Here is a 144179-nt window from a genome sequence, read left to right on the forward strand (position 1 = left end):
TTTAGATAATCCATTTTAAGAAATAGCTTATAATTTTTACCTTGAAATTATCTCATAAATCCTTATGTATCTAAGGACTCCTTTAAAAATGCATGACTATATGAATACAATGAAAGAAAACATATAAGTGTAATGAATTAATGAATGCATGTATAAATTAAATTTATGGGTGAAAAACTTTAAGCAGCAGAGTCACAGCAAGATGGCGTTATGGAATTTGCCAGGTCATATAGGAATAGAGTAAGACAATGAACTACTCTCTTCCATGAATGTTTAGACACCTCTTGAGTTGGCTACACTGTAAACTATGATTATCCCATACCTTCTAACTATTTCCAGAAAAAAAAAAATACTAGGAAAAGTTTGCAATTTATAGTGTTATCTAAGACAGTATATACAATAACAGTAGCACATTCATACTAACAGACATTTAGTAAAGATACAGGTGTGTGGAGCAGAGACTGTGTTATTCAAAGATAAAAAGACACTCCTCCTCAAAAAGTAGAATAATCACACCTGACAAATAACAGCATTTTAATACATACTTTTTGAATGAATGAATAAAAATGCAAAAATGTATCATTAATAATTAAAATGTATCAATCACACCTATGGGCCTAGCATTACAAATGTTTATTTCATTTTTATTCTTAGAACTTTAAGTAGGCATTATTATTTCAGTTTCACCAATTAGGAAGCTAGAATTAAGGAGTAAGAAATTAATTGTATTCAAGGCCTAAAATGTGGGATCCATAGCATCATGGTCTAAACATGGAGCATCTGAGCTCAAAGCCTTTACATTTTCCATAATCTAAACTGACTCTAGAGTGCTAGGAAGGGACCTTGTATAACTGAGAGGCCCTGATGCCGAACCAAATGATAGGTATACATAATTGTTATCCAGAGACAGATTTCCTGCTATTTACCAGCTTTGTATAATGAGAGGTCAGGACTCAGAGGTTGAAAAACAAGAACAATGATGAAAACCAGCTAATTGCCTCTCACTTTCTTACTATCTGCAGGATATTAGGTTCGCTGATGAGACTTCAGTTATAAAAATAGAACTAATGACAATGATCAATGCTACCATACTCTTCCCACTGAGCACAGCATAGGACATTGAGGTTTAAAGAAAGAAAGCTGACATTAATTTTAATGTGTCTCCACTTATCTTAGCAGAAACATATCTTCCTTTCATAATACGGAGTAATGCAAGAAACCAACCAGGTGAGTGATGTCCTAATGCAGTCGGTGAGGCAATAGATGGGAGATGGGTAGCAATCAGCAAGAAAGGGTTTGTACAAGGCCCCAGGATGATACTATGTAGCTGGAAAATCTGCAGAAGAGGCTGCTGTTAAACTTTGTTTTTTTTCATCTTTGTTTAATTTGCTAAAATAAAATTTTTAATTAAATTTATGGGGGTGATACTGGTTAATAACATATAAGTTTCAGATGCACAGTTCTATAATACGTCTTCTATACATTGCACTGTGTGCTTACCACACAAAGTCTAGTTTCATTCCATCATCACATATTTGACCCCCTTTACCCTCTTCCTCTTCCCTCCACCCCCCTTCTCCTCTGGTATGTACCATACTATTGTCTGTGACTGTGGGTTTTTGTTGCTTTGGTTTGGTTTGTTTGTTGCTTTGTGTTTTATATCCTACATATGAGTGAAATCACATTGTTTTTTGTCCTATTCTGTGTGATTTATTTCACTCAGCATGATGCTTTCAAGATCCATGCATGTTGCCACAAATGATAATATTTTCTCGTTTTTTATGGCTGAGTAGCATTCCATTGTACATATGCACCACATCTTCCTTATCTAATCATCTGTCGAAGGACACGTAGGTTGTTTCTGTGTCTTGGCTATTGTGAATCATGCTGCAATGAATGTAGAGGTACATACATCTCTACAAATAAAATTTTGCTGAAAGCAGCTAAATAGGTTAAAAGACAGAATATTGTAATCGCCTTTGAATAGAAGCAGCTCAACCATCCTAAATATCCATGATGTCTGAGGCAATCATGGGTATCGCTGGCTAAGAAATGATTTAGGAATCTTTGGTTGGTTGCCCAGCAGGAGTTAAGGAATTGGAAATTATTGCTGAGCTAGAATAACATTTGAGTATCGGCTGAAAAAATTAACACTAATAAGAACCAGCAGTAAAAGCTCAATATACTTAGGAGGCGTGCCTGCTGGCTGGGACTTCCTCTTGCAATTGCACAGAGGATGGCTGATAATGCAGCTGGAGATACAGCAACACAATTGTAGCTAGGAAAGCCAGTTAACGGTGTGGTTGTTTAATAGTGGTGATAGTTCATGTAAATGCTGATTTAATTTGATAAGAAATTGCCTTTTTTAAGTGCCTAGTAAATACCTATTGATTATAACTTAAGTAAGTTCTTAATATTAAATTGATCTTTTGAAAACACTTTAAGGTCAATAATTATTAGATTTGCAGATGCTCTCCTTCTTCCTGAAAAATTAGACGATACAAATAAAAGAATAGTTTGTCATTGGTCTCTTCTCGAAGCTTGACACCATGTTCAGCATATGCTACTGACCATGTTTATTTAATGATGGAATATATTATTAAAATATCTGATATATTACAAAACCAGGGATGGTTTGGATTATCCCACTGTTGACTTTCAGTGAGCTTGATGGCCAGCACCATTAAGGATCCAGCTATTAGCAACGTCATAATGTACGGCAATGGAATATGCTCCTGTCCCTCCCCCACCTCCCCTCACTCATGAATCGTTTACATGGTGTTCAATTATTCTGGATTATGTTCTAGGCTCGATGTAGCTATTGGCCCCTCTCACCTCCTCCTCCTCTGCTCCCATCTCCTTAATATTTGTTGAAACCTGCTGTTAACCATGTTATACATTCTATTAGTCTCTCTACTTGCATTACCTGCTTTTATTTTTAAATAACCACACAAAGTAGGTGATATAAGACAACCATGTTTAGGAAAAGTAAGCACTAGTTGATGTTCATAGCATGCATAAGTGGTAGACTTGATTGAAAACCTAGTCTTTTATGATCAGCTTCATCAAAGTCCACTACCATATATGTTTTTTTAATCTTCTCCCAAGGATATTTTTCCATTTATCTTCAAATAGAGTGAGAGGGAGGAAGAAAGAGAGAGAGAGAGAAATATCAACATGAGAGACACATTGATTGGATGCCTCCCACACAGCCCCGATCAGGGCCAGAACTGAACCGCGACCGAGGTACGTGCTCTTCACTGGAATCTAACCCACGACTCATTGGTCCACAGGCTGACGCTCTAACCACTGAGTCAAATCTGTCAGAGCCATATATATTTTTTTAATGTTATAATGCTTACTCTAAGTCTCCTTCACATAGAAATAGGCTTGACTTTGGTTTCTCTCAAACTTCAAGTGTTTGTGTACAACCTTCATAATTTGTGTGTATGGTATCAATACCTTATCTAGTCAACACTAATACTTACACAGTGCCTACAATATTCTGGTCACTGTTCTGAGCATTTATTTAATCCTCCAGTAATCCTATAGATCAATATTATTATCCTTATTTTATATGTAAACAAGCTCAGGCCCAAAGAAGTAAATGGTAGAGCCAGAATTTAAACGGGAGTCTAACCAGGAATCGAACCAGGACCACCCAGTCCATGGGACAACGCTCAATCCACTGAGCCACACCAGCCAAGCACTAAATACTTTTCTTAAATAGATTCACTTAAATAGATATACATACATTTATTTTTTTTTAAGTTTTATTTACTGTTATTATAAATACTAGTTACATATTTTCCTAATACTTCTTACAATAAAGTAGTATTTATTGGCACAAATTTTAAAATGTTATGATATCTAAATATCATCTGAGATAGAACTAATAGAACATGTATTATGTTTTAGAGTCATTTTCTTAATAGAAAACATTGGCTTCTGAATCATAAGACCTTTTTATTCTGGATTAAAAACACATGGATGTGTATTGCCCACCCCTTAACATGGCTTTTACAATCACCGCTAATTCTTTACAAATTTTTTTTCTACTAAGCCCAAGTGAGACAGACAAATTTTTCTTAAGTCATAGCTCTGGGAAATTACTATACATAGAATAAAGTTGGTATGAAAGATGAAACATAAAACCATCCACATTTTAGATCCAACTCTGCTACAAGTCACTGTGTTACTTTAGGCTGGATTTTAAACTCTTACAGGGTCAGATTTTCTTGCTTTACAAAGGTGTGTTTGGTTAGGTTATTGTCATTTTGCGTTCTAGAAATTTGTTCTGTGTTCTTTCAGGTCATAGTCAGTCATGATCAGACACAAGAGAGGACACAGGAGGGGCTTAGAAAAACAGGATTTACTATCCTAACAGGTCTTAAAGAGATAAAAATCACTGCAGGTCAAGAGGAGTCCTAGGAGGAGCAGGAAGGGAACAACTCAACCAGGAAGGTGGAGAGAAGAGATCGGGGGACCTTTGAGCAAATACCTTGACTTGGTTCAGAGGGGACGACCTAAAAAAACAGCATGAGGGCATTTCATTGATGTGTTTGAATGTTACTAGGTCATGGTCAAGGGAGGGCAGAAAGAGAACTTACGATGGGGCCAACTTTATCACACTGGCGCACCTGACCGCCTGGACAGCGTGCTCAAGCCTCCTTGTGGGGATGTTGAGGAAGCCAGAAAGAAAAGAAAAGAATTATTTTTAAAATGTTTACAAGGTAAGATTTATAATTCTATCACTTTGTTTTACTAACCTCGCTCATGTATTTTTCCCAGTTCTTGCCACTAATTTTGAGAAGAAACGGAGGCTATATAAAATTACATCTGCACTCTAAAATGTTACAGGTGGACTTCAGGTCCCCACTTTCAATAGCAGGTAGAACATCCGAACAGGAGATCAGTAAGGAAGTGGAGGACTTAAATGACACAGGCAAAATGAACCTAAGGGACATAATCAGAACACTCTACCCAGCAATAGCACAATGAAAACTTTTCTTTAGGGAACATGGTGCATTCTCTAGGATAGCCCACATATTAGACCAGAAAACAAAACTTCACAGATTTAAAAAGGTTGCAATTACATTAAATGTCTTTCTGATTTAATAGAGTGAAAATTAAAATCAGTTGCAGAATAAAAACTGGAAAATGCGCACATAGGTGAAAATTAAACAATGTCTTCTTCGACAACCATTGAGTCAAAGATTAAATTACAAGGTAAATTAAAAAATACCTTGAAAAAAAGAAAACAGCAGGGGATGCAGCAAAAGCAGAGGCAAGAGGGAACTTTAGTGCTATAAATGCTTACAAAAAAAAAAAAAAGGTCCAGCCTGTGTGGCTCAGTGTCGAGCATTGACCCATGCACCAAGAGGTCACCTGTTCGATTCCTGGTCAAGACACATGCCCGGGTTGTAGGCCCGATCCCCAGTGAGGGGCGTGCAGGAGGCGGCCAATTGATGTTCTCTCTTATCGATGCTTCTATCTCTCTCATTTCCTCTCTCTGTAAATCAATAAAGAAAAAAAAATTAAAAAGAAAAAACGTCTATCACCAACCTTAAAAGGAACTAGAAAACGGTAACAAATTGAACCCAAAGCTGGTAGAAAGAAGTACATAAAGATAAGAGCAGAGGTGAACAAAACAGAGCATAGAAAAACAATAAAGAAAATCAACAAACCCAGAGTTGGATTTTTGAAAAGATCAACAAAATTGACAAAACTTTAGCTAAAGTAGCTAAGAAAAAAAGGGGGGGGGGTGAAATTAACTCAGATCAGAAATAAAAGAAGGGAGATTACTATTGATATGATAGACACAAAAACTGATTATGAGAAAGTACCAACATGTAGGTACTTCAAGATGACACCTCCTTATGAGGATAGGCTTCAATTTTACTTCAGGATGAAGCATTTGTCCTGTTTATCAAGTATAGAGTTAGTAGGTAAACTCTATGAAGTCCAGTTATTTAGTTATAGAATGTGTAGTGGTAATTTCAGTCATTGGCATCGAACAAGTAGTACAATATCTAACTATTAGGAGCCACTGTTATAAACAATTAATTGGAAAAAATAGTAGTTGTTTTTCATAACAGTAATAGCAGTGGCAATATGCACAACGCATACTCACTGAATGTTTGTTATGTGTGCCACAGTTTGGGTTGTAGGAAGCAGCTCTAAGACAGAGATCAGTGTACCAAACATCAGTGGGTATCAATACTTATGGAGGGGAAAACAGTATCTGTGGGTAGATGACACTGGGATATGAGATAGTCCCAGCATATGCCCCAGCCATCCCGGATACCTCCCTAGAGCTGGGATGGCCCTTTGGAGTTTCCTCAATCCTAGGGCAAGAAATTAGGCCTATGCATCCTGTGCTGACCATTCGCTGCTGCAGACTGCCCTTGGGTGAGACATGACCTTGGCTCAGGCAGTCTCCCAAGAGGCCCAAGGGCACTGTGAGCTGTCTTCAGTCAGCAGCTAAGGGAATAGATTTATTTCTTCCCTCTTGAAGATGCTTCTCAGAGAATCTACCACTTTATACCAGGATCTGGGCTTAACACCTAATGAGCATTTTTCTGTTTAAATTGTATAGCAAGAGGTAGGTGTTATTTTCTCAACTTTAAAGATGATGTAATTAGGGCCTAGAGAGATTTTTATAAATTGCCCAAGAAAAACTTGACACGATCCATTTTTATACACAAATACATATATTGTGTGCGCGCGCGTGTGTGTGTGTCTGTGTGTGTTAAATATAAATAGCATTGATATTGGGGCTTAGAACACATACCACTGCTTTGGCTCAATTCTCTACATAACTGACTTTCTGCTTGTTTTACCCAGATTATCTCAGTGTGGTTATTATTAGTGCCACCTTCCCTCTGCAAGTGTCCTGGTTTGCATGATAAAATTAAGGGTCACTCTAGGTAGGGCAGCGTTGAAGGCATCAGAAAGCCAGGCACAGTTACTGGGTAGGGAGCCAGTGCAGGAGGCCAAGGCCAGAAGGGCACTCAAGGAACATAGAAACTAATAGAACAGATTAGGGCTTTTCAAGTCAGATCCCCAGAACAACAGCATCAGCATCACCAGAGACCTTGTTAGAAGTGCAAATCACTGGGCTCCACCCCACAGCTCTTGAATCCTACAGCCCAGTGCAGGTGCAGGGGTACCTCCCCTCCTGCAGTTTGTGTTTTAAGGAACCCTTCTGGGAATTCCGATGCTCTCTTGCTCAAGTTTGAGAATTACTGGGATAAATGCATTGACTGCTTTGGTTTTGTCTTGACTGTAGTCAAGAAGGACTAGTTTCTGAGAAAATAGAGAAGTTTCAGGAAGAGATGCAAGTTTTAAAGGCTCAGAACTTTTCCACAGTGCTGTGACTCACCAAGCCTAAAAAAACCTTCTGTTTCTTCCTCTTGTTTCAATGAGGAGCTTTGCATTCTCTTTGAGAGTCAGCTGTGTGGCTTCAGAAGCCTGGGATCTGGTATGGGCTCCATCAGGTCCTCGGGTATCTGCTATGACGTGAGAGTTGCTGGCTCTCTCTCTCTCCGCATCCCTCTTCCTTCCTCCATCGCTCCAGCTCCCCTCTGTCTCTCCTTTGCTCTCTGGACACTAGCCTGTTCTAAAATATCTCTTAATTGTCAGCTAAGCAACTTGAGTTCTCATGAATCATCTGCTCGTCCTCATTTATATATACAATGGAAGGATTATGACTATTTACCTCTCTCGTGGTCTTTAATGCAGCTGAAATAAAATCGCATATGCAAAGTTTAGGATCAACTGTGAAGTGCTATGCAATGGCAAGATGGGGATAGTTGCCGTATGATTCTCAACTTGACTTTCCTTTAGCTCCCAGAAAGCATAATTTTGCTGGATCAATTTATGTGTCATATTTGTAAAGAGACTTTATGGAAATAATTTTCTACTTCAAATGTTTTCACGTATTAGGAGAGAAAGAGAATAATATATTGCAAAAGAGAGGAGGGAGGAATTCTTGTCTTATTTAATAAATTTATTTTCCCCTCTGGCTGTGGAAGCAGGAGCTAAAACTATAAACAAGTGTTTAATTGGGGAAAATGTTTCTGGTTTCATTTTCTTCCGGGGCACAATAGCCGCTTTCGAATTCCTGGGGCACTCAAAAAGCACCAGTTGGGAATGGCTACAATGAACACATAGAGAACTGGAAAACAATCTAATCATATTTTTATATTGCATGAGTGTTAGTGGAACCATCCAAGAAAATGAAAACTGATCTCTGTGGACTCTTCGATCCGTCTCAGTACTCACAGGGCCTTCGTAGAGGCATACTTAGCTTTTGAGTATTGGGACGTATTTCCAACAACATTAACGGAGTCAGAATGTAAATGACCCTGGCCTGGCAAGGGAAGGAGTGGGGGGCTGTTAGTTACTGTCAGAAGTAAAACCATGACCCAGACTCCTCACCCTCCCAGAGATCAACCCGTCTACGGTAGTTTAAAAATATGTTCTCTCACTCATGTAGCTTGTCTGTGTGATTTTTGGAAACCACAGTGTCATTTCACCCACAGCTGATCAAAGACCAGGTCCGGATGAAAGTGACCAAGGGAGAAAGACCACACCACTGGAGTCAGTGCCAAGTGTGGCTTCTGGGGAAATACGCTTTTCATTTCCAAAGTGTTGTCTGCAGATGGAATAGAGCAGAAAAACTTTGACTTTTTAATGCTTCCCTGACAAAAAAGCTCTTTCAGAAATCATCTCAATGCTGCTTGTTCAATCAATCATTCACACCAGGCAGAAATTCTGTCAGAACGTGTCACTTTTATTTAAGCAAGACCCTGACACAGAGCAACTTTATTCTAATCATACCCACATTCGATTTGACAGTTTCAGAATAGCGTGTATGTCCATTGTACCTGCTCAGATAGATAATTTATCACCAAATATTTCTATTTTGGTAACTCAAAAGGATTCTCACCTCCTTTTAGCTCAATTTCTGGGGAGCTAAAAAGCCAATATGAAAAATACCACTGTTTCCCATTTCTCTGTGGACAGTGTGAGAAGATATATTATAGAGATAAACACGATTTATTTATTAGAATGGCGGGGGGGAAGCCATTGAGAAGTAGCATGATAAGATGTAGTGGTCACAGGGAATTAAATCCTGAAATTTTGATTTTCACTTTGAATTTAATTTATTCAAAGGAACAGATTACATGCACCCAGCCAGTTATTTAGAGTTTACAAAACACCTTAAAAGTGCAAGTTTAAATGTTCGGTTAATAGTTATCTGTCAACTGAATCTTCTGACCATATCTAACATACTAAAGACTAAAGGTCAGAGAAGGACATTGTTGAATAATTTGCTTCATGGTTGTTCCGTGAAAAAACATTGTCACAATGATACTATTATTAGCACTTCTCATTTCTTTGATGTGTATTATGGCTCAAGCATTTGATTTGTTTTAGATACATCATTTCATCTATTCCTTACATCCACCCTAGGAGGCATTACCTCTCTTTGCAGAAGAGGAGAATAAGCCTTAGAGAAATCCAGCATCTCAAAGTGATAGTATTTGAAGATGGAACATTGCAGTGGTGACCAGGTCATGAGGGAGGCGCCCTTGTGAATGGGGTTAATGCCTTTGTCACAGAGGTTCCAGAGAACTCCCGCCCCCTTCTGCGTGTGAGGAGACAGTGAAAAGCTGGCCAGCTGTGACCCGGAGAGGGCTCTCACCAGACAGCACAGCTGCCAGCACCTGGCTCTTGGATTGTCCAGCCTCTAACACTGTGAGAAATAAGTTGAGGTTGTGTATAAACCACCTAGTCGGTGGTATTTTGTTATAAGACAGTCACACTAATATTAACAGTCTTGCTACTAATTTGGATTGGTAAATTTGTTGATTGAAAGGTCTCTAAAATGTTAATTAAAAGGTAAAACCTCATTCCGGGCACCTAATTCTTTCTCTCTCTCTCTCTCTAAAGTGTATGTGTGTGTGTGTGTGTGTGTGTGTATATATATATATATATATATATATGCGCTTTTTTTTTTTTTTTAAATCCTCACCCGAGGACATTTTTGTTCAGATAGAGTGGGAGGGGGAGAGAGAGAGAGAGACAGAAACATCGATGTGAAGGGACACATCGAGTGGCTGCCACCTGCATGACCAACCAGGGCCGGGGACAAACTGCAACCGAGGTACATGCCCCTAGCGGGAACCGAACCCGGGTCTCTCTGGACTGCAGGCCAATGCTCCAACCGCTGAGCCAAACCAGCCAGGGCTATATATATGCTTATATGTATTTATATATACAAAATACATGAAAGGCATTTGCAACATGGAGCATATGAGGCAGCATCCTCCGACCCCAATCATCTTTTATGTGGACAAGAATTCTTACTCCGCAGTGCTTCAAGGAGTCATTTTTGACTTTCTGGAACTGGTCCATGAGGTGTGTGGTGAATTGAATGGACCCCCATTCAGTGAACCGCCAATATAAGTCCATGTTCTGGAATCTGTGGATGCGATCATTTTGAAATGATGATCTGTACAGAAGTAAATAAATTAAGGATCGCGAGATGAGCTTATTTTGAAACATCCAGGAGAGACCGGAATCTGATGGGAAGTGTCTTTGTAAGAGACACATAAAGGAGAGATAAGCCTTGTGAAGGCCCAGTCAGAGGTTGGACTTATGCAGCCCAAAGTCAAGGACTCCTTGGGGCCACCAACAGCTGTGAGAGACAAAAGCTGTGAGAATTCCACTGCAGAAACTGTGGAGGAGCCTGACTTGTCAACATCACAGTCAGTCTCCTTAAATGACCAGCCTTACAGCTTATTTTCTTTATCTTCAACCTTTTTCTTCTCTGGCTCCTTCCCAACAGCACTTAAGCCTGTGCAATTCTCTCCCATCTTTAAAAGATAAGTATTTCCCTTTCACCTCTTTTAGACCCCCTGGAGCTATTTTCTTATCTCTCTTCCTTTCCTTCAATGCCCAGTGTCTTATAGGAGCTGTCTACAACTGTGGTCTCCATTGTTCACCTTCCGTCTGTCCTTCAGACAACTACCGTCAGACTTCTGCCCCCTCCACTCCGCTGAAGTTGTCCTAGATAAAATCACCATTGACTTCTTTGCTACTGAATTCAATAGAAACGTCTCAATTCTCCTTTCAGGTAAGCTGTGTGCAGAATTTAACCTGTTCATTAACTTCTCCTTGCGTGGCACTGTGCTTGAGAGGAGGCAGGTACTGAACGGGCGCTCTGCTGTGTTCTTCTGAACCTCCCTTCTGGAATTCCCTTTTGATTTCCTCGCAGTTACATTCTCTCTGTCTCTGTCTCTTGTTTTAAACACTCTCCGTCAGTAATCCTATCCATTTTCTCATCTTCGTGTATTATTTTATATCCTAATAATTGTGGACGGAAAACATGTTTTATGAAAAGGAACCTCACGGGGTGATCTGATTATAAATTCCTAACTGAGCAGGCCTTGGTGGGTGGTCGCGCCCCAGGCATATAACTTCTTTAGTAAAAGGTGTATGTGTGTCCTGTCCATGGTTTTTGTGCCTGGAGGTCAACACACCTTTGAAATAAACTTAGCATCCTCCAGAGAGCACATAATCTTGCTAACTACCCAGTAACCCGGCCCCCACCTTGCTTTCTCCCAGAACCTTCTTGTAATCTTCCTCAAGGCCCCACCTTCATTCCAAACGCATAAAAGAAACTGCAAAATGTGTTCTCAGGAGCATTTGAGATTCTGCTTCTGGGCAATTATTGTTAATTTAACTAAAGTAAAATCTTATAAAAATTCTTCACAGGTTTGGATGTTTCTTATAGCCATATAATTAGGTGATATTTTCAGTCTGTATTTCTCTCTGTGGCCCCAATCTAAGTAGCCAAGTATCTACTGCATATCACAACCTGGATAATAATACTGGTGTTAAATGTAAAGAGTACAACAATTGAGAAATACCTGTGGACCAGCCTCTCTGCTAAACCCATTTAATGAATTATCTCAACCTTAAAAAAAATAGGTTCAAATCTTGTCCTCATTTTAAGATGCTTTAACTGAGGCTTAGAGATATTTAATAAATTACCCCACACATACAAGTAGAATCCAGACATGCTTGATTCCTAACCCCATGCTATTAACCACTTATTATACTGCTGCTAATGATGTGTAGTCAAGGGGTTCTCCACAAACCTAAAATCCAACAGGCCCTAAATGGAAATCTTTCCTTTGACTTATGATGGCAATGATTTCCAAATTCAATCAATTTACGTAACTAAGAAACTGGACTTTTTGTCTTACAGACCACATCTAATAAATCACACATTTCTGTAATTTATTACAAAGCAATTTCTACTTCTACTTCCTTAGTATCTTAGAAACACAGTACTTTCTACCTATCCCCACTGTTCCAAACACCACAAACCCTCCCCTGAATCAATGCAGCCGCCTTCTGACGGGTGAGCCTGCTTCAGGTCCTGGCCTCTCCAGCCCATTTTCTACAATGCAGTCTGAATGATTTGCTGAAGTCAAATCTGATCACGTCCTTTCCTTGCGTACTTAAAGCCTGTCAATGCCATTCTACTTTCCTCAAGACAAGGTCCGAACTCCTTACCAGGGCGAGCAAGGTCATGTGTGACCAGCTCTCCAAATCTACGGCTTCTTCTATCCAAACTTCTCACGTCATTCTAAGCGCCAGTCTTTGAACCGACATTATTTGTAGATTTCTGAGCAGGCTGTGCTTTTATTTTAGTTCTAAGAATTTAAGAATTAGTTTTTGTCCTGCTGAAAAAACTCGCTCTTTCTTCTCCCATTCAAGGAGTTAACTGCACCTCATCCTTCAAGACTCTGCTCAGAGGGAACTCCCTCTGTAAGCCTTCTCACTCCCCCCGAGACCCCCTCTGCTCTCCAGGGCACAGAGGCATAACCACTCCTGATCACGAAATGACTCACACTGCATCATCACCCATTTGCTTGCCTGACTCGGTCACTACACTTTATGTCCCTTCCAGAGTAGGCATCATGACACTTAGTTTCGTTTTCGCCACCAGCAGGGCTGGAGAGATTCAGGTGCAAATAATTTCGGAGGTGCTCTCGGAAGTGCTGGAGGCAGAGTCAAGAAGGGAGGCAGGGAAGGGAAGGCCGTGCATAACCACTCTTCCAATGTTAAAATCTGTGCCTCAGAGTGACTGCACTTCGGAGAGAGTTAACACATTCACACACTATCCCGGTTCTACTGAAAGTTGCAGTCTGAGACCTGGGTAACTCCTCAGCCCCAGACAAAGCAGAGAAGTTCATCACCCTACCACCCACTCTTGTCGGGTACTCCTTGAAGGCAGCCTAGGGGAGCGCAGGTGGGTGGAGAAGAGGGTATTGATTCTCCGACACTTCTAGCCTGCTGTGTAGACAACACAGTTAACTCTAATGACACAAATAAAGAAACTGAAGAGCTGGCTGCTGAAGTCTGGGCTCGTGTACACTGGACCTGAAGTGAATATGGGTCTTTGTAACATTCGCTACAGCCTTGTTTGCTGGCCTAGTTGTAATGCCTCCCAGTGTCTGGTACACGGTAGGTACTCAAAAATATTTGTGAAATAAGTGATTTTCTTTTTCTAAAAGGAGAAGGAAGCAAGTTTCTGTGATCTGTTTATGGGGTCATCTTCAGTGTGTAGCATCATTTGTGGCACTTAGTAAGCTTAATACACATTTTGAATGAACGAATCATTGAGTCAAGTTCTCACTGAAGGAAGCAGATCTTCCTTGAGGTTCTTGTAACTGTGAGATTGTATTATATTTTTTAAAAAATCCATGTGCGCCTTGCATAGTTTCCTCTTAAAACATGTCGCATTATAATGTTGGTGTGGACACTGTGGAGGACAAAGCCCGTATTTACTCGACCTTCACCAGTCCACCTTGGGCGAGAAGCAGGCTGCAAAGTCTTTCCATCAACCTCACGGCAGAGCTACTGTGACTAATTGGAGGAGGGCCACCCTGACCCAGCTTTGGGCCCTGCCACTTGAGAAACATTTAAAACTGCACTGTGGGATCGTGCAACATAGATTGGCTATTGCCTCCTGAGCTCCACTAATGAAAGAAATGTGAAGATCTACTGTTCCAACACTCCCCATGACCGTTCTATATTAAAAACAACAACAAAGCACTTGAAAGTGGAGGTGTGGGTGTGGAAGGGGCTGAGCCTTCGAATACTTCCCGAAACGCCGTCCGAAACAGGAAGGGCTCGGAGGAGCGGACAAAGGGCTGCCTTTAAACAACAGCAGAACGTGGAGATACTCTGTTTAGGGTTTTTAGAACACGTAACATTGTAAGAAAGAAAAACTTTTTCTTTCTTTTGTTTTTTTGGTGGATTGAGTATGTGTGTATGTACCACTGCGGTCTGCTTTTCTGGTACTAATTTTTTAGGTAGAATTTCTTGTTCTCTAAACTCTTTCGTATGCTGACCACATACAATGTATTTAAAAATCCAGATTTTTATCATAGCAATTTTCTAATTTAATAACATATCTCTTTTCTGGTTACTAAATTAATTTATGTGCACAACTGAGAATATTAGAAAATAGTGGAGGATTTTTTAAAGAAAAGCACTAATAATCTCTAATGCTCCACACAGCATAAATATTATTAGTATTTTTTTTCCAGATCTATCTGTCTAACACCTATCTATCTATCTATCTATCTGTCTATCTATCTATCTATCTATCTATCATCTATCTATCATCTATCTATCTATCTATCTATCTATCTATCATCTATCTATCATCTATCTATCTATCTATCTATCATCTATCTATCATCTATCTATCTATCTATCTATCTATCTATCTATCTATCATCTATCTATCTATCTATCTATCATCTATCTATCATCTATCTATCTATCTATCTATCTATCTATCTATCTATCTATCATCTATCTATCATCTATCTATCTATCTATCTATCTATCATCTATCTATCATCTATCTATCTATCTATCTATCTATCTATCTATCATCTATCTATCATCTATCTATCTATCTATCTATCTATCTATCTATCATCTATCTATCTTTTCATCCATCTGTCTAATCTACCCATGTGCTGATTTGGAAGTTATCGTTATGATTTAATGATTTAAAATATACTAGGTGACATAGTGAAAATTTACTTTGGGGTGCCCAGGGTTAGAAATCCAGAAAGATGGCAGGTCATGACTTGCTTCAAACTTGCGTGATTTTTGTGCTTGTTCTCAGAGGGTGGCAAAAGACTGCATGGTTCTCACTGGAGAGCTCTCTTTGGGAGCTGGCTTTCAAACTGGCTGTGATCTAGACACAGCTGGAGGGCCATGGGCCTCTGGTCAGGGAAGACAAGCTCAGAAGTCCCGAGACTAGGAATAGAGAAAACAGTGATTTCAGGTTGCATGTCACAAGTGCAACTCATTCTTATGTGCCAAATTCTCACTTCGCAAATACATCAGGGAAAGTAGCATTAAGGATTTCCTCATGTGGTGAGAGTTCATGATTCTCTCAAAGGAAGAAATGAAGGCCACTGTATGAATATGAATGAATGAATAAATGAATGAATGATCTAATGAGTACATGTACATAAATACATATATATGTATGCTTTTCACAATAGGATTATTCTGTTTATACATCTTACAGAATATTTTCCAACTACAAAAACTATTTTTTTCAATTTTTTTATTAATTTATTTTTGTTACAGATATTTCTCCTTTTTTATTATTTTAATTTCTTCTACATACAATTCATAGTTAAAACTCGTGATCAACTAAGGAATGCACTTTGTAAAGTGAACTAGTATAAACCTAATACTCAACAAACTATATATAGTCTCTTCATTCTTTGTCAAAGGATTGAGGTACTTATGTGAAATTTTATACATAGCTCACATAGGATATAAAAAATAAATAAATCTGGAGTAAATGTGGTCCAAATCCCTCATGGGAAAATTCTGAGCTAGTTCTTTGTTCTCCTGAGGCCACAATGCTGGTTAGTTAAAAAAAAAAACAAAAAAAAAAAACAGAGCTAGACAAAAATTGGTTTGATTTTCTATTAACATTCTTTCTATTATGCCCCATGGCTTCATGGCCAAATGATTGATAGTGTTTGTAGACAGATATATATGAATATAGAAAATGTGTATGTGTAAATATATCCCTTTAAGTATTTTAAAGTTTTTAGTGTGTGTGTGTATATATAGATATGTATATATATATAGAAAAGTACAATGATAAAATATTTTTACATAATAGCCTATCCAAGCACCCAGCATCCAGATAATGAAACAAAATTATCAGTGTCCCAGAAGTCTCTTGTGCCAGGAATCCTCTCCTCCCATATCCCCAACTCCACACACACACACTCATAAGAATGCTCCCTACTTCTACATCACAGATTAGTTTTGATTCTTTTCTACTTTTATATTAATTGAATCTTACAGATGTTCTCCTTTAAGTTTGTCATTTTGCTCTATATCACAGATGTGGATTCTCCATATTGTTCCTGGTAGTTATCTGAATGCTGTGAATTCTACAGTGTAGAATGTGCTGTTGTGAAAATATACCACAGTATCTGTGCTGCAGTTGATAGACATTTAAGTGGTTTTAAGATATAAGCTATTAAAAAATAGTGCTCTGTACCCCTATGTTCATAGCAGCACTATTTACAATCACTAAGAACTGGAAACAGCCCAAGTGTCCATCAATAGATGAGTGGGTAAAAAAGCTGTGGTACGTATGCACAATGGAATACTATGCAGCTGTAAGAAAGAAAGATCTCTTATCCTTTGAGACAACATGGAGGGACTTGGAGAGTATTATGCTAAGTGTAATACACCAATCAGAGAAAGACAAGTATCACACGATCTCACTTATTTGTGGAATATAATGAATAAAACAAACTGATGAACAAAATAGTCCCAGAGACATAGAAGTAGGGTACAGACTGACAAACCTCAGAGGAGGGGGTGGGGGTAAGGGAAGAGATAAACTACAGAACTTATATGCGTGTACTTGTAACCAATGGACATCGACAGCAGTGCTGGGGATGAGGTGGAGTGGGGGGGTGGATCAGGAGGAGGGTGTCAATGGGGGAAAAAGGAGAAACATCCATAACAAAAATAAATTAATAAAAATAAATAAATAGAAAATAGTGCTCTGATGAATATTTTTGTAACCATGTTTGTTTTGGTGAATATGTTAATATTTTTAGGAGCGGAATTGCTGGGTCATTTGGTTATGTATAGTTTATCTTTAGTAGATTCCTTAAACACTTTTCAAAAATATTGTGAAGTTATAGGTCCACAAGCAGAGTGTGGGAATTTATGTTGCTTCATACTGGCCAACACTTCAAAAAAAATTGTTTTTTAATCAGTTTCAGCAGTTAGATTGTTACATGGCATTGTAGTTTTAATTTGCACTCCAGTGAAGTCTATATAAAATTATTTGGGTGGCCTCACTTGTGAAAAGCCTGTTCACTGTTTGCTCATTTTTCTATTGGGTTGTTGTTTTCTTATTGATTTATATGACCTCTTTTTAGAATGTGAATGAGTCCTTTGTCTTATGTGTATAGGTAAATAACTTCTAGCTCCTCAGTAGATCGCTTTCTTAAATGTGTCTTTTGAAAAAAATATTCTTAATATAGTCCAGTTTATCACTTGTTTACATTATGGTTAGCACCTTTCTTTAAGTCTTGACTAAGACATCTTTTCCTCCTTCAAGAACCTCTTAGGTATTTACAGTGTTTTATAAATTACATAACAGAAAGCTCTACCAGGGAACATTTGTTAGGGGGAAAATAGAATAATCTGGGAATATGCAAAGATCTAAAATGTCAAGGTCTGTAAAGTAAACTGTGTAATAACAATGTGTATCAAAATATAGAGACATGTTTATCTTGGTATGCAAACTTTCATCATCATCGTCACTGAAGCAGGACTTTATTGGGTACCAGCTATGAGCAGTATACTGTGATTAAGCTTTATGTCATACACAGCAGAACATTTTGAAAAATTTTGGAGCACTTTCTATTAAATATGCAAATATAAATATAACTGCTTAAATTATTATAAGTGGTAATATGAAGGCTTATGTAAATTTTAATTAAAAAATCAAATCATAATATTACAGAATTATTAAATATAGAATTCTACTTAGATCACTCCTAACATTAATGGATTGATAATGAGGAAAGTGTAACTACCTTCATCCTTTTACCCATGTGTATTTACTCTCTTTAACTTGTTATTGGTCTTATTCTTACTGTCACTAACTCAGAAAACATAAAGGTGACCTATTTCTTTTATTTTATATAAAGTGCATGATGTAGTCAAAATAATCCCTTGAATGATGTAGAAGTTATAAAAAATAACCATTAAATAGTCACCTCTTTATTTCCCTACTTCTGATTAGATATTAGAACATTATGTGTGAAAAAAATGAACTCAAAATTGGTTTTACAATCATTTAAAAAGGTTAATTGAGAAAATTATAAATAATAGCTAACTGATCAGAAATGAAAGAATTTCTAGTCTACTAGTCGTCACTGATGGATAATTAGTAAATAACAAAACTCATTACATTTTCTGCAATTTTATTGTGTCTGTTAGTAGATATAGATACTGGCTTTAATGCTGGTCTTAGATTAAAATTTGAAGATCACTTTTAAATTTGTTTAAGTTCGTGTACTCTTCTGACGGACGGGTTGTGGGAGGGTGCCTTGGAAGAGTGTGGGGATGTATAAACATAAATATGTAAATAAATATATGTAATCTGAAAAACCCATTTCAAAAGTAGAAAATATCATGACTTTTTAATTGAACTGTTCACACATGATAGCAAGTAGCATTTATTTTACAGATTTTATTTTGAAAATTCTCCTTCATCTCTGTAGTGAGTATTATGGGAAAGGACTTTGCTAGGCATTCAAGATTCAGCGGTGAAAACCATAGCCCCCACATTTAAGGATCGTGTAGCTTTAATGAAAGCCATAAGGAACTTTATAAGAAAGCTTTCCACAGAGAAGCTTTACAAGAAATTATGTGTATACATGACACACAGCATGGACTCATACTGCAAAGTGGGGGAAGGGTAAGAATTTTGTGATCTGATCTTCTTATTTAATAATTCTCACTACCTCCTGAATTTCTAATTTTATGTTGTTGTTGTTTGGCCATTATATAGTGTGTGTTGCATGTGTATTCGTTTATAATGTAAAATGATTTCTTACTATAGGTCAATACAAATTTGAAAGCACGGCGGTCATGGTAGCAGCAGGACTTTTCTACTTTAATAACTGTTACCTGTTCTCCAGCGCCACACCGAGGAGGTCAACTTAACACAAAACACATTGCAGGGCACCTCAAGATTCTCTGTTGCTTATTTCCTAAGTCAAAATCACCGTGCCCGAAAACCAACAGAAATGCACCTGGCTATATAACTGCATATATTTTCCAGAAAAGACACTTTTGAAAGAAAACCAGATTCAGTACTGCGTTTTATATTGACAAAGATTCTCTCCTTGACCGGACTTGAATGAGATCCCTCTGAGCCTTGTTCTCCACTGGGGCCAACCTTTGGTGTCTGTGCCCATCTTTGCATTACCCAGTTTCAGCAACAACCTGTTAAGTCAGTTTAGCAATCATTCCACTAGCCTTGATGTTTCCCCTTGTACTGTTTTATCCACTGACCCCTCCCCCCACTGCACTCTTGGGCTATAAATCCCCGTTTGTCCTGTATGTGTAGTTGAGCTCAATCTCTCTCCCCTACTGCAAAAACCCCATTGCACTAATACTCTTGGATAGAGTATTTCTTAATGTCTTTCACAAGTTTCATAAATAAGTATATTATAGTGACTTTTAAAAATAAACCATGTCTTATTCTAGGGAAACCCAATGATCTACCACTTTTAAGCTTCTTTTTTATTTGTAAGACATTAATATATGAAAGTTAATGAAAGAATAGCAGTTGAAGGCAATTTTCGTACATACATATATATGATTGGAGGGGGGGGTAACTATTTAGTAACCACATCTTTACTTATTCAGTAATAATTCTCACCACCTACTGAATTTCAAGATTCACACTTTTTTGGCATTATATTGTAAACTCTGTAAGGACAAGGCTTGTACCAATAGTTTTTACCATAATATTTCTAAAACTCAGTGCACTGCTTGGCATATGGTAGGTGCTCAATGTACTTAATTGAATGGAATCACATCTTCATTACCTTACAAAGGCATCGAGTGTTTTGGGGGGGAAGGGAAAGGGTAGAGCCAGAGTCACTAGAGTCTCAGAAGAGGACCGAGACTACAGTGAGATACTAAGTGGAACTGCCCTATTTCTCTGTTCAACAGAGTTCACATTGGGTTCTAAAGAGCACTGGCTCCTCCCCTTGACTGTATGGCAGTGGGAGTCTCCAATGAGGAAGCGATGGTCTTGTATTCTGTTGGACACTGGGTTCAGAGTGTCTACGGAGCTGATCTGTTCTCCAAATGCTTCAGCTCCCATCACTTTAGGTTAAGTTGTACCAGTTAAGGTTTAATTGTCCCTATAGCCATTTTGTTTACAAAAATAGGACTTCTGACTTTGCTACTTTTAGCTTCAAACCCAATACACAATTGTACCCTTGGGCTCCCACTGACTCAGAAGCCCTGTGCCTTTTTTTAACGGAACAGATGAGAAATATTGGCTCAGAAAGTCCACCCTTTGTTAAAACAGCTCCGGGCTGCCTTGGACTGTAAGTCACCAGCTGACTTGGCACTGGGGCTCACCAGAGGGCCATGGCTCTTAACCCACACTAACTCCCAGAGAGACGTTTCCTGGAGGCATCTGCTTGACCGTTATAAAACCAGTTGGAAAGTTGTTCATGTTGAACAAAATATGTGGTATAAAATATCGAGATCTCTAGTATTCCAATGTGATTACTTTTAAAAACTGCTTTTTTTTTTTTTCATGGAATGGGAATCAATGGAATAGACCTGAATTTTACCTTTATCATCAGAGTTATGATGACTACATGCAAATAAAGAGGCTCTGTCATGCACTGCATATGCTAATTTTTAGAGAGGTTTTTAACTTTTGTCTATTTCTCTAGATTCATTCTCTCTCCTTCCTCCCCATGCAATATGCCCCATAAGGCTAACCTCTCTGACCCACACTAATGAAAGGGTTTCCTTGTTCTTCCATTTCCATTTGGTTTGACCAACGGAATACTTTGGGCAGGAGAAGAGAGAATTCTGGGCACTTATTCTCATCCTCTGTCCTTGGCTGGCCACCTCGTCAGTGGCTACGTCACCTATCTAAAGACAGAGCTGTTGGATGGCTTCTGTTCTAATAGCATTATCTAGGTCCCAATACCTGCCGCTAGCACTTTCAGGACCAGTGTGGGGTCGTAGGCAGAATAATGGTTCCCAAGATGTCCATTTCCTGCTCTCTGTAACTGTGAATATGATACCTCATTTAGAAAAAGGGATTTTGCAGGCATGATTAAGTTAAGAATCTGAAGATGAATGGATTATCCTGGATTATATGCGTGGGTCCAATGTAATCACAAGGGTTCTTGTAAAGTGGAAGGTAGGAGGTTGGAGATACGAGGAAGGAAGCAGGTTGGACTGATGTGATACTGGCTTTGAAGATGGAAGAGGGCCTCTAGCCAAGGAACACAGGAGGCCAGTAGGACCCGAGAAAGGCAAAGGACAGATAGATTCTCCCTCAGAGCTTCCAGAAAGAACTCAGCCCAGAGGACATGTTCATTTTAGCCAGTAAGACGTTCAAATTTCAGGTACAATTATGAATCTGCATTTCTAAGGCACTAAGTTTGTTGTAATTCAATGCAGTGGCAATGGGAAACTAATCAGATGATACAATTTTCCACTGTTGCTAGACCCGTGATACTACACTGTCCTTTTATTGGTGGAGCAGAACCTTGCCCATGCCTTTGTAAATAATCCCTTCAATAATGTGTCTCCTTTTATCACTTTGAGTGTACCATCTGATTTCTGCCAGAACTCTGTTAAATGTTGGTACCTTTTTATTCAGCAAAAACTACTTTTAGAGACTTATGCTATGTACAATACCCAAGATTCATACAGATATTCATTGTAGCATTCTTTAAACAACAACAATAATAAATAATGCCAATTTTCAAAATAGAGACTGGCTAAATAATTATGGTGCAGCTCTCTGATATAATAATAGAATGCCAAAAATATTTATGTTAATAAGTACATACACACATGCATAATTGTGTGAAAAAGTCAGGCTACCAAACAGATTCATCTCTATACCTATACCTATACCTATACCTATACCTATACCTATACTATACCTATACCTATACCTATACCTATACTATACCTATACCTATACCTATACCTATACCTATACTATACCTATACCTATACCTATACCTATACCTATACCTATACCTATACCTATACCTATACCTATACTATACCTATACCTATACCTATACCTATACTATACCTATACCTATACCTATACCTATACCTATACCTATACCTATACCTATACCTATACCTCTTTCTTTCTTTCTTTCTATCTATCTATCTATCTATCTATCTATCTATCTATCTATTTATCATCTATCTATCATCTATCTATCTGCACAGATAAAGAAAAAGAGAAAAAGATAAATGATGCTTTTAGTAGTTAATTCCTGCTAGTGGATGAAGGATTTTTTTTTCTTTATGCCTTTTAAAGTTTTCTACATGGTTTTCATTTATAATCAGTAAGTTTTAAAATAGGAATGGAAACTCTTCACATGTGATGGAATGCTTCGTATGCCAGAAAAAAGTATTTTCTGGTTTAACTCACAGTTAGAATAATGATTTCTTCTACCTACAACTATTTTTATGCAGTTTTGCTAGAATTACTTATATTCTTATCTGACTCTTCTATCATATTATGGGCATCTTGGAGCAGAGAAAGCCCTAAATTTTCCTGTGTCCTGCACTCACAGTGCAGCTTTGGGAGAGCTGCAGTATGTGTTTACGGACAGCTTTATACTGAACTGAATTCAGAGAAGCTTAATTAAAACTTATTTGATAAGGGACTCATTTCCAGACCCATAAAAATACAAGTAACAGAAAGAATTATGAGGTGCATTTATAAAGCCAGGAGACACACAGAAGATTCTTAAGATGCAAATGGATGGTGAATTATTTATATCATATTCTTGTCACAGAATTGTTCATTTCAAATATGTTTACTAAGAGGATTGGGTGAATGTTAAGTACTTAGCTGAGGTTTCTAAACGTTCGGACTAAGCTACTAAAAAATCACATCAGTACTGGAAGAGATAAAAGAAAATAGCCTATTGTACTTCAGTGGAATTGGAAAGTCTATGGACCAGGCAGAATCTGTAATTAGTGACTGTTCCAAGTGTTGAGCAGAGAGAGGTGTTCTAGGAATATGGCTCTCTTTCAGAGAAGACTGAAAGCAAAAATGGGATGAATGAGTGAAGGTGAAGCATGAAAGAGTTCAGGAGAGCCTGAATGTTAGATGATAATCAATAACATGATGTCATAATAAAATAGCAGGAAAGTGGTACAATTAAGATATGCCAGAAGAATCTGGAGGTAGAAGTTTACATAAAGGGGGGACAAATGGTGATGGAAGGAGACTTCCCTGGGGGAGGTGAACGCACAATACAATATACACAATACAAAATATAGATGATGTATTGTAGAACTGTACACCTGAAACCGATATAATTTTATTAACCAATATCACCCCAATAAATTCAATAAAAAAAGAAAGAAAAGATCTATCAGAAGGAGAAGCGACCAAACACCCTCATTTACATATGAGAGGCTGAATCTCCCAACATAGAGATATTTAGGAAAATCCTAAGTGTGACTCGCATTATCTATCTCTAGTGGCATTATTGTTATTATCATTATTATTATTATTGGAAGAGTTCTCAATAATGATTAAGTATGCTTATGTACATTTAATTAAGGATTTAGCAAACTTAGCTACAAAACAATTTATTGACTTAGTTATATTGCAAAAAACACTACATTAAAACAGAACTGCACATGTATTTATTATTTTATTTACATGTACTTTTTTAAGTAATTTAATTAGATATTTCTATATTTTTAAGGAAAATTATAATTTTTACTTTTTAAAAAATATCTATGTTTACCCAGCCGATGTGGTTCAGTGAGTTGAGGAGTTGAGCAACGTCCCATGGATGTTTGATTCCCGGTCAGGGCACATGCCTGGGTTGCAGGCTTGATCCCCAGTAGGGGGCATGCAGGAGGCAGCTGATTGCAGTTTCTCACATTGATCTTTCTCTCTCTCCCTTCCTAGCTCTCTCTAAAAAAAAAAAAAAAAGTAAAATAAAATAAAAATAAAAAATATCTACTTTTGTATCTTCATATGTATCCCATGTAGTAATTTAAATGATACACCATTCCACTTGGAAATAGTTACTTAGCTCTATAATTTTCTTTACGTAAATAAATTGCCCAAGTAGGGCATAATGTCAGTAAAGATGTTTATTGGAATGCATTCATACAAAGTGGAAAAATGTAATGAGCTTCATAAATCATAGTTACTCTTCAGCAAGGTAGACTGCGATTCTTGTGCCATTCCTTTTCGGACACTTCATATATGTGCTGAAGAAAGTTACTAGTCATTCTCTAGTGTTAACACAGTTATCCCTTACAATCAAACCATGAACCATCATTATCCCCATTTTTCAGATAAACAAACTGAGGCAAAATAAAGTTGGATACTAGGTCTTATCAGTGCCAGGATTTAAACCTAGGTAATCTAGGGCAAAAGCCTCTGCTTTTTTATTTTGTTATATGAACAATAATAGGGGAAAGATTTTCTTTATTACCCCAAATATGGCAAAAGTAACTGGATATTGTAATTAGCCTATAATTTCTAATGTCAGAATGAATGATACAGGTTACTCCCACAACTCTCCTGTTATAGTAGAGAGAATGAGACTACAGACCAGCCAAAGGAAACTGTGGTTGTCTAATGCCCCAATCCCCAAAGAGCAAAGACCACCTCTGGTTCTGCAATTTTTCAGACAATTGGAGTTCCCTTCTTTCAAACAGAATTTTGAAAACAGTTGGTAACACTAAATATTGATTGGTTATTTTATTAGAGAATAAAACAAATGCAAAAGGTACCACTTTATTTCTGTTACTAGGTATTCTAAAGTTGGTCCGACTGAAATGAAATAAACTACAGTGAGGTCAAGATCAAAGGAAGAAGCCATTCTCAAGTATGGCAAATCTTGAAACAATAATGGAAGGGTAAAGTATTTCAGAATTTTACTTCCAAATCCTGAAACACTATGAGGTTCAGTCTAAAGAGCAAAGCTCAGCTGGCTTCTTCAGGTTTGCCATTAACTGGCTTGTGTGACCTTTGGAAACTCAATGAGCATTAAAAATATACAGCCCAGCTGTTGGTCTAGGTCAGTTTCCCTTTCTCCTACACATGTGACAGAAATCCGTAGTGACAAAGCATAGAGATAGCAAATTTGGACATAATCCCCAAAGACCGCTTCATTTGGTTAATTTAATTGGACGTTCAACACATAAAAATTATTGCTACTTTAAAAAAGTGTTCGGGGTGGTGAAGGCCATACAATGACTATCCACTCAGCTAAAGGTAAAGGTATTAATGAGGGAGCAGACAAGACCTAGGTGGAAACTGTTTTCCTTTACATGTCTGGAAGGTGCAAAATAGATGTTTAAATTGGATACAGGAAGCCAGGAGGGGTCAAGATAATGACAGGCAAAGGGAGTTTAGGGCAGCTGTGTTTGTAAAAAACTAAGCTACTTTTTCCTTTGAAAATGTCAAAGGACTTCAAGAAAACATGACACGGTTTCCGGAGCGTTGCTCCCTATGTTTCTAAGTTACAGGGTATAGAGAAGGATTCTTTGGTCTTAACTAATCTAATGTGTGAGATTTTTTCAACAGCAGACTTGGAATTTCAACCTAGGTTTTAAAGAAAGTTTGCAATGCAAATTCTTTGTAAAAATCAAACATTGTGACACAGAGTCACTTTGAGGCTGGGTTCCTGCAGGAGAGCTGATTGACAGGGATGCATGATTAGCAGAGCACTATGGGCCGCAGAAGTGAGGGAGGGGGCTTTGCCCCTTTGTTGAGAGCCAATACGTGGGGTGCAGTTATCATACCTAATTGAGAGCTGGTAAAATGGAAACACACTAAGGCCAAATTGACCATTGTCTAATGTAAATATAGAGTTGGGACCCCAGTTATATCTGACATTGTGTCCGTTAGCCCCACCACAAGTTTCGAGGAACAGAAGGCTTGAGCTTTGTTGCTTCATGACATCTCTGTCTTCCATCTCCTCTCCACACCCCAAATGCATCTCTTAATTCTTTTGAAGTAAGGAGCATCCTGACACAAGCTGTGTTCACACTGCTCACAAATAAAGCTCACAGGAAGGGAAGGCAGTTTTAGGGAATAAGCCAGGAAAGAGAGGTCCCAATCTTTAAGACAGACAAGTCCAACCAGACCACTGGGATGCCACCACGGATTAGAATGCAGCATTTTTATTGTAAAAGTCCACATATTAGGCAATTCCCTTTGCGAAAAGGTTTTCAAATACATAGACAGGGAGCAGCTGATAATTAAGAATTAGATTATATATAATATATATTCATTTTGCCAGTACTATGCACACATTGGAAAGCTAGCTTTTCTGCGTATCCCCATTATGGAATGCGTTTCAAGTTGACAATAATAAAACGTTTCTCACATTGAAAATTTGCCAACAACTCTCCCAAAGTGTCAACATTAAATATGTTAACGATTCAGAACAATTCTATTTACATGTGCTTGAGATTATATACTAGAGCACTGATATAGTCAAAGTTTGTAAAATTGGCAGCTAACTGTGTTTCAAGATTCATCCAGATGACTTGATGATGACTTTACATGGATTTATATTAACAAAGTCACTGTCTCTTTTTTTCTACTTTTTTTTTTTTTTTTTTAGATTATCTATAAAATTTTACTGGCTGCGATTGAATTCTGACTGAGAGCAACGATTGCCATAAAAAGAACCGACAAAGGATGCTAATTTAGAAAAATAAAAGATTCGGCATCAGTACACAAAGATGAAGCTCTACTCTTGATGTTTTGTCATCGGGAACAAGATTTTCATGGGATTACAATCTGTTGGAATGAGGCCTCAAGCATAGGCGCAACCTTCTTGTGAGTCATCCATTTGTTATCTCGTTTTTTAAATGTAATCTTCAGTACATATTTATAATTTTTTTTCACAGAGTATAGAATACTATATTCTGAACACGGGTCAGGTATGAATGTGGCTTATGCCTGACCATGTATCCTCAAGCACAGTTGTGGATGGGTCAAGGCTGACGCATCCCCAAACATGGAGAAATAATACACAAACTCTATTCCCGAGTGGACTGATTTTTAAAACAGAAATATAGGACATATATATTGTCTTAAAGGAGTATGGTATTGGCTAAACTAAAATTTTGAGAATGACTATGAATAGCCTTAGTTCTTGGGATCCTTCTGTTTATCCCTACAAGATCAAATATCTCTTGACAGTGCCGATGTGAACAGAGGATTTACTGGTTCCAGGCCAGCACAGAGAGGTTCGCTGGAAGCACAGGGCACCAGTTCACTCCAAAGCATACTTATTGAGCATCAGCTGTGTGCCAGGCACTATGCAAGGTGCTGAGGACCCAAAGAGGATACTGCCCATGAGGCACTCACAATCACTAGAAGCAGATCTTGAGATGGAGAATGAGTTCTGTTCAGATCTATAGTCCTAAAAGGAAGAAAAAAAAATAGCAGCAAGCACATACAATCACTTTACACTTTGGGCATATTTAGAGATGGCAAGTGCCAAATAGTCAGTCTATATTTTACTTCCAGTGTTTTAATATGTCCTACAAGGAAAACATAAGCTGTTTCCATCTATATGCATGAGGGGGAAAGGTAGTGAAAGATTTCCCCTCCAATTCCAATCCCAAATTCTTATAATTACATTCATGATTCTTTTATAGCCCAAAGACACAAAGAATAAAAAACAATACTTTATGATGTTAACTTCAATCCATTTATTTTGGCTCTAAAGAGATGCATGCATTAAACCTGAAGCATTCTATGTTATTGAAGTATTTACATCATTGTACATGCGGTGTAGAGGAAATTTCCTTTCTATCTTGGGATAGCGGTGTAATAGATTTCTTGTCTAGGTTCTTATATTTAAAATGAGTTGTGATTTGTCTCAAATGAGGGAGATATTCTATTGGGATCAATTTACCACAAGTTGACCCCAAATGAACTAAGGGAACAGTTTGGGGTGTTTGGCATCTAATTGTATTTTGAATTGAATAAGAACACCACCACTGTCAGTAATCATCGCTTTTACTCTTTCAGTTCTGTAGCGGGAAATATCTTGTTTGGATTCACTGTTCTTGCTCTGACTTCTCTTTGCCCTGCAGGGTTGCAACACAGAAACACGATGGTTTAAATTACACGCACCGAAGGAGAGTTGGGCGCAAACAATATGACATGAATACGATTAACCAGGTTAGAACATAGAAATGAATTCAGGTCGTTATAAACCACACAGAGAATGATTTCAGTGGACTTACAAAGGACATCCTCTCTCCATGAGATTTAGGGAACAAGACCCCTATCAATAAAACGCACACCTCTTCACAGGTACAGGTAGGAGACCCAGTAGACCAGATTGAACAGGCAGAAGGCGGTGGGGAAGAAGATGCGCGCGTAGGAGTCCATTTTGGCGATGCGGATGTGTATCCGCCCGTGTCTCCAGGCTCCCGTTCGGCAGTCTTCAAAACAGCAGAAAAAGCTGGCACAGTCCTTGCCGTCGAGACACTCGTACCCGTATTCTTCATCCCGCTCTTGAAGGTGCGTGGCATTGTTCATTTGAATGGTTGCTGACCTTGGCCGAATATCAATCGTAGGGGCCTGAGACAGGGGTGGGGACAGAAGGGACCAGAGTTCATTATACTTCGCACATCCTAGGCTGTCTCTCCACAATGTTACCAATGGGGATGATGAATCTGGAAAATGAGCACTCAGGAAATCGCTATGACATCGTGATCTACAATGGCGAGGGCACTAAGAGGGAGGGCAGGTTTGCAGATTTTGAATTTTGCGCTTAAGCAGTGCAGCTGAAAAGAATACCACCAAGCTAATAGCTAGCGCAAGAAGATTAAACACCAAAAGAACTGAAAGTTTAAAATTGTAAATCAAACATCTACATGGAATCTCGTTCTAGGAAGTATTAGATGTGAGGCGGGTTACATGAAGGCATTTAATGGTTTTGCATGTGAGTAGAGCAAAGAAATAAAAATGCATCAGTTGTGAAATCAAATGTTGTGTCATGCTGACCTATGGGCAAATAGTAAATCCCATTATACTGAGCACATGTATTAAATGCTTAAAAAATATGTATAAATATAGAAGTTTCCTGAGTTTATACCACAACAGTATGGCTTTTGTTTTAAAGGGATATGGTACTCGGTGTAATATTCACCATCTAGAAGCTTCAGAATGTCAGTAATGTTTACCTGCTTGTGAGTGAAAATTCAGAAAAAAAAAAAATGAAACATTGCTTAGCATTTGAGAAGAAAATAATACCAATGAACTGAATGCTATTCTAATTTCTGCTTCAGGATGAATTATAAAATTGTCATAAGACTCAGTGATCTACTTAATGTTAATTTGGATGAGGTAGTTTTAGGATAATATAAATACAAATCCCAGTGTCTCTGAATCAGCTGTCAGAATTCAACTGGGAATAGAAATCTTGTAATATTGCATGACAATGCCAAGGCTCCTGGATCACCCTAGAAGGAGGGGACCAGTGGTTTAACTAAAGCATTTTAAAGAGAGTATTCTTTTTACTCTGACACGTGAAGCTTAGACCAATGGAGATTATTAAATTTACTTATCGATAAGCAATCCTGGTTTGCATTAGGATTTACAGAATTAAATTGTAAGGGCATGTAGGTTGTATGTGGTATGTGTAGATGCAGGCAGTGAAATTGGATTTAATTTTCAGCTGAGAAGAGAGGGTAACTTTTGGCTTTGATGACTAAAGAGACCCTCTTTACTAATGACATCTCATAGTGCTTATAGCTTTGTAGCTTCATGTATGGTCGAAACCTCTGTGAATTAGTGTGGATTTGCGGAATCAACTCTAGAAAGCTACAGAACTTTTGCATCTTAAATGTGTCATCTTCAGAAGAATGCTTAAATGTCTACTCATAAAAGAAAAAGAAAACACCATGTAAGCGTTAATACTGAAATTCAGCAGTTGCATGCAGTGAATTTCCATTCCAAAAACATTATACCTTGAAGGAAAACATCCGAAGAAGCTTTGGGTTTGTAGACAGAAAAGAGAATTGCATTTTGTTTAATTAAAAGAAGGGAAAAAAGGAAAGGAAAAAGATAAAATAAGATAAATTAAAATGCATTTGAAGACTTAGTAAGTGAAATGAACTAAAATTATGAACACAGAAGGCCATGGAACAAAGTATATGCCTAGAGTTGGAGAAAGGAATTTGGTGATTGCTAGTGAAATCTTCCATAAATGTATCCACAGTTATCTAACCACAAAAGCCAGTGTTGTTCATTTGTGAGGAATCTTTCTATTGTTTTATTTTCTAATTAGCATTAAGGAGGTCTGACGAGGTGAATCCTGACGTAATGAACCAAAGGACATATTCAATGGGGAATTGAAACTTCAGTCTCTCATTCACACCGTAGGTTCTTGCCTGCTCTGATCAAACATCGAATTGACTTAAAAGGGGGAAATGCATGAAACTCTCAGGAAACTTTATTTTCTCCATTTCTTTAATCCTCTTTCTCTTCTGCTTTCTTTCCTTCTTCTGTCTTCTTCATGAGGCTGGATTAAGGAATCCACCTGTTTCTGTTTCTGGAACAAAATGCACTCTGCAATGACCTAGCTATTAGAGAGGGCTAAAGGGCTTTTTCCAAAGGACTTTCTTTCTTTCTTTCTTTCTTTCTTTCTTTCTTTCTTTCTTTCTTTCTTTCTTTCTTTCTTTCTTTCTTTCCTCCCTCCCTCCTTCCCTCCTCCCTCCCTTCCTTCCTTCCTTCCTTCCTTCCTTCCTTCCTTCCTTCCCTCCATTTTATTCTTTTTTTTTTTTTTATCCTCACCCGAGGACATTTTTCCATTCTTTTTTTTTGTTCAGGTAGAGTGGGAGGGAGAGAGAGGAACAGAGAGAGAGAGAGAGAAACATCGATGTGAAAGGAACACATCGAGTGGCTGCCACCCGCACAACCGACCAGGGCCGGGGACAAACGTGCCCTTAGCTTGAACCGAACCCGGGTCTCTCAGGAACGCAGGCCGACGCTCTAACCGCTGAGCCAAACCGGCCAGGGCTCCTTTTTATTCTTGAAAGTATTACAGATATCCCCCTTTTTTCCCCATTGACCCCCTCCTTGCCGCTCCCACCCCCTTCCTGCTTTCCCAAACCTAGTGTTTATGTCCATTGGTTGTGCATATATGCGTGTAAGTTCTTCGGTTGATCTCTTCCCACCCCACTTGCCTCTGAGGTTTGTCAGTCTGTTCCCTACTTCCGTGACTCTGGATCTCTTGTGGTTGACAGCTTAGTTTATGCATTATGCTCCACAAATAAGTGAGATAATGTGGTACTCGTCCTTGGTTCATTTTACTTAGCAGAATACTCTCTAAGTCCCTCCATGTCGTCTCAAAGGGTAATAGAGCTCTCTTTCTTACAGCTGCCTAGGACTCCACTGTGTACATGTACTAAAGGACTCTTAACAAACAAACAAACAAAGACAAGGGAAGGAAGACCGAGGACTCTTCAGACGTGTATGGAAGCCAGTCCTCTGCCGTCCTTGTTACTGCTGGCGGTAATAATGCCGAGTATCAACAGAACCATCCTCTTGGCGGGAAATGAATGGAAAGTGGAGGAGAGGGAGAAAATAAAACCCAGCACAACAAGGAAACTGAAATAAGGATAGAGAAAATATGAAGGCCAAGAGAGGCCGAACAGACAGGGAAGGAAAGGACTTCATAAAGCATAGTGAGCATTTGGGAAATTAGAGATAAACACATTTTTTTCAATCTTTCCCCCAAAATGACACTTCTTTCTTTACCTGTTATAAATTCTTATACTCAGACATATATCATTTAGAGCATTTTCTTGGTGTCCTTGGAGATGCATCAGGATGCAACCAAGAATCAGGCAGATTTCCTCATTATAATTTGGGCCCTAGACTCCATGGGTCAGACAGCTAGCCACTATCATAACCCTCAGACCCTTAGAGCAGAGCACCAGGAAAGGCTATAAATTGGGTGACTGTTTTTGCCACTGTCTTGGAAGGGAATGGACTTTAACTTTTATGGGGCCTCTTATGAGTCAGACATTGTATATAGGGGGATAAATGTATATATAGCTAAGTGCTCTCTTTAACATTAATAATAAAAGATAGTGGCTTGAGGCATTCAGATTTGTGCTTCATCATCTCTAAAGTTTGGTGGCAAGATGAAGTCATTCTCCCTATTTCCAAACCACTGAATTCAATCCAGGTTGGTACCTATATTAACATTAACCATGATCATCAACTAGTAAGATAAGAATGTTCATGTGTGAGGTACTATGTAATGCTTTTTGCCTCTCTTACTACATTTAGCTCTCACAGGAGCCCCATGACATATGCATTTTTTATAATATTCATTTTATATATGAAAAAAGAAAAGCATAGGGAAGCTAAATAACTTGCCCACACATTAGATGTGACATTTCTTTTAAAATAAAAGGTCCACTGGGTATGAAACCAATAGAAATCTTTCTGGTGGAAATACACACACACACACACACACACACACACACACTAAACTAGTTGCAAAATTGTAGTGATCCTTAAAATTTCAAGAAGTTTTTGGCTTCTAAGAAAGCTTTGAATAAAAAATTAATTTAAAACATCAATTATTTAAAAATATTACAGTAAAGGGGCAGAAAGATGAAAATCAATGAAATCTAGAATAAGAGCAGCTAGAAAATAGATGCATTTCTCAGCAATGGTTATACTCCCCATGAAATGAAGAAAGCAAGAGTCTGCCTTAGTGAATCAGGTCTCTCTCAACTAATGACAAAAATGAATCCTTATGTCCTGGTCAGACTCACATGTTCACTTTTCATCTTGGAGCCCAAAGTGTTGAGGCTGAACCTGCAGACAGGCTAAGCAAGACAAAACCAAAACAAAAGCAGGTGGTCTTTCTGCATAAAAATGTCAGTGGTCCCAGTGGGAAATCATACATACAGGGTTCTTCTTCTTTTTGTCTTTGTCCTTGCTTGGTTTCCGATTGCTGACAAAATAATGTAAGGTGCCATACTCCACCAAAGCAGAGAAGACAAATATGAAGCAAACAGATACAAAGAGATCCATTGCTGTGACATAGGAGACCTTGGGGAGTGACTTCCGGGCAATGGTGCTGAGGGTTGTCATGGTCAGGACAGTCGTGATACCTGAAGAGAGGCATAGTAAAACCAATCACATGACCACACCAGCAAGTTTGGGTGACTCAGTCACTACTGAGTCTAAACCTGTTTTGTGACTCCTGATAAGCAACCTCAGTCATGGAAAAGGAAGTATAATTGAAATCATTCACTGTGTGACTGAATACTATGAAATATTCACAAATATTTATGGCCTCTTAAATGTCCTTTAACCTCGCAGGGCCTCTGCTGCTTTAACTCTAAAAAAACTGTGATAAGTTTTTAAATCATTGCAACCTCTATATGTTGTAGCTGTGAAGAATAGAAAAGGCACAGGGACCATGTTGAACATGCCCGACTTGTATTCAATGATCAACAAACAGGAGCATGTATCTGCTCTTTGCTCAGGACTCTCTCTCGCTCTCATTCCTCAGCTCACTCACCTTGATCCCTTCTCCCACATGGTCTTTTGCCACTGAGCACTCATTCGATGAGTGGTTAAAATTAGCTACCAGAGTGGCCATAAGGGGGATTTTGACAAGCAGAAGTCTGGACTTCAAGAGAAAAAATTGATTGGAAATCTTTTCCTTGAAATATTCATGGGATGGATAAATTGGAATGTATCCATCAAATTGTTCCATTTATTCATAAGTGTACATGCATCACTCAAATAATCATTGAGCTACCAGCTATGTGCCAGGCATTATACTGGTAATAAAAAAAAAAGATATTTACATGCTGATGTGAGAGACAGACATAGCATGTTAACCAACACATTCTACTCACAGTGACAATTAATTGTCCTAAAGTAATAGGCTTAACATAGTTTGGGTTTGTTTCAGCATGTAGCATTAGACACTATAATTGTTGAATAGGACTTGTAACATAAAGTACCACACATAACAGAACAAATCAAAATAACTATTTTGAAACAGATGGGAGACTAAATTAGATTTGGAAGAGGACAAATATGCAAATTATATCTTTTAAAATTGTTTTCCCTAGTAATCTCTCTGCCCCCAGGTTTAGTAGCCTGGTATAGATCATTTTGTCAGAAAATGACTGTAGTTGCTAACATTTCTAGGCCTTTACTATGGTCTGTGCTCTTGCTTGGAACACCTATTTAACCTAATGAAACCCTACTCGTTAGATAAGGGAAATGATACATGTTTTACATGGAGGAAACTGTGATTTCTAGAGAGGAAAGGGTATTTCCAAGGCCATACTGTAAATAATCCTGGGTTGAAGTTCAGATTTGTTGGACTTCAAAACCCCAGCTCTTTCCTATCGCGTGATACTATCTCTCTAGAAAAGACCGAGCACAGGATGTGGTTCTAATGTTCACAGAGCTGATTGAAAGGGTTTATGGTTTAATAATTCGTCTTTCAATAGCTTTATTCTTAGTTAAGTGTTTAGGGAGTTTTATGTAGAACAAAAGTTTTATTCATGGACCTAGACGCCAATGTGACTGTGAGTTTGTGGCTTTCTTATACTCTCTGTGCGTCTCCTTCCTCACGTGAGAAAAAAGATAGGAAGATCTGAGACAAATGTCAACATGATACAGTAGATGGAGCAAACTGTAGATGATCTTGAAAGTGGAAAGATGGGCCCAGCCTGTGTGGCTCCGTGGACTGAGTGTTGTCCCATGGACTGGGAGGTCCTGGTTCCATTCCCAGTCAGGGCACATGCCCGGGGCTCAATCTCCAGTAGGGGGCATACAGGAGGCAGCCAATCAATGTTTCTCTCTCTCTTTCCCTTCCTCTCTTTCTAAAAAAAAAAAAAAATTAGGAAAAAACATATTTGAAAATAAGTGGGGAGATGGGTTCTCAAAATTTCACAGGTAATTGTGTTTTCCCAAAACTAATCTTTTCAGTGGCTTTTCTGTAAGTAGCTAACTAATAAATATTTTTTGTCTTCTAATATCAGCATGATGGCACACATTGGAATTAATCAACAGCCAGTGGTGTTCTGATAAAAGTGGAGCAAATGACTAGCAAAGATGAACACCACGATGTTTATTGTTTGCCCATTCCTGTGGTGTTAACACTTTCCCCTTGGCTGATGTCAAGCTGTCACTGGACATGCTGTTGGGGAAGGACAAATGATCAGCTCTGGTGAGCTAGTGTGAGCAGCTCCAGCAAACAGAACTGCCCAGAGACCAAAACAAAAATATCTATTGAAATTAGGTTTTTTGTTTTTGTTTTTTTGTTTTGTTTTTTTAACTAAGATAATTTACTAAAAAAAAAAGCCTATTAAGTTTGTTAAGGAAAAGAGAATTAGGAAACTTTAAACACTGTTTTTACTTTTTAATATGCTAGTTTTCTTTAGAACAAAACAAATAACATTTCTATGTAATGGCTGGCTGAATTAAAAGCAAATCGATATAGAAAAGGAAATAAAGATCACTTGCATTGGGTGCTTATCTTGGGTAAGTTCCACAACACAAAGAACTGTGTCTTACCTAAAGAAGTTCTGGCTGGCACAGCATCCTTATTGATCCAGAAAGACACCCAGGATAGAACAACAATGAGTGTGCAGGGGATGTAGGTCTGGATAGTGAAGTAGCCCATTCTTCTGCTCAGGTCAAAATAGACACACATGACCACGTAATCTCCTGGAACAGAGCAAGAAGGATAGCACCATGCAACCCCTTATCAAAAACTGGAAAGCATTGGAAAATAAAGTTATATTCAACTGTCTCACCTTTAAACTGAGAGTTCTATACAGAGTACATGGAAAACCACCTTCTACCCATTTGGGTTAAAATGAAAAACAAAAACAAGCAGCAAAAAGCAAAGTCCAAATGAAACTGAAGTGAGATCCTTTCAGAAGCAATGTTACTACTAGATAGAAGGAAACATTTTTGAGCAGACTGATCATATATTTTTTCCCAGGTGATTTTTGATGGTGTCTTTTTTGCCTACTTAATACACATCATATATTTTTCTTTGTTTGGTGGGGAGGGAACAGTGTTTGTACACCGTGCCTCATTGCCTAAAACGAATTCTAAGACTTGTAACAATTACCTCTTGTTCTTAGGACCTGTCTCCATACAAAACAGAGAGTAATATGCTGGAGCGCAACACTAGTAAATGACTAGTTCACTCATTTTATAATGACATTTCTACGCTGAGACATTTTTCTCATGTTTTCATTGGATCATACGGTTTTCCTTCAGAGCAGTGACTTCAGTTCTTAACTTCTCATTTATTTGTGTGGTTATTTTTGTAATGCTTGCTCTCCCTTATTAGACTTTATCTGCATGAGTCCATCAACTGCCTATTTTAGCCTGTCATTACACTACTAGTAATTAGCGTCGTGCTTGATTCTAAATAGGCCTTTCGTAACATTTGTTGAATAAATAATCAAATAACTAAATACACTTAAAAATTTAAACATAAAGGGGGGAAAAAAGAAATCAAGAGGCTGTATTTTGGAACACGAGGGTTAAAAAAAGGAGTTTATGTCAATAATCCAGAGGCGAGTCATAAAGGTATCAAGGGTTAACCAAATAGCAGCTAAGCGTAAGAACAATTGAATGGGACAATTTGAAGTCTCTGATTTTTTACCATCAGGATTCATGCCTTGCTTTTAAAAGTCCATGTCCTTCATGTTGTAGGGTTCCAAGTGAAATTTTAGGGAATTTTGATTTTTGAATTTAGAAAATGCACTATGGAGATATATCCCAGCTATTATAGATTTATGTTTTCTTTATACTCTTAGAGAACATCAATTTCAAAGACTATCTCTGCTCTTGCAATGGGAGGTGAAAGACCAGTTTTCAAATATTGCTTCTTTTTTCTTGACTAAATTATAATTTGTCCTAAAACACATGAAGAATGAAATCCAATTATGTGTTTTATTTTAATTATTTGGCTTCATGCCCATGTTTCTCTGCTTACTTGGCTGATTTAGATCTGATTTGAAATTAAGGTACTTTGGAAGCCTCATGCAGAGCAGACTGACTTAGCAGGATGAGATATTACCGCTCCGCCCAGTTCTCCCTCCCACTCTGGGCTGAACTCCGCACCCTTCCGACTTCCGAGAGAGAAAGCCCTCCTTGGCTCCCTTTCAAGGAAGTAGAGATTCTTTCCTGGTGTTTCCTTCCTAAGTGGGGTCTGAGTAGCTCCTAACACTGGCTTTGGTGGATTAATGTACTATTACTCGTCTGAGTCATGCCTGGCAAAGGTAGTGACAATGACCTGGACACTGGGGAATTCGCCTCCCGTTGGAACCTCAGCTCCCTCTCAGAGATCAATAAGTAGCAATTATTCAGTGTTTAGCTCTCAAAAGTTGAAGGTATGAATTTCTTATTGGTGTTAACTAGATTTTGGTTAGTTCTCTGAGATTATGCTTCTCTGCATTGATTTATCTGGACTGAAACTATTTGAAGTCAAGGCATTTTATAAATAACGTGTGCTTTAATTTATAATATAATATACCACAGGCTATCACTGAGGATTAAAGACATTTCATTTGAGATGATCCCTACTCATGCTATCTTTTTCTTTATTTTTTTTCTTTTTCTCTGATCTGAATACCAGAGGCAAATGCAAGTAAGGGGGAAGAAAAAAAGAAAAAGAAAAAAGAAAGAGGCTTTCTTTTAAAATAATAATATTCAGGGTTACTTTTTCTCCCTATTTTCCAAGTCTTTGAGAGCTTTCTGCATATTTTATATGTGTTAAATGACACTTTACAAGTTATAATATTTTAAAGACATCTGGACCATTTTAGTAACTTCCTTTTACTCCTTATCATGTCAATGAATGAGAATCTATACTTTGGCCTTAATGATCTTACTCTTTTGAAGGTGAACTTCAATTTTTCCTCAAGTAACAAGATAATTATCTCGATTAAATTCTCCTCTTCCCATTAGGTCAGATTCTAACTTTTAATCTATTGATTTCTATTTTAAGATAATAGCTTCTGAGTATCTTTCATCTCCATCCGCAAATCCAACGCCTCTCGACCACCAAGTACAGATTCTAACTTGGGAACAGGCCATTTAAAAGGACAGCAGCCTCACAGTCATAGCCTGATGCCCGTCTTATCATTGAGGCTTTATCACTTTTTGTATTTTTAAAAACGCTTGGGCCTAGGAGCCTATGAGATCAAATCCCCTGAAGGAGCCTATGAAATCAAATGTCACATCAGTGATGCCTCAAGCCCAAAGGGTCCAGTGTCAACCCAGTCAAAGGTGGTTGTTTCAGCCACTTCAAATGTATTCTTTCTATTGACTTGTTCTGATATAAATTTGTAAAGTCAGAGCATTGTGTAATTAGTGTGTTCCTGCTTTTGTCCCAATAGAACATAACGGGCTGTGATTGAGGAGAGAAGACATAGAATTTGAATAACACCCATTAATGTTCATTCTTTGTTTTTTTGTCGGCTTCTTATGTCTAGTTTCAGGAAGGGACTGTCAACATCAGTGAACAATGAACTCCAACTATTATTGCTTTATTTTGCTGTTAACCATATGAAACTTTAAAATGCAGATATTAGAGCATTTAGGCTCCCTTTCATGTGTAAAACGATCTCCTCTTAAAAACATGGTGATTCCATGATAGAGAAGTCGGCCCTTCCCTGCACACCTAAAATCAGAAAAATAATAATTTTCTAGTTACCAGTAACATGATCCTAATATGTGCAGACACTGGGCGATATGGTTTGCATATATTATCTCTAAACATCCTAATCACTTTGTCAGAATGATAAAAAAAAAAAAAAATGAAGACTTCACTTTGTTCCTCTCTCATGATTCTTCCTCTACTTAAATGGAATGAATAGAGTATATACTATTCTACTAGGTTAACTTTGAAGGCATACTTATTGTTACACTCTTCTTTACAATCCTTTCTATAGTCTCATCTTATTTAAGTCAACAAATATTTCTAATCTCTGCTCTGCATAGAGCATTATATTAGCTAATGTGGAGGTTAAGACCTAAGGAATTTCATAACGAATTATAAATGAAATGGATTGGAAAGAAAATTATTTTCTTTCTGACTGCAACTCAGACAGAAGGAGAGAAAGGCTGAGACAATGTATTGTATCTATATTTAGCATTCCTTATTTAACTGTTGAAGCTGAGGCATCGTTCCTTGAGGTGCATTTTGACCACAGGCGAGCAGGATAGTTGATTGGTTGTATTTTCATTTGGGGAAATTGTTTTCTGAAATTAGATCTAAACCTCACTTAATGCACAAAAGTAAAATTAAGATGGACCAAAGACCCAAATTTAATATTTTTAATGTGATTTTGTTGGTTTTAGAGAGAGAGGAAGGGAGAGGGAGAGACAGATGGAAACATTGATGAGAGAGAAGCATCAATTGTCAGCCTCCCGCACGCCCCCTACTGGAGATCGAGCCTGCAACTCAGGGCAGCCCTGGCATGTGCCCTGACCAGAAATTGAACTGGGACCTCTCAGTCCATGGGACGTTGCTCAATCCACTAGAAACCCACATTTTTAAGTAGGCCAAACTGTATGGACAATTCATGGATGCTAAATATATGAAGAGTCTGAGCTTCAATAGTGATCAATAAAGTAAAATATCAGTATTTCATGTTTAGCCTGTCAGATTGGGGAAAGAGTAAACTGGTAATGTGCAGGACTGACAAGATGTGGACCAAGAGCTGAGCCACACGTTCTCGGTAGGGGTATGCACTAGGGTAAACTTTTTAGATGGAAATCTGAAACTGTATTTATTATATATATATATGTATGTTACTCCTGGATATCTGGAATAAACACTGCAGAAAAAAATGTTCTCTAAAGTATTGCCTTTCGATGGGCACCGAGGTTTTTTCAAGGTTTACTATGTGCAAAAAGAAAAGCAGAACACGAAGTCCTTGGGCAGAATCCGGTCCCTGAGCTGAAGGAGTCCAGAGCGTTGCGGGGGAGAAAACTTGCCTATTTCATCAGCTTCTAACTTCTCTGCACGCCACCCCCAGTGTTCCATCACCTGCCCACCATTCGTAGTGGCGGCTTAGGCTCCTATAAATGACTTGGAAATTCCCTTCAACATTCTTCCAACAACTAGGCCCTGGGAGGTCAGGAGAGGGGAAAACATATACCGACACTGTAAGCTTTGCCATCACGGAGTCCCCGGGTGAAGAAGGACATGTAAATGTGACGTCAGCAGTCAATGGCACAAAGGCCCTAAGGAAGCATACATGGGCGACATTATCTTGCATCTGACGAGTAGATGAAGTTTCTGGCAAGTGCATTTCTGGAAGTTCTCATTAAATCATGGCAATGTCCACAGACATTACAGAGACCCTCGCTCCTCTACAACTAAAGTGCAAACGTGTTCGCCTGGCAGGCAAGGCTGTCCAAAATCTGAATTTACGCTAATCCCTTCTTTCTCGTGACTCCATGTAAAAGTTTATGTCCTCGATCGATCAAGTGGCATTGTATGTGCTCAATACCCACATGTGTCTAGTGACTCCTGTATTGTGGTAGTACTGATTATAGAACAGTTATGTCCCTGTGGCCAGTTCTGGTCTCAATTCATCGTTCTAGAATAGCTTTCTGTTCATTCCCTTCAAGTTCCTCAGGATAAATTACTCACGGCTTAACCTATGAATCTACTCCTTTTTGCCCTGATCCATACTGCACCACTCTAACTGTGTCTCACATCGTTTATCATCTCTCCCATTGTATGACCCCCCAACCGGATTTACTTTCTGTTCTCCCAAGGGGTCCTGCTCATTCTTTTGTCCTCAAGGGCCATGTTACTTTGAATTTCTAAAATAGTTTCTGCTCCTCTGATCATGTCACACACACATGCACACTTCTAAACCCTTCCCTGACTGCCCATTGATGTCAGGACACACTAAAATCCTTTTCATTGTCCTGTAACTCTCTGCATGGTCTCTTCCCTGACCACATCTCTAGCCTGATCTTAAATAGCATTTCTTCACACTCCATCCGGAGTTTGTGTAGTTCCTTCAATGCCCCCTGCTACCTCTTTCCTTAGGGTCTTTTCATATGATAAGTCCCTTGGTGCAAACCCTAATACCACCATCTCCATTAATTCTATTCTTTCTCAGAGGTAAACTAATTCATCTCAACATTAGAGGCTCTTATTAGATCAGATGTCCTCAGTAAGATCTCACAGCACTACATGACCATCATAGAGCTCATTATAACTGAAAGTCCGTGACTGGTGTGAATATCGGAATCCACGCTAGTTTATTATAATTAGCCCAGGAGCTCCATGAGTCAAGTAGCTACACCTACTTTTACTCTCAGCATCTAGTACAGTGCCTGCTACATGGAAGGAATTCAGCAATTATTTGTTGAATGAGTAAATTCAGCTAAGAAAGCCATGAAGAACATCCTGCGTGAACTGTACACCAAAAAGCACTTAAGATCAAGGCAGAGATCAACGTGGGCTTTTAAAATATTAAACTTTCCCTCTAGAAATGATTGCTTCTGGAAATCATCGGACAGGAGACTTTGCTGGACTCTGGAGACGAGCATGTAAGGTGACAAAGAGCTGTTACAATCTTAGCTGCTTGCCCAGAGGAAAAGAGGGCAGGAAAATCGGCTGCATCAGAGTGGCTACATTATGCTTATTAAAGAATCGATTGGTGATTTCAGCTTCTCAGCCAGATCCAATTAGTGAGAGACGAGAACAAAGGGCTTGGCTGCTGAAACAGAACCATCAATCTGCCACATCAAGTCTAATAGGTGTGTTTTCATCTCAGACCTGCGCCGTTTTTATTTCATCTGTTGCTTGTTTAAGGTCGTAGGTGAAAAGAGAAAAACATAATAATTGGGGGAAATACAGTGAAAAATAAAAAGTATGACATAATTTTTTCCAGGCTACATCTTTCCCCAGTGAGGAAAGCGGCATAGACTTGGGGTGAAAACAGGGGCTGCCCCAGGTGGATTCCCTGCAAGCGGAGCTGGAGTCCAGCATCCTTGCAAGGGTGACCTGGAGGGGGTTGACCTGTCAGAGAAAGGGGATGAGGGAAGCAGGAAAGGTCAGTGGGAAAAAAACCTAAGCATGGTTTACTTCAGCCTAAGCAGGAGAGTTTCCAGGAAGTTCTGGAATGAACTGAACTATAGAGTCCGCCCCACCTCGAGGCAGAAGAAGCAGTAGTGTGTACTCTATAGGCTGAGGTGGGTGGTCTCCATCTGGGGGGATCGTTCCGAGGTGGCCACAGACAGTACTTTTAGGAGGATGCAAACTCATTTGTCTGGAATACCAGCCTGTCTGACCCAAGAAACCACACTAGATTTTTCTCTGGGAGAATAGCTTTCAACAAAAGGAAGCTCAATATTTACGGCCTCCAGACTTTGTGGTTTTCTCTGGGTTCACACAGTGAACCTACATATTGGCTAATGGTGCAGTTCTCCACACTTTTACTAGAGATTATTAGTGTAATCGCTTCTCATCCTTGCCCTCGGAAAAAGGATCACAGATTCTTAGATCAATGTGGTCTTTTGTAATACAATTCATTATTTTGAGCCCACCATCAAATTCCAACAATACAGCGAATAAACTCATCTTGGGATTTATATAAATAAAACAACTTTGGCTCAGATGTCTCAAGTTGAAGATACAAATGAATCCATTTGCCACTCTTGATCCACACAAAGAGGACACCATTTCCCAGCGTAATTAAATCTAACTCCTACAAACATCTGACTTGGTACTAAAACATGTTTAAACGGAGTACTTCACGGATGCAGAAAATATATAGGATTCAGACTTAGAATTCAAGCACTAGTGACATTAACAAAGTGCAAAGGACCTAGGTAAGTTATATTCTTCCAGTAAGTAGGAACATCATACCTACTGCTAAGGCTGTTGTGGAAACCACATTTGCTAAAGGTAGGGAACGTGTTTTGCGATCTTTCAGAGACAATGTATAGATGGGGTGGTACTTGTAGTTTTCTAAGGACAGTTGTTTGACAAAGAGCTTCCATGACATTAGTAGGTAAGTTTCCTGTTGTATGATTTGTTTGTTTGTTTTTGGTTTTTGTTTTTAGCCTTTGTTAAAAGGCTTCCTGCGACGGTCAGGAATAATAGTGAAACAGTCCTGTTCTTATTTATGTGAACATCAGTGTATCCATGAATACCATGAATACCATCATTTAAATGTAGTTCATAGGTTGTGTCACAAAAATTATATATTCTTTTCTGTTCAACTTGGACTCTGAAGAACAGAAGAATTACATATGAACATGGTAGTCAGAAGCAACAGCATGTTCTTTTATATATGGTTAATCTCTGGTTAGGGTATTATTGGGACACCAGCAGAACTCCTAATTCACCTGTCTCAGAAGTCCCCTTTCAGGACAATTTTTTTTTATCCTCACCCGAGGACATTTTTCTATTTTTTATTCAGATAGAGCGGGAGGGAAAGAGAGGAAGAGAGAGAGAGAAACATCGATGTGAAAGGGACACATCGAGTGGCTGCCTCCCGCACGACCAACCAGGGCCGGGGACAAACTGCAACCAAAGTACATGCCCTTAGTGGGAACCAAACCCAGGTCTCTCTGGACCCCAGGCCGATGTGCTGACCGCTGAGCCAAACCGGCCAGGGCTCAGGACAAATTTTTAAATGTGAATTCATATTCCACTCTTAGCTCTCAGGCTTCTACATTGCTTATTGGAAATATTTCCAACAGCTCACAAAATTGCCAGCAAGGAGCACATTACAATAGTATAGTTCCATCTGTTTCTGTCAACTTTGGTAAGAAAAATGGACTGGATTAATAGGTGTATCAGTGGAAACCTGAGCGAGCCTAAGAAAATAGCACTCATTTGCCAGCAGTCAACCACAGAAAAGTTCTAGCTGAGGAAGGATTTGATGCTCCTTGGAATTAGAAATTATAACCAGTTTATCATAGTTGTAATCCCAGGGCCACAGAGAAGGGGGTCAGTGTGTTACATTCTGGCACAGAAATGATGAGACTGCAGTTCACAATAGAAATAAGTAAAAATCTTATTTATGACCTGCCAAAAGAAGCAAGATTTTCTCATAGGAGAGGCCTGGTCCATGGGTCCACAAAGATGCGCTGGAAAATGCAGTCTTTAGTCATGAACAGCCACAGTGCCCCCCACCTTCCCTCGTTTGTTTCTGACCCCATTAGCAGAACTGTCCACCCTTTAGAAGTACTGGAAAGAAAAGATTCCACTCTGACTTTCTCTTACTTTATTCTGTTATCTGATTGGCAAAATTGGGCCACTTCGTCCCTGAGGTGTTTTCTTATTGGGTAGATCTAATAATCACTTGCATCTGTTACAAATTTGGTAAGCTCTTCCGAGTCAAGGCATGGGTTAATTTTAAAAGGTAATCTAAAAGGTTGCCTCACTCAGTCCCCAGTTGAAGTCCTCAATAGTGCCAGTGAGCTATCCTAAGCAAGTTTGTTGGTCTTGCACACTCACCTGTCCTTTGAGTTATTAATACCAAAGATTTGCTTTGGATGAGGAAGAGAAAGGATCCCATCTGTGACGACAGACTTCTCTTCCAAACTAATAGTACTGGGAATGAAGATGGTATTTAAATTCTTATCTATTGCATGTATGAATGTATCTCACCAACGATTTCAAAATCAAAAGGCGAAAGAGAAATGTTGTTAATGATTATAAGTCAAAACCCAGAAACCTCTTCTGGAGAAATAAGCATATTAATAGAAACACTTTATTTTCACTTTTTGGATGGGCTTGGCATACCTTTGTCTTTGAAGTGAGGCCTAGTTAATCTAACCCAGGCACTGACATTTTCTTAAAGAAAAGACTCCACAGAGCTGGAGAAACGTAATGTTATCAGAATACCAAGCTTTCTAAAATGGCTTTGAAAGCAGCTGGAAAAAGAACATTTAAATTCAGTCAACTGCAGGCTATGGTTGCAAAGGTCAAATCACAAAATGTTCCCCGAGATGTGAAATCACTCCTGGGGATACTCTGCAAAATTATAGGCTTAAAAACGTGACCTCACTTGATCTTTGATCTATGCTCAAACAACCAATTTAAAGTCCCCTCCCTCCCCACTGGAATTCTCTTACCCAGAAAGTTTTGCATTTTGTGATATTCAAGGTAATTTTTAAGTTGTCTGTTAAAAATAATTACTATTGTAAAAAGTATTTTTTACTATTTGTAAAGCACATCCTACTACACACAGTTGGTTCTCCAAAAGCTCAACTTCTCTGAATAGAGAAACTTTCTCTGTTGATGGGGGAAGGACTAGACTCAAGTCAACAATCCTGGCTTCTTATTCCTGCTTGGCTATGATCTTATATAATCTTGGGTAAATTCCTTCTCCTTTCTGGTTCTGTGTATTTCTTTTTTTACAAAACATGACTAGTTTAATTAGATAATGGGTCTTGAGAAAAGCAAGCAACCACATCCATTTCCTGGTTACATCTGGGATTCACACCACAAGGCTCTGTTGGTTTTTAGTTTCTACGTCAAAGAATGAATTTTACCATTCGCCTGTCTGCCTCGTGGAGAGTGGTGTCTCTTTCATTTCATTAAGGACAATCTAGATAAAGAGGATGATGTCCAGCACTCTCTTTCCACTGGGAACATGCGGACAGTGGTTTTGTTTGTTTGTCTGTCTGTTTTGTTATTCTGTTTTTAAGCAAAATGGTCCTCTGGGAGCAAGTACTTTGAGAGAAGGATCATGTGGTATCTGGCTTCTGCTATTGCAGGGATGATACAGGAGATTATCAGATGCCCTCCAAACTGCCCCCCCTCCCCCGCCGCCTTTTTTTTTTTTTGAGTTGGCACTTGCTTTATTTTCACAGATGGCGTTCTGTGTCTCATCAGCATCAGGAACAATGGTGTAACACTCGGCTCACCAAAACCGAAGCTGCCATTGGACTCATTATATAGGGAGTTTTCAGTGCTTTTATTGCTGAATTGGGATCTGGATTTTGATTCTAGGTGTCAGAGCTGAAAGGCATTATAGACCAGGCCAGTGTCTCTGTTTTGCAGGGGAGAAAGTAGAGCTCTAAGGAGCACAGGAGCTAGCCCAGGGTCACTGCTCACGCCGTAGAACCTGCACCCGAGGCGAGGTCTGTCAGGCTACCACTGAGTGCTCTATTGTTTTCATTAATACTGTCATCTCAATAACAACACCATGAGTCGTAAAGTTGGACTATAATTTTATGCATTAAATATTTAATTAGATTTTTTTTCTCTCCTTTCCCATGTTTGAGTTTATGAATAAACTCCAAAGTTAACCAATCCTTGCTACGGTGTGAACTGCTCTTATGATTTGCAAAGAATAAGACAGGAAAATAATGATAAACTTTCACTGTAAAAGCTGTGTTGTTTGCTAAAGTATATTATTCTCTCAGCACTGAGACAACTTCTTGGCCAGCTGATCGGGAGAGATTTCTCAAGGAAGACTTGACATTGGCACTAATGACATTGTAGCCTACTTAGAATCTGTGGTGTTTAAATAGTGAGAAAATTGAAGTATTTTTCTTCCTCTCTGTAGCCTTCCTTAAAGGGGAAAGAAAATCTCACTGTATTTTCAAGCAGTTTCTATAAGACTGCACTTTGTAGAATTTATTAATACTAATGCATCGCTCCTTCACTCCAACCAAATCCTTAACAACCTATTGGATTTGGTGGCATGGAGGTACTAATGAGAAATATTTGTATAAACTTGCTTTCAATCCATAGGACATGTAGAATTGAATATAGCTGCTTTGAGTTAAATATTAGTACCTTCCATTTCTTTCAGGGATAAGGAAGGTACTCATGGTGGTTTTCAGATTTGTGTTCTGAAACAAAAAAAGGAGAAGATCCTTTGGTCTTCTTTGCAGTATGTCAGCTTTGGTGGACAATATATACCCTGATATAGTCACCAAGCTTATGTGTAGCTCACTTTTGTACAGCAGCAAAGAAAATTCTAGCAATGTAAACATTCCCCACAAACTCTCGTTTTCCTCCTGGATAGTCTGGCCCTTGTTCTCACTAAGAGATCATGGATAAATAAAGAATAAACTATAAACAGACTGTTTCTGTTCCTAGTTCTACAATCATTAACCACTATCGCTTGAGAGTAAATAAAGTATATATTAATGAGAAAAGAGAAAGCATAGAGTTCAAACTACTGAGAATTAGAAGTGATTTTAAAAATCACCTTATCTCGTTGTAACTGAAACTCAGAGAGTTCAAATCACATACCCAGGGCCACACCACTGGTTAACATCAGATATAAACTGTAACATTCCAGTACCTTGATTCTTTTGGAATTTTGGAATTTGACATTTTCTTATAGTGACTTTCCGTTAAAAGCACGGACAGATTTGTTTGGTTCCAGCCACTGAAGTAACACAACGTAATCACTGAGAGATGCACTGTTAGTTATCAACGTGTTCCACTCTTTCATCTTCCAAACAGGGAAACTGAGGGCAAAGAGAAGCTTCTCCCACCCTTCCTCCTGCAGGACAGAGTTGTCAGTGTCCGTGTCTGGGTGCCCACGGGTCGTGTAGCAGAAGAGGGGAGCAGGAGAGAGGGAGAAGCTTGGCACTGGGGAAAGTGGATGATCTTCCTGCTGAGACCTGAGCTTGGAGCACCAGCATGTGGCCAGTGCTGACGTTGCGTTCCCGTGTGTCACGAGTAGGGAAGCCAGGGTAGCTCCTAGCATGGTTCTTTGACAAGCTGTGGCGTGCTGTTGTGTACAACAAACCTAGACAAGGGAAGGGATGCCAACAAACATCTCACCACATGTAGTCAGCCGCCCTCCGGGGAGAGACTGACAGTGTCTCTGCCTCAAGGAGCCAGAAAACGCCACTTGCTGAATGTAGGTTGAAGGACCGTGATGAAAATCTGAGCTGAAATCAATACCCCTCCTCCCGGTAGCTCAGCCAAGGAAGAGAACTTGGGCTGGCTAACCAGCGGAGCATCTTGGCTTGGCCTGGAGACACGGTTCTTTAATCACCAGGACAGAAGGGCATTTAGGAAACTGGACCAGCAGCTCTGAGAAAACAAGGTTCTCCCCTTTTCGGGTTAATCCTGAGGATCTGAGGCAAAGCATGATAAAAGCTGAATTTATATCTCATGTTTGCCATTCCTCTGCTCTTTTGCCTCTTGATGCTCACTGTCCTATGGGACCCACCTCCTCCCCTCGCCCCGCCTAATTTCACACGGGCCTCTGCCTGGCCCGCTTGCCCAGAGCAACGCTGTTCTCCACTCCTGCTCATGCAATGAAACCGTGTGGGCTTTGAGATCACACCTGGATGTGCACCCCGACGCTAGTTCTCACTAGGTCTAGAACTTCGGTTCCTTCATATCTATGCTCAGCTCTCCTCCGGGTCACGTTCCCTCCTCCTGGGTTGGCCTCCTTGGTTAATCCCAGACTTCCAGGCCCAGCTGACCTTCCTGCTGTTTCTTAGACAGTCCGGGCATCTTCTTGCCTTAGCTACTTTGAGGTAATCAACAGGTACTACCTAGAAATCTGGGAATCCTAACTTTCCAGAATGGTGTACATGCTCCCAACGAACCTCACAGTGCAGCTGCTTTGTATGTTTGACCCGAGGCCTCTTCAGTGTCTGTGTGGCCCACAGTCTTGGTGGAACATGGCCTGGCCACTAGAACCCAGGTGACCATTGATTAGTTATACCTTCATAAGAAAATCTAAAATTATTTGTAAAAACAGACACTGATGACAGGAAGGATACCTGAGAAGACAGCAAGACAACATTGAATACCCAGAGGGTTAAATAGGACTCCAGCACCAAATATAGCTGGCCCAAAGATTCAACTCGGCACAGATAGATGGAAATTCTAGGAACTGAAAGAAAAAAAATACAGGCAATAGCTTCCTCTAGTTGCTTTTCTACCAAGAGTGCAGGTTGCTGACATCTCACGATACAGCATGTTTATCCCAAGGTCTTATCTTTGCAGGTTTATTTATTCAAACCATTGAACACAGATGAATTATAGTACAAAAACAAAAACAAAACCAAGTAGCAGCTTCCAAGCTGAGAAACCTTGTCTTGCATCTAGTTTTTCATACGCTTAGGCGCAAATACACACTCATACTCCTCTATTGCAAAAGGAGTGGAGGACAGTGCATCTTGTTTATTTCAAGACTATTCTTATGTTTAAGAAACACCCTCTTTTAGGTGACTTATGAGCTCCTTTGAGCCATTCTGCAGAGGAGCATTTCAGTTCTATTTCATTGCGACTGGGGGTTTTTAAGAGGAGCTAGCAATGTAGAACTGGATCTCAAGTGGCAAGGTAAGATCAAGATTGGAATGAAAGCAATGCCCACTACAGGCACAGAGATCCATCAACCAGAGGAGGCAGGACCAAGCTTATTGAAGCCATTGTGAGTGTTGCGTTTAGGTTGAGGAGTCCAGCAGAATTTACAAAGAGCCAGTTGGATAAACAGTTTATACCTCTCAATTCTAGTCATTTCCCCTTCATCATTCACGTTCTCACTGACACCCACAGGGGTCCCTCACAAACAGTTCAACAGTCCCCTCCCCGGGACTAGTAACTTCCGCTTGTGCTCTGTCTGAGGATGCTCGAGTGCATTTTGATTTTCTCCTCTGATATTTTCATTAAAAAAAAAAAATCATCTATTTCTGGAATGGGTTGAAGATAGCCTTCTGTTAGATAAAATGCAGACTATCCAGCGCTGTATTTGAACCTCTACTTGTTTAATCCGAGTTAACTCCGAGGGGTATATTTTCTCCGTTTTATAGGTTAAGACCTGTTTGTTTAAAACAGATGACGTGAATGACTCACGAAACTGGTCCACTGTGGGTTTGTGGCTTATACCTCGATTTTCCCAGCGACTGAGCACGATCTTCCCATGCTGTGTGCAGGGGCGTGGCCTGTCGGACGTTAGTGACTCTCAGCTAACAAATGAACGCCTGTTCAGATGCTCTCCTTGGAAACAGCTGAAGCCTCTACAGCATCGTTTGACCCTGGGGACCACTTCATCACCACATGCCTGCGAATAACTTCGGTCAGATGTTGCAGTGAGAAAGGAAGCACGTTTTTTGTGACATTCCTGGCATTTATAAAAAGAGAGCCAGAGCTTCCTTCCTATCCCTTGCTCTCTCTGGATTAATTTTTTGAAGGTTAACACCCTCCCCCTTTCCGAGGTGCTATTTCAAGACCTCGACTTAGGAACTAAGCCCAGGTGGCAATCACTGGCAATAAGAAAGGTACAGGGGAGTAAGCAAGCCGGGAACCCAACAGCATATCCAGTACGACAGACTTCCAGTGATACGCCTGGGTAGAGGAATACAGAGTTCAACAAACAGTAGCATGTGGGCAGTCACTTGTTAGAGACTGAATCGCTTATGTAAGAGAAAACAACAAGGCCAGTGTAGCCTTAATATCCGAGGCGACACTTCTCAAACTCCGACATGCCTAAGAATCACCTTGGGGTCCTGTTTCGAATGCTGATTCTAAGGCCGCCCTTCTGGAGATCCTAATTCCACCGCAGGAGAGGGGCCTGGACACCCACATCCTGAATCAGGATGCTGAGCACTCAGAGCGTCCTGTGAGGAATCATGCTCTACAAACAGGCAGAGGGGGAGGGGCCCACGGACAGTTTGGAATGAACAGCTGAGGGACCCCAGTGCTGCCTCTTTCTATTGCAGAGGCCCGTGGCTGCTCTAAAGGGGAGGAGAATCCACTGACCCTTTAAGTCATTTTCATGACCGACAGGCATGGGAGCGCAGTCCTCTGGATCAATCGCAGAGATTTAAGTAAAGACATCAGGTCCTTTATTCCACACCTCTTGGGGATAGTTGTGTTCTTGAAGCCGTTTTTTAAAGTGATTTTAAAATGGTAACAGTATGCACGTGACACGGGTTATGGGACAGTTCAGAAGAGTCCGGGACAGTAGCCATCATCAAACATGCGCATGTTTCTGCAGGAAAATGTATGACTATTCATGCTACACGGCATAAAGCCTCCAACAACCTTGCCTTTTCAGCCCTAGTGCTTCCTGCCAAAGGAGTTGAGGTCATGTTATTTTTAGGACAATGAACTATACGCTTTAATTTTTACATTAATACTGTGACTTGAACTTGAATACTGTGGGTGAGACACAATGGACTTTTAATAGCTACAGTTTATTGAATACTTAACATTTGCCTGGCATTGCACTGTATTTCACAGATCATTCGTTGTGGATGTTGTTGGATGTTGTTTTCATAATACTCTCATGGGGGGGCGATGTCGTACTGCTCCCCTTATAAGAGTGAGAGAATGGGGGTAAGAGGGTTAAACGGATTTGCTCAGTGACAGGCCCGTGAGGGGCAGAGCCAGCATAAGCACGTGGTTGATCTGACTGGGAGGACGATGTCCTTTATATGTGCTCTACCACCTTGCTCAAGAATCCTCTCGCTCACCACTAAATTAAGAAAGAAAAATGTGCTTCCATGGCGATATAAATACAACTTTAAAATCTCTTTTTATTCACTTCTAAAAGGTTTTACTAATTGTTATGCATTCATATAGTTCTTAGTGCAGTTCACAAAGAATCACATTCTCCTTTCTCTCGGGACCATGGTAGGAACCCACCCATTCATTCCCTTGGAGTCAGGCATGGCTCCTGATTGCCACTGTAGCGTAACCCTGACGTTACAGCACTCACTGATCCGCTGTTACCGGGTTTCCTCTGCTTTGCATCTATATTGTTAGCTTCAGTTTCCATTCCTAATCTATAAAACGACCAAAGTAAACATCAATTAGTAATGTTGTGTAATGATTTTGCTGTTGACATAACTACTCTTTCTTACCCTGGGCCATATCCACCAACAATATATTGTTATATATTATGTAACAATATATGTCACGATATATTGTTAAAGGAATATAAGAAAATATATCCTGATATGTTTTTGGTTTGATAACAAAGATTGCTCTGAAATTCTAGGCTTAACATTAAATGTTAAGAAAAAGTAAATTTGCCCAGCCAGTGTGGCTCAGTGGTCGAGCATCGACCCATGGACTGAGAGGTCAGCTGTTCGATTCCCGGTCAGGGCACGTGCCTGGGTTGCAGGCTCCATCCCCGGTACGGGGCATGAAGGAGGCAGCCAGTCAATGTTTCTCTCTCACATTGATGTTTCTGTCTCTCCCTTTATTTCTCTCTAAAAATCAATAAAAAAAATATTAAAATGCATTTTAACTCAAAAACTTACAGAATGTACACTTTATCCACCATTAAAAAAAAAAAAAAAAAACAGACCCAAAGCTTTTTTTTCTCTGAATAAGAGTCCGCCAATTTGTTATCAAAATATCACTTTTCATACAGAAATCACATCTAAATTCATCCACTTAAAAAATGCCAAGTGTAAAATGTGTTTTAATATGTATAATTTTATCATTTGTAATTAGCTCACAACTAAATATATTACTTTGTATAGTGTTTAACATATTATCAAAAGAGTTCAACATATCTAAACAGATCTGGGCAGAATTTCAGCAGACTCTGGTCAAATATTAGATTCAGCAGAATTGTAAGAACGTGTAATGCAGTGTGACCCATGAGCGGCAAGTGTTCAAACTGCCTTGGACGTGAGTCAGCACTTTCCCGTTGGTAATGGAAAGGGTAGCTGTGTAGACTAGTTGGAAGTGGATTAAATAAAGGGAATAAAGAGTGCTTCTAAAGTTTTAGAGTTATTTGAATAACTAAAATAACTAATTCTTACACTTCTTGAAAGTGAGATGCATGCCTCGTGTTACTGTTATCTCTTGGCACAGTGTTTTGTTTATCTTATGTGCTCAGGAACTACTAATTGAATGATAAACAGGGAAACTAACTGAAGATTATCTTGGTTAATGAAAGCAATGTTAGGTTTTATTTTATTTTATTAAAAATTTTTTTTTCTTTATTAATTTTTATTTTTTTTAGAGAGAGAGAGAGGAAGGGAGAGGGAGATAGAAACATCGATGAGAGAGAACACAGATTGGCCACCTCCTGCATGCCTTCCACCGGAAATCTGACCCACAACCTGGGCATGTGCCCTGAGCAGGAATTGAACCGGCGACCTCTTGGGGCATGGGTCAACGCTCAACCACTGAGCCACACCGGCCTGGGCAGCAATGTTAGGTTTTATACCGTGTTTAATAGGAGTTCTTAATATAAATTGGCAAGTTTCCTTGTATTGTGCTGTATCAATGATCCCATGGACTTTTATATAGTGCTTTGTAATTACAAAGCCATTTTCACATACTTTAATCTCATTTAATTATTATAAAGATACTGTATGGTTGACTCAATAGAATATTTTAATCCTTATTTATAAGTATGGAAGCTGGCTCAGAAACTTGCCCAAGTCCATGCAGTTTGCGATGGTACCAGAGTTTTGGTATCTGCCTCTGCATCCATAATTCTTTCATCTACCTCTTTAGCTAAAAAGGTGCATTAATCAAGTAAAATCTACAATGCTGGAGTGCTCATTGCAACTCCCTAATATTACCCTTGTACAGAGAATTCTAGTAGGCACAGTTTCATGTCAGACATGAAATTTCAGTCCTAGAGTGATGAATCTCAAGGTGAGCTCAGTACTCTCCTTGACTATGACCCAGTATCTTCTCCTAGGCCACAGAGAGGACTCCAGAAAGACGAATGGTGGATTGAACGTTTGACTATAACAGCAAATCACGATCATATCTATAGATACAGATGGATCAGAAGTGTCTGGATGCAAAGCTCATTCCTGGTACTTCCACGGGCCAGAAATGGGATGCGGGGGAACCGAGCAGAACCCATGTGGCATCTCACTCCCTGAGCGTTATCGGACACAGCCACATATGCGGACTGAGACTTCCGCGAAGGCTCCCCAGGCGAACTCCAGTTCTCAGGGCGTTGGGCTGGCCGTCAGTCTCTGCAGACACCTCTCTGCCCCCACTTTCTGTCTGGGAGGCACTAGGCATTGCGGACAGGGGGTGAGCATCCCTACCGCCAGCAAGAGGGGTGGGTGGAGGCAGGCAACCCATAAAAATAAGCCCCTGGAGCAGTCACGACTAAGAACCACAAAAGCTCTTCAACTGGATAACGACTGTACTGATGCCTTCACATATTCCAAACATATACTGAGTATTTAAAAAAGCGGAGACATTTTTAGCATCCTAGTTTCTTCCTTCAGGAAGAAGAAAGAGAGGGTGACGTGCTACGGAAGCATGGACGCATTCATGCTGCGGGGGGAGCAGGGCTTCTTGTGTGATGCTTCATTAGGCTTGTCACAGAGATTCATGGGAAAATTATTTAAAACTCAGTTAGATACAGCTCATTGTCATCCCATCCGACTGTGGGCTGTTCCAGGGCAAGAACCATGTCTAATTTATCGCCTTGAATCCTATTAATGGTGCCTGAAACATAGGAGGGCCTGAATGAATCAGCGGTGAAGTGAACTTAGCTGACATCAAAGACAGAAACCAGCCAGATCTCTGACCGCCTGGGCAGCGGTGCAGAGGTGGACGCCTGGCATCTGAACTCAGTCCGGACCCAGCTGCTCCCCTCATTCGTCATGTGACCTGGGGCCCGCCACTCCACCTTTCTGAGCCTCTGTGTTTGCATCTGTAAACCAGCTGTGCTAATACCTTCTGCTTGGGGGTAACTGAGAGAATTAAATAACATTGGTACTACTATTTCAATAGCGAAAACAGTCTTTGAAAACCTTTAAAAAAAAAAAAAATGAAGTGAGGTGCATTTTCTTTAAAGCAATAACAACCCCGAGCTGGTTAAAAGGAAACAATGGAGCAACCGTTTTTCTGTCCAATGTGTTTCAGGTGGGTTCATCCACTAATTTGCATGCATCCCTAATCTAGATTGCCGTTCTGACTCATCCTTGGAGTTGGTGAAATTCAACAGCAAATGAGCCGCTAAGAAAAAAGGCAGCTGACATGTTCAGGTGCCTGTGAGGTGCCCTTTAACATTTTTCTTTTCACTGGTTAACATGGTGAGGGGATGCAACTGAGAAGCGAACACAGCGCAATGCAACCCGCCTTTCGCAAAACCTAGGAGCATTTTGATGGGTGCTCTCCCGACTGGCTGGTCTTGGATTAGAGTAGTTTCTGATGTAACTTTGAACTGCAGAGTAATTTCCCCCCACCTTTTTACCCCCTGTTCCTCATAAGGAACCCTCCAGAGCAGAATGTTTAAGAAACTGGTTCACTCTGATTTTAAATCCTTTATTTCTCCTTCTGAATGTCAGGGCTTGGACTGCTGACCTCAGAAACTTCAAAACTGTCAGATGCGACAGGTCCCTTGTTGGCTTTACGTGCAAATGCATTAATCCTAGTGACCATCCACGTCTCTTTCCCTGTCTTCCTCTGAGTATAACTCCATCCTTTCATATCCAAGTTTAGCCGTGATTTTTTAATAGCAAGAATAGCAGAAAAATGAAAGTCAGAATTTTGCCTTTTGTGTTGCTTTAACAGTATCCTTGATTGTTGTCAGATTGTTATTCTTACTAAGTGCTGATGACAAAATCTGATCGCAGGAACACCAGAGTGGGAGGCAGGAACCCGAGTCATGCTCCCAGGCTTGCTCCTTCTGGAGCTGAGCTAAGTGATTTTTTTTTTTTTTCATGTCTCTGTTTCCATATTGGCACAATATATATATCTTAGCTCTTAACTCTAAGACATGACTTTAGATTTCAGATCCCCAGGGGGCCTTATAGATAATTATGAAAGCAATGGTGATGGTGCTTTATTAGAAAGCATCTTCATGTTGGACAGCCTTTCACATCCATTAGCTCATTTGGCTCTCTCCACGCCTCTCTGTGGAAAGAGGCCTGCTAATGTCATGTGTACCTTGTGGACAGAAAATGAAACGCAGTGGGATAACATAATTTGATCAATATAATGCCAACCAGTTAGAGGCAGGCCTGGGAGTGCGATCTGGGCGTTTTCTTTCACCACTGTGTGATATTCTAATAGCGCACGTTTGCAAGCGCTACGCAACACGCCAAGGCACGTGCAGTTTACTCGTCAGAAAGCACTGAATGCCCAGGTCGTCAGCAAACACAGAAGGAGACATACATCATCTTTTTAACTCAGTCCTTCTTTCCCTCTTGTTTTTATTCTATTTTTTCTCACTACCTGACTGATGGGGGGGGGGGGCCTGCCAAAGTAATCGTTTGTGTTTTAGAACTTCACAAGAAGGCTCGGGAGAGGTCTGTTGAAATGAGATTTGACACGCCAAGGATTAGAGGCTTCATTTCCTCTGCAACTCACCGGGACACCATGGGCAAGCCATTTCACTGCTCTGGACTTCATTTGTCCAGTCTGGGAAATAACGGAACTGGACTGAGGCAAGTCCAGAGTCTCTTTGGCTTGCATGTTTTTGTCTTTATTATATAACTAGGGCATGCAGTCTTGTTAGTGGTGTGGAATGGAAAGTAATGAACGCCTCTGATGCACTCAGCAGGCATGCATGTGTGCATGCGTGTGTGTGTTAGATACACCAAAGTAGTCATGATCAGTCCACAAGTCAGTTTGATATTTCTTCCCCAAATCCTCAAGCACTTTTCTTCCAAGGCCACTGTTTGGGACAGCTGTACAAGAGCCCTCCCCATGCAGGCCTCTGCCCTTTGGACACAGTTCACAGTCTAAATGGACGGATGCAGAGTAAGCAGGAGAGGGTCACTGCATGAATCACTGCCTGCTACAAACTTGCAGTAACTTGTAAATCCCTTTTCTTATCTCAGTCATTAAATATGCCTGGAATTTTCATGCAGAAATATTTTCTTTTCTTTTTTTCTAATTTCAAAGGCTAGAGAAAGAGGTGAAAATGCAATTATATTATGACTATATTCTCATCTATTTCCAAAGCTATTCACAATTTCCTACGCCTATTTAGGTACTTATGTTAAGTTCCACTGAAATTCTGACAGGGCAATTATAATTCTTATTTTTTTATCCTCACCCGAGGACATTTTTCCATTTTCTGTTCAGACAGAGTGGGAGGGAGAGAGAGGAAGGAGAGAGAGAGAAAAACATAGACGTGAAAGGGACACATCGAGTGGCTGCCTCCTGCACGACCCAACCAGGGCCGGGGACAAACTGCAACAGAGATACGTGCCCTTAGAGGGAACCGAACCCGGGTCTCTCTGGACTGCAGGCTGATGCTCTAACCACTGAGCAAAACCGGCCAGGACACAATTATAATTCTTCCATTTTACAGATAAGCGAGGTTAGGTCAGAGAAATTAAATAAGTTGCCTAGATGTATACACCTATTAAGTTCAGCTAGGACTTCAGGACAGATCTCACCACTAGCCCAGTATTCTTTCTTTCCGAGTGGCACTAAAAGTGATGTTTTAGTAATACAGTATCCACATAATTTTATCCAGAGCTTTCCTTTGAGTCACAGATAACACTTCTAGTAATAGGAAGCATTCTGACTAGCCTAGTTCAAGACACTCCTATGACTTCCTCATTCTTATCTCTGTGAAAAGAACACTGGACTTACCAGCTTAGAGTCAATTGCCAACACTGTGACATGGCCATCAGTTTGAGTAACAAAACATATTAGGTTGTTACATTGTGCAAAAGGCAGAAGGTTCCTTAAAAACATGTTCTTTATTATGTATTACACACACACACACACACACACACACACACACCTGTTCATGTAAATAAACTTTTTCCTTAATAAAAAGAAAAGCACTGCTTCTTACAAAGGAGACCCAATACAAATGTTACAGTCCACTCTCAGAGCACAGGTTGGCATCTTGGTTCTGCCACTTGCAGTTATATAATCTTAGAGATAAAACTAAGACCTGCTTTCTGAGGCCGTTGCATGTGCACTTGGATTTGTCAAGAACCTAGCGCGGTGCCTCTCGTACAAGTGAAATGCCCAATAAAAGTGGGCTTTCACCTCCACGTTATCATCATCCTGACATATCCGTGGATAGAATAATAGTGGCAGAGTTTTAGGACCCAGACATCTCCTACTACTTACTTATTCAGACAGCCAATGAAATGGAAATTCCTTTCTATATTAAATTAGTCTTAAGTGGTGGCGTGGAGACCATGGCTTGGGTTCATAGAAGCTTGTTGGTTAGTTCTAGCTCTACTAATAACTGGACATAAAAAATGTTTTAAATTATTAATCAATGAAGTACTTCATGGGCTTCGTCTATAAAATAGAGAAGCAATTAACTTTAAGAGTGTTTCGTAGAGGAGAGGGTTAAAAATTTAGCTCATTGTTACGGTTAAATAAAATAAAACATTTAACTTTTACTTGCAACTACTCTGTTTGTACTCTTTTTTTTTTTAATTCCGACCCAAGAATATTTTCACATTTATCTTCAGACAGAGTGGGAGGGGGGGGAGAGACAGAGAGAGAGAGAGAGAGAGAGAAACATTGATGTGAGAGAGAGAAACACCTTGACTGGTTGCCTCCCGCACGACCTCAACCAAGGGTGGGGACCAAACTACAACTGAGGTACGTGCCCTTGACTGGAATTAAACCCGAGACTCTTTGGACTGCTGGCTGACGCTCTAACCACTAAGCAACACCGGCCAGGGCTGTACTGTTTTTTGACACAGGGCTGTGAGAGACATTCAGGGTTTTTTCCATGCAAAAAGTAACAGCAATCAGGACAGCCTGAACTTATTATTTTATGGCCATTCTTTATTAAATCATGTTCAATTACTTTCTCCTCCTGGCAGGAGGATGATTCCAGCTTATTGTTTCTTAGAAGTCACCACTGCCTAATATCTGTAAAATTGAATTTAGCAGGGGACCAATCTTTATGGACTTGTGGACGGGACCAATCTTTATAGACTTGTGTGGGTTGTTTTTTGTAATTAATAAAGCTGTCCCCAGCAGTATAGCAGAGGAAATATTGCCCATATTTATAAAACCTGACAGTTCCCATCACTGTACAGTCATTTTAATGTCAGTCTTGTGTCTGCTCACCTCTTCTTCTGAAACCAGTTTTGCATAAATGGGAAATCACCGTTCTGGGTCATTGACAAAGTGGAGCAGGCTTAACTCCAAACAGTCTTTTTTCAAGAGGGTAATTCTCTGAGTGAGAGACATTTGATACCTGGGCTCTATTTTCTTTGACACTGTCATTCCGTTCTCTTGCTGGGAGTGACATCCTGACATGTGATCTGCAGCTACACTTAGTTACCTGGCCACGTAGGCGAGCCGTGTGTAGCATAAAGGATTGCACTAATGGTACATTTTGGTTATGATTTTGTAGTTCAAAATATTTTCTATCTTTTGTACCAAGTTCCTACGTACCGAGGCCTTCTCAGGTGGCCTGTTGCTTGCCCTCATGACTTGCTTCGGAAAATAGAATGTGAGCCAAGCGATTCATACCTATCAAAGCAGACACTTCAAGAATCATTGTATTTCATTCTGATTTCCCTCTTTGGCAATGAGAATGGCAAGGCACAGAATGGAAAAGAACAGGGGGATGAGCAATGCATTATATATTCATTTTAAACCAGAGATTGGAGAGCTATTTGCTTACACTGACCAACGCAGTCTAATTCTGCCTACTTGCATATAACCAGCTTCAGACAGACAGATGATAGATAGATACACAGGCAGATAGGTAGATGCCATAACAACAGAAAGAAACCACATTACACACTAGATAAAGAAAATGGCCAAGGGCAAGCCTTTCTGCAAACACAGATTCAGAAACAGCCCTAGCTTTGGAGTCATCCCTGGATTGGAAAATCAGCCTATAATCAGCCTATCAGTCAGGAAGCGTGGGTGTCTATTTAGTCACTTACTCTATGGTTTTGAACAAGGTCCTTCCCATCTCTGGGTACGTTTCTACAAGATTGGTTGTACATGATACTCACTGGGAAAACGACCATCATGTTATGGAATTACTGGGAAAAGTGAACGAGATGATGTATACATAAAGGGCTTACGACACTAGCATTTCGTATTGTTATTATTATTGTAGAGGTGTTAGTATCAGTACTATTTTAATGGACTTCCAATTCACAGCACTGTATACTTCAGTCAAATTTATATAATTCAACTATTAAAAATAAAATAAGAAATTAAGGTTATGATAATTGCTCCTGATTGCAACTATTCTTTCTATTTAAGGTCACCGAGTGTCCTTTCTCGTCTCGCTAGCGGTCTCATAACCATTGTCCAATCCTGACCGTCTCCCAATTTCTCATTCACAATGAATTCAGTTGGCACCCACCCTCGCTCCTCACACCCACGGCGGGCCTATTTTTCTTGTGCCAGATTCATTTCTCAGACCGTCACTAACTTATCAACCATCTCTATGGCAACTCTCTGGGCCTCTTGCCCCCACAGTTACCACCAAAGTTCTCTACACGTGTCAGATAAAATAGATCTGCTAATTTCTGAGGTTCACAGAATAAGAAAACCTCAGGAAATGTCAGTTAAGAACTCGTGTGGATCTAGAAAACCTAAATACCCACCAGAAGTTTGCTTTTTACAGAGCTGCTGAGTATCAGGAAATGCAATACAACATTCCAGGGGTGAAAAGAACCTTCGATTTCAATCTAGTCTGATTTTTTTATTTTGAGATGTGGAAATCAAAGGGCAAAAGAGAAATCACTAGGTCAAGGTCATTCGCCTCAATGGTAGCACAACCACAAAAGCAACTCTGAAACAGCAGTCATAGTCTTTGCTCTATACCCAGCAGCCTCATTTCATCAAAGAAAATGAAGAACAGGGCTTTATTACAGCACAGTGGCTGTATTCCTCTTCGGAAAGTACACCAGGAAAAGGTGTTAATTGGCTCTGCAAGACTACTAATCAGCAACGTGCCGGAAAGTTGCAACAACACTTTCAGCTGCTTGGATGTGAGCTGGAAAAGGAAAACACAGAGAAGACCAGATGCACAGATGTTTGCATAGGAAACATGTTTACTCGCAGTCGAACTTCCATGAAAGTGGATCATAGAGATCAATTGCATGAGCTTTGAATCAATTTGCATTGTGTGTACTAGTTACAAGGAATACTCCTCCCAATTTTAAAGTGTAAAAATCAAGTGAGACCTAGGCTGGTCTGGTGGTCCTGGCACTTCTGTGTAAGTCAATATTCATTCTCGCACCAACCTTGGGTTAGTATGAGCTTCACATTCTCCTCTCAGAGTGCTGTTTGGGATAGAAACTCCCTTTGCCTAGTAAAGGTAAAAGAATATGTATTTCCACAGACACGTATGTGCTCTCATTATCTTTCATTTTTCCCTGTTTTTAGGTAGAGATATAGAGGCACACAATTTTCTAAATAAGAAACAGTTGTTTAAGAAGAAACACATACAGCCCTAAAAACACAACAGGGAGCCCTGGCTGGTTTTGCTCAGCGGTTAGAACGTCAGCCGCAGACCAGAGAGACCCGGGTTCGGTTCCCGCTAAGGGCACATAACTCAGTTGCAGTTTGTCCCCGGCCCTGGTTGGAGTCGTGTGGGTGGCAGCCCCTTGATGTGTATGTGTCTCTCTCATGTCGATGTTTCTCTCTCTCTATTTCTCTCTCTCTCCCTCCTGCTCTATCTGAAGATAAATACAAAAAAAAAAAAAGTGTCCTCGGGTGAGGATAAAAAAATAAAATAAAATAATACAACAGGGAGTCCAGCCGGTGTGGCTGTGGTTGAGCATCGACCTATTCACCAAGAGGTCACCAGTTCGCTTCCTGACCAGAACACATGATCAGGTCCTGGGCCCAATCCTCAGTGGGGATCATGCAGGAGGCAGCCAATTGATGTTTTCTCTCATCAATGTTTCTATCTCTCTCTCCCTCTCCCTTCCTCTCTCTAAAAATCAATTAAGAAAACATTTTTTTTTTTAAATACAACAGGGAGCGGGAGGGACTCCAGTAAACTAGAGGTTGTGCCTCCCCTGTGGGGACAGATGACAGTTCATCTCTACCCAATCATTTTCAAATAAAATTGAGGGCCCAGGCGTTGAAAATGAAAGGATGTTTAAGATTTCCGTGTAAAATTTCTCAGTTGTTCAATATCGACTAAAATAAATAAAATTTAACCACGTCCTTGTCGAACGATCCACGATCCAGGCTACAGTTATACAACTTGGTTACAACTGAACTTGACCTCTTTGGAGTAATTTCTCTATGAGTAAAACTAAAATCGGACTTGATCTTCAAGGTTTAGCCCTGAAACTCTATCTTTCTATCAATCTAAGTTTCCCCTCTGTCACTGACCCTGGTAACAAGAAATCACCCGCTAAGAAAACGTAATTATTAGGTGGGTACCCTCGCTCTCAATGATTGCCTTCTTCCTTATCTCTTTGACCAGCAGCTATTACGCAGCTCGTGAATTACACACCGCTTTTCATACTACACAGCTCGTCAGCACTTAGCGGTGAGCAGTGGACGTGATGATGGAAATCAAGGTGTGTGGCGCTGCAAGCAATGTGCGTGTGGGCAGATGGAAAGTCACGTTTATTGGAAGTTGTTCCGATAAACTCCGTTTTCTAAATGGAAGCTTTCGTCTTCTCAGCAATATCACTTGTTGCACTTCGGTGTTTCGGAAATAAAGATCTGTTGCTGCCAGAGAAGCACTTGTGGGTAAAACAATTAGGTTTGTGGTGGGGATGGGAGAACTATAATTTACCAAAACACTATTTATTAGTATTTTTTTCTGTCATAATTCTGGGAGATGGTTTGTAGCAAGGAGTAGTTAATTTGGGGGTGGATACACTGGAAGACAAATGTGAAAAATTTGACATTTATGATGGGATATAGAGATATATCTATACATATATGTACATATATGTTTTTTTTAGTCCTCACCCGAGGATATTTTTCCATTTATCTTCAGATAGGGTGGAAGGGAGAGAGAGAGTGAGAAAGAGAAACATCAATGTGAGAGGGACACATTGATTGGTTGCCTCCCACATGCTCCTGACCAGGGCTGGGGACCAAACTTCAACCGAAGTACGTGGCCTTGACTGGAATCAAGCCCTGACTCTTTGGTCTGCAGGCCAATGATCTAAACACTGAACCAGCCCAGACGGTGTAGCTCACTGGTTGAGCGCACACCCATGCACCAAGAGGTCGCCGGTTCGATTCCTAGTCAGGGCACATGCCCAGGTTGTGGGCCTGATCCCCAGTGGGGGGCATGCAGGAGGCGGCCAATCAATGTTCTCTCTCATTGATGTTTCTATCTCTCTCTCTGTGAAAAAAAATCAATAATGAAAAAAATTTTTTAAACACGGAATCAAACCAGCCAGGGCTGTATGTTTACTGTGAAGCATTGTCAACTTTTTGAACATCAGAAACACCTATAGATACAAAAGTAAACAAAATAAGAAAAATAATACGCTAAGTCGTGTTTAACATATTTGTCAATTCTCTTTTCGTTGAGACTTTCTGCCCTTTTTGAATGTACTAATTGATTTTCTAAAGGAAACGGATTATCGGAATGGCAGGCGAGTGGGAAACAACTCTGGTCAGCCCCGTCTGCGCGTCCAGCAAATTCTTTTCTGGGCTGGTAAGCACTGCTCTGTGCTGTGATCCTCGTGATATCTTTCTTTTGAAGAAAGAAAGTTAACTTTCAAAAAGCAAAACATTATTTTCCTTATTGCTATTTGCTGCCATGCAAATAGCAATATGCTTACATTTGACATATCTACAATGCTGAATAACATTCTTTTCTGAAAATGCACAAATAAGATGGAGAAATCATTCAATTGCGTCAAATGGAGTGAAAGGGACCTTCGATGAGTTTGAGGGTACAGCACGATGTCTGTAGACTCTATCTCCATCATCTCGCTCATATTTCTATATTTTTACAAATTACTTACTGTTTTACATTTATTGGGGGTAGCAGCTGCACAGGAGGGCTCTATTCATTATGTCAGTCACCATGATGAACTTGTCTTTTAAATGTAACAAAATCGGATTTTCAATGGAGTTAGAAAACACCAAAAACTTGGGTAAAAATTAATATTACTTTGATCTAGTTGTCTCGGATAGACTCTGAAAATAAGATATTAATCCTCAAAAATTCTGTAAGTAGTAGTCATGCAAACCTTTTATTCTGTTTTCTTTCTGATAAGATTTTTCTTTGTGAGGAACAATTTTATACAAGTACAGTGGTTCCAACAGTATCTTAGGGCCAGATTTGGGTGGTAGCCCATAGGTCCACTTAGCAAGTGGAATGACAATATCTCATAGTCAATAAGTATGTTTCTGAACAACAAAAGGATATCATTGCTGAATTGTTTCTCACTTGATATTATCTCTACGTGTAAATATAATTGCTATTCCTGCAGGTTAACATTTTGCTGATGCCTCTCCATATTGGTTGTATTAAGTGCTATTCCTTCATTTCATTGCCTCTGTAAAATTAGCCATTATAAAGCTTAGGAATAACCTTAATTGTTTCATCTTTGTGTACCTAATATGTGTATGAGAAGGATCTGGATAAATAACTCTGCTTTATTGAATATCCTTGAACAAATCACTTAGCTCCTCTCGAATTAAGTTGCCTCATTTGTCAAATGGATATACCTTTCTCAGAGGTTCATTATGAGAAATAAAACAGCATGCAAGTTGTACAGATGCTAGGAAGTCATAAAACATACTGTCCCTTCCCCGCACACACGAGCTACACTCCCAGCCCCGATGTATGTCATGGAAACACGCAATCAGTTCTTGCCAATGGACTGTGAGCAGAAATGAAATGTGTCACCTGGACACCAAACACTTTTCCTTCGCTTTCATAGGGCTTGTCTAGGCAACCTCTATTTCCCAAGCCCTATCTCCCCACTGGGTGATGTCAGAGCAACCTTGGAATTTAAAAATTCTAATGTGAGATTCTTCAGTGTGATATATGAATATTCCAGTATTGCAAATGAGAGAAAATAACAAAAAGTTTGGAGCTGTGTGTGTGCGTGTGTGTGTGTATACACACACACACACATATATATATATATATATGAGAGAGAGAGAGAGAGAGAGAGAGAGAGAGAGAGAGAGACATTCCCCCTAAATTAAAAACCTAAAGGAGTTTTTGCATTTGACTTGCTTTAAACACATGTTGAAAATTTGATGAAGGAAGACATTCTAGGAGAACATTCATTTATAAAGAAAGTAGCTCCTACATTAGACATGTATTGTGTAACCTTGGTTACATCAGAGGTTATGGAAAGCTCTAAATACAAGGACTTTAAAGGAGCATCTAATCAAATGCATTTATGTAAAAAAATAAGAAACTTTCATCCCAAGCATTTTCCCCTATGGCTGTTCTTGGCTCATCTCTCTTTGTGTAATTCATACATTTTTCTCTCCCGAAACCATAGTACTTATTCTAAATTGAAGCTTAAAGAAAATAAAACCTATTACTGTGCAGTCTTCCACTGATTTAGTTTAAGATATGATGTTGCTTCAAGTAGTTTGAAAAGTTTACTATCGACCGAAATGGGCTCAGCACGTTCCGTGAGTCAGACGTGATGAGAGACTGGAGCACCAGTGCTGGTTATTTATTCCTCTCCTGTCATTGGCGTTTCTAATTTTTCCTTTCAGCATCCTCAGTGAGAAAAGTTACCCTTAACTTGCATCTTTTGAAAATTTCCTCTTCCTTTCCTCCGAACTGGTTCACCTCAATGACGAGTAAAAGTCACCTTCATTAAAACACAGACTGGAAGGTGGCGGCTTTCTTCCCCCTCCTACAGGAGAGTTATTCTGATAAAAGCAGAGAAGTTTGACTTGAGCTTCGTATTAAATAAGGAACTTTGGGTGCAAAGACCTCGGGTACAACCCACCCAGAAAACCTCCGGGAAGGACGTAGTGGGAGAATAGTGCGAAAGGTTAGAAATCAAGAGCAGAGCAACTTAATTCATGGAGCTGATTTTTCTAAAAGTGTGGGCTATATGTCACTTGTTAGAAAGTCAGGTGAATTTTCTGGAATGTGGAACTTTTTATTTTAACAGTTATTCATTCCTTAAAATGGAAATCAGAAAAAATATAACTAGGATGTGAAATCTAAGTCAAAAATATGTCAGAGACAACCCGGCCAGTATGGCTCATTACTGAGTACTGTCCCATAGACAGAAAGCTCCAGGTTCGATTCCCAGCAGGGCACATGCCCGGGGTTGTGGGCTCGATCCCCAGGAGGGGGCGGGCAGGAGGCAGCCAGTCATTTCTCTTTCGCATCGATGTTTCTAGCTCTCTCTCCCTTCCTCTCTCTCTCTAAATAAAATTAATAAAAACATATTTTTTAAAAAATATGTTAAAGACATAAAGAAAGTAAATAATAGTTCATGTACATGGGTGGTCAAAAAATTATGAAGATATTTCATGAAACACTCATGTTTGCATTGCTAAACATCCTATGAGAGTTTAAATGGTATTCCAATACAGGAAGAATGGGGTATGTGATTTTGTAATCAAAATGATGGCTCTTGGATCCCAAGAATATAAGTTCCCCTAAGAAACAAGTTTTCCCACTTTTCTAGCGCACAGTTCACATTTAAAACATGAAGGGACAAAATTCTGCTTGATACTAAAAAATGGGTCGATAATTTGGTGAACAGGAGAGGGGAGCATGAAAGTCTTCTGCTTTAGAATAAACGGAGATGGAAAAACACACACTCGGATTCTGCAGTGCTTATTAGACTGAGGAAAAGCATACAGTTTTATCAATATAATTGTCATAAACAATCCATTCTGCCATTACCTACTAATTAACAACTCTAGGCAAGCCCCATGCCAATAGCATCGGAGACACCAAGATAATTGTTGAAAGACTTTGAAGTTTGAGATTTATTGGAGTGAGGAGGCAGAGAAGGAGGAGATGAATGCCCAAGCAACACGAGGCAGAAGTTATGTTTTCGTAAGGTGGGTACAGATGCTGCGAGAGGGGTTCATGAGATAATGATGCAGATGATGATGATAATGCCTTTCATCGACTGAGCCCTTTCTATGTGCTAAAGTTTTAAACATTTTAATGGAGTACCTTACTTAATCCTCAAAGCAACCCAGCAATATTAGTGATATTGAACTTAGATACATTAAATAATTTATACAAGTCAGTATTCAAACGTGAGCTGCCTGATTCCAAGAGTGCCCATTCTAAAAACAATGATGTGCATTTGCTTTGGTGACAAGGTCAGTGGAAGCCTCATTGATGGGGTGCTGCTTATTCGAACCTTAGAGTCATAAAGAAGATGCGGATGAGTGGAGAAACCATTCAGAAGAGCGAGAAGATGGAGATTCAATGTGTGCCTGGGACTGGCAAGTTGTATTCGGGAAAACATAACAGATTCGTTTTGTCACATGCTGGGAAATGATGGAAAACAACGCTGAGAAGTTCCTGAGATCAGGTGCTCACCTATCAGGGACAACAGTTTGTGCTTAATGGAATATATTGAATCCTGGACACATGAAAGTTGTGCTTCAGAAAGACGACTGGGCCACAGTGGGCGTGACTTGCGCAGTGACCGAGAGCCTGAGTCTGCGATGAATCCTCTTGCCCTTAGAGCCCATCTCCCAGAATAATCCCCATTAGTCAATGAAGCCCTGGAAGTCTCAGTTTCCTCATCACAGTGACACCCTTGGTGTCCTAGTGGATATGACCCTAATTATGAGAATTAAAGTAGGTCGTCGATATAAAATGCCTGCTATGTGTATGTAGTTAGTGCCCAGTAAGTGCTAACTTTATGGTCCGTGTGTCAACGACAGACTGTAGAAGAGAGCCTGACAGCAGGGCCATGACTTGATGGGCCACCAACACAGCCCAGACGATAACAGGCAAGATCGTGAACTAGGACAGGGGCACTGTCACTGAATAGAGGGCAGTTACACAAGATATTTCCCAGGCATAAGTGCCTTCATGATTCATTAGAGGTGGGTGGCAGAGATGGGACTCTTTGTTCATGCCTGGCTCACTATTACCAGATATAGAACAGTCAGGAAGACATGATGATTTGGAGGAGAAATCATGGACCTAGAATCTGTTTGGATGTACTGACTGTGGATTGAAGATATTCTTTTAGTTTTATCAATCTGTCACCAAGGCAATATTTTTCTCAAGTGTGATACAGATCCAACTGGAGGCAAGATGATCTGAGTGGTGGATACAAGGAGTGTTCGAGAGCATTCCATGACATGGCGAGAAAATTATTTCCTGTGAAATACTCCCTCCATCCTGTTTTCATCATAGACATATTTTTTTTTTTTTTTACTTTGGTACTAGTTGTACGTTCCCATTTCTCTAATGCCTCTCTATCTGTTTCTTTTTCAACATACTCAGAGTCTGGGGAACACAAATGCAGATGCACTTAAAATTTAAGAACATTTGGTTTTGATGAAATATTTATATCAATTTCTATTTACACCAGATATGTCTGGTTTATAATTATGGTCCTCGTAGGAAATTTAGTTTTTAAACTAAAAACAATACATCAATAAAGTAAACAATACTCAGAAACCAGCAGTAGAATCACTTGGATGCAGCAAAGTTACGAAGGGTGGGCTTGAACGGCTGGAAGTTAGAATCCCTACAGTAACCGAGGTAACATTTTAAGCAATATTGTCACCCAGGCTCCACAGAGGCTTCTTAAAGGAATACATTTTTTAATTATGTTTTTTATTGATTTTTGAGAGAGAGAGAGGAAGGGAGAGAGAGATGGAAACATCCACGTGAGAGAGAAACATCAATCGACCGCCTCCTGCACGCCCTCTACTGGGGATCAAACCCGCAACCCAGGAGTCCAGCCAGAACCCTCAGTCCCTGGGATGACGCTCAATCCACTGCGCCACACCGGCAGGCAGGAATACATTTATTATAAGTCTAGGAGAAAACCACATTGCCAATAATGGCTAAGATTAAAAAGGACTGGAAATTTGATATAGTCTTACAATTTCCCAAGAAAATTGTTAACATAACTTCTTTATAGATTTTTAGATAATTAGGGAGCTACACTTCAAGATAGGAATGGCGTCAGGAATCAAACAAAGGACCATGCTTAGAATTCCGGTCATTACAAAATCCACTATCACAAGAATCAGGCTGCCTCTCAGTGTCGGTGTGAAGTTTCATTTCACCCCTCCTCTTACCGGGGCAATGGGAACAGTACGGAGCACAAATACCAACCAGCAACAGCAGGACTGGACAGGAAGACCGATGTGAAGGCTCACTACCATATTAAAATTCATAAGGAGTTGAAGCAATCAATTAGATGATGCTACCTGATATCAAATCTGATATTAGTGCAGTCTTGCTTTGATTTCCCTGGGAAGATTAATAGCCTTGTGACACGGTGGTGAATTTTTTCTTGTCATGCTTTAAGTAAGTGGTTCATTTTCTTTTGGAAGTATCTCTGAAGATATAGTAAATACTCTAGATTTTTCTCCATGTGAGACAGTGGGAAGGAGATGGCGTTAAGTCCTGCAATATAAAGACAACCCTGCCCTCATCACCTTTTGGTTTTAATGCTACTCTGGGCTCAAATGACTGAACCAAAGCTTGGCTAGTCATGAATTTGTGGGTTTTGTTTTGCTGGAATAATTATAGACATATGAATATATAACAGAACTTGATGTCCAATTTCTCATTCTGGAAGCATGCAGACTGGGAGATTATTTTTACACATGTTCTTCCTTTCACAGATGGAAGACTTTACTTCTAAGGCAATCCTGAATCTTTTTTTGACATCAAGTGAAACACTGTTCTAGCACTTGATGGTCAGGATTTTCAGTGAATAAGGGAGCAGAAGGCCCCCTTTTTAAACAGTATACTTGAACATTTCTTTGACCTTCTTTCGGGTTCTTTTTGCAAGATAAAAGAGTCTTTAAGGAGAAATCTGCAAATGCCAATAACAATGTTAGGGCCAGAAAGCACTTTGAATTAGAGGATGATTTTTGTGAAAATAGAATCTTAATTTTCCATCTTTGTGTAGGTCCTAAATTTGCTTCTCTTTGTACAAAAGACAAAGGAAGGCCTTATTCCAAATCAGTCAACAAATAACGGTGTCTTACAAACTCCAGGGGAGAGATGGAGGGTCAGGTATGTGTAAGTAAATCAACAGAAAATAGCTCAACTCATAGAAAGACATGTCTTAATAGATGGCAAGCTCAGAACACAAGGTTTATATTTGAAATTGGGACTTATTTAAATCTTCACATACTTCGAAAAGGAATATCTGTAGTAATCTGAATGCAGTATATACTCAGCTTTGCAGAAGGTTCGTACTGGCCACCCAGGAGATAGATCTAATCTGCACATAGGTTTAACTTGCCCTACATTAATTTTTACATGAATTCAATGAATACCATTAAAATCATAATGTTTAATACAAACATATAGCTTCTTAGCTTTTTCTGAGAAATCTGAAGTCCTGACCCCATTAGGTGTCATGCACATTTGATAATTATAGTTAATATTAGACAGAGCTACTATTTATGGTATGCCAGATATCATTCTAAGCATTTTACTTTGTTTCCCTCTTACACACAGTATGCCTATGATGCAGACCTCTCAGTCCACATTGGTTATCTGGTAAAGCTGATGCCCTGAGAAATTCAGTAATTGTCTCAATATCAACAGCTAGTAATTGATGGAGTTGGGATTTGAACCCAGACCCACTTGTATTATTATTTGTCCAGTGATAGAGTCAGTTCAAAATATAAAATTATTGAGCAGAGAATTAGTCCATATTCACTATGGTCACTTTTCTACATTTGTGAAAAGTTCATCTTTTTCTGTGTGATTTCTTTTTTATTTATTTATTTTTTTTATCCTCACCTGAGGATATTTTTCCATTTTTTGTACAGATAGAGTGGGAGGGAGAGAGAGGAAGGGAGAGAGAGAGAGAAACATCGATGTGAAGGGACACATCGAGTGGCTGCCACCCGCACGACCAACCAGGGCCGGGGACAAACTGCAACCGAAGTATGTGCCCTTAGCGGGAACCGAACCCGGGTCTCTCCGGACCGCAGGCCGACGCTCTAACCACTGAGCCAAACTGGCCAGGGCCTGTGTGATTTCTTAAATGTTTCTATTTCAATACATTACAAAACATATTTCTTAAGACAAGCATTACACCTATGCCTAGTAAATATTTTCTTCTTTTTAAATAATTGCTACTTATTTTTGCTTAAATAAATTTAACAAATAATTTACTAATCCAAATCGAGTTCAATTTGCTTCAAATTCAAATACACACACACACATATATATATTAAGAATACAAATTATAATTTACTCGAGTAAATTAAAACACTTCCAATTTTCTGAAATATCACTTGTAGACAGGTATTGAAAAGCCTTCTGAATTGTATACACCAGACCTTGAGCTCTGAAAGAGTCACTGAGTTCTGTGTCAGTGCATCTTACCAGAAGTCGTCTTCACTATGTCAGTGGTGTTTCTCAGTCCAACGAATGAAAATTGATAAAGCCTCCAAGATCTGGTGTCACCCACTTCAACAGAACTCCGCTTCCACTGATAGACGATTTCTTCCCGGGGATAGCCATCTGCCAGGAGATGGGAGAGCACACGTTTAAGATAATTATACATGAACATATGTAGCAACCACATTCCAGGAACAAGACACTGAGGAAGGTATGGAGAGAGATCAAGTTATGACTTAATGAGGATCCTGGACTAAAAAGCCTCACCCTAGAGAAAATAAATACAATGGCATCACATCCTAATGGGAAGTTAGACTGAAAAAGCATGAGGTCAAAATCACCCTTGAAAGTCACTTAATTTGCATCGCAGGCATACCGTACATGGTTTAATATACACTGCATGCGCACTTTACATTGTCTGGAGTAAGATATAATAAGTAGCCAGTATAAATAATAGTACATCTGTAAGAGATTGTTTCATGGTGAAGGGGAGCCAACCAGAGCAAGATTTGGAGAGTCGTGCAGAAACAGAAAATATAGAGAGAAGAAAAGACTCTAATTCCTTTATAGAGCATGCACTCAGTTGATGGTGGTTGAGAAAACAACCTCAATTATTTGCATTATTCTTTCTCTTCCATTTGTTGGGACTTCATTTGAATATACACAGGCGTCTACAATGAAAGCAGTAAGTGGAGCATCAAGGGGAAGATTCCAATGAGCAGTGTAGATTCCAGAGGCTCAGACGGAAAGCCTTCTTGAGAGGTAGTATACTGATAATGCAATAGCTATCAGTACCACTTCCGAGCCCAATACTCTAGACAAGTTTCTTAATTTTTTTTCTAAATTATTTGTTTCCTCATGGTGATTATGATACTGATTTCATAAAATTGATGGTCAATGTCTATTTAATTAATACACTTTATTACTATTAAGTAAACTGTACAATAAGCTCAAGTAAAAAATGGATTAAAAAGGAGAGATTTAAAAAAACTACAAATCATCTCAACTGTTTGTCTACTAATAACGCTATAAAAAGATAAGTCTTGAATATGAAGGCTGATTTGCTACTTAGATTAAAATCCCGTATGTTTCTTCCCTTTCCTTATTTTCTTTTCTTTTGGTCCAACTCTCTGTCTGTTATGTATTTATTAATTAAGAGAAACATGGTCCTTCGATTGCTATGGAGCAGGGGTGGGGAGGCAGGATGTTGAAAACTGAGGGAAAGAATGATGATATTAAGGGTCTTCCTATGGAGAATATAACTGTGATTTAATTCCTTGATACCGTTAAGTAATATTAAGTTGTGTTTGGGCTCAGAAGACAGTTGTCAATTGTTGACCTGATGGCACAGAAATCACCAGTTCCTAAGCTTTAGCAGACTCAGAAGAGGAGTAATCCCAACTGGACAATTAAAAGAAAATAAGTCTAGTCTCCTAAAGCTTGGGGAAGCTGCCATTTAAAAATATTCCATTCTTGGATGAAGTAAAACATATGAGATACGTTTTATAATGAAACCATTTCTAAATATAGGGTGGGGCAAAAGGAGGTTTACAGTCGTGAGGGCGTGAAACAGTTTGTTCTTGTATTATTATTTATTCATTATTATATTATTTTCCATACAAACAACTGTACACCTACTTTGCCCTACCCTGTATATATGATACACGGTGATATTTTCCTTCTGGAATTGATGTAATGGTAAGCAACTGATTGTTTCTCTCATCACTGATTTTTTTTTAAGTATAGTTATTATGATTTCATTGGCCCATAGGAGTCTCCCTCACTCCCTGGATGGGAAATTATATTTATGAAAATAAAAACTTAGAATTCATAATCAGTTTTCACTCTTGATATGCACAGTTGGCAGACCAAAAATAAGGAGGAGGTGAGCAACGTAACACATGTGCTGAACAAGTAGGGGAAACTGAGGCTTGTTTTTACTATGTGGTGGTTATGATGCTTAATGTAATTTGTGTTTGACTCATCATGCATCTTCTTACTACAGTCTATTATCTGATAGTAATAACAATAATTAATACAAACAATAAAGCTTTTGATTTAACCTTGTGTGTTGAGGTAGCATACCAAGCACTTACATATATTACATCCATAAAACAATATTATGCAGGGACAGGTCTTATAATCTCTGTTGGGCTCCTGGGGATGTGGAGATTTAGTAATTTTCTCAAGTCTATAGTGATAGTGTGGGAAGTTGAACTAGACCTATACAAAGCCAAAAATCAGTCTTTTACTCATTGGTGGGTAACTACTTCTAGATATTACTAGAACTCTAGGAGGAGGAGGAAATGATCAATTTTGCTCTCTTTAACAGGTATACAAAGTTGGAATGTGCAAACAACACTGTTGGGTCCCTGTGCATCCTGACAGGTAAGGGAGAAAATAAGTAGCAAATGTACTGCTACTCCCTTCTCCTGGGTCCCTGGAGGGAGAGGGGTATATAACCCACCATCACCCTTCTAGTGCAGGCCTAGCTTCACCATTCTTCTCAACAAAGAGCTCCAGGCAGCCTCTACTGATTTATTAAAAGTTTATATGTCAGAGAAACTTGTCATTTCTGATACATTAGATCCCTTTCTGTATGATCACTCTAATAGGGACAAGCTGATGTTATGATGAAAGAAACTGTCAAATCTTCAAGGCCAACAACATTGCTTAAGGCAATTTTGCATTCTCTGTGAATCTCCCAATTAATTGACATTGCAATTAGACTATTGGTGAGAGGGGGTACAGAGCACAGGATGAGCATTACTTACAACTGGAGAACTCCAAGGGGCAGGAGTGTTCATCCATTGGAAAGTTGTGCAACTGTAATTGGCACTCAGCATCAATTGTCAGCCTAAATAGAGGGATGTGAAACATAAGTAGAAAGATTTGGACATGGTTTTTAAAATGTACATTAGCATAATTCCTAGTGACCATTCTTTTTTTTTTTTTTTTTTTTTATCCTCACCCGAGGACATTTTTCCACTTTTTGTTCAGATAGAGTGGGAGGGAGAGAGAGGAACAGAGAGAGAGAGAAACATCGACCTGAAAGGGACACATCAAGGGGCTGCCACCCGCACTACCCAACCAGGCCGGGGACAAACTGCAACCAAGGTACATGCCCTTATCGGGAACCGAACCCGGGTCTCTCTGGACTGCAGGCCAGCGCTCTAACCGCTGAGCCAAACTGGCCAGGTCCCTAGTGACCATTCTTTATCTTTATTCCTGGAGAGTATATCTCACATTCTTACTGATACCATGAGGTGGTCTTCACTGAAGAAATCCGCCAAGTTCAGGAGAAAAGTATTTAAGACTTACTGTGGTCTGTTCATTTTCACAGACCAAACAATAGGTTCCCAATAATCCCAACTTCATGTTTTTCAAAACTTGGGATCACGCAACATGTTTTGACAAATGAGTTGCCCCCATGAGATTGCTCCATGAATAATATTTAACTTAACAGAACAAACCGTTTTAAGAATGTAAGCTCATTTACTGTTTGCATGTAAATGAATGCTGATAATTCTCAGATATTATCTGCTAATTAAAGCAGAACCTTCTGTTTGGAAGTACTTGTTCAGCTTTAAATTACTATATGGGAGTTTAAAGATACCTACATTTCACAATGGAGTATTATACATTCTTACAACAGAACACTATGAAACAGTTAACTAGGGTATTATAGTGTAGAAAATATCTAATGGCAAACAGGAAATGTTAAATAAACATACACAGGCATAGAAATATGTCTGCCAACGAGTCTCAGATAGTTTACATCTAGAATACTTATTAAATAAACATACAGGTTTTCTGGGTGTTCAGATATTTTGATCACCTATGGAGAAGTGTGAACATATCCTAAATTGTACTGGTGATGGATTGATGATTTTTTTTTTTTTTTACTTTTATATTCATTAGCTATATTTCTTACAATGATATCAGTATTGAAGTAATAAAAATGATACTTTATGAACATTTGTTTATTTTAAAAGAGCTTGCAGTTTAGCATGCTTTCTAATTGGGGAGATTTCTTTTTCTTATAGTGTAATAGAGCAATTACTGATCTTAAAGTAAAACTAATAATCACTGATCCATGAATTATTTACGTGGCACGGGTAAAGGTGAATTTTTCTCTCATTTAATAAGCGTTATTATGGTTTTATTGTACTTGAACTTGCCCAAAATCACAAAGCCAGTGGCACAGTTGAGATTTGAACCCAAGATGATGTGTTTCCATTGTCACCCAATAATTATATGCTCTTTCAAAGAAAATATTAGTTTTATTCATAAGTGAAATTATAATTAAATTAGATATTTTTTGTATTATGTTTCCAAATTAAGCTGGAATGATTAAATAATATAGATATTTTGCAGAAACAAAGATAGATGAATCCATATATATCTACGCATACACACATTCATAACTCATTATAGATAAGAGCAAGAATAAAATCCTCTCAGCATAGGCTGGCAACTCATTCAAACTTTGATTGGATTTTATGAGTGACATTTTTGAGGTGGTTTCCATAATTAAATATTGTATAGTGGTTCTGCAAATCAATGGTAATAAAAAAAAAATGACTACAGTGCTATGAGAACATAAAGGGACTTGAAATAGTGTGACTGACTTAGTACTTCAAACGCTAGACTGAGCTCTGAGTTATCAGACAAACTTTGATTTTCACTAGATGCCAATTCCAGTTATTACCTTATCTCTAATTTAATAAAATCCACGTGAATTCAAAATATATGCCGTGACTTTCTTCTATAATTGTAGCTATTTTTCCTAGTCACTGATATAATTCTGTTTAACTGACATAAAGGTGTGAAGCCATTTTAAAGTATTTCATTTTGTATGTTGAATATTATATAAGGCATAAAGTATTTGTCACCAAGACAGTTAGCGTGGATCATTCTGAAGCTAAAAGATCCAGGATACTAAGACCTAGAAGTGTCATATTTATGTAGTTTACTAAAAATATATATGACTAAATTTAGTAACTGCTGTGCATACTATATATCAGGGTCTAAGCACTTTACATACCTTGTTTAGTCCTTATAACAACTCTGTAAGAGAAGAATCATTGTCTCTATTTTGTAGAAATTAAAGAAATGAAAGGTAGGAGTTAGCTTAGTTGGGTGGGTGATATGTTGTGGGTTGGTTGGGCCTTCTTTCTCAATAATCCCCATCAATTCCCATCTAATTCCTCTAAAAAAAAATGTAACCAAGTAAAAATATCAAACTTACTACACAAATAAAGCATTGAGACATGTCTTCTGGTGCTGAGACCTGTGCTAGCTGGAAGCTGCCCCCAAGTCCTGTACGAAGAAATTCGGAGAGTTGCCCTAATACACATTGATAGTACAATATAGAGCTAAGAACGAAAGCCAGGTTTATCTGGTCCTTAAGCCTATTTACTTATCTGTTCTGCGGTTTAATAATCTGTGCTCACTAATGAAAAACTTCAGCATAAAAATAATTTAAGTACATCTAAATATAAAGTGCTAAGATCATGGCTTAAAATGAGTAGAAAACCTCCCAGATGTGACTTCATATTTAAGTTTAGAAAGCAAAAAAAAATAGCTCCAAGTTTTTCCAAAAAACGTCTTTTCAAAATAGTCAGTAAATTAATTCAAACAGCCTCCCAATATAGTGGGGAGCGGGTGCTGGGAGAGGAAATTCATTCTATTTACTTGCCATTGTGTAGCTAAAAAGAGAAATATATACGGGAGACTTCCACATCAAAACATCTCCTGTTGGAACAGTTTCCTTGGAAACAGAGACATTCTCAGGCATAACAACCGGTGGTCCCAAGGAGGACTATGTTTTAGTTTCCACATTTTAAATTAGCAGCACACACACACACAGAAACCAAGATTGAAGCAAAGATCAGGCGATCTTACAAAGGCAAGAAAAATTTCCCGTGCTTGTGAGAAAAAAGAGAGTTCTCACATCATTCATAGAAAGTAAGTTTTACCTATTCCTAGTCTTTTGAAAAAGCTCATTGACAACAGAAAAAAAAACTAATTTTGTAGTGCCACATACTACTTTGATCAAACATGTGAATCTTGATGTTGGCTTGAAATTTCTTGTGTGTATGTGTTTTGTTTTGTTTTTTGTCTTAAGAGAGTGTGGTTGATCTTTGTTTTATTCCCAGCCATTACTCTTTTTTTTCCTTCAAAAAGAATACCTTAAGGTGTAGAGCACTCGGCCATCATTCCAAATCCTCAGCATCCTGTTGGGGGTAGTTATCCAGTGTGCATCCGCCTTTTTTGAATTTCTGAAGAAAGTGTCTGGAATCCAGATTTTCCCCACCATGTTGCTATTCAATCGGAGGACTTTGATGGTGCTGTTAAATTTCAAACGTCTGTCATACCATGTTTGGGCAAAAAATATATCAATTGTATATTCCTGTTACAAAGAAAAAGGTAGAACGTAACATTTGCAATACAGCAGGGTTATATTGTAGAGTATGTATGTCATGTTTGTTCTCATTGCCATGTTGAGCTACTTTGGCTTTGAATATCCAAAAGAAAGCAAATCCTTTGCTAAGAAGACTCCCTATCTCTTGTAGATGAGTTGATATTTTTTATGAATAAAATAAAAAAGAAGACTGTCCTAAATGAATTATGACAAAAGATTATCGCCCTGATATAATCGTTTGCCTTTGATGTCTAGAGCAGTTGCTCATGTTGTTTTGGGCAAGCTAATATTCTGTTGTGGGAGCTGCCTTGTGTATGGTAAGATGCTCAGAAGTACTCCTAGCCTCTACTCAGTCATTTCCAGTAGCACCAACACAAACCTCACTCCCCCAAGTTGTGACAACTAAAAAATACCTCTACACATTGCTAAATGTCTCAAGGGAAACAAGCACCTGGGGTGAGAACCGGTGCCGCGGAGTGAAAGTCCAGTCTACTTAAACCCATCCTCAGCCGGGGCCCCTAGAGAACCTATCTTGTTCGGTAGTGGGAGGTCAGAAAAAGCAAACACACATACAGTGCTTTGCATTGTGTCTGACAGGTAGCAAACACCAATGCAATGTACAAGGTAATCTTTAAAAACAAAAACAATTACCGTTGTTGTCTTTTCCTCCAAACAAGAGGAAATGAACCAATTACAAATCATTTTTAATACTGTACTAATCTCTATGCCAAAGTGCTCTGCTGATGCATTACTCTGTAATGATTACTCTCGGGGATGCGCCGCTGAGTGATTGACTTGAATCAAAGAGAAGTGAGTACGATGTGAATTCAGACCGTTAGGCCTGGCTTCAGAGCACCCAGGTTCTGGTTTGACTATCATATTTAAGTGCTATTTAGCATTATTTTATAATTTGATTTTAATCATGCCTATAAATGAGAAAAAAAATTCTTTTAAAACTTCAGTGTTCTTAGAATATGAGAGCTGAGAATGGGAGTCATCCACATTTCCTAGTCCAATTTTCTCCACCCACCCTCAGTTTGTGATGAAGAACACAGGAAGATGGTTTATTTGCCCCAAAATGCACAGCCCATGAGGATCAGACTAGACGCTGACTACTTTTCTTCATTCGTATGGGTCTGTGCTACTTCCTAGCATCTCTGGCTGCCTTGTCTCATTGTAACTGACTACATTTCCACCGGGTGAGCCCTGCCACATGGTTCACCATTTAATTCCACTTTTGCAGTCTACGCCTAATGAGGGAGGAACCTATCTTGCCAAATTCTCTGTCAACTAATTAGTGATGTGCCAGTAAATAGAGCAATTAAATGATTTCTCATGTACATTTTGGCAAAACACACACCAGTAAATAAGGGAAATTAAAAAAATAAGTTTAAGATGATTCAAACCAGCATTTCATAGACTCTGACCCTGGGACAGCAGTTCTGGCGACTGACATTCTGGAAGTTAGAAGTTCTACGCCTTCTTAGATAGTTACGGTTTGCATCAGAATGTTACATATGCCGAGACTTTTAGTTGTGAAGAAGAAACATGTTGGCATTTGTTTAATGGTTAAACAAGAAAACAGTTTCACAAACTATGCAGGTGGTGGTATATTTTTTAATCACCCCAACTGAGAGCAGTTAAAGTTTCTCATATCTGACTCAACGGTGTCCTTATTGCTAGCTTGGTAAACACCATTTTGAAGTTTTAGTATTACTATGCTATGTATGTTGTGATGTTATGTTATGTTATGTTATGTTATGTTATGTTATGTTATGTTATATTTTATGTTATGTTATCCTCTATTCTATTCTATTATAAACTCCAATCTAGTTTCTTATTTTAGATTTGGATAGAAAAGGTTATACAATAATAAATTACATTTATTCTTCCATCTAATCAATTATTTCCTCTGAGAAACAATTCTGATTGGAAGCAAACTCTGCCTTCTCCACACCATCAATATTCTAAAAAGTAGTGGAGTGCCATATTTTATTTTATAGTAAGAAGTACTTATTAAGTAAGCAACTGTTGAATTTTGAGTTTAGCATTTTTACACAAATTAATTTTATACATTTTAGCACATTTAATATTCATAAATCATTAAAACATCCTCCTCCTAATGCCAAGAGAGAAAAAAACGATCTGAAAGATTCTTTCTCCCTTCTGATGTTTTTTGTTGGTATATATATTCTTTGCTGTTTTCATCATCATGCCACGTATACCCTTTAGTATGTTAATCATACTGCATATACCCTTTCATCATACCACATCTACCCTTGAGTATGCTAATAACATAGACAAACTATTAGCAACTTACCATATTGATAGCATTCACTGGGCCAATGCTATTCACATACATGTCTGTGTGAATCAATGTTGGTTTCACTGTAAAGAGAATCACAGAGCTGTCTGCATATAGAGAAGCACAATATTTTAATCTGTGTTATTCTAGAAATACATTTACTTTGCCATTTTAGAAGTGGTTTCTTTACAACTAATTTGGTACCAGTGACTAATTTGCTTCTTTTAAATAACTCTTTGTTTTCAAAGAAGTATCTCCATTTAGCATGGTAATGCCATCACTATGCACAATAGAGTTCTGAAACCGATCATTTTTTCAAGACTATGTAAGGATGAACAAATAAGAAAAAATACTAAGGTTTCCTTTTTCCTTTTCTTGGATATCCTGGATTTTACCATTTTTCCTTCAAGCTCTGAAATCTCTTTGGGCATTGTAACCTCACTTGCCTCATATAGAAAAAAGAACTACTTAGTGACCTAGAAAAATGTACGTGAAAGACATGAAGTAGATATAAAGAGCAACAAGTATTGTGAATTGTTTTGGAATAACTGCACCTGTTAATTCCTTGTGTGACCACTTTATCCACATACGCCTCTAGCCAACACTAAATCAATCTTCCTCACTGACTTCATGGATTCTGTGACTCATCGAATAACATGAGTAAACCATACGGAAACCCAATATACACCTATTTGTCAAAGAAGACTGATTTAAAAATCATGTAGTGTTACATCCATGACTAAATATGTGTGCTCTGTTTTCATTTCATGTTTAATGAACAAGGGTTCATAGTATCATTCTGGGCTTCAATTCAACATTTGTCTCATCTTTATCCACTTTCCTTGAAAATGACATGCTCTAATTCTCTGTGGTGGATTGAATTCTTCACTATTCCCTGTATCTACAACCTGCTGTCACCTCAATGAGGCTAATTCTGACCTTTGGGCTTGAGTATCTGACTTGCTTTGGCTAATAGAATATAGATAAAAGTGAGTGTGCTAGTTCTAATTACAAGCACTAAAGCCTTATGGGCTTCTACTTTGTCTCTCACTCTTTGCTATGATCATGAGAAGGATACTCCTAGCCGTTCTGCTGGTCCGGGGAGTAAAATGAGAGACTACAGCTTTCTTTAATGAGCACCCCCAACTTGGCTTAGATGATAAATTGCCACCCCTAAGAAGTGCTAAGTAAATAACTATTATTATTTGCCACTGAGAATTTGTGTCACTTGTCTTCACTAGCCTTTGTCTGGGATATCTAGCAAAAACTGAATTCCTAGCTCTCAAGTCTTACTCAAAATCATCTCTCCTCATTGCCCCTACCAATGCCTCTCCTATCCTCAAGCCAGAATGCTATGTATAGATTCTTTATATATTTATATATTTTCATAACATATAGTGAAACTATCGTTTAAATCGTTCTGGTTTTTGAAATATGCTGATGTTTTCTTCTAACGTGGTAGGCATGTTTATGAGTTTCTATCTACACACGCTATAAAAGCCTTCAACATACCTCCTATATCAGGTCGGAGTTTATTGTCGTACCCTTCTAGGAGGTTATTTAAAATAACGGTGACATCACCCTCAGGAACTTTTGGTGTCAAGACCCATGTTTTGTTAGAAGCATAATCTTCATAGTCATCATCAGATTTTTGGCTAGTAAGGCTAAGAAAACAAAAATATTGGTTAAAAGACATATAGACAACATCCAAGTGAACTTTTATCCCCAGACCACGGGTGGGAAAGGAGACATGAATCTGGATTACAGGAATAAATTCGAATGGACTACAGCACAAGTTCTCACCTGAGGATTAGGCTTCATACTGGACCAGCACAGATGTAGATTAAAATTCAAAAAAGTGAACTCTCCAGTTTTGCAGAATGCTCTGCCCTCCCATCTATAAGTAGACTATGTTTTACCAGTTATTGTTGCCTTTTCCATAGCGGTTCTTATTGCTCCCCTGCCCAGCTCCATGAGGGTTTTTTTTAAAAACAAAAACAAAAAAACCAAAGAACTATTTTTGTGTAAGTGATGCTTAAATGATCATAATGTAGTCTAAACATTCAGGCATAGTGTCTACTTCTTTTTCCTTTGAGGAGTTAACTTGCTCCAACCTATTAATGAAAGTAAGAGACTGATAATTAGATTCACTCCCACAAACCGCCAGACAAGCCTCTCCCTCCTCAATTGAACTACTAAGGAGCCGCTGTGTCTTCCCCCAGGGTGTGTGAATGTGTACTTTTTCCCCTCACTTGCACTGAAGGCAAGGGCGGTTCATTTATCTTTGATGGTTAAGAACCTGGTACTATGAAGAAAAATGTAGTTGCAGACTTTAAACCACTCTTTATTATAGCAGAAGTTCCCAAGCTGGAAACTCATACTATTGTTTAATGTCCTACAATCGTAGAAATCAAATTACCTATTTTGAGTGATCAGAGAGCCACATAGTATCCTGTGACTAAGTTTCCTATGTCCCTAAACAACACCCCCACCACCACCACCACCACCGCAACTGGGATGGAAGCTAAGGCTGACTTTGGAAAGATACTAGAATTTCGTTAGCGTGTCTCTCTCCTGCTCCAAGTTCTATCCACCCTACTCCCCATGCACAAGATAATTATATTTTCCAGATCTAGGGACAATGCAAAACCTTGCAAAACCTTTTTTATGTTTATTAGCACTCTGTGAATAATTCTATAATTTATGGTGGAAAACAATCACAAATGTAAAATATAAAATTTCCCACCCCATCTTCAATGTACTTTCCTCAATATGTGGTATAGACTAGATATTGTCAGAAACTAAATGACTGCCACATTACCCTAAATGAATATATATAGTACTCATTATCAAATATATATATATATATCTCAAATCATATTTATCACCTTTCTTCAGTAATAGTCACATATATGGCTTTGTTATATTGTGTAGCTTGGAGATAGATGGATGGTTAATATATAACTAGGTAAAAATACATACAGATAGATGATAGATAGATAGATAGATAGATAGATAGATAGATAGATGATATAGAAGAAAGCTGATAAGTAATTAATCTGGTTTGAGAAGGAATCAGGGAGATGAAGTTTTAAAATTATTATTGTTGTTTGAAATTATGTTTTTATTGATTTCAGAGACAGAGGAAGGGAGAAGGAGAGAGAGGGAAACATTGATGTGAGAGGGAAACATTGATCAGTTGCCTCCTGACTGGAAATTGAACCCACAACCTGAGTGTATTTCCCGACCAGGAATCAAACCAATGATCTTTTGGTGCATGAGATGCTGCTCAACCAACTGAACCACCTGGCCAGGGCGGAGAGATGACGTTTGAAGAGTAATCACTAGCGCGAAATAATACTTCCTGTAGTTCAGTGGGGTAAGAACTTTAAACAAGAGGAGAAGTTCAGTGTTCTAATAGAAACTATCTAAGGCTGGACAAGCTTCGAGCAGCCGAAACCAGTTATCTACCTGGAAATCCCCCTTGGGCGTCAATTTATCATTTCTCCAGAGCACTGTGAACTCCACCGAATGGAACGCTAATGGAACTCAAATCCTATGACCCAAATCTTACTAGTTTAATAAGAAAGAAAAAAATCTCTCTAAGAAATTTTAAATCTTTCCAATAAGTCATTGAGAAAATAATATGTTCGGTCCATTAGATACCACTGTAATGGAATTTTACTACAGTTTAATTTGGTCATACAAAAGGGCCTGTTCAGCCTGGCCTGTGTGGCTTAGTGGTTGAGCATCGACCCGTGAACCAAGAGGTCGCTGGTTCAATTCCTGTTCAGGGCACATGTCCAGGTTGTGGGCCAAATCCCCAGTGGGGGGTTTGCAGGAGGCGGCCAATCAATGTTCTCTCTCATCAGTGTTTCTGTCTCTTTCTTTCTCTCCCTTTCTCTCTCTAAAAATAGAGAAAAAAATTTTTATTTTTTTTAATTTTTTTTTTTATCCTCACCCGAGGACATTTTTTCCATTTTTTATTCAGATAGAGCAGGAGGGAGAGAGAGAGAAACATCAACGTGAAAGGGACACATTGAGTGGCTGCCACCCGCACAACCCAACCAGGGCCAGGGACAAACTGCAACCAAGGTACATGCCCTTAGCGGGAACCGAACCCTGGTCTCTCTGCACCACAGGCCAACGCTCAAACCGCTGAGCCAAACTGGCCAGGGCAAATTGATGTCACTTTAAAGTGTCAGTGACGGATTTTCTTTTTCTTAGCCCAAGATGCCTACTTAGCCATAGAGAGGTTACATAGAGTGGAGAAACTAAGGGCATGCACTTGGGCGTTAGAAATTATGAGGTCTGTTCGCTGGATTCATTTCTTGCCTCTGTGACTATTCTATGACCTTGGGCAAATCATTTAACCTGGCTAAACTTCAACGTTCTCATTTTAAAATAAAGTTAATACTAGTATTTGTATCGCACTTTTGTGTGAGCTTAAGATGATACTTATTGCATGCTTAGCATAATGCCTAATGCATAGTTTTGAAAATAGATTTATTATCATTATTATATAAAGAAACCACTACTAGGTTTATAATAACAGCTCCAACCGTGTAACTAAAACCTGTTTCTACAGATGCTGCCTCCAGGCTTTTATCTAATATGGGCTAAGGAGGACTAAATACAGATGTTTTCCAGGAAGAAAAATAATGAGCCCCTACATTGTAAATAATGGGGTCTTTATTCTAGAACTTTCCCAGCTGAGGCCTAAATTAATAGGGCTGATGCATAATCTGGGATTGTGTCCAGATCTGTCTTTACAAAAAAATAAAGAAAAAAGAACCTCTCTCATTCAATGTTGGCTGTTTCTCTCTATATAATTCTTTGGAGTCAAAAAACATGCACATTTATAGGTGAACCACCGAGGGGTAATGAGATCTGACCAATAGGTAAGGCTTTGTATAGAACTGTAACGACAGGGTAGAAACAGATTGATAAAGATTCAGGAAAAAAATGACTTAACCGTTGAGCAGGCTAAGAGCAAACATGAATTCAAACTTCCAGCTAAAGGCACCTATTTAAATAAATAGCCTTTAGAAGTAATTACTCCTCCTTGGATCCGTTAATTTAAAAAATAATCGAATAAAGAGAAAGAACAAAAATAGAAATTACTCTTAAATTACCTTATCATGATGGAAACATTTTTTTATAGTTTGAGTAACAATTTCTGAAAGATTGTGCCAGAAATGTTCCAAAGCTTTCCTTTTTGAGAGATTTTAAAACATTATCAGAAAGCTGTCTGGCCGAGAGCTTTGGACAGCCAAATAGAATCTCCTGGAAATTACTAGAAATTCGGAAAATTGGGCCCCACCCGGACTCCTGAATCAGAACTTTTATTTTAATGAGATCTTCAAGTGACTCATATACTTATTAAAATTTGAGAACCTCAGTCATAGAATGTTTTGATCAGTGGTTCTTACTCTGGTGTGTGTGTGTGTGTGTGTGTGTGTGTGTCCAGACACACTAGGGTGAACTTGAGTTCTTTAAAAATATAGACTCCCAGCCTGGCCTGTGTGGCTCACTGATTGAGCATCGATCCCCACACCAAGAGGTCACTAGTTCAATTCACAATCAGGGCACTTGCCCAGGTTGTGGGCCAAACCCCCAGTGAGGGGCATGCAGGAGGCGGCTAATCGATCTTCTCTCTCATTGATGTTTCTCACTCTCTCTCCCCGCTTCCTCTCTCTCTAAAATTAATAAAGAAAAAAATATTTAAAAAAATAATGAAATAAAATATAGACTCCCAGTCTGGTGGTGTTGTTCAGTGGTTGAGCATAGACCCCTGCACGAAGAGGTGACCTGTTCGATTCCCTGTCAGGGCACATGCTCAGGCTGTGGGCCAAATCCCAGGTTGGGGGCATGCAGGAGGCAGCCAGTCGATGTTCTTGTTCATTAATGTTTCTATATATTCCTCTCCCTTCCTATCACTATAGTCAATAAAGAAAAAAAAAAGTTTTTAAAATATAGACTCTCAGGTTCCTATTTTAGATTTGCCTCTGAATCGCCATGTTCTAAGTTAGTTTATTAAATTTTATTTTAATTTTTACAGTTTTATGCATGATTTAAAATTTTGAATGAATACAAACATGTAATAAATTATGTGTATAATCAGAAACACACACTGATTTTATTTAGGGGATAGAAGTGGCTTAGGAAGGCCTGGTTTAGTGAGAGGTCTCTCATTCACACGGAAGACTCGAAGCATTTGCATTTTGGCACATATTCTGTATATTTGCCACTGGGAAAGTTAGTCATGCAGTTTATGGAATTTTACATTGTAATCCAGGTATTTCAGATTCCCATGGATTCAATAAAACCCTAAGTTTTGTGAAGGAAAAATCTGGTCATTGTACTTTCCCAGGGTAGTACAACAGCTAACATATGGATGAGATAGAAACACATTTCATTTAGGTAGCTTTACTTCATTGTTAAGCTTCATAAAGACAGAATGTAGATGTATGTATAGATAGAGATAGAGATAGAGATAGAGATAGAGATAGAGATAGAGATAGAGATAGAGATAGAGATAGAGATAGAGACAGAGACAGAGATAGAGATAGAGATAGAGATAGAGATAGAGATAGATACAGATATAGAGGTAGATATAGATACAGATATATTCTCTGACTCAGGTAGGTAAATAGTTGAATAAACAAAAACTCATTTAATTTTACACTTGAAATACTTTTAAGTGATTAGTATTTAATTCCTTTGAACAATTAATTTCATTAATATTTTTTATCGGTACAAGTTTTGGCTTATTTTATAGGTGTAATGAGTCAAATGCAAAATACTTTAGATGTCAAAATAAATCTCCCAAGACATGTATGTCAGCAAAATGAGACCTTCTGAAACTGTTCTGTTAAAAATTCCTGTGCACCCATCCAGTGTGGCTCAGTGAATTGAGCATCCTCCCATGGACTGAGAGTCCTGGTTTCATTCCGGGTCAGGGTACATGCCCGGGTTGCAGATTTCATCCCCAGTAGGGGGCGTGCAGGAGGCAGCTGATAGATGTCTCTCTTATTGATGTTTCTATCTCTTTCTCCCTTACTCTCTCTCTAAAAAAATAAAAGTAGAACATTATTAGGTCCCTAAGGGCAAGAATATTTCTGTCTTCAACGGTGTCGATTTCCAGACCTTTGCAAGTGCCTGGCTCTTGATAAGACATCAAAAGAATGCTTTTCAAACTATTACATGAATCAATGAGAGTATGATTATTTTTTAAAAGATTCAATGTTTATGAAATTTAACTTGGTAAAAGTCACTCTTTACAAATATGCATATATAAGAATTGTAGCTAGTATTAAAATAAGCCACCTATATAACCTGCCATCACATGATTGCCGCCAATATTTGTCCTATTAAGATTGCCCCATTTTATTGTTCCCCAAAGCTGAGTAGACCTGCCTTTTATTCCCAAGACAATTTTAAAGGTCACATAAGCATAGCATTAAAAGACATGAAAACAAATAATTAGAATAGTTTTCCCTTTACAATTTTTTTTCAGCGCATCTAATTATATTAAGGACAGAGCGTCATTATATTTCTAATTTGCCTTTAACCACATTTTCCAATTTGCTAACCTAATTTCTAAGAATAGCACCATTAAGCTCAGCACTTCTGGTAGAAAACAATATATAATTACAACACAATAACATGATTCTGGTTGCATTGTATTTACTTTGTGGTTGTCTTCTGTTATGTAAAGGAAAACTGATTTTCCAGGTTTAGTACTTTCATTAAGTGTATTAAATAAAGCAGTTATATTAAAAATATTGGTTTTATAATAACTGATAAGTAAAAAGAAAATTAACCAGATGTCACTTAGATGTGGCAAAATCTCTAAAGGTAGCCAGATTTGGGGAACAATCCCTTATAGATTTAGGTTTCTTGGTCCCTCAGTTAATCAGCATGTATTGTAGACTCTCTCGTGCAAGGCACAGTCACAGGTGGAAAGGAGTACAAATTGCCATCTTGCTAACAAAACACCTCCCATCATTTGTGAACACAAACACCTGAACAGCTAGAAAAAATGCAACACTTAAATAAAAATACAAGGCAATCATAAAAAACATTGTCACAAGTTAGAATATGACTAATCTCCGTCTTTCAGCATCTCCAACTTGATATTAAGGCTATTTCTATCAGTGTAGTGTGCCTCTGTATTTACTTCCAAACTTTATTTTCTTAGGTAAGAAGAATATTTTTCTCCAGAACATAAAACATTTTGGGGAATTGATAAAACTTTTGGTTCTCTCTTGTAGCAAATAGAAGGTAATACAGTACATAGAAACATACGAAATAGATCATTTATTTATAGGGAGACTACAGGTGGATGGGAGAACCATGCACTTTTTCATGGTCCATGAACATAAGGTGAAACTATCCCAGGTTTAGGATAGTTTAAAGGTCACTGAAAGCCATCGAATGAAAATAAAGGCTGATTCTATTGTGTGAAGTATCTGCATATGTTCAGATGTATATTCAAGTGTATCAAATTCAAAGATATTAAACTGTGTTAAAAATGAACAACATGTTAGGTATATGTTTAATCTTAAACAAAATTGCCAAATTTTTCTCCATTTTTTTTATTCCCACTTGCCATGTATGAAAGTTTCAGTTGCCCACTTGGTCTTGCCAATGTTGTTTTTACTTGGCTTTGATCGGTGTATAGTGATATCACATTATGGTTTTAATTTGCATCTACCTAATGGCTATTGTTGTTGAACATCTTTGAATGTGCTTATTAACACCTCAGTAACTTAGGTGAATCTAATTTTCTATGCTGAGTGATCTATATGATTCTACTTATATAACATTCTTGAAAAGAAAAAAGAAAAAAAACTACAGTGATAAATAACACACCACTTGTTGCCAGAAGTTAAGGGTTGGAGTGGGTGTGAGTGGCAGAAGGGACTGTTTTTAGGGAAGATAGACCTGTTTAGTATTGACTTGGGATACTAAATGACAAGAATTTAAGTGTGTGTTACAACTCACACAACTGTACACTGATCAACATCAATCTTGCTCTACACAAACAAAAAAGAAAACAAAAAACAAAGCTATTATGTTGCAAAGTACATCACTGAATTTCAAAGTATTCTTGGACATGAGGTTTTTGTGAAATTTCCTGATACTGAAGTATGAGGTAATTGAGTCTACACATTTTCAAATCTTCCGGTGAGAAGGAAAATGGTACCATGGTTTCTTTTCAATTTGGTCCATAACTTTTTATCTTTTTAAGGCTTTAGATGAGATATTACCCTCCCTGGTTCTGAGGTACACAGATTAAGTTCAACAGCACCTTTTATGGATAAGAAATGAGTGTACTTTTGTTAATTCTATGAGAATTTGTTAAAATTTTAAACTTAGTCATCCATATAATTGCTCCCAAATTGTATTGATAAATTTGGAACTTAGGAGCTGTCTTTGCCATTTCATAGATGCAAAGTATTGAACTTTATAAAAGATATATCAGTTCAAATGCATTAGTTAAGCGGTGGCTGGTTTGCTCAGCAGTTAGAGCATTAGCTCTCGGACCAGAGAGACTCAAGTTCAATTCCAATCAAGGGCACGTACCTTGGTTGTGGTTCCATCCCCGGCCCGGTCCGGTTCATGTGAGAGGCAACCAATCTATGTGTCTCTCTCACATTGATGTTTCTCTATCTCTCTTTCTCTCCCTAACACTCTGTCTGAAGATAAATGGAAAAGTATTCTTGGGTGAAGATTCAAAAATAAATAAATAAATAAAAATAAATGCACTAGTTAAATATAGTGCAAAAATTTCATAGAAATACCATAAAATAATTACTATGCTTCCAATAATTGACATAATAGTAGAATCAATAACTAGTTCTTTTTTCAATAACGAATTCTTGACCCTGATGAGATTTTGGAACAAGATGGATAGATAACTAAATATAACTCTATATAAAACCATATATAACTATATATAAAATCACATATGTGTAACACTATATATAACTCTAAAGACGCTAAAAGTCAGCCATTAAGTTAACTGCCAAGCAATTGAATATGGGCAGGTAAATTGCAACCTTCACTATTTCCCAAATCAAAGAGGCACACTTCCTCCTTAGGAAGAGAACTGAAGTATTTCCCATGATCCAAACCCCTTCCTGGAACACAATGCAAATTCTTCACTGGCTGCAGGGCCCTGCAGTAGGAAGCAGCTTTCTGCCTCCCAAACACCATGTCCTGACTTCTCCATTCTTAGTCACTGTCTTCCAGCCATCTGGGCCCTTTGCTAGTTACGTAATCAAACCAGGTTCATACTCCTTGCAGGGTCCTTGCACCTACTGTTACCAATGATGAGAAAAGTTTTCCCTTCAATCGCTTCATGACTAAATTCTTTTGTCCCCTTATAATCTCAATCTCTTATTCCAGAATCTTTCTTACTCATCTATCTAAAGTAGAAGTTTTCTCAATTTTCTCTAGAACTCCACACTTTTTAGTTATTTCTTCAACACGTATCATATTTAGAGGTTTCTTTATTGGCTCGCTGCCTGCCTGTCTCCACACTGGAAGGTCTAAGGGGATTAAGAAGATGTCTTTTTTTCTCACTGTTTTATCGCCAGGACAGTACAAAACAGGTATTAGGGACTCAGTAAATATTTATAGCAGGCAGGCCAGAGGCATGAAGAAAGAGGTGTGTTCACTTTGCATTTATTTTTATTCCACGTTTAACATGGCAATTTCGAACTCAACCAGGGTCAGATGATACCCCATGTTAGCCTGTTTCAAGGGGAACAGGTCAGAATCATGCAAATACACGAGTTAAAAAAATGGTTGGGTATAAACTGTGTATCCGGTTGTACAACTTACTTAAATCAGAGACAATGAGTGAAACAAATCAATATAAAGGTAGAACACTGTTGATAAGTAAAATTGTAGTTACAATATATAATATACTACTGTATTACTATCCTATAGTGTTATGTGTTTTGAAAGCATGACTTTATTCTAGAATATGAGTTCCACAAAAGCATGGACTGTGTTTGCCTTGTTCAAGGCTGTATCTTCAGTATTAGATACAGTGCTGGGAACATGGTAGAATGGAATTAAACCAAATGCAATTCACAAACTAAACAGGAATTAAGCAGGTCACTATTCAGATCACCCTAATCAGAGTGTGTCACCCCCATCTCCAATCTTCTGCTTTGTGTGTGCTTCTGCATTCTTCTGATCAATTTCGTCAATTCTTAAGCATGTATTAAGAATCTGCTTGGGAGAATTACTTAAGTCTGAAGTCAAGAAGAATAAAATTGAAGGGGGACATCTCTCCCTCCCCACGTGATTCTCCACTTGAGTTTATATTGATGCTCATTCATTAGAGGAATTGATCTTCAAGAATGTCCATGGCAGGAAGCTCTGGTGGTGGACCTTGGAAATTCTGCTAATGTCCTGTTGCCCACAGGGGTACCTGGGAAATCACAGTCACTGAGATAGAAGTTTCTAGTAGTATTTGAGTGCCAATATATCCTAAGTTTTATGGCACTGTGTTGATTTTATTTGCTGTTTATTTTATTAAATAAAAGAGTTTGGGTGAAGTGATATATGATATGACTGGAAAAAATTTTAAATCTATTCAGAGTCAGTTTTCTTATTGACTACTTTGACATGCTTTCAAAAATATTAGCCTAGTTAAACTCATTCACTCTGATCTCTCCTGTTTAACCACAAACAGAAAATATTTATTATAAAAATATCTCACAGATCCTAAAACATCTCTCAGATGAAAAGTCTGCAGTAAAGACTAAAAGGTTTAAAAGAAAATGGAAGAAGGGTAAAAAGCTCTAAAATGGGTACCTGGAAAGAAGGTATGAAAATGAGAATGATTTTTATAGGAATCTGAGGAAATGCAGTGGGATGGCAGTCTGACGGAGCGCAGGAGCTGATGCTGGAGAGGTTGTCAGGGATCAGATCATGAAGGACCATATTGAGCGATCATATGCCCAGTTTGCCTGGGAAAGTTCCAGTTGGCATCTGTGTTTCTCACATAATTATTCATAAGTATGCCCTCTCCCACTATACAAATTTCTCCATTTTGTACAATAAATGTCTGGTCACATTGCCTAGAACTCTAGGTAAGACAGTTGGATCTTATCAATAACGGGAGTTTTTGCAAAGCTGTAACATAACAATATAACATAACCATATTTCTGTTTTAAGAAGTTATTCTAAAGTGAAATTGTCTTTATTTGCACATGACAATATGACATACAAAAATCACAAAGAATCTACAAAAACTATTAGACTTAATTACTAGAACTAATATCACAGGATGTGCATTACTATACAAAATAAATTGGTTTTCTATATAATAATGATAAACATTTGGAAATATCAAAATAGAATAAAACATACAAAACACTGAAGAATAAACTTAGGAAGATGTGCAAGATGTCAACACTGAAATATGCAGTAAGTTAGTGAGAAGAATTAAAGGAAACCAAATCAAATGGACAGATAAACCACATTTATAGATTGAAACACTTAAGATTGTCGGAAATGTCAATACTTTCTAACTGATCTATATATTCAACACCATTTCAACAAAGATACAACGGGACACTATTGTTTTGTTCTGATATTAAGTGGCAAGTTTTCTAAAAGATATAAGGATATGAAATATTTAAAATAGAAAAATTGGTCTTATAAGAAAAGAAAATATATGAATGTGTTTCATATTTATTACCTGATTTTAAGAGTTATAAAGCTACAGTGCTGACTTAAGCATAGACAAGTTGATCAATGGACTGGAATACAGGTTTCAGAACAAGATCTAGACATATATGCTAATAACATTGTGGCAAAGTTACTAAGGAATGTCAATGGAAAAAGGACAGTCGTTTCAAAAAACAGGGCTGAAACAACTGAATAAATACATGAGGGAGAAATAAATATTAACTTTTAATATGTATTAAATAAATAAAATAATTTGAGATGGAGCAAAGAGCTACATAAAAACACTGTAACTGCCCTGGCCAGATTGGCTCAGCGGTTAGAGCGTCGGCCCGCGGACCAGAGAGTTCGGTCCCCTGTTAAGGGCACGTATCTCGGTTGCAGTTTGTCCCCGGGCCCGGTTGAGGTCGTGTGGGTGGTAGCCACTCAGTGTGTCTCTCTTACGTCAATGTTTCTCTCTCTCTTTTCCCCCTCTCTCCCTCCCGGTCTATCTGAAGATAAATGCAAAAATGTCCTCGGGTGAGGATAAAAAAAAAAAAAAAAGGCTGTAACTACAAAGCTTCTAAAACATACATGAAAATATCTTTGCAAACTTAGGGGAGGCAAAAAATTCTTAAAGAATACAGGAAAAATATAGTCACTATAATAATAATTTGAAAAAAGACAAATTTTACTTTATAATAAGTAAATCAATCAATCATCAACCCGAAGATGGGAAAACTATTTTCACTACAGATATCTGACATAGATTTTAATTTAAAATCCATCCATAAAGTACTTCTTCAAGACAACAATAAAATAAAATAGAATAAAACAAAACCCCAAACCAGATAGATACAACGTTAGCCCCACTACAATGACTGAAATGCAAAAGACTCTACAGGTTTTCATTACATACATTGCAGATCCACGGCATGAACATGAGGTCAGGGCACCTTGCTTTTAGAATGGTGGTTATGTAAAAGGAAGAAAGAGAGCCCTGGCCGGGTTGGCTCAGCGGTTGGAGCATCGGCCTGCGCACCAGAGAATCCCGGGTTTGGTTCCCACTAGGGGCACGTGAAAAAATGAATGAATGAATGAATGAATGAATGAATGAATGAATGAATGAATAAATAAATGGAAAAAAGAGACTCACTTGCTTATTTTAATAGAATAAGATGAAGGGAGATACTGGAAGAAAATAGTTCAATCGATTAAAAAAAGCAGTATGATCTCTGCTCCTACCAATGATTATAATGTATCAACATGGAAAAAAATCACGGAGGCCCGAAAATCTCATTCTGTATGTATTTTTATAGGCCATGCGCAGTGTATTTTGCACTTAATTCAAAAAAGCTTCAAATGTTCACTGTGTCTTGCTCCTATCACATCCAAGTTTTCATGCCCTGATATTGCTCACAACTGGTATGTATAATTAAGTTGGTTGTGGCTGGTTTTGTTGTTCTCCCCACTGTGTGACTGTATTTGACTGCTTATACTGGATTGGCGATGACTCCGAGAAGAGAAGCCAGTTGCAGGTAAAGGTGGGAAAACAGACCATTTTTATGCATGTCACTTGAAAACCTACAGGATAGTGAGCAAATGGAGCAAAATCCCATCAACTGGCCATTGATTTGTATATTTAGTCTATGTTAAAATTATGTCATATATGACCATGTTGCTTTGCTTAATTGCCTTTAATATGGTCTTTATTACATAGATACTTTTTTAAAACACTGAAGAAAATAGTTTTCAGAACATTTAAAAAAAATTTTACACCACTTCTCTTCAGAAAAATTCCATTTATTTTCAAGTGAAAACCTCTCCAGTTCAGGGCAACACATTCAGCAAAAACTCTTATGACCAAGAGAAGTGTTGGAATATTAAAATTAAACAATGAGATGGCTGTAAGTCAGTTTCAGCGATTATCATTCTCAGTTTTTCTGTCCTTTGCTTTAACTATGCTGGAAAGTTGTTGTATTCTCTCAGAGCACCATGTGGCTTTCTTGTGTGGCATTCGCCTGAGTTAAAATGTAATCCTTATTTGTATACCTCATTGACCATTGCTATCCCATAAAATTCAAAGTCCGTGGCAGACATCCTGGCTTCCACTGCCCCACGATTATACAGCCAGTTCCTAGCACAGACCTAGCTGAAACACTCTACCTAAGTACATTTGCATCTAGAGTAGATTTCCTGTAAGTATTTCAAATGGGCTTCAAAACCAATGTATATAAAAGGACTGTCAACCTTCAGAAAATAACATGAATAAGAGCCAGTCATTTATTTATTTCTACCAAGACTATATTGACAAGTTATATTCAGTGTGGGCCATTTTGTTTAAATATGTCCAAATCAATTACAGAATTCAGTATTCATTTGTCTCAATACATAAACTTTGATTGTACAACTAAACTTGAGTTCATGCAGGGTTTCAATAATTGCAAAGGATCTTTGCTTAAAATGAATTTCTTGTTTCCCCCACTATTATGTTATTTAGTATTCATAATGGCTTTCTTTATGAATGGGTGGAGAGTTTAATATCAGGACTACTTATTTAGTATTTACGTGGCATTTTATCTGCAGAGTTATACAATGAGTTTTATAATGATATGGAATTATTGCCATGTTTTGCACCCATATCATAATACTGTAGAGATGAATATGATTTGAAGTTAAATTTTATTTTCACCCTAATGTGCAACTCAAAAGAACTTTTTATTTTCTTTTAAAGGATATTTATTCTCTGGAATAATAAAGAAATGAATAGCAAATAACACTCCATTAAAGCCAGCTGAAGAGGCCTTTTATATCTCGAAACAATCCAGTTATTTTCTTACTTGTAGAAAGAAAAAGGGGGACTACCCTTGTGTGGTGAGGCATATAGACTCAAATGGACCTGGGAGGCTGGATCCTGATTCACAGCTAACGTTCAAGGAGCTGCAGACCAGTCCCTGGGGCTCTTTGTGTCTCATTTTTTAATCTGTCAGAAGGATAAAATATTTTCTTCATCTAACTCACAGGCCTATAGACAGAATAAAAACATGCATGTACTCATTTTCAGAAGAATTAAAGCCCCATTTTCTACAAATTATATCTTCTTATTTCTTTAGAAGTTCAACTTGGTATTATGTTATCACATGCCAAAATTATCCAAGCAGTTGCATGTATAATTGAGGGGATTCAAAATATTAACCTTAAATATCTACACATTGAAGATAGAAATATCCAGATATTAAAGTAGTAATAGTATTTCTATTTTAATATTCAGTATAGTTGCCTTGAGTTTGTCTTTCACTTTTGAAAGGATTTTTGTAGGAAAACTGCAGCAAATTACCCTATAAATTGGCTCCAGACCTCTTTAAAAATGGAATGACGTGCAGAAGCTAAGTGCCTGGGTAATGACTGAATTGCAGACTAAGCTATGCTTTATAAACACAGACATAACCATTAAGAAAATATATTTTCTAAGCATAATTTTGCTCCAAGATCTAAATAATGCCAATTAACATGTTCTTAAATGTATAAAACAACTGAATAGTGGATTATTTCTAAGCATTTTGCTTAGAGCTTTCAATAAAAATAAGAAGATAAATTAAAGAATGATGGGCTTAATGGAGACTGAGGATATCAAAACATGCTACTATAAGAGTATGGTAATTTGTTCAATGGGCTCGTTGGAAGGAAAGTATCTGTTCTGGATTCTGTTGTCTGAAGATAGAATCAAATAATTATAAAAATGAATGCTGATGTATATGGTTATTCTAGACTAGTGAACTACTCTTGTGAGAAAACAGTATCAGTGGGGTGAAACTGGTCAAAATTTCAGAAAATAATCAGTGACGAATCGAAAATAGAACCAGTTCTTAGGAGCATTTGTGTATATAGTTATTGAAATAACTTTAGAGAGACAACTCCAAATTACCTTTTATTTATACCAAGACAAAAAAAAAAGGCATATTTAGGGAAGGACACACAGAGATCAGAGTGGCTGTGGCCCAAGAGATAAAACAAGGTGACAGGCCTTCTGCGGCCCTGCCGGAGGGGAAGAGGGGTCTGGATGAGCCGCGAGAAGTACTGGGTAAGTGAGTGGGAGGGGCCACAGAAAGGGAAACTTCAGTTGGATCAACACTGTTGAAAGGTCAGGGGTGGGGCTCCCAGGGAGCTTGCTGACAACCATTTCTGGAGACCCCGTTAGTGCTCTGACTGGAGTGAGAGCGCCCCCTGGCTCCTGGGGAGCTCCCACTAAGGGGCACAGGACAGGAAGCCCAGGATGGGAGACACACACACCCACACACACGCACACGCACGCACACACACGCACGCACACACAGCACACACACACGCACGCACACGCACGCACACACGCACGCACACACAGCACACACACTTTATATATCATTATCTATCATTATACACCTATATTATCTCTATCCACATACATACTATTTTATCACTTTATTATTTTATAAAGTATATATTTTATACTTCTAATTATCTGTTGCTTTTAAATAGGTCACTATAATCCTGACTTCCTAATCTGTTCAATGTAGGTGACAATAACTACTTTGCAGATTTTTGTAAAAATTAAGTATATAGAATACATAAGAATGATATATTATTTCATTAAAATAAATTGTATATATTTGAAATATATAATTTATATATATTAATTAAAATATGCACTCTGTATTAATATTTATATGTGAAAGTTTGGTTCAGTGTGTGTATGTGCATGGCATGAGTAGATCTGAAAGTCTGAACTGGACATTACATTGTGACTATTTAGTTTTGGATGAAGGGGTTCAGAACAAGTCACCCCAAGATGTGCTTCTGTAGTATGTGGATCATTTTGAGCAAAGAAAACAGATCCTCCTCCGGCAACAGAAATTTCTGTCCCCCTCCCCCTCCCCCCAATTATTTAGAAGAATTTGAATTAGAGGCCTTGCCCATAATATGAAATGATCAGAGATAATTTTGACCTATGTATATAGCAGGACAAACTAGTAGTTAATGAACATCTGCTCTTCTTGTCCTGCAATGACCCTCTGAAACTCCAAGGGGCTTTATCTCATCTTTAGTTCAGAATGTCATATATACCACATTTCCTTTACTGTCTCTGAAACTCTCATGTATGTGAGGTCTCTGACTCTCTCATGTACGTGGGGTTGCCGTGTGTACATATATAATTAAACTTGGTTATCTTCTTTTCTTAATCTGTCTCATGTGAATTTGATTATTAGACCAGCTGGGGAATATCTCCATCACCCACACTAGCTTTGAAGCTGTCACATAGATCTCTTATAACCCAGTAGTGGAGGGCTGGGTTCTTCTCTTTACATCTATCTGATAGGTTATCCTATCTGGAAAGCCCATCCCAACTAAAATCCTGAATTTTAAGCATTTAAATTGTGCTGACACCTGTGGTGGACAAACAATTCCTGAACTGTGCTAATTATAACTTTTAACCAATCTTCTGTGATCTGTGAATTTAGCAGAAGTATTTTGGAGAACCATGTAAGGGAGAAAAAAGAATTTTCTCTGATAACTCTCAGGTTCTTGGCTATAATAAAAAGGCAGGTTAGCAGGGGAAAAACAAACAGAGGTTTAATAATATGTAAAACCTACTGTATGGACGGGAGATACCCAGGAAGGCTGAGTAACTCCCTGGAATGCCCAGTCCACCACCTTAAATACCATCTCTAGCTAATGACAAAAGGTGATGTTGTGGGGGATGGCAGATATGGGAGGTTATCAAGCAAAGCACAGTAAATGAAAGGTGTTGTTATTATGAAGATTTAAATCCCTGCCTTCTGCATTGATAAACTTTCTACAGATTTAATCATCCTTCTCTTCCAGATGCTTGGAGGGAGACACCCTTAACAAATGGAGAGTTCCCTTATAAATGTAAATGTCTCTCCAAAGGGTAACTTCTGTGGGCTTTCAGAGATTCTCCTGCTTCTGCTGTTTCTTAAAAATAATCGGCCTAAAATATTTTTATGCAAAGAGACATATTTTGGGGTAGCAAATTCTTCTCCCTTTCAACAAGAAGTGTGTGTCACTCCAGTGAAGCTTATTTTTGTAATCTATGCATAGTCTGTCTTGGAACAGCTAGGAAATTGTAACGGTGAGAAATAGCCACAACTTTAGTAATCTAATACTTACAACAAAGTCATAAAGTTAGTCTTAACTTCATTTCAGTTTGAGCAGAAATCCTTGCCTGAAATACATTTTAAAATACGTAGAACCGAGGCTTCAATCATTAAACATTCTGTAAATCAATTATTTGGAGGAGATAAGTTCTTAGCTCTTCTAAACTGAGTCTAAGATATCAAACTGACATTTATGTGATTATTTATATTAAAAGCCAATTTTTACATTCCTGTTTACAATCCAGATGGTTTGTCTAGATAGTGGTGGGCAGCTGGATTTGGGGAAATACTTGGTGATAGGTTATTTTTTTCCTTTTTCAGGTAGATGTTTGCCTCATTGTGGACTATTTGCAATGTTATTTCTACAACTAAGCAATTAAACATGCTAAGGAAACAATTTTTTTTTTTCAAATAAAACCAGGTGAAGCATTAGGAAAGATAGTAAATAATAATCTTGTCTGGGGAGATAAATTCTGGAAGAAAATGGGGTTTTGGTGAAGAGACACAATATTCCCCTACATGCACGGTCATAACCTGTGGAAGTTAAAAACTAAAAAATTAGTTATGGGATAAAAAAACTTTAGCAGCTCATAATAAAAGTCACCTGAAATATTTCTGTTCAGGCAATAGCTAAGAACAGAAAATATTTACAAATTTGTAACTTAAGGTATTTTTTTTTAATTAAGTGCTAACACTTCAAAGTAAGGGTTAGATTCTCACAAATTTAATCAAATCCACCTCTGCTTGAAAATTAATTCTTTATTACTCAAAGTATACTATAAAATCTAATTTAATTCTAAGAAAAAAGTAAAACATCTTTACTTCTAGCACTTACTCCTATTTACTCTAAATAATTTTCTGTTGTATTTCTATTTCTTTCTTCTTCTTAAGGCATTTTTACTCTGAGATAAAGTGTAGTTATATCAAGAGAGTTTATAAAATTAGTAAATTTGTTTTAAAACCTATATGAGTGAATATTTATACATAGAGTGTATATAGCTTGAAAATACACTTATATACACATGCATACATACCTTCAATGAGAGAGGTCTCTATTTTTCAACCAATGTTTCCTCATACATGAGGTGGGTTTATTAAAATTCTTTATAGCTATTTCTGACTCCTTATAGTTTACATAATACACCCAGTGATTTATATACAAACAAGAAATCCTGAGGTGAAACTGACTCATTGTACTCAGCGGATTAATGAAATAGCAATAATCAAAGCATGTGTAAATATTGAAAATGATGACAAATAAACTTTGGAAATTAGCAAGGCATATACCACTCTTCTTCAATGTGTGGTCTAGACTACTTGTTGAAAATGAATATTCCTGGGCTCCACCCCAAACACAATAATTCAGAATTTTTCAGTGTATGGTCCAGGAATCTTCATTTTAGCAAGTTCTCCAGGTGATGCTTATGACAGCGCTGTATACAAGATAAGTGACAGTTTAGATCATTTTGAGCTTTAGAAATGAACTATTTTACACGTAAGAAGAGATAGTATCTATTAATATCTTCATTCCAAAGCTTTCTATTCCTCCTTGTTTTACTTTACTTTTGTATGAACACAACCTAATGAATTTAGTCAATTTAATGAGGAGAAAATATTATTCTTTGGAGTTATGAAAGTGAAAAAGTCAATGAAATGTTTTTAAAATTTCCCTTCAACTTTCTAGGTGGTTCAACAGCCACTTCTTGGGTAAATAACCCAAGAAGCTTCTTTCAGACTGCCTCTGAGGATCCTATATTTTTCCAATAATCTATAGGATCAGCTTCAGATCAAAGCTTCTATTTCCTTCTAGCCTGATTCAGCCATGCAAGTGGATTTTTTTATGGGTTTGCAGCAAACTGAAACTCTGATCATATTCTCTGCACTGAACTGCAATGATTTGTTTCTGTCATCACTGAGAAAATGTAAAAACCCTCCTATGGGAGAGTTCACATGGCACATGACTCCCATTATTCAGAGCTATTTAGCATGCTCAAGAATCAAAAATTAAAATATATTACTGTTTCACTTTTGATATAATATTGGAAAAGAAAAAGTGGGATTGTTGCAAAAAGTAAGACATCTTAGATATGATACTATTATAAATAACAATAAAATTACACATGCTTTGGTTACAGTAAGACCATTAGAATAAAATACATGAGGATATCTTCATCTATTTAGTTGCCAAATAGTTTATTAAGATGGATGTAAGGTGAGTAGAAAGGAAAGACATATTTTCCTATGTCTTGTCTAGATTTTAATCCACAGGTTTCATAAAGGGTAAGAACATGTGAGTGATGTTTTCTGTCCATAAGCAACTATCAACTCTCTAATATCAGAAACAAATTAAGAACTACACACATTAGACAGAAAAACATATCTGCAAATTTTAAATAGAAAAATGTTTTTCCAGGATTCCACTAAAATGTATTTACCCTTACACCAATACCAGATAAAGGACCTCTTCTTTTCTAAGAAAGTTATTTAATTTATATTCTTAATGAAATTGCCCTCTATTTTTATAGTGAAAGAGGAAAGTATGAAAAATGATGGAAGAATTAAGCAGACCCCCTCTCTGCTTACAAACTTCAACAGAGGCTTTAACTTCTCGTGTTGCCTGGGTCTCTTCTTTATCAGATATTTGCATCTCCCATTACCTCCCCTAAAGAATGAAGCATCAGAGAAGTTAACTAGTTATTTTTAATAAAATAAAATAAAATAAAATAGTTTAACACTCATCCCTTTCATTTCCCTTTGTTACAACTACTACATAAGAGTGTTAACTCCCACAAAAACCTTAGAGCAATGGCTTGATATGTTCTATAGCTACTTTTTTTTCTTGGGGCAGTGGCAGAATTACCCTAAATATAGAGCTTTATTTTAGACTCATAGTCTAAGAGAGTTCAAGTAATGTAAATAATGGATCTCTTACTGAAAATCTTGAGGTGTTTTGGGGGTGCTGGATATTTAGGTGGATAGATAAATGGTAAACTAGAGTTGTAGGAGCATTCCTCTGATACTTTTGGTGCAAGGAAATTCAACAAAATTTAGGTGAAAGCATTTCAGATCACACACCTGCTTGAGGTTTGGGGGAATACATACCACCCTTCCCATCTTTTCTGTTCATTGAATCAAGGTTCTAGGGTATTCATACATACTTCACAATTTGGGCATCACATTCCTCTAGTTCAGCATATTTTTCAGTGCTGCAGCAAGGCCAACCAACTCTTTTCAGACATATACCCCTCCATGCATTCATCAACTAGGTTCTCTAGCCCATGCCCTGAGGTCCCCCTAGCATCTCAAGGAGGAGGGAGGGATAATCAGAGTAAAGTCTTTGGGTGTCATTAGTGCTCCTTGGCTTTGTTGGCCTTCTTTTTTGCACTGTATGGATGTACTGTGTCAGTTTAGGAATGTCTCATCAGGTTAGACAAGCCTCTTTCCATTTGGCCCTAAGCGGGACTGCTGTCCCTGGTGCTGAACCATGTTTGCGCGTCAGGGAGCCTGCTGCCAGGTCAATGGGGCTGGAGAGAAAACTGATCTTAGGAATGCCAAAGTGCAGGAGCAAGCCACACTTTGATGTACGAGAACAAAACCCTTCCCCCAAACACATATCTCCTGGGTGTGCGCCAGGACCTCATTTGCAGTTTTCTCCCCTGGACCCCCCACCCCAAACGCCTCTAACATGGCCTCAAATGCAGCCTGTATCAGCACAGCCCACTTAGAAATCATTTTGCAGTCATATCAAAATGCTACTCCTCAAACGCCAAGTCTTTATGACATTAGCTTTCCCACTCTCAAAACAAATCAATGAAATAAATTAAGAAATAAACGAAAGTGACCTTCCTCTTTCCTCCCTCCTTACCCCTCCCCACTCATTCACATCCCCCTAAATTGCAAAGCCCCAAATCCTAGAAGAGTGTTTTAAATCCGGGTGGTCTCTGTAGTGCCACATCCCCACCCCTTCCCCCACCTCTCCGGAGCAAATAGAAGCCGAAAACGGCACATCTTACCCTGGGTAGAGCGATAGCAGGAGCAGGATCCACACCGTCATTTTCTGTGAAAACACTGGAGTCCAGTAGACTGAGCTTCCTGTGCTCCATATATTTGGCGAACTCATCGCTTTTTTTTTTTCCCCTCCTCTGCTTCTTGCCTGCCTGTGGCAGAAGAATCCCTCCCCTTTGTATTATTATTATGCTTATGATCTGATGGTGGCTCCCCCCACCTGCCTCTAGTAGGTCCCGTCACTGGGGAGATACATTGCTACCAGCTTCGGGAATTAATATTCAGGGGCTGAAATAAGATCAGCACACAGGCTTGCAGATACCATCAAAGCGTCAGCGCAGGGAGCGGCTTCCAAGTCCGGGGGAATAATATAACTGAGGCAGGAGGAGGGTACAGGGAGAGACGCACAGAGGAAAATAAGGGAAGGGGGGAGAAAGGCGCGCACGCTGGTACACATACTCATGCCCCTCGCACTCACATAGACTCCCCCGGGTCCATCATTGTAGGTTTGTGTGTCTGCTTTGTTTTTATTTTTCTTTTAGAGGGGGCAGGGCGGTGTGTGAGTGTGTGTGTAAAAGAAACAAAAATCACGAGCATCTCTGCGTGATCAACTATCACGCAGATTAACCATGAGGTCAAAGTGGAAGTGATGCACACTGCTGCTGCTGCAGGAATTAACACATGCGTGGTGTCTCTCCAGTGCTTTTTAACCCTTCACTGCACGCACAAGAATGCAAGGACTGGCTTTCATGGGGGATGGAAGCCAGGAGATGCTTTAGCAAGCCCATAAACTCTGAACCAATGACAGAAGGTTTGTCTCCACAGATCTGCCAAGAACCCTTATTTAAAAACGTGCAGTCTTAGAAATCACGATCACATTGTGGGGGGAGGGGCTTCAGAGTGCGGGAGAGGAATGGCTGTTTCTCTGTGAAACCATCCTGTTTGAAAACAGATTTGATGGATTTTGAAGAGAGAAAACACTGATAGGTTTTAAAGACATGAAGACATTCTGTGCTCCCAGGATGCGTCCCTGCCTCTTCACTCCAAACCCAGTGAAAATGTAAAGGCACAAATGACTTGAAGGTTGAAGAATAGAATCGCATGGAGATAGCAGCCTGGGAAAAAAATATAAACCACAAAACAGAAGGGGGCTTTTTGAAGGGAAGTTGGACAAAGGGAGAGGGTCAAGGGAACAAGTAACAATATAAAGGATTTCTATTTGCTGGTCAGGGTAGACTTTAAATTTTTTTTTTATTCTGCTTTGTGACAATCCTGAACATTTCGGTGGTGAATGAGTGGTGTTAGCATGTTTCCTTCTTACCTAGAATGTTACCATGGATACTGCTACATGGGAGACATCCCTCTATGACAACCTAGTTCATCCACCACAGAGGGAATTCCATTCACTGGTCATGGAGAAGAAAGTGAAGGAGGGTTTCAAGGTTCCTGTGGAGTCCGGACCAGAGAAGAGATGTTCAGAGGGAGATGCAGGTGAAGACAACCAACTGGACCCCTTCCTGGAACATAGCAGGGGTTGATATCAAAACCAGTGCTTTTTCTACAGGAACTAAGTCTTCCAAGGAGGGTAACATGAATAGGGAGCCCAGGAGGCATAGGAATAGAACCTGAGATGAATAGATCCACACTCCTCTCCAACCCAACCTAAGCCAAGCAGAGATGATTACTGGTGGCTTCTACTCCTGACAGAGGCTGAGGAAACATTCTCACGAGGAAGCAAAGAAGTCCTAACAGATACACCTGGACACCTGCATGCCTTTAGAACTCTGCCTTAGACACTTATTTGTGAGATTATGTAATAATCCAATGAAAGCAACAGCAACATTTGCTGCCATAGTCAATTTACTTTTTTCTATAATGATTGAATTGGAGGCAAAGCACATATAAACTCATTTCTTTGTAATTTTTGTGTTCTTTGCTGCACTGTGGGAAACTTTAGACACACACACACACATTAAAACACTAGGTGGTTTATAGCTCTATATTTGTTTTTAGTGAAGATACTTGATCATATTTCTGTAGGCTAAGATTTACATACTCAGATGCCTACAAAGAACAAGAAAGTGACATAAATTAAAGAAATAAGCTGGCTTGGCTGGTGTGGCTCAGTGGTTAAGCATCGACCCCTGCACCAAGAGGGTGCTGGTTTGATTCCTAGTCTGGGCACATGCCCAGGTTGTGGACCCAATCCCTAGTGGGGGGCATGCAGGAGGCGGCCAATTGATGTTCTCTCTCATCGATGTTTCTATCTCGCTCTCCCTCTCTCTTCTTCTCTCACTAAAATCAATAAAGGAAAAATAGTTAAAAAAAAAAAAAAAAAAGAAGAAAGAAAGAAGCTGGTTGTGAATCAGTAAAGTGATGGAAACCACATATGCCAGAGTGACCATACTCCATCTGAATGAAGTCGCCACTGCTCTGTTCCAATCAGAGTTTCCAGAAGAAATGGAAATAAGATTATGAGCAATGTCCTAGTTTTTAAAATGCAATGGAGGCCAAACTAAGCAGATGTGCAGGCCATTAGGTTGCAAATATTGTTTCATACTGTGCAAAAAACCTATGTGACAAGTATATATTCTATCATCCATTTTCAATTTTCCAAGGTAACTTTCTTTTCCTTGAGTTTACTGACAAACATATTAAAGTTGTGAGAGTAAATACTATGACATTCCCAAAGTAGTGATTCATATACTGGTCCTTTATCAGTACCCTAATGAGTGTATGAGTTATAATCCATTTTAATAATGGAATACCTCCCAGCATATTAGAAAATCCACAGGGAAAGTGTTACTATTTATAGTATCTGGGTACAAGGTTAACTGTGCTATTCCGGGTCAGTAAGCTCCCATTTGCCTCTTGTGGGTCTTTCCCATCTGGTGCTGCTCTCTGAAAACAAAACAAAACAAAACAAGTATTTTAATATATTTTCTAAGATTTCAACATATCCAGGGTGGGGCAAAAGTCAGTTTACAGTTGTTTGTATGAAAAATAATTCAATCCTTAATGAATAATAAAAGAAATTAAACTCTGTTTCACATACTGGTGTGAGATATCTATCTAGTGATTTCGTTCATAATCACCTTTTGGCTGTATTTATTCTTGTCCACTTTTAAGAAGATATGTTTATAAAACATTTAAATTACTATTATTTGGTAAACGTGACACTTACATTTTAATTGTAAATAATATATGCATATATTTATTTGTATTAAATTTTTTAAAATATGGAAAGATAGAAAGAAGAAAACTACCACTTATATCCTCTCATCCAACTAGTCTATTTAATGTGTTAGAGAATTGTTTAGCAGGTTATTTTTCTAGAAAAAAAGTTTTATAATTATGATTATTATTAGATTATTATTATCATCATTATACCTAGAAGGGAATTATGAGGTCAAAAGTTTGACCAGTTTGGTTGCTGATACCAGATCTTTTATCATTTGGGAAATTAAAGTATATTACTTAGGTTCTGATTTGGCAGTTTTCAAGTAAGCTAATCATTCTGCAGATAACGATGGTAACTGGTGGGCAAAATATTAAATGACTAAAGTATTAGAAAGTTGCCCTGGCCGGTTTGGCTCAGCAATGGAGTGTCAGTCTGTGGACCAGTGGGTTCAGTTCTGGTTAAGGACACATACCTAGGTTGCAGTTCATCCCTGGCCCTGGTTGGGTCGTGCAGGAGGCAACCAGTCGATGTGGCTCTATCACATTGACGTTTCTCTCTCTCTCTCTCTCTCTCTCTCTCTCTCTCTCTCTCTCTCCCTCTCCCTCCCTCCTTCCCTCCCACTCTATCTGATGATAACTAGAAAAGTATCTCTGGGTGAGGAATGAAAAATAAAATAAAGTACTAGAAAGTTATCAAAAGCATGCAGAAAATGCTGAAAATTTGACCATAGAAAGAGAAAACTGAATTGGATGAGATCTAAGATTTTGTAGCTTTTCCTTTGAGGACACTTAGAGGATGACCTTTTTTTTTTTTTCTTTGTTTGCCTGAAACTTCCCTGGTTTAGTATGAAAAGTCCCACATCCCAGTAACCCCCGAAATGCAGGATGGCTAGAATGCACAGAAGGCAGCCATAGTGTTGGTTTGAGTTTTAATACAGTGTGGGGCCACAGAAGCTCAAAGAGGAGCAAATCCTAGAAACAAAGTAACAACAAAGAGGAAACCTCCAAATTCACATGCAGATGTCCCTTAGATGTTTGTTTTAGAGTGGAAAGAGGGAGAAGACACCAAGAGGCCCAGGAAGAAAGCAAAGACTAAAATACTGAAAAAGCTGAGCAACATTTCAACTGCCACTCACAGCAGGATATGATGAGACAGGAGTTTGAATCCCCCCAGAAGGTCTGGACAATGAGCATTTCAGACTCTCCTTTAAAACCCTAGAAGGACGGATTTAGAACTAAGAATTTGCTGGAAGCCCTAAGGGCAAACCTGAAACTAACCTGGAGGCAGTATAAAACTAAGCCTGCAGAAGATTAGGTGATTTGTCAATAATCTAATTCTCGTTAGAACAAATATTGACATTCTTCAGAAGAGTATTAAAAGTCAGAATGTCCATAATATATAACATGTTTGACACATGGTAAAATAAAATAATGAGATATACAAAGTGCAGCATAATAGGACACATTAAAAAACAGCAGTCAATATAAACCAACCAAAGCTGAAATGCAACTAGAAAATAAAAACATTCAATTAACAATTTTAAATAGTTCAAGGACTTAAAGGAAAAATAATCACGATGTTTATCTGATCAATGAGTATACAGTTGGGAATCTCAGCAAATACACAAAAAGTATTTACAAAAATAATATACAAAAAAAGTACTTTTTGTATATTCTCAGCAAATACACAAGAACTGAAATTTATAATGCCTAAAAGGAAAAATCTGTGCATGGGTTTTATTTTAATTTTTTAATATTTTTAAAATTATAGTTGACATTCAATATTATATTAATTTCAGGTGTACAACATAGTGGTTAGACATTTATATAACTTACAAAGTCACAGAGAAAAAATATTCACGATGAAAATATCTAACAAAGGACATATCTAGTATACTAAAGAAATCCTATATCTCAATCATGAAAATGTGAAAACAAAAAGTTCCAAATCCTTGAACAGACTATGAAAAAGGTTGTATGTGTATCTAATAAGTACAAAGTAAGGTTTTTATTATCAACATTCATTAAGGCAATGCAAATTAAAACTACAATGCTATCTTTTCATATGCACTGTCAAGGCTAAAATGAACAAAACTGACAATACCACATTTTTTGAGGGTATACGGTAACCAAAACTCATATGTTTTCTGATGGGTATGTAAAATGGTGCAGCTACTTGCAAAAGATTTCACCAGTTTCTTACAACTTTAAATATTCACTTACCATATAACCAACTGATCCTTCTCATGATATTTATCAAAGAAAATAAAAATATGTGCCCCAAAGAAAGCCCAGAACAAGAATTTTATAGATGTATTCAATACTGAAAGAGTCCAAATATCAGCAATAGGAAAATAGATCATTAGATCCCAGGATATTTTTAGAAAAAAAAAGTTATTCAGCAATAATGTTATAAATAACTTATATAAATACATAATATACATATATATGTACATGCATACGTATATTCCACAACATGGTCAAATTTCAAAAATATTATGTTAAGCAAAAGAAGCCAGGCAAAAACCAGAACATACTGTATCATGATGCCATTTGTATTATCTTCAAAGACAGCGAAAGAATTCTATGTGATTAGAACAAGAACAGAGTGTGCCTATAACAGTTGAGGTACAAGATACATTTCTGGGATAAATTAAGTATTCTATGCCTTCATTAGGAAAGTCATTACACAGTCCTATACACTGATAAAATTTATGAAATTATACACATAAAGTCTGAGCATTTCACTACATCTTAATAAAAATTCTATAGATAAAATAAATATTATCCTTATCAAGGCACAGTGCTGTGTGACAGACCTTCACTGGATCTTCATCAAAACACTACAAGGTGGGTACTGTTAATATCAATGTTTTATACCTGGAGAAATTAAAGTTTAGAAAGGCTATGTTATTTGCCCAGTATAATATGTAGAGTTCATTATACAGTTTGTGGCAGAGCAGATTTTAAATCCAGGCATTCTGAGATAAGAAACTGAACTCTAATGCATGCTTGTAAACCATTTCTCAATAACATGATACAGGTAGTAAACATCAAAGTTATTAATTCAGTTCTTTAATCATCAGCTATAATAAAACTTTAGAAGCAACATTGATATAATACGAAGAGAATACAGTTCAGAGTCAGAAACCTTGGCTTTGTCATTAACTCTGTGACTTTGGGGAAAATACTTCTTTACATCTTATTTCTTTACATCTTATTTTCTCATCAATAAAGTGATGGGTGATAATGTTCAGTTATAACAGTCAATGACTATAATTTGAATAGCATTTCCTTGTGAGTGACATGGGAAGAGATATCTTTAAAATCTTCCAAATAAGTTAGCTTCTTTCGTTGCAACATAACATCACAGGGGTCAATGTTCATGTTATCGCTTATTCAAATACACTGAAAAAATAGTTTGTCTTGGTTATCTCAGTCTTGATATTCTTAAATCTCATAGGAAAGTAAAACTGCTTTAGTCCTCAGGAGCCAGATGAATCAGATGTAGAAGCGTGGTCTGTTTCCCCAAGCTTGAATTGGGGCTGGTCTTACGATTGGCTTTGTCCAATAGAATGCATTTGTGTGTGAGTTCTAAAGTCTGAACTTTAAGAGACATCTTCATTTCCATCTTCATCTTGTAATGCTCCTACCTTCATGTAAGAACATCAGTTCTCCATGACAACAGGGTATTCACCTGCCTTATTTAATGCACTTTCCCCAGCATCTAAATGAGGACTTGGCACATGTTATAAGCTCATTGAAAATTTGTTGATTCCAGATCTTAGCTATTGTAAATAGTGCTGCTATGAAGTGTCCATCAGTAGACAAATGGATAAAAAAGCTGTGGTACATATACACAATGGAGTATTATGCAGCTGTAAGAAAGAAATATCTCTTATCCTTTGAGATGACATGGAGGGACCTGGAAAGTATTATCCTAAGTGAAATAAGCCAAGCAGAAAAAGACAAATACCACATGATCTCACTTATATACGGAATATAATGAACATAACAGTCTGAGGAATATGGTAGACCCAGAAACATGGAAGTAGGGCACAGACTGACATCCCTCAGAAGAGGGGGTGGGGGGGAGGGAAGAGATAAACCACAGAACTTATATGCATGTATGCATAACCAATGGACATGGACAACTAAGCCGGGACAGGGTGCGGGGGGAGGGTGTCAATGGGGTAAAAAAGGAGAAACATCTGTAAAAAAATAAAAAAAATTTTAAATAAATGGCCCTGGCCAGTTTGGCTCAGTGGTTAGAGCGTCGGCCTGCGGTCTGGAGAGACCCGGGTTCGGTTCCCGCTAAGGGCATGTACTTCGGTTGCAGTTTGTCCCCGGCCCTGGTTGGTCGTGCGGGTGGCAGCCACTCGATGTGTCCCTTCACGTCGATGTTTCTCTCTCTCTCTCCCTTCCTCTCTCTCCCTCCCACTCTATCTGTACAAAAAATGGAAAAATGTCCTCGGGTGAGGATAAAAAAATAAAAAATAAAAAATAAAATTTTTTTAAATAAATAAAAAGAAAATTTGTTGAAATTTGAAGGTAGAATCTTATAAGGTCTCTTCCAGAAGCATGTCATTGTACATTTTCAGTAACAGTATATGGATTCTAAGATCCTAAGTTGACCAGTCATTTGAAATCACTTAGTATAGTTGTTGTTTTTTCTTAAATGTCAAATGATGGTCTGAAAATTGCAGGCATTCTCAATATTTACACGATGTAAGAACTTGATCGAGGCTGTGAATGATCTTGCAATGATTCTCAGATGTTCTGGGCAATCATGACGTGGTGAAGCAGACTTTCCCCAGGCAAATGTCTCTCTTTGCTAATGATAGGTCTCCCAGGGACTTTCTTTGAGACTCTGGAGTCACAGGAGTGTCATTTAGTGTGACACTGTTAGTGAATAGGACTGGTGGGACAGACAGGCCTAGAACTATAGTATGAATTCCCTCCTCTACTGGCTTCAGAATCCCTTCAAGTATTCCATAAAACAGGATTTAAAACTTTAGGGTAAAATAAAGGACACATAAGAATGACAGCAAATTATTATAGTGATAATTTATAATATTCCTGGAATCCATTTAAAATAATTTCCTTTTTTTGTGTGGTTCAATTGAAAGGTGAATCAGTTCTTAAATGATTGATTTTATTTAAAATTTTTAAAATTTTAACACAACTACACGTACAATCATTATTGCATTGCAACTATTATAATTTATTTGACACAGTTTGCATGAGCAGGAAAAAAATTACAATCTTGATCTGTAGGAAGACTTTCAGGTTAACATCATCAGGCTATTTTCTTGAGGAAACTAATGTCAGCATCTCTAATGAATACATTAAGGAAACAGGGCTTGCCCTGGCCTATTTGGCTCAGCGGTTAGAGCCCCGGTCGCGGTTGTAGAGGAGGCAACCAATGGATGTGTCTCTCTCACATCGATGTTTCTCTCTCTTCCCTCCTTCTCTTCCTTCCCTTCCATTTTATTTAAAACCAATGAAAAAAATATCTTTGGGTCAGGATTAACAACAACAATGAAAAAAATGGAAAACAGGGCTTCTTTAAATATGCTACAGAAAATAGGTTAAAAAATTCTACTCTTTACTATGCAGCTGTAAGAAAGAAAGATCTCTTACCCTTTGAGATGACATGGAGGGACCTGGAAAGTATTATCCTAAGTGAAACAAGCCAAACAGAGAAAGATAAGTATCATATGATCTCACTTATTTGTGGAATATAATGACCATAACAGTCTGAGGAACGGGGTCCCAGAGATGTGGGGTACAGACTGACAATCCTCAGAATAGGGCGTGGGGGAGAGATAAACCGCAGAACGTATATGCATGTGTGCATGAACAATGGACATGGACGACAAAGCTGGGGACAGGGCGGGGAGGGAAGGGGAGGAGGGAATCAGTGGGGGAAAGAGGAGAAACATCTGTAACAAAAATAAATATATTAATTGATAAAAATAAATAAATAAAATTCTACTCTTTGTCAAAACTTGAAGTTTTCAGCAAAAAAATTGATTCATGCCCTGGCCGGTTTGGTTCAGCGGTTAGAGTGTCGGCCTGCGGTCCAGAGAGACCCGGGTTCGGTTCCCGATAAGGGCGCATACTTCAGTTGCAGTTTGTCCCCGGCCCTGGTTGGTGCGGATGGCAGCCACTCGATGTGTCCCTTTCACGTCGATGTGTCCCTTTCACGTCAATGTTTCTCTCTCTCTCTCTCTCTCTCTCTCTCTCTCTCTCTCTCCCTCCCTCCCTCCCTCCCTCCCACTCTATCTGAACAAAAAATGGAAAAATGTCCTCGGGTGAGAATATTTTAAAAAAGAATTGATTCATTTTTTAAGTCTTATCAGAAATTTTAATGTCATGCCTGAGTGACAACTGATAAAGATTTTTTACATTTGTCTCATCTGCATATAGCTTATTATTATAATAATACTGAGCTCATAGTGCTCTATGAATTAAATGAAAGAGTAGATGTAAACAATTTATAAAATGTTTGGCTTACATTAAATGTTCCAAAATATTATGATTGTTATTATTATTTATTATTCTATTATTTAACAACATTCAGCAAAATTTATTAACACCTAATTGTCACCAGGCTTCAATCTAGGCTTCATTTAAAGTTTTATGAAGCATAGTTCTTGTCCTTGAAGAGATAATTATTTAGTGACTTAATATTCCACCATTCTCATTTTTACTGGAACACAAAGTAAGCCCTTTTTCAACACTTCTGTGTTTCATAAACTAATATCCAACCGCCCAGAAGTCTCCTAGAATAATTAACACGGTGGATCTGAGACAGACTCTTACCAGGTATTTCTCACAAGTTCACTTTGAGTCTGTATGTGGACTCCTTTCTCCCACGTGAAATCCCAGGCACACCTCACTGCTCTTACTGGTACTGTCTGCTAGTAAGTGAATAGGTTATTTACGAAGCTTTAACAGGTGCAATTCAACTTAGCAAAAAACTCCAACCCTTTGCAGCTGAAAACATTTCTGTGGCACTGAAAACTTTACTGTGGATAAGCAACCTGGTAAGGGAAAGGGGAAATACGGAGACTTCCTTTTCTTGGTATACCTTCCCTCATTCTGCGGCTAACACAGAACCCTTCCCCCTCACCACGACACGTACACCGAAACATGTACACACCTTATAGCTATTTTTAAACAAGGATGGGGAGGAGAAAATATACTACTTCACTGATACATTACAATCTGGCGTTAGGGCCTTATATACACAATTTCTCTCTCTCTCTCTCTCTCTCTCTCTCTCTCTCTCTCTCTCTCTCTCTCGCTGGGTTCTTCTGAGAGGTGCTGGGAGACCCTAAAGGCCACCAAAAGCAGTTTTCTGGTGCTGACAGTGTGTCTGAGTGGAGATGATGATTCCCCTCAGCTTCTGCAACGCTAGTTAGATCTCAGTGTCTTTGTCCTTTATGTGGACTCTATCGAGATGGCCCAGAGCCAACCCCCTTTTCTGGGAGTTACATCTGACTCATGGTGAACACGTAATTTTGTTGCCAAGCTCTGAAAGTGCAGAATGTTTCCAATGCGCCCAGTCTCTTCCTCTGTGACTGCAAAGCTCTAGTCATAGCCTCTTGCTTTTAGACTGCTACAATTCTGAGTCATGTATGGACCCCCCTGCCCTCCACGCACGACGAGGAACACATCCTTCTCTCTGAGTAGTTCTCTTGAAATCCACATCTGGGGCTTAAAATGAGGGGAAGAATTCGCAACAGCTAAAAAGTTGAAGCCAGCCAAGTGTTCATCAAAGGATAAATGGATAGGCAAGTTGTAGTATATACATACAATGAAATATCATTCCGCCTTAATAATGCGAAATTCTGACAGATGCAACAACGTGGATGAAACCTCAAGCACATTGTGCTAAGTGAAATTAGCCAGTCATCAAAAGACAAACTCGCTACATGAGATACTTAGAGGAGTCAGAATTATAGATACAGGAAGTGACATGGTTGCCAGGGACGGTGGTGCTGGGGGATGAAGAGTGGTCATTTAATGGGCATACACTTTCAGTTTTACAGGTTGAAATGAGTTCTGGAGGTGGTTGGTGGTGATGGTTACACACATCATGACAATAAATAAGAGAGAGAATTCCTCTGTCACTAATTCATATTAGCAAGGCAGCTACTTCACTTTTTTTTTATAAAGTTTATTTCTAGTTGCTTGAATCCTATTTCTAATAGAAATCATTTTTAATTTAATCTCCAGAAACTTAGGCAAACCAAATAGAGTCAGTTTATTCCTTCCTTCCTTCCTTCCTTCCTTCCTTCCTTCCTTCCTTCCTTCCTTCCTTCCTTCCTTCCTTCCTTCCTTCCAACAAATACTGCTTATTGTCCACTATGGCGTCACATGCTGTGCCAGGTGCTGGGGATATAAAAGTGAGTAAGGCATGATTTTTGTCTACAAGCCTCACACAGGTTCACGAGGAAGGCAGTGTGGTGTTCACTCTTAAGGCACAATATGCACATTTTGAAAAACTGATTAAGAAGGAGAAATATTTGTTGGCACTCTAAAAGATTACACATGGCTGGTTGTGGGATTTGATATTGAATAGAATATCAACTAAAACTTTGAAATTACTGTCGTTCATCGATGTTATATTTCTCAGCTTAGATACTTTTATACTTTTGTTACTCTCCTTATGTTTCCATTCATCAATATCAAATTAATTACTCAGTGAAAAAGTTATAATGTTAGCCCTGATGTTGACTTTAGAAAATATTTAACCAAAGGGTCACTGAACAGAAAAAGAGAATTTAGGCCCAGAGAGATATAATGACTGATGGCAAGTCACTCAGCTGATTAATAACAGAGCCAGGATGAGAAATACAGATTTAATGTTCACTCGGCCTCATGTACCCACCGCCCTCCACTGCCTTACTCCCATGAAAACAACTTCAGTTCGTGATTTAAGACAAAGGTAAAGATTATCATCATAAAATATTTATGTTTCAGTTCTCCTTCTTTTCTCATTATTATATTTTTAATTCTCACCCGAAGATATGTTTTTTGTTGCATTGAAAAAGAGCAAAGGGAGAGAGAGAGGGAGAAACATCAGTGTGAGAGAGAAACATCTCTCCATTCCCTCCCACAGTCATCCTGACCGGGAATCGAGCCTGTAACCTGGGTATGTGTCCTGACCAGGAATGGAACCTGTCACCTTTAGGTGTATAGGACGATGCTCCAACCAACTGAGCCATGCCAGCAGGTCAGTTCTTCTTATTAAATACTCTGTAATAGATGAGATTGTTTCCTGTTTATTTAATTCAGTTTTCATATGATGATTTACTTTATCTGAATCCTGACACTTAACTCTTTGATATAGCAGTGTGGTGGTTATCAATTATGGTACTGGGGGTACAGAAGAAGGGCGTATTTATTGCAAGGCATGGGGTGGCTGACAATTTAGTTTAATGATAAAACTTGGTTGCAACCACTGAGTTGGTGACATTCTCAACCTCCTACTCTTTCCCTCAGACAGGATTCTTTTATTTCTTTCTTGGGATTTTTATTATACCCAGGTAATTAGTGAACTGACAGCCAACCCTTTTTTTTTGGATACTTCTCTTAAAAAATTACTTTGTGTGCCTTATATCTACAGAAATGTAAGCAGTGATTTTTAAGTTTCATTTCTATTTGAGTAAAGTTTGTTCATTTCAACTAGTGGGCATAAAGCTTTAGTATGAGCAAAGAAAAAGGAAAAACAAAATGTTCTTTAGTAACCTAAAAACTCACGCTTCCAAACGTGTTTCATTTTTCTTCAGATCACATTAACCTTGTCATCTTCATCTGCTGGAGGAGGGCCCTTTTAGTCATTTATCATTTTATTTTAGGCTTTGAACTTCAGAATTAAATGAACAGAAATTCTTGGAAAATTCAAACTCTGAGTGTTATGTAGCTACTTAAAGGGCCTGTTTTTAAGTGAATTACCTATTCACAAATGTATACTTAATTTATGATTACAGAATTAAATTCAGGGCCACATTTGACTTGTTTTATGAATAATTCTTGAGTAAAATGCCATGCTTTTCTGTTTTTTTGTTTGTTTTTTAAGAAACTAAAATATTCATTTGTGTTGAGACAGGTTAAGTAACAAGAAAATAAAAAGAGCAAAATCCACTTTTGATAAAAGAGGTAAGATAATCTTAAAATCAGGAAATATATATATGTTTCACCAAGACTATTTAACAATAGTAAGAGATATGGAAAATGTCAGTGATATTTTGCTAAATAGGTAAACAGAATTAGGAAGGTATGCATTATATGATTTTATAGAGATATATAACTAAATAACCTTGGTGCATTATGGAATACCATAGAGTTCTATGGAGTACTATACAAAATTTAAAAAGGAGAAGGTAGATATATAATATTGAAAAGTCTTAATGTCAATACATTTATTTATTTACTTATTTATATTATTAATCCATTTTCCCAAAGAATCATGTATTAGAATAATTTTTAAATCTTAGGCTTAAAGGGAAAATTGTGATGGAATTTTGAACAGGGTTTAATCTGAAGGGGCTCTTACAGATCATCTGCTCCAACCTTCCTCTTACATGAATGGGGAAACTGAGTTTGGGAATGGGTACGTGACTTGCCTCGGATCTCAGCATCCTAAATTTCACATCCACACATGGCTAAATTTGTCCCTAATGGTGAGAAAAATGTGGGAGTAACGCTAAATTGGCTTTCCACATTGGGGAGATCACAACAGTATTATTTCAGGGTTCCAAAAAACACCTCTTCTACATTTGGTAATGCTTCTACTTTCTTTGAAGACATCATACCTTAGTGCCTAAGATGGCCATTTCCAGTGTTGAAATCTCTCAGTTTCCTTAACCTGTCTGAGGTATCGTTTCCTGTTGTATATAATGGGAACAACCATCAGAGTGTTCTGTAAGAACTGTTGCAAAGGCTTAAATAACATTGAAACAGACAGAAACATTGGAATTTATCATCCTACAGTTTTGTAGTGCTGAAGTCCACCTAATCTTTTTTTTATCCTCACCTGAGGACATTTTTGCATTCATCTTCAGATAAAGCAGGAGGGAGAGAGAAACATCAATGTGAGAGAGACACATCGAGTGGTTGCCACCCACATGACCCCAACCTCGATCAGGGACAAACTGCAACAAAGGTACGTGCCCTTAGTGGGAACCGAACTCGGCTCTCTCTGGTCCACGGGCCAACACTCTAACTGCTGAGCCAAACCAGCCAGGGCCACCTCATCTTTTTAAGAAGTACATGTTACAACAAGTTCTCAGTCGGCAGAGTAGTCTCAACAAAAGATAAGGAATAGAGATATAGTCTTCCCCTATATTTTTCTCCACTTTGGCTGATACTTTAATCTCAACACCCAATAATCCTTGCTCATGTGTACAGACAATTTACGTGGAAGTTACAAGAGTCATTACCAAATATACTTGCCAGTTTACTCAATAGCTGATGTTACCACCAAGCTTCATTTTCTGAAGACTTTACAGCACAAACTTAGACTGATGGTGGGTAAAATCCAAAGGAACCATTGTGAGTGATAGTTTTTCAGTTCTGCAAAACTGTAAATCTCATCCAATCGATAGAACGTGAATTATGGAATCAGGCATTCCATTATTTACCTTATTTTTTTTTATATTTATTTAGTATATTTAATCTATGCAGCATCTGAATGTCATTTTATTTTGTTCTGTGCATTTGTAGCAGGCAGGATTCCACCTATTATAGACCAAGGGGTAGGGCACAGATGAACCCCAGGTAAGTCAGAACATGCTATCATATTTGACCCAAATATCAATGACTGATTTAGAAATTAATCAAGACATAAATGGTTAGTATCAGGTATCAGGATTATTCCTGAGATATGACCTTGGTTGTATTTATTATTGCCATATCCCCTTGATGTTACTGGAACATAGTGTGACCAAAAAGAACATTATTACAGTATAGAATCCAATAGTGTTAAATCTAAAATCAGTTCTTCATGTTCATTTACTCCAAACCTCTCATTTTTTGAATGTCACAGTAAACCCTGTGACTTTACACAGGTTATGTAAATCTGTTGTCTTGCACATTTCCAGTCATGGCATAGAAACCAAAATAATGATCCTATATATGCTCGACCTTGATAAAGTTGTGGAGGCAATTGGTGGGTGTGAAATAACTTTAAAATTCTGAAAACCCACAAGGTCATAAAAAAAGCATGGTATGTTATTTTTATTTCAATTTCACACTTAAATAAAGCATAGTTCAATGGGGTGTAAAATAATGTTTTATTCTATTCCATTCAGAACATTCACCTGACTTTTCTCACCTCTTGGTCTTATCCTTTCATGAGGACTAAGAGTCTAAAAACAACCAAGTAGGATGCAGGTCGCATGATATTTGTACAGAAGCTTGAGTGAGACACATTTCTATATTTAAAGTGAAAATTCTTTGGCCTCATTAAAGAGAAGATAAATCTATCCAAAGATTTCTGTTTTTACTTTTTTAACTCTAGAAGTCAAATTAAATTTAATTAATTAATTTAGCATCTGGATGGTGGGAGGTAGGATAGGATGAAAAGTAATATTAAATAAAGGCAAAGGGAACTTTTAAAAACACTTTCAGACACCAAAAGATATAAAATATCAATTTTTTAAAAATAAGAGTGTATGTATAATCAGCTTCATTTCAGTTTGCTTCTCTGTCTTTTCCGCCATCCCCAATAAGTTCTAACAGTCTATTGACATGGCCTAAGTTCTCTAATTACCATACCTTTTTAGGAGAAGGGAGAGAACAAAATAGAATAAATTTTAGCAGCATTTCTCAAAGTTTATTACACAAATCACTAATCACATAATATTTCCAAGGAGGAAAAAGTCATCATCACCAAATGAATTTGAGGAGGAATGTGTACAATGTCTCCCACTTAGGGGATCATCAAAATGCATTTTAGTGTTTCACATCCTCTGAAATGTGCTGCAGTAAACGTATTTTGGTTTGACAATATATTTTCCAAAATTATTTGCCCATGAAAACATATTTTGCAGAACTTGTATTAGATGGAATCAACTTTACTGTAAAGAACTCAGCATGAGTTAACCCTTCAACTGTGGTTAGCTGTGGGGGTTTAAGAAGTAGTGAGGTATATCTTGGGCATTTCACATTTTATACAGGAATAAAAACCTCTGTGAGTGGCCATTAGTACTTTCTACTTCCCACAACATGTTTGGGGAGCCTGATAGCTTTGACTTCCTTTGTGAAGGACAATTCACAATGTAATAAAATAGTGATGTATCATCAAACAATCAGGTTTCATTCAATTCATCAAACATATTTCATTGCTCCTGAAATAGAAATGTCTTTACAAATGAATCCAAGTTTTGAACCAGTTACAGTTTTTAGTGCCTTGCATGCTTGTGGTGTGTATGCATGTGTGTGTGTATGTGTGTGTGTGTATGGATGTATGTGTGCATGCATACACACACACACCTCTCCCCCCCCAAAATATAGACTTAAGGTTGGCTAAAAACCTGGCTTCTGTGAGAGTCAAAAATGATAGCAATTCTAATTCTTAAGAGTGCTTTTATTTTCATGTAGTATATGCCAGAAATAAGATCTAGAGATAGGCAATGGTTGAGTCTTCACTTCAACCACATTATGTGTGACGAAGAGGTAATAATGATAGTAGTTAATGCCAGGAATATCAAGAAATACTGTTTATTTCGTTTTATCTCTTTTTAGATTTTGTTTGGGGTTTGAATTTTTATTTACTAAAAACAGACACCTATTTCAAACACAATTATGATACTATTTTCTATCATTATTTATTATATAATTTTTAAATTAAATATTGAGTAGATACAAAAAACCTTTATGAAATATATGTAAAGGATAAATAGTAAAGACATGATAATCCTCCACGGGCACATCATCAGTTTAATTAAAAGATTATTATTATTAACCTAGTTCTTTGTCTATCCTATCCTTTCTCCACCTCCTTTTCTACATCCTTAGAGTAGCCATTATATTGAATTTCTTTATTGTCTCTTTGCTTCTTTAGTTGTAGATGTTTATATCCCTGCAATTTTTTTGTTTCATTTGAAATATATCTTAATGGAATTATACTGTGTATTCCTTACTTTTCACTCAATTTACATCTTGTGATTCATCCATGTCATTTGATGTAGCTATAATACAACTGTTGTCTGTGCTATAGAATAGTCCATTGAATTAATATACCACAAATCATTGACCTCTTGTAATATTGGTGGCATTAAGATAATTCCTTGTTTTTTCAATTACAAATTATTATTTTCCAAACATTCTTAAAGATTCCTTCTTGTGCCCTACCTGGTTTGGCTCAGTGGTTAGAGGGTCAGCCTGCGGTCCAGAGAGACCCAGGTTCAGTTCCCGCTAAGGGCGTGGACCTCAGTTGCAGTTTGTCCCTGGCCCTGGTTGGTCATGTGGATGGCAGCCACTCCGATGTGTCCCTTTCACATCGATGTTTCTCTCTCTCTCTTTCTCTCTCTCTTTCTCTTTCTCTCTCTCTCCCTCACACTCTATCTGAACAAAAAATGGACAAATGCCCTCGGGTGAGGATAAAAAAAAAAGATTCTGTCTTGTGCATATGTACAATGATTAAGAATGTATAGGGCATATACTTAGGAATCAAAGTACTGAGCCTCAAGGTGTGTGCAAATTCAACTTCATCAGGTTTTTACTAAATTATTTTTCAAAGTTATTACATCAATTCACTCTCCCACAAGCAATATATATTCTAGTAGCTCAAGGCTGTCACTGACATTTGATATTATCTCCTTATGATTTGTATAGAGATATTAAGATTACCCATTTATAGTCTCTAATCCGTGATAAAGTACATAATCTTTATGGTTTCTAATCAGTGACTGAGTACATAATCCTTGTCCCTCATTTAGAAAACATTTTCATCCATCAGCACACATTCTTCACAAAATATTCACATAGAAATTGTCGCGAGTGAATGGAGGTAACTTCCCATGGTATATGCACAACCTTCATTCATTTAATTAATTACTTAATCATATATAATAATTGAGATATATTTAATTATTGATTACTAAATATGCCCTAAAAATCAAAACATGAAATGAGAAATGAAAATGCAAGGTTAGCAAACACGTATACTTAACATGGGAAAAACCACAATCAATCAGTATTACTTTGTATTCACTTTGAAGACCTCTGTATTCAAATACATTTAAAATGACATTTCAAAACATGATACTTTTAAAGTTTACTTAAGTCTTTTTATCCTAGATATGTTCTTAAATAAACTAATGACTCAATTATGGCTAATATACCTTACAATTAATATATGTTAAGAATATTTTCTTCCTCCCTTCCTTCCTTTCTTCCTTCCTTTCATGTATTGAGTGATTTACTAAACGATAGAGATTATCCTAGGTTTTAATCTAAATAAATGCTTATTTTAAATGTGTTAATATTCTAGATCTACTTAATGTTTCAAATATACATATAATTGATATATATTTTTAAGTTGTTCTGTATGGACAGGCAATGATGGAGAGAAGGAATCTAAAATACATTGACCTTCAATCATACTTTTTTGCCTGTGTAATCAAAGCCCTATAAATCCCATATACATCATTTCCATTCTTGAACCTCTATTTATCTAATTTACAGAAAGAGAAGGTTTACTCTCTGTTGTTCATAAAACATGCCACAATGCAACATAATCTGTCCTTGTTGAAGAAATTAAAGGACTATCTGTTATTATAAAATATATAATTTTGTATATGTAATGAATTTTGCCTAATGGCAGTTGGTACAGCTGAAAGACCTTGACTGATGGGAAGTGGATAAATGAGTATTTATCCAACCACACTTATGATCCATTCATTCAAAAGCAATTAAAAAAAACCCTGCAACTTATAAGCAAAGTTACAATGAGGCTTTATACATATAAATATACATATATATGATTTATGTATACTTGTATGTATATTATTGTATACTTTATTTTCATGGGATAGATTTCTATTGTTAGTAGTTAAGTCAAAGGAGGTATATATATATTTTTTATTACTCACCCCGAGGATGTTTTTATATCAACGTTCAAATAGAGTGGGTGGGAGGGAGAAAAGGAGGAAGAGAGAGAGAAAGAAACATAAATGTGAGAGAGACACATCAATTGGCTGCCTCCCACATGACCCAAACCAGGGCTGGGATCAAACCACAACCGAGGTACATGTCCTTGACCAGAATTGAACCTGCAACTCATTGATCCATGGGCCGATGCTCCAACCACTGAACCAAACCGGACAGGAAACATCTACTCTTCAAATAACCATCTCTAATGGACTTGACAAAGAAGGTGCAAGAGGACTGAACATCTATGAAACAAAATTTCAGGAAGCTAAATTATTCAGACAAGATATAAAGGAGTTAACAAAAAAGTAATTTTGGTTACCAAATCTTGTCTTGAACAATCATGCATTGTATATGGCACCTGTCATGTCTCTTTTATAGATTTTGAGCTTTGTTTTGGAAATACAGCTATTTTGAAATGTCGTACAAAAGACAAAGAGAGTTCATGTTTGGCCATTGCTTTCACAATCAGGCCTAAACTCCAGTGAAGTGAAATTCAATAAATCTTCAATAACACCTCGGCTAAGCTAACACCGAATAATTAAAGGAAGCAACGAGAGCAGGTGGCTTGACTCTCACCTTTAGAGATTGTATCACTTTCAATTAATAGGAAGCAAAAGAAAAATGTGCTGTACCTTTTGGGAAATAAGAATATATTCTTTTAATCATACTTGGCCACAGGAAAACAATATGTAATTACAATTTACAATTAAATTTCCGAGTTTTCATAAGCATTGGATACCTTGTCCTCCAAACAAAGAATATTCTTAAAGCCTTTCTTGTGAGTGGTCCATTTTCCCCAGTGCAAGGCAAGTTTCCAGTTGACTCTACATACAGAGTTTTTATTTGATGCTATCAGGAAACATTGCAAATAAAAATGTAGCTCAGAGATTACCTTAATAAAGTGAGCAGTCAATAAATACATCAGTGTATTATTATGGTGATAGAAATTGTGTCGTGTTTTTATTTTGTTGTTTTTTTTTGGTGGGGGGTAGTTTTAGCCTGTATTGTTTTTTTGTTACATTATAGATACACATTAGGGAAATGATTGGCTCATACAAGCTGTGAACAGTTATTCAATTCAGGAAAAATAAACAGTAGTGACCAAATGACTATTGGGTATTCTGACCCCATTTCCCCCATTCTCCTGGTTGGTTAATGCTTTTCCTAACATGTTAGGTAAGAAAGAAACTCACCAGCCTGTCATAAATGGACACACCCCTTCTCACTATTAGAACCATGGTCTAAGAGACTAACAATGGGAGAAGGGGCCCTTTCAAAGGGCAAGGAGCAAGCAATGGAAAAAAATATATATATCATTTTCTTTGAAGTTACACTATCACAGGAGCCAATTATTCTTTTCAAAAAATATTCTTACTATAAAGCAATACTGTGATTAGAAAGAATATTAGCAATGGAAGAATGCATCTCTGAGGAGCTCAATAACTCTGCCTCTGAAGCAATATTAAAGAAATAGCACATTTGAATTTGAATTAACCAATCTCAAGGCTTGACAGGTATGAGATTCAGGCTTTAAAATGTCCAGAGTGAGTTATGCATTTTATCAACTCCAATGTCAATTCTGCAGAAAAAGGGGGCGTCTCCCTTGACCACCCTAGAGAAATTTAACCTCATTTCTGTGATATTTCATTATTTCCATAGAATTTATCACTATTGGAAATTATGTGTTTATTTATTTTTTCTTTATGACACTTACTGTCAGTCATCCTCATGAGAATGTGATTTCCATGAGGAAGGGACTTTATCTGTCTTGTTTTAAATTTTTAATGTCCAAGGAGTCTGCACTTAATAAATACTTGTTAAATAAGTTAACAAGTGACCGAATATGAAAATAAACACCAGGTGGATTAGAGGTAGTCTTACTCTCTCTGAGCTTGTAATAGAATTGCTAGTCAAAACACTTACTGAACTGAGTTTGCGTAACTGTCATGTTAGCTCAGAGGCAAAATGGCAGAGGCATTGACATCCTTCGCTTTGGATCCAGAGAGCCCTGGGGTGAAGCCTGCTGGCACAATCAATGACCAGCTCTCAAAATTGTGAGAAATCACTCAGCCACCTTGGGTATCAGTTTAATTTGCTAAACAATGGAGATAGTTCTTTATAACCTATTGGGAGAGTTAAAACAGTAACCTATGTAATAAGTGTGTAATACTGTATGAAGTGCTCGATACGTGGTAACTCTCAGGATTTATAATAGGGAATCTGTGGTGCTCCTCCTCCTGTACAAACTGCATTCATCTCTCCGTGGGTCATCAGTTGCAACAAATGTCAAATAGGATTTTCCTTCACGTCCTTTAGTCTTTAATTCTACATGTCAGAGTTTATATTAAGAATGAGAACATCAGTTTTATGACTAGTAAGTAGTTGACACAATACGTAGAGAGATTCTAAATACTTCCTTCTGAGAGGCAATTTATCCACCTATATTTTGGAACTATTTCAAAGCTTCCTTCTGCATGAATATACCTCAGGCAATTACAGCAAGGAATGTCTGTATGTGCCAATTTAATATTTTTATTTCATATTGGATTGCGCTCACTGGAAGTACATGATAAATCAAGGATATTCACTTGCAATAGGTTTGCGATTCTACAAATGCAATTCTGGTAAATACAAAACACTTCACTTTATTTTAACATTCACAAACACTGCTTGAGTGAGGAGAAGGATGTGAACTGAATTAAGTCAGACTTTGAATGCCTGCATGGCCTTGAGACATAAATGTTGTCTCTAAGTTTTGTAGGTTATTTTCCCAATACTTTCTAGCTACTTAGCAAACACTGCCGCTCTTTTTATTTTCTTTGGGTTTAGAAAACATCCTCCTGAAAGAAAATAAGTGCTATCCTAAAATATTTGAGCTTTAACTGCATTAAGCAACTTTTTTTCTTAAATATTATTTAAGTCTTAGAACGGAACACTCTTAGAAGGCATATTTTCAATGTTTTCTTAAGTACAGATACTCTTTTGCAGAAAAGATCAAGAGACTATACCAGCCTCTAACAATTGAGTATTTCTTAATAATACATGTTAATAGAAATGGGAAATACTTCAGAGAATTTCAAACTTCAAGCAAAGCTTTAAATTATTTATATATTGCTCTGAGATAGTTATATATTTCTCTGATCAGAGTATAGCTAAGATTTGTTGTTAATGGGATGGGAAATGACTCAAACCAAATTAAAAATCTCGAAGCAAGAATACTTGCTACTCACATACATGTTCACTTGTGAGACAGAGAGATAATCTAACTTCTTCGGTAGAAGCAAAACACTAAACTTGAGATTCCCCCACGTCTTTTCTCATTTGCCTTCATTTCCACCCCTTCATGCCTCAAATCTGCCTTTGTGGTCAAGAAGGAAATTTAACATTTCAGGATAAGTGATATTTATTTTTCTTATACTTGAACTGTAAACTTCATGTGGAAATAAGAATAAAAAGAGAAGACTATTGATTCTGACAAAGATGAAGTATCAGTCATCAGACCACCTCGCTGTTATAAAAACTATAAACGTTGAATAGGATATTTTAAAACATCAGTTTTTTTTTTCTTTCTTCCTTTTTCCTTTTTTGGCATATTCTGAGTCACAGGTAAAATTTTTGAGAGAAGGGATGCATAGGAGTTGAACTCCATTTTTACTTTGGCTTGTACCCTGAGAGCATATTGTAAAAAGGGGTCAGCAAACTCTAGCTGGTGTAGAGAAATAGGTTTGAAGTAGGAAGCAGTGATCTCATGAGGCAGAGGATGTAGGCTGGGAGTTGAGGACTGCTCAGGCAGCTGGGATTTGGGAACGGGCCACAGAGGGAAGGACGCAGGAAAAGAGCTTCAAAAGTCACGTTCTTGGCTTCTGTACCAACTCCTATGCTGTATACACACAGGGGAAGAGGAGGGAGCCCACAAATGAGAACCACTGGGAGGCTGGAGAGCTGGGCAGATGTGTCAGAGCTTACACATTGTTGGGGAGAGAGAGCTTGAAGACTGAGCCTCGCTCCAGAGACATCCAGGAGAGGCATAGCCTAGGAATAAGGATCATGCTATAGTTTTAAGTAAAAAGCATTGCATAGACTCACTCATAAAGGCCAAAACCAAAGTTTAACATGGTCATGGTGATGCCTGTAATTTAACTGCCTGACAGATTACAATACTTTTTGAAGGTGACATATCAGCCATATCATCATGCCTAATGAAGATTAAAAACAAAAGAGAAAGCATGTGAAGAAAAAAGAAAACCGACAGGCAATCAAGAGAGAGAAAGATTCAGTAGTAGCATAATCAGAGACGAGAGATACTGACAAATTCATCAGCATAACTACAATCATATGTTAAAGAAAACTGAGAAAGGATGAAAAATATGTGGAAAACGCCTAACTACATAAGGAAACTTAGAGAATACTAATCAGGATAAATACCCAAAGATCTACACCTAGATGTATTATATTTAATATGCAGCAAATTAAAGGCAAAGGGAAAATATTGAAAAAAAAACGGGGGGGGGACACTTTACCTATAAACAATCAAGGATAAGGATTACATCAGATTGCAGAAACAATACAAATAAGATGAGCATAAAATGAATTATTTAAAGTATTGAAATAAAAATTAAATCCTAGAATTCTGTATCCAATGAAATTATTCTTCAAAAGGGATGGCGAAATAAAGATGTTTCTCAAACAAATTTGAGGAAATGTGTTGTCAGTAGACCTGCCTCGCAAGAAATTTTAAAAGAAGTTCTTCACAGAAAGGAAAAGGACATAGACCATAATCTCAGATCTACATACAGAAAAAGAATCAATTAACATAAAATTAAATGTTTTATGGTTTTTATTTTTAATTGATCTGAAAAATAACTCTTTAAAGCAATAATAGAATGTAATGTTAATGCTATTAATAATGTAATCTGATGTAATTATAGCACACGGATAATTGAGTGACAGAATATACAATGGAAAAGAGTGAAATTGGAAATATTCTGATACAAGATACCTGACATACATATGAAGCAGTGCGGTTTTATATGAAGGCAGCTTTATATTAGTAAAAATCATATATTGTAAATTATAGGGCAACTACTAATTTTTAAAAGAAGTATGCTTGATATGCTGAAAGAGGAGACAGTTAAAACCATATAAAATTCTCAGTTAAAAACAAGAAGACAATATATAGAGTACTCATACAACTCAACAAAAGGAAGACAAAGAACCCAATTAAAAAACTGGGCAGAGGACCTAAATAGACATCTCTCCAAAAAGGACATACAAATGGCCAAGAGATATATGAAAAAATGCTCAACATCACTAATCATCAGAGAGATGCAAATTAAAACAGCTATGAGGTATCACCTCACATCTGCCAGAATGGCCACCATCAACAAATCATCAAACTACAAGTGCTGGTGAGGGTGTGGAGAAAACGGGACTCTAGCACACTGCTGGTGGGAATGCAGACTGGTGTAGCCACTATGGAAATCAGTATAGTGTTTCCTCAAAAAATTAAAAATTGTACTGCCATTTCTTCCAGTGATCCCAATTCTAGGAATATATGCTAAGAAGACTGAAACACCAATCAGAAAGAATATATGTACCCCTATGTTCATAGCAGCTCTATTTACAATTGCTAAGATCTGGAAACAGCCTAAGTGTCCACCAATAGATGAGTGGATAAAAAACTGTGGTACATATACACAATGCAGCTGTAAGAAAGATCTCTTATCCTTTGAGACGCTATGGAGGGACATGGAGAGTATTATGCTAAGCGAAATAAGCCAATCAGAGAAAGACAAATACCACATGATCTCATTTATTTGTGGAATATAATGAACGAAATAAGCTGATGAGCAAAACAGACCCAGAGACATAGAAAAGAGTATGGTTCAGACTGATAAACCTCAGAGGAGGGAGGCAGGGGGAGGGATGAGATAAACCAAAGAACTTATACACATGTGTGAGTAACCAAGGACATAGTAAACAATGCTGGCGGGGGAGGGGAGACTGAATTGGGAGGAGAGTGTGTAGGGGGAAAAGGAGAAACATCTGTAACAAAAATAAATTAATAAAAATTACAAAATAAATAAATAAAAAAAAAACAAATAAAAACAAGAAGACAGAAAAAGTGAGGAAAAAGCAACAAAGAGCAATCATGAAGGAATGGATATATCGTTTTTAATTAATGTTTTGGATTTTTTTTTTTGTTAAATATCCTCATATAAAATGAAGGGATTAAGAGGTACAAATTGGCAGTTACAAGAGCCATGGAACGTAAAGTACAGCATAGGGAATAATATTGTAATAACTTTGGATGGCGTCAGGTAGGTACTAGACTTACTAGGGGATCACATCTTAAGTTATATAAATATGTAACCACTGTGCTGTACACTTCAAACTAATATAATATTGAATGTCAACTGTAATTAAAATTTTAAAAGTTATTTTAAAAGATATGAAGAATAGAAAAGAGTTTCAAACATTGTAGGTATTCATCTAACTAAGCAATGATCATGTTAAATGTGGATGATCTAAAAACAGAGAATGTCAGAGTGAGTAAAAACAAACAAACAAACAAAGAACAAGACCCAGTTACTCCTGGTCTAATAACAATCCATTTTTAACATGAAGATTTAGCTAGGTTAAAAGTAAATGATGAAGGGAGATATTTCATGCTGACATAATCCAAAGAGAGCTGAACTAGCTATGCTAATTTAATACAAAGTGGACTTTAGAATAAGAAAAATCATCAGGGATCAGAAGGGGTACTGCACATAATAAAAAAGTAAATTATCTTAGAACATATAACAGTGTTAAATGTGTGTGTACCTAGCAACAGATGTCAAACTACATGAGGTATAACTGACAGAAATAAAAAGAGAAATAGACAAATCCACTATTATAGTTGAAAATTTCAGCCTCCACTCTGTCAGTAATTGATAGATCAAGCAGACAGAAAATCAGTAAGGATATAAATGAAGTGAACAATACTACCAATCAGGATGATGTAATTGACATTTAGGGAATACTCCATCTTGTAATATTCTTCTCTAGCTCACATGTAATATTCACTAAGATATCACATGTTACAACACATATGAACAAATTTAAAAAGTAGACATCATACAAAGTATGTTCTCAGACCAAAATGGAATTAAAGTAGAAATTAATTTTTAAAAAACATAGTTGGAAAAATCCCCAAATATTTGGAAATTAAGCAGCACACTACTAAATAACCCATGAATCAAAAAATTTCCAAGCAAAATTAAAAAAAAATATTTTGAACTAGGTGAAAATAAAAATATAAATAGTCAAAATTTGTAGAATGTGGTGAAAACAAGTCATAGAGGGAAATTTGTAGTTTTAAATGCATATATTAGAAAAGAGAAAATATCTGAAAACAATAACCTTGACTTTAGAAAACTAGAATAAAAAAAAAAAGAGAGAGATCAATTTAACCCTAAAGCAAATGGAAGAAAGGGGATATTAAAAATTAGTACTAAAATCAATGACAGCCAGAAAAAAAAAAAAAATAGAGAAAAGAAATAAAACTAATGACGGGTACTTTGAAATGATCAGTGAAATGGATAAACCTCTAGCCAGGCTGACAAAGGCAAAATGAGACAAGATACATTTCCCATATCATAATTGGAGGAATTCTCCTTACTTATCCCATGAACATTAAAAATATAATAAAGGAATTCTACAAGCAAATTCATGGCCACAAATTTATTTAAAAAATTGAATTAATAATTAAAATATTCCAATAAAGAAAGCATCAGTCTCAGATGGTTTCACTGGTGAATTTCATTAAAACTTAAGGAATAAAAATACCAATTCTCTATGATTACTTCTAAAAATAGAATATGAGGAAAACTATGCCTAACATATTTAATAGTAAGAGACAGGATGGATGCATTTACCTGAATCAGGAACAATGCAACAATGTCCTTCTTCACTAGTCAACTTTAGTATTGTTTTGAAAGTCCTATCTAATGCAGTAAGGTATCTAAACATAAAAGGTACATATATGTAAATGAAGAAATACAGTATCTTTATTCATAGATGACATAAATGTTTATGTGGATAATCTCAAGGAATCTAGAAAACCAATATAAAACAAAAACCAAACCTCCTACAAGTAATAAACATGTATAATAAGAGTACAGGATACAAAGCTAATATGCAAAAGTGAGTTGCTTTTCTGTATGTTACAATGAACAATGGAATTAAAAAAAATGTTTTAAATGTCAATATCATTTACAATGTCAGCAACAAAAATGCAATACTAAGATATAAATCAATATGTGTAGTCATTATATGTGGAAAACTATAAAACAGAGATCAAAGAAATGAAAGACCTAAGTAAATAGAGTTATTCCAATTCATGGATTGGAATCAGTATTAAGTTGTCAATTTATCTGTTTAAAAAAATCTGTGTATTAAAGGCAATGCCAATCAAAATTCCAGTAAACTAATTCTATATCTTATATTGATGCTGATATGATATTACAGAAACAGGGTAACATTGAAAGACTCACATTATCTTATTCAAGGCTTAACTACAACGGTATTGTAATCAAGACAGCTGGCATTATTAAAACAATAGACATTAGATTAATGGAACATACACAACAGAAATACACAACAGACCTACAAGTATAGCCAAGTGATCTTTGATAAAGGCAAAAGACAATTTAGTGGAGAAAGGATAGTGTTCTCAACAAATGGTACCTGAACAAGTATATGTCGCTATGTAGAAAATGAACCCGACACAGACTTTCTATCTTTCATAACATGTAACTCAAAATGGATTACATAACTCAATTTAAAATACAAAACTATAAAACTTCTAATAGAAAACGGGAGGAAATCTACATGAACTTAGGTGATGAGTGAATATAAAACCAACAGCCCAATTCATGAAAAAAAATTGTTAGAGCTTATTAAAATCAAAACTTGCTGCTCAACTAAGAGATTATGAATAAAATAAAAAGTCACTGTGACAAAATATTTGCAAAATATGTGTGATAAAGATCTTGTATACAAAATATACTAAGAAATTTTAAAACTCACAAATAAGAAAGTAACTGGATTTTTAAAATGGGAAGAAAAACATCTGAACTGACATTTTATCAAAGAGGATATAAAGATGACAAATAAACATATGAAAAGATAATCAAAATCCTTGTCATTAGGGAAATGCAAATTCAAAGAGACTCACCAGAATGCACATGACAATGACTAAGATCTAAAAACGATGACAAAACCAATTGTTGACGAGAGTGCAGAGATCTAGGATCTCTCATTTATTGGGGATGTAAGTGAAAAATAGTACAGCAACTTTGGATGCCAGTCGCTAGTATCTTACAATGCTAACCAGTCTTACCATATGTTGCAATGGTCACATTATAGATTCCTAAATGATTTAAAAGCTTATGTACACACAAAACTTGCATGTAAATGTTTACACATTATATTTACAAATTTCCAAAACTAAGCCAACAAGTTGTTTTTCAATAGGTGAATGGATAGTCTAACTCATGCATCCATGCAATGAAATACTACTCAACAGTAAAAGTAACAGAGCATTAATAATAATAATAATAATAATAATAAAAATACTGAGAGAACAAAATGGCAAACCACTCAGAGCAAAGAGAGATATAAATAAAAACAAAATTTACTAAGTAATTTTTTTTTAATCCTCACCCAAGGACTTTTTTTGCATTCAACCTCAGAGAGTGGGAGGAAGAGAGAGAGAAAACATCAACATGAGAGAGACACATCGAGTGGCTGCCACCCACACGACCCCAACCAGAGCAGGGACAAACTGTAACCGAGGTATGTGCTCTCAGCGGGAACTGAACCCGGATCTCTCTGATCCACAGGCTGACACTCTAACCACCGAGCCAATCTGGCCAGGGCAAACTAAGTAGTTTAATTGGCCAAAGCCTCAAACCAGCACTTCTTAAGGTTGTCAACTGATGGACTAACAAATTAACCATCAGAGAAATACAAATCATTATCACACTGTAATACAACTATGCACCCAACAAAAATAACCAATATTAAAAAGATTGACAATACCGGGCATTGCCAATGTACTGCCTGTTACATTGTTAGTAAATTGGGGTTGTCACTTGGAAAACCACTTTGCAGATTCTAAGAAAGTTGAACATATGTGTGCTCTACCACTAAGCATGTTCAAGCTGTTTTCTTTTTTTTTTTCTTATCCTCACCCAAGGACATTTTCCCATTTTTTTGTTCAGGTAGAGTGGGAAGGAGAGAGAGGAACAGAGAGAGAGAGAGAGAAACATCGATGTGAAAGGAACACATCGAGTGGCTGCCACCCGCACGACCGACCAGGGCCGGGGACAAACTGCAACCAAGGTACGTGCCCTTAGCGGGAACCAAACCCGGGTCTCTCAGGACCGCAGGTCGACGCTCTAACCGCTGAGCCAAACCGGCCAGGGCTCAAGCTGTTTTCTATTTCTCCGCTGTCTAAATTATAAACAGCTCACAGGTTCATCACAGTGGAATGGATACATTGTGAAAATACCCTGAAAGGGTTTTACTCAGATTCTACAAGCTCTGGAGGGCAGTCTCTAGTCCACTGAACTTCAAGGCATTAATGTTGGAACATAATCACCCTGTCGGGGGAAGAACCTACTGATAGATGACCACAGAAACGAGAACCTTTCCTTTAGAGATGACACTGTGACGGCCTCAGTGAATTCTGCTCCTCTGGAGAAAATGCTGGGGACAAGGTACCATCTGGTAAGTGTTTGTACACGTGTCAGTGCGTAAGAATTCATATTCTTTTGAGAACAATAAACTGGCTGAAAAACCTGAAGTTCACACGTTGAACACTGTATTTCACAAGTCTGTTGACTTCACACCAAATGTTCTTCCTAATATTTTCTGGAATAAAGAACAGTATTTTACAGAGTATATTTCACAACACAAATTAATCGTGATAGTGAATTTGAGTAAAAATGACACACATCTGGAAGTATTAAATGCAGGCTCAACGTGAGTGGCCACCCATAGTCCCAAACACATTTAATTGACTTTTTTTTTTTCTCCTTACCGAAGGACATTTTTGCATTTATCTTCAGATAGAATGGAGGGAGGGAGAGGGAGGAAGAGAAAGAGAAACACTGATGTGAGAGAGACACATCGACTGGTTGCCACCCACACGACCCCAATCGGGGCCAGAGACAAACTGTAACCAAGGTATGTGCCCTTAGTGGGAACCGAACCTGGGACTCTCTGGTCCACAGGCTGACGCTCTAACCACTGAGCAAAACCAGCCAGGCTAACTGACATTTTTATAATAAAGTGATAAAGGGTCGTGTATGACTTTTAAGCTTATTTATTTTTTATAGAAAAATAATGAAAATGATTATTTTACATAGAAATAATATATATAGCATTTGACTGCCTATGTTTTCTCTACATGTATATTCATATAGAAAGAGATTCTAAGCTTCTTTATGAATGTGACAATATCCTAATAAAATAATAGCAAATTAAAAGCAACAACTTAAAATGAATAATAAGGAATATACAGGCATAAGAGAAGGTAAAGGAGGTAGTTTAACTTCAGAAAATTAATTGATATAATCCACCAAACTAAAAGATTAAAAAGAAAGACCCTGATACTAATAAATTCAGGAAAAAAATTTGATGAAATTCAGTATATTTCGTAGTGTTTCTTTCTTTTCTTTTTTTTTTTTTTAAGTAACAAACTAGGAAAGTTCTGATAAAATTTGTTTACACATTCTCTACCAGATTTCGACAAGATCAAGCCAAGTATATAACAAATATTACGCTTCAAAGGGACCGGAGGACATTGCGATGCGGTGAGAATGGGTTGAAGGGGACCAGTGCCCTTCAGAGAGGGGCGCCGCCTTCCGGGGGGAGTGAGAACTGCCGCTGGCCAACGGCCTTCCTTGCTGTCCTTTTGGTTGCCTTTCCTGGAGGAGATTTTGTTCGTCCTGGCCTTCGGTTAGGCTGTGGTTCCTCCCAGGCAGATGGCTTATGTCGGACCCTGGAAAAGCTTCACTGAGAGTATAGGACTCTAATACAAACTGAGAAATTTGGGGGGCCTAAACGTCATGTTTGGTTCCTCCCAGGGGACGTTTTCTGCGTTTGGAAACTGCCTGAGAGGCTGGGAGCTAGGCTAAGGCACAGAGTGAAACCTCTGGCGTCTCACTAAGAACTATCAGAGGCCTGCCCCAAACTCACGTGTCTTTCGATGCTAACCAGTCTTACCATATGTTGCAATGGTCTCGTTATGGATACCTAAATGATTTAAAAGCTTATGTACACACAAAACTTGCATGTAAATGTTTACACATTATATTTACAATTTTCCAAAACGAAGCCAACAAGTTGTTTTTCAATAGGTGAGTGGATGGTCAAACTCATGCATCCATGCAATGAAATACTACTCAACAGTAACAGTAACAGAGCATTAATAATATTAACAATAGTAATAGCAATAATAAAAATATTGAGAGAGCAAAATGGCAAACCACTCAAAGCAAAGAGAGATATAAATAAAAACAAAATTTGCTAAGTAATTTTATTATTTTTTTTAATCCTCACCTGAGGACATTTTTGCATTCATCCTCAGATAGAGTGGGGGGAAGAGAGAGAGGAAGAGAGAGAGGGAAACATCTACATGAGAGAGACACATCGAGTGGCTGCCACCCACAACTGGGGCTGGGGACAAACTTAACCAAGGTACATGCCCTTAGCGGGAACTGAACCCAGGTCTCTCCGGTCCTCAGGCTGACACTCTAACCACTGAGCCAAACTGGCCAGGGCAAATTAAGTAATTTCAAAAACATTTTTAATTGGCTAAAGCCTCAAACAAGCACTTCTTAAAGTTGTCAACTGATGGACTAACAAAAAAATGAGCAATGTCATTAATCATCAGAGAAATACAAATCATTATCACACTGTAATACAACTATGCACCCAACAAATTTTTTCCTCAAGATATTTGCCAAATGTTGGAGTTGTGTGGGTAGAGGCTAGAGCTAATCTCAAAACCTCACAAGGCCTAAATGGAATCTCTGATGATGTTAATGACAGATAGATACAGATCCACTGAAGGGTGGAGGGTGAAGGAGCCAGTGGGGAAGGGTGGAGGGTACATGCTCAGTAGTGATGATCACAGAATTCAGGATAGTGATGACCTCTGGGGTTGGAAGGACGATTTGATAGAGGGAGGGAGCTGGGGGCCTTCTAAGAACATGTTAACATATTTCTTCACAGTTGTTTGATGAATGTTACTTTTCAATTAAACATAAATTATGTAGCTACACATTCATGTTTGATGTATTTGTATGTGGCCAAAATATGCCACAATAAAAAGTAAAAAGAAAAATAAATAATTACTTAGTTTTCAGTAAAACTCAGAAATTCAGTCTCAGGTCGCTGACACAACAATTTTAGATCACTGATAGGTAACATTAAATGATGTTAGAAATGTATGGGAACTCTTTCAATTTGCGGATAAATTCTAAACTTCCACCTGGTTTGTGGTTTCTCAGTATTCTGCTTTCCCCAAAATGACTTTAGAAGAAAAAGACAAACTGAGAATGATATTGGAGTATCGCTTCATCAAAAACTAACAAAATAAATATAGTCATTCAGAAGGACAGTTCCTCATCATTATCAGCCTGACTGTGCCTTTTGTAAGTAGCCTAAGGTCATTTGGTGTTGGCCAATGTCTGCTTGCGCTGCCATCACAAAATACCAAAGACAGGGTGACTTAAATATCAGAAACGTGTTTTTCATAGCACAGAATTCTGGGAATGCCAGGTAAGGATGCGGCAGGATCAGCTTCTGCGGGGAATGCTTTGTCCTCACAGGGCCCATCCTCTAGGCAATCTGGAAGAGAGAAAACGTGAGCTTCCCAGGGTCTCTCCAAGGATGCTAATCCCAACAGTCAGGGCCCCGCCCTTAGGATCTCATTTTACCCTAAATGTTTCCATAGAGGCCCCATTTCCAAACATAGCCACACTGTGGGTTAGGCCTTCAACGTGTTACGGGTGGGTACACAAACATTCGGTCCATCATAGCTAGATATTTTAGTTTTCCTTTTTACAAAAAAAAGTGTGCTAATAAATAGGTATAAGGTATCAGTTTACATTTTATGAATGATTCGTTGCATGTCTGTCCTGCATGTGTGATATTCACACTCCTGTTGGTTAAAGTTCACTTTTGGTTAGGGGTATTCCTTACTTGCTTTTTTTGATATCTCCGTAAGCACATGAGTAAGTCTTGATTTCATAGTAGGTAAGATACTATAAAGAAGAAGTTGTAATTGGAATTTGTGGTGAACCCAGAGTTTAAAGAACAGATTTGCAGTGTAGTAGACCCTGCCGACGTCTTGGATGTGAGAACTGGGCATTCACTGTTCCCTTCCTTCCCTGGCAGCTGTGAGGTCAGTGAACTTCCAGACAACTAAAGATGTCCACTTTCAAGTAGAGGTTTAAAAGCTATGAAAGTAATATGTGGAAAGAAAGTGGCTATTGTAATGGATAAGACCGAGGGATTCTGTGAAAACTTTCGTCCCTCTGTCCTGTGGAGTCCTGAACTTTGTCTCACTGTAGTTATAGTGGACCACAGTGTAGCCCAACTCGGAACAGGGAGGTCTCTTCACTATCACACATCCCAGTCTAAGGGATTCTGAATGGTATTTTTTCTGGAGTTTCAGTGTTAACATTTTTCTCCTTTAAATTTCCATGCTTTTGTTGTTGTTCAGGTGAATGGCAAGGAAGATAATAAATGTCATGTTCTACAATGTGCTTTCATTTCATATTTGTGGTTTTGCTTAAAGTGAAGGAAAAGAGAGAAGGAAAGGAGATTATGACTTTATGACATGAATGAAAAGTCAACCCATTTTTAAAAATCTTTTTTTCCCCCCCCTTAAGCTTTCAACCCTTTTGGAATTTCCAAGTCATTCTTTAAACTATGAAAGATGCTTTTGGTAATTTGGATAGTTAGCCAAAACACTGACATTTTCAAATGATGTTGAAAAGGCTCTATAACTAGAAACTTAAAAATGAACCATGCATTGTAGTTCCACTGTTGTTTTAGGAATGCAATTAAACATGCCATATGGTAGCTAATTTGCAAATAATACGTCTGTGATCATTTGTGGAATTTCCCTCCTCCAGACTTCTATTCCAAGCTCCACTTAAATGAAGAAGTATCGCCCTGACCGGTTTGGCTCAGCGGTTGGAGCATCGGCCTGCGGTACAGAGAGACCCGGGTTCGGGTCCCGCTGAGGGCACGTACCTCGGTTGCAGTTTGTCCCCGGCCCTGGTTGGTCGTGCGGGTGGCAGCCACTCGATGTGTCCCTTCACGTCGATGTTTCTCTCTCTCTCTCTTCCTCTCTCTCCCTCCTTCTCTATCTGAACAAAAAATGGAAAAATGTCCTCGGGTGAGGATAAAAAACAAAACAAAACAAAAAATAAATGAAGAAGTATCTTGTGAGTTACAGTCACCAGCCTTTCCTTCCATGGGCTGATGATTGTGAAGGCTTTCATGTAGCCGCCCATAAGCATAATCTGAATTTAGCATAAAAGGATTCATTATGTTACCGGGGGAAAGAGAGACAGAGGGATGATAGCATGTGTATCACCTTTTCATCAATAGTCAAAATCCCCCCCTAGCCTTTGCTAATGATCTAGAATTCAATAAATGACTCTGTTATGAATAAGTAAGTGCGATATATAGTTTAACCTTTAAGCAATGTATCATATGATGGAAGAGACAATGCACAGACACCACACACAACCACAAACTGCAGGAAGCACTGGATGCCAGGGAGAAAAGTATGGATTAGAAGAGTTAAGAGAAGGGAAACATCACACCTTTGAAGCTCACCTTTTCTCCTTCTGGAAGACTGTTCATTTTTCAAGATCCCACTTCATGTCGCTCTTCCAACATATGCTTTCCTGGCCGCCCTTGGCCCCCTCCCCCCACGGACAAATGGAGACCTCCCTTTGTCTGTGCTCCCCCACACTCAGGACCCTCATGCTCTGGGCCTTTCCTTTCAGCCTGCACCTAAGGGAGATTATAATCTCGCAAAAGCTCTGCTCCCCCCCTTCACATGAAAGACAGTGTTGTCCTTTTTTGGGGGGTGAGTGGTTTTGGTCTTGAAGAATCCTCTGATTCTAGTGAAAAGTAGGCTGAGAGAAGGGGAGGAGGTCTTTGGACCAAGGTCAGGAGGGGATGTGCATCTCCATGCTTATCGATGAAAAGGTTATATTGGGCCCTGGCCGGTTTGGCTCAGTGGTTAGAACATCGGCCTGCGGTCCAGAGAGACTTGGGTTTGGTTCCTGCTAAGGGCATGTGCCTCGGTTGCAGTTTGTCCCCGGCCCTGGTTGGGTCGTGTGGGAGGCAGCCACTTGATGTGTCCCTTTCACGTCAATGTTTTTCTCTCTCTCTCTTTCTCTCCCACTCTATCTGAACAAAAAATGGAAAAATGTCCTCGGGTGAGGATAATAAAAAAAGGAAGGTTATATTAGGAAACTTGCTAGGCACTTATGACCTGGACCATCTACAATGGTCTTTAGAACATAGGAAGAAAAAAGAGAACATCCCTCATTAATTAACATTTGGTTGAAAATCATGATGCATCATAGCAACAGTCCTTAGATACTAAATCATATGGGTCATTGTTTCATAGACACATAACACTTGAATCTTATATTTTTCACATTGCATTGAAATAATCTAGTTAAACCTGAAGTGGGGCAATATTCGTATATAATAACTACAGAAGATATCTTTCCCTCTCGACTCTCCTCTATTTGTCTGGGAAAGAACTAGCATCTTGATGAAGACTACTTGAAAGTGACTGCAACATTTTGGGTAGTGAGATACGTGGTGTCGGATGCTGGTAGGAACACGGGTGAGAACACTGAGTTAGCAAGTATATAATTTTATTTATGTGGAATATTGGCTTTTTCTTGAAATGAAGCTTGAAATGTTCTTCAAACCCCTAGCATTTCCCAAGAGTTAAGTGCATGAATTTTTTCCCTTGCCAAATGCCAGATGGCTGTTGTCTTATTTATGGAATTAAAAATAATTGAGTAAATCACACTCTAATTGTTTTGCCTCATCTTCCAACCCTCAAGTCTTTCTAGGTCTTTCTTCCAGACAATGAACAGATAAACAAATGCTGAAGTTTTGCATGTCCTTGTTTAAACTCCAGACTTCAATTCATCTTGCCATCAGAAATTCTGGTTAAGCTTGCCCAAAAGTTATCGAGCACGCATTATCGTAGATCTGAACTTCTCCATTGGAGCTGGGGAAGTGATGGACTGAAAATACAATTATTTCACTGTTAGAAATGTATCTTCTTTTAATTTGTATATTCTAGAAATAAAAACAAAACTGAATTTGGTTCCAAATTTTGCTAGAAAAACTATATATATAAATATATATATATATATATATATGTATATGTGTTATATATATAATATCGGTATCTGTCTCATAGAATTTTTTTGGGAGGGGGGGCATTAAATGAAAAACATAAATAAAGTCAGTAACACAGATCACCAGCCTGGCATTGTCCGGGTGATCTAGGTTGTCTAGGCCTGACCATTAATACCTGGTAGCTATTAAGGGCCAAATTAGCTATTTTATATTTATTATATATGAATCACATTTTTCATAGTCCTGAAAAAAAAAATAGCTTATGCCACCTCCACTCTATAAATTAGAAACAAATGCATAGCATGATAAAGTAAAATTCCCATGGTAACATAGCTAATGAGGGGGAGAACTGAGATTTAAATTCAGATCTGTCCAACTTCCAAGTAATATGGAATTGCTTGTTTCACTATGAAAGTACATCTCCTGTTAGACCTGACTTCTAAACTTTCCTGCTGTTACCATTAACTCCTAATTTAGCTATAATCATAAGTTCTTAACTTTAAGTAATTGCTTAATATAAAAATAAAAAATACTAATTATAAGTAAAACAACAGATTTGCTCAAATGCGCATTTATCATGAACCTAATATGCATTTAGGTTCAGCACTGGTTTAGAAATAAAATAAAAATTTTGTGTTAACAAAATCTACAAATTTTATAAATGCCCCCAATTAAAAAATATGATGAATTCAAATATTAGTAAAGTTATAGCAAAAAGTGTAATCGAATTCAAGATTGCTGGGAGTATTAATCGACAAAATAACTTTGGTGGTTAAGTGTTGTCTACTAAGAGGAGAATATTGAAGATCTGATTCTACTTCAAGTCGATAATCCAGATATTCATTTGCACATGTGGACGGATATTTACTGCAGTAGTATTTGCAGCAGAAAACGAAAGGTTACACCCTAAAGTTCGGTGAAAAGGTGAATGGTAACTATGGTAACTATGCTCTGGAAAATAGTATGAGGCAATTTCGGGAATGAGGGTGTTTTATGGCTACTTTTCCAGAAAGAGTGCTAAGACATTGTAAAGAATGTTTCACACACACACACACACACACACACACACACACACAAAATGTGCTCATGTTTAAAAACACAGAGAATTTTATGTTTATTTCTCCCCTTTTGCAAAAGGGGAAACTATCTGTCTAGAGAGATTAACTAACTTTCCAAGGCTCACTCAGATCCCTGAATATGAACTGAGATCCCTTGGTACGAACCACCCTCCTAGACTAGACAGAATCGCAGATATTAGACATGGAGAGAATCTGAGAAACGGTCCAGTTCGGTGGCTTGTTCCATATATACCTACGGGCCTAAGAGGGTCTGTGGGGTGAGTAGGAGGGAACACCCTGGTTTTTGCTCATTCTACCCCACTGCCCCTGCCTGTTTCAACTAGAGCAGCTGGAAAGTTGGGGGCATAGAAGAGTTGGATGGGAACATTTAAAAAAAGTGTTCTCTACTAACACCCATGTGAATCTAAATGCCTCAGATTAAATATCAGGAAACCGAAGCCCAGAGAGGGAAGCTAGGTTGCCCAGAGTCACAAGGCAAAGAGCCAGAAATCTGAGTTTGTCCCTCGAGTCCAGGGTGCCTCCAAGCTGCGACGAAAAGCCCCTCTTGGGAAGGGTGACACGCAGGAAATCATCTTAAGGAGGCACCCAAGACCGAAGAAGTGGAGACCGGCCCGGAACGGGAGAGCTGATGGGCAAGAAAGGGCGATGTGACTTTCTTCAAAACACTTTGCTTTCAACAGACATTCTCAGAGGTTCTGCTTTTTTTCTGGAGCTGGAATACATTTTCAAAGGGGACTAATTGCACTCTTTGAGGGGAAAAAAAGTAATTGCTTCACAGTTTAATTGAATATGGATAGATTAGCTTCCGACCGTGGTGTGTTAGTCTTGTCTCAGTGGTGGAGACAGAAAGCGCAGGGCTGAGCGGAGGACACGGGCGCTCAGGGCCCACGCTGATGGGCGACCAGAAAGTAAACACTGGTCTCATTTCCTCTCTTGAAACTTCAGGGCATATTTATCTTCCTTTGTTCACCCTTCACCGTTAATTCCTGTGACCTTCACAAGTCACGAAGAAGCTTTAAAGTCGGAAAGACTTTTTTACAATGTTGTAGGAAAATACTGGACTAGAAAAAAGGAGCACCTTTATTTATTTATTTATTTTTTATCTTTTTGTTGGTGGTGGAACTCCTTACCCGAGAATATTTTTTCCCATTGATTTTTTAAAATTTTTTTTTAGAGAAAATGAAAGGGAAGGAGAGAGAGAGAAACATCGATGTGAGAGAGACACATCGACTGCTTGCCTCTCGCACGACCCCGACTGGGACGGAGGATTGAACCCACAATACAGGTATGGGCCCTTGACTGGAATCAAACCTGAAACTCTTCGGTCCCTAGGCTGATGCTCTAACCATTGAGCAGACTGGCCAGGGCAACAGAACACCTGCTTTAAATCAAGGGGGGAAATCGGGGACATCTGTAATACTTTCAACAACAAAGATAATAAATAAACCAACCGACCAACTTGGGGACATCCCTTTTAACCCCACATCATTGCCTTTTTGTCATCTGCAATAAGAACTAAAAAATAGATTCATTCCAAGAATATTGATTGATTGATGTTTCTGGAGTAATGCTCCTGTCTCATTCTGGCTGTTGCCCTCCATGTGAAAGGAGATTAGTTAACGTACCTGTTGGTTTGTCTCTGTCTCTTTACATACTGATTCTTTGGGGCTGCAGTGACCTTATCTGATTAGATTAATTGAGAAGAATAAACTGGCCAGGCTCAGTTTAGCTCCTCATTTTTTACTGTAAGCCAGGAATCTCATCGGATCCTCCAGGAATATTTTGTTTTGCAGTAGGTCAGACCTAGTCTGGTGTCTCATGAGTCAGGGAAGGAGAGTCGGCTAATTCCCATCTGGTTCTCACACTGCCTACCATCAGTAATGTCGATAGTGCTTTGACCTGTATCTGCCACACTGTCTCTGTCTCTCTCTTTTTTCTTGGAACACATGGAAAAGATATGGCCCCTGAGAGACCTTGATACCTTCGATGTGATAGCCCATGGGATGCGCTGGTGACAATGCCAGGTAAGGACTCTTCAAGTAGAACTTGCATTCTAGGGAAAGAAACAAATAATAAAAAGCAACAAACAAACATATAAAATAACTGCTTCATGATAATGTTATGAGACAGAGTAACTGACGGGGGTACTTCAGATCGAGTAGTAATAGACGTTCGAACTGGATCTGAATCAGGAGAAAGAGGCAGGCATGTGAAAATTTCGGGGGAAAACATTCCAGGTGTCAGGAAGAGAAGTAAAATAATCTCGACATGTTTAAGGAACAGGAAAAGTGCTAATAATACTGGAGCAAGGGATAGAAGAGAGAAAGAGTAGGGAAATAGAATAAAATGATAGGCACAGATTTGTTTGTTGAAATGAAAGATGTGTTATTTGATAGAATGCCAAAAGCATGTGACTTTTTTAGGTGCTCATAGAGAGGTAGAGATTTAGATCTTTCTTTAAAGTGAATGTTGAACATTTAAAACAAGGAGATTGATTACTAAAAGACGATTTCGAAGGAAATTGTATTCGTTTTGTTATTTTAATGATTGATTTTATGCTCGCACCCATTATCCATTCTTCATTTTCATTTTCAGAGATTCCTATAGTCATGCACTGAAATGAATCTGTCTGTAACATTTTCTACCTCTCTGTGTAACACACACACACGCCTATGGCCTGAGAGAGTTGGAGAGAAAAAAAACCTATTGGAAATTTTAAAGAGATAAGCAACTGACAGCTGGGAGTCAAAAAGTCTGGGTTGTTTTTAGGTCTATCTCTGTCATCAATGGTGGATTTAAATAAGCCCCCTTGACCTCAATTTCCTGATTTAGTAAAAATCAGGACAATCCCATCTCTTCCTTTCCCTCAGCCGCCCCAAGGAATTAAAACCCTTTCA

At 38.1% G+C, this 144179-nt stretch overlaps 1 protein-coding gene across 2 annotated transcripts; it reads right to left on the reverse strand.

Moving 5' to 3' along the window:
* Positions 1–26994: 26994 nt before the first annotated feature.
* Positions 26995–103717, reverse strand: GABRG2 (gamma-aminobutyric acid type A receptor subunit gamma2). Of its 2 annotated transcripts, XM_036241433.1 has the most exons (10): positions 103390–103709; positions 82044–82195; positions 80547–80614; positions 77994–78214; positions 74574–74656; positions 71785–71922; positions 35981–36133; positions 33344–33549; positions 30385–30408; positions 26995–28993 (listed from the first exon to the last, which is right to left on the reverse strand). In XM_036241433.1, the coding sequence occupies exons 1-10, from the start codon at positions 103494–103496 to the stop codon at positions 28718–28720; spliced, it is 1428 nt and encodes a 475-aa protein (XP_036097326.1). In that variant the 5' UTR covers positions 103497–103709; the 3' UTR covers positions 26995–28717. The 2 variants fall into 2 exon arrangements, with proteins under 2 accessions (XP_036097326.1, XP_036097327.1); XM_036241434.1 differs by lacking the exon at positions 30385–30408 and having other exon boundaries at positions 103390–103717.
* Between the last annotated feature and the right edge of the window lie 40462 nt (positions 103718–144179).

The sequence above is a fragment of the Molossus molossus genome, unplaced genomic scaffold (genome assembly GCF_014108415.1).
Source record: "Molossus molossus isolate mMolMol1 unplaced genomic scaffold, mMolMol1.p scaffold_m16_p_4, whole genome shotgun sequence".
NCBI classification, from domain to species: domain Eukaryota; kingdom Metazoa; phylum Chordata; class Mammalia; order Chiroptera; family Molossidae; genus Molossus; species Molossus molossus.

What these genes read in the sequence shown, in the direction of transcription:
- GABRG2 (XM_036241433.1), bottom strand. Translation starts at nt 103,496, where the DNA reads ATGAGTTCGCCAAATATATGGAGCACAGGAAGCTCAGTCTACTGGACT. An exon ending in CTGCTATCGCTCTACCCAGG is followed by an intron (nt 82,196 to 103,389) that starts GTAAGATGTGCC and finishes TTGTTTTCTTAG; the next exon opens with CCTTACTAGCCAAAAATCTG. An exon ending in CATAGTGAAGACGACTTCTG is followed by an intron (nt 36,134 to 71,784) that starts GTAAGATGCACT and finishes GCTCTGTTCCAG; the next exon opens with GAGATTACGTGGTCATGTGT.